Source organism: Adiantum capillus-veneris, chromosome 6 (assembly GCF_014529385.1).
Source record: "Adiantum capillus-veneris isolate H3 chromosome 6, ASM1452938v2, whole genome shotgun sequence".
Taxonomy (NCBI): domain Eukaryota; kingdom Viridiplantae; phylum Streptophyta; class Polypodiopsida; order Polypodiales; family Pteridaceae; genus Adiantum; species Adiantum capillus-veneris.
Genome location: NC_140936.1, coordinates 8,914,227 through 9,048,996, shown reverse-complemented (window position 1 = coordinate 9,048,996; position 134,770 = coordinate 8,914,227). Strand labels below are relative to the sequence as shown.

Sequence of the window (134,770 nt, the reverse complement as noted above, 5' to 3'; positions counted from 1 at the left end):
ACTGACCTCTGAACCCAAAACAAATGTCTACAATGACTGAAGCGCTAATCAAAGTGGCTAAACCGGCAAGATAGAATCTCAAAGAACTGTCATTGTCAATGTCTCCAACTCTAGAAGAATGTCTTTGATGAGTTGAACACTGTCAAACGCATACGCATAAAGATGACAGCAATGCCAACAATGGCGGGTCAGTAGATGCACACCAATACTACATTAACCGCGTAAACATACATCCTATGTCGATGCCGAATCTATGGGGATGTCGAGGGCTCGCTCCAAAACCTGTATCACCGAAAGGATTTCCACATTTGAGAATCCCCCAGCTCAATAAAACCTTACCACGACCCTCAACAATAGGCTTTGCATATTTCCATCACAATACATAAACCGCATAAGATCTTACATCAACCACAGAACTCTTTTCCTATACCGCTGCATCGGTTTGTCTGATTTAACAGACCCTCAAGACCTTACATCAAATATGCATGTGACAGAGATTGCAGAAAGAGTCTGAAACGAAAACCTGTACGCAGAAGAACCAACGAAAGTAGACCACCCTGTTGTCTGAACTGAATATCTTTCAAACTGTGCAAAATTTGCAGAAACTTCCTTCTGCAAAGTTGTAGACTACGCGCAAAAGGTTGGGACAGTAGGGAATGGACATGAAATAATCTGGTTTTTACAAGTCAAAACAGATCTGTAAAAATTTGCAGCTTCTACTTCACAACCTATGGACAGTCTGCGTGACGTATCTCAAAATTGGTGAACATTTTGAGAAAACTTTCTTCTGCAAAGTTGAAGAGGACGAAAAACCAGTCAAGGAGAATGGGGAATTGTCTTGAATGAAGACATTTTGATAGGCCAAAAACAAATCTGCAAACACCTGCTGCAGTTTTTGCTGCTTCTCCGTCTGCCTCCCCGCTAAGCTTCAATGGTGCTCCCAATCCTTGAGCTCTGATACCAGTTGAAGTGCGCGTGCGAGAGCGTGTGTGTGTGTGCACCAATGGAGAAGAGAGGAGGAGATGAGACACAGGATTAGGTAGACTCCAAACACAATAGTGTTAGGGTTATGAGTCCTTATTCTTTTGTGTAGAATGAATGGTCAGTGTTAGTTCCTGCTAGGCCCAACACTTAGGAGCGGCACATTGGGCTTTATCATTCCAATAGGTTGAACATATCACTCATCCACTCATATGTATAATCTCCCATCTATTTAATCATTTCCGGCTTGATACCTTGAAGTTGAACATATCACACATCCACTCATGTGTATAATCTCACGTCTATTTAATAATTTCCGGCTTGATACCTTGAAGATCTCTCGCTTTGCAAGTGACCAACTTATGGAGCCCACAACACACATCCTCAATAGTTAAAAAAAGAGAATATACATGGGAGTGAACCATAAAATGACATTTTTTCATAATTTGGTTGTTCATATAGTTTCCTACAATGTGTGTACATATCCACAAGACTCAAATTACCAAAACTCTCAACGCACCTCAAGTTTTTCCCAAATCTTTCACATGCACGTACCTTTTCTTGGACTTGAAAAAATTTGATGTTTTACTTCCCATCTTCTTCTCTTATTTTGAATCAATGCCTTGTATGTATGCAAATGACTTTGATAGTTGTCTTTGTCCATAGTCACATCAAGCTTTATCAAGGACTTTCGAGCATCTTGACCCCTTTTGTGTAGTCTATCTTTGTTATATCATGGACATTCTATGGTCTGATTCTGGGATCCATTGGTCAAACATAAAACTCTTTATGTGATACATGATGGCTTCGGAGAATAGCATATAGTCAATCACAATATCCCCATTGTGTTTTCTATATGTAAATCTGTTGATTCCACTCCATAAAGATACACCAGAAAGCACACTCACCAAAACCTTGATTGTACAACTTCAAGCCAAAGACAAATAGGCTCTTGGCATAATTATCACTTCACTGTCGATAATTATGTGCACTTCACTAATAATTGCACCACACCCATTCAAGCAGGGACCATTTTAGAAGAAAATTCTGGTGCCAAGTAGAAAATGAGCATGATAAAAGAAACCTCTACAAACTGACTATGAATCAATGGGAGGATATTTCAAGCCTCATGAATAGGTTAATTAACATTACTCAATTAACATACATCAAGTGTCAAATTCTTCAGAAAAATAATATTGTTGTGCTCTTAAGTGTTTTTTCTAAGATTTTGATAATATTGTCATAGTACTAGAGTAGAAGGATTCTACCCCCGCTTTGCAACATGTGATCAACACACTGGAGGAGCTTCCATCGCATCATCATCTAGAGCTGCACCGTCATCAACTAGGACAAATAAAAAAAGATAATATGAGTGCGACAAATTAGGGTACTAAAAGATTTCTACAATAATAAATTTTGCAGCAAATGCAGCATCAAAAGTCATCCACCAACAAAATGCCTCAATATGTACACTTACATCAAAGATAAAGGCAAAGTCAAAATCAACCTTACAAAGGAAAGAGATGAAGGTGAAGATCAAAAGGACGAGAATTGCTTCCATGTTTGCATTGACCGAAATTACTATTGCGACTATACTAATGTACTGAACTTCTTTGTATCTTTAGCTCAATCTGCTGTGGATAATCCTTTACTCCTTGCGATAAGAGAGGAACTAGAGCATTTGTTGGAGTCGACTTTTGCAAGTGAAATCTGTTGAAGCTCAAAAGTAAGGTCAATAGACAACAAATGTTTGGATTGTAATGCAATGGTTCTACATTGTTCCACTACTTCCAAGGGAATACTAAAGAGCAGGGAAAGAGAGCTAATTGTAAAGGGTGCACAATGGTTTGTAAGCTTAAACTTCCATGGTTGGTTGTCTAGTCAGATGGAATCCAACTCAACTTTCCAAGGAGGAATAAGAGGAACCACTCCAAAAAGAAGGTGTAAGATAATTTTTTCAGGTTTTGAAGCAAACGGAGGACCAATAAGAACTGAGAGGGATCCTTGTTCTTGAGGATCTAAGAGATCAAAGTCAAGCAGTGGATTCAGGACATTTTCAGGTTGTTTTATTTCTAAGGGTAAGATAGGAATGTTATGGATAAAATACAATTTATTGATGATAGTAGGTAGTAAAGAAAAATAAAAATACAAATCCGCATTGTCTTGAGTATGAACAACGGGTATATTAATAAGAAATTTATTGATGATAGTAGGTAGGGAAGAAAATTAAAAATACAAATTGGCATTGTCTTGAGTATGAACAAAGGGTATATTAATAAGAAATTTCTCAAAAAGTAAAATAAGGCTAAAGAGATCTTTTCTTGACGAGGCTAGGAGATAAATCCAATCATTAATTGATGCAATTTTAAGTACTGGTAAAGAAATTTTCAAAATTGCATCACATCCAAAGTCCAATAACATCTTGTGGAATTCTAGATCTTTGAAACAAGATATAATACATTATGTGGTAGTAGGTGGTATTGGTACCCCTTGTTTGCTAGCATAGCCAAGATTAGTTATTAAGGAGATCCATTCCACCTACTATGAGAAGAAGGAATTCAGTGTAGAATAAGATAATGATACCTAGCATAGTTTAAATATACAGGGTCACTCAACCAAGAGTAACCGGGGGGAGAGTATAGTGTGTGTTTGAAATGAAAATCCCCTTTGATATAAAAATTGTATGATAAAATTACACCCTATATCATTTTCTCCATACAATTGTTACACATGAGACAAAAAAATTATTTAATATTCATAAGAGGCCAATACATCAAGGAAAGATATAAAGTGTGGTGATGGACCCTTTATAGAACAAAGCTGAAGTTTGTACATGTCACCATCCAATAAGACATATATATTAGAACACATTCTGACATTGTGGAAATACACGTACATGGTCACCCCAACTGCTTGTGATTGGGCTATCAAGCCCAAGAAAACTCCCTCTCACACTCAAGTGTATACGTAATGAGGTTCAATCAAGATAGTGTATATTCTTCTTGACAGTGTATATTCTATCTAAAAATCGTCTAGTCCTAGGAGACAGAGTTTGGGTTGAACTAAAATTAGTTGTGAGAGTATTCTAAGCACATTTGACACGTTCTAATGCCAATTTTCCATTTATAGCTTTTTGCTTATCTGGGTCTATGCATACATGCATTCTAGCCGTGCTTTTGTAGATGATATCCCTGGTTAACATTTTTGCTTGAAACAAACATTTGTTTATGAGACATTGGCTATAAGCAATAAAATTTAGTTTATATCTATGTGTTGCTCAAATCTGTAAGAATTTTGGCAGAAATTGGATTGAATGAACGATCAAAACTAAAATCACATTCTTCACAACATTTAGGTATACATGAAGTAATGACAATTCTTGCAATTTTGTTCACACATTCAGATGTAAAACTTATGAAATGCTATGACCATCATTCAATAAATCATACTTTGTAAGTAAACTCCTAGTAGTGTCCATGCGAGAGTTCTTCTTCTCCTAGATCAACCACTCAATTGGTACGCTATTGGTTTTGTAAGCAATTTGAGAGTGCAAAGCACACATAGTATTATCAAATATATTTCAAGAATCCTATACACAAAAAGTGTGCTCGGTGTTACTATTGACCTTACTGCCTTTAGCTAGTGTTTTCAAAGCAAAAGTCATTGAAAAACTTTAAATAAAGCAATCCATTCTAATATTTTCTTGTTTAGTGAAGTAAAAAATATGTAGAAATTTTGCCTTCATTTGGTCTATTTTATTTACATTTTATTAAAAAAACCAGTAATCATTTCCAAGTTACTCAACCAATGGTTTGCAAGGTATACAAGTGTTTCCTATAATAGTTGAACTACAGTTTATTTAATGAAAATAGAGCATGTATCTCAGTAGGGAGCGTTGCCTACCTGTGTGTTTGAGGTCACCGCCATACTTCTACAATGAGTGAGATGAGATGGTATTTTAGTTGATGTTATCTCTAAATGGAGGTCCAACTGCAGTGCTATCTTAGTATGGCAATTTTTGTATGTATCCCACTGGTAGAGAAGCACCAAGACTTCTTTAGTTTACTGATGGAAGTATCACACTGGTAGAAAAGAAAGAGGTTTGTGGCAGCACCACCGGCTGCTGGTATCGTGTGTGTGTGTGTGTGTGTGTGTGTGTGTGTGTGTGCGTGCGTGCGTGCACCTGTGTGCATGCACGCATGGTGTTCTATTAGATTGGATACGCCTACACAATCAGATGTGGTGTGGAAGGTAGATCTCGTATGGGTTGTGCATGCATCATACTTGAGACAACGTCTTCTACTTATTCTGTTAGTAATTCTATAGTAAATGTATTTTGTGCACTAAATCTTTAGCATATGGCCAATGGGTGATGAGTTATGTCGTGTTCATGGCCAGTGGAAGTGCCAACAATGCTACACTATTTAGGAGACATGTAGTTAATGAAAGGCATATTCATATGCTAGAATAGTAACTGCCAAAAACTAATCAAACACTATATTTCATTATACCAAATAAGAACTCACTGAATCATAACACACAGGGTTTTCCACCTACAAGATTATCTTTAATGTTTTTAAGTGATCAAGAATACTATCATATTAGAACATGTTAAAAAATGCATTTCCATTATAAGCCATGAGAGATCAATATAATCCTGATACAAGTAGGAGAAATTATTTCCAAACATAGGGTGGGTTTTATGGGTAGATCCTGAAAACCAAAGGAGTAGAGGTTGTGGTGTTTGCATCATCAACAAATCCAGCATGTGTACAAAAACATTGTACGGTTCAAAGCATCCAAGGAGGTACACCAATTGTGACTTTATACACTTCCTAAGGACGTGATATTGCTGCTAGACTTGGTATTTACACATACAAGATTTTTGTGCACCACACAATGCATATCAAAAGTCAAAGTGTTATTAGCGTATGCTAATATGTATATGAAAAGTGTATGCATGTGGATCTCATGTGTATCCATGATACTGAAGATCTATATTTGTTGGTAGCAGGTACATGTGAGTGGTGTATGGGAATACATATGATTGTTAATCATGTAAATATTTAGGTTCAACCAATGTAATAAGTGTGTGTGTGTGTGTGTCCTCTGGCTATTTTGGGACTAGTTGCATGGCTAGTCCCACTTTAGGAAGTGGGATATGTGTCAAAATCGCCTTGCATGAAAAAAAGGCTTCTTTTTGGTCCATTCACACCTCTTGGCCAGCCCACACAACTTGTCCTCCCTGCCCACACACCATTTTTCCACTTTGTAGGGAATTGTGTGTGTGTGTGTGTGTGTGTGTGTGTGTTCAAGGAGGCTTAAAGGTTTAGGCAACCATAGTGCCACAATAGTTTGATTATTGCTCAACCATGATATGCATGAACTACCAAGCATGAAACAAAAACCATTTGTGGATACTCATGTTTCAAAACAACCAGCCCAATCTGAGTCCGAAAAAGCATGTAAATTTGGCGGCAATGATCCCCCCTTGGGATAAAACAAGACAAGATGTAAAGTGCCACTCAGTTAGCAAAAAATTCTCTTGACAACCTGCAAATGCTTAGACCCTTGGCTATGCATGAATCTACTGACCTGTGAGACTGCAAATTGAATATCCAGCCTCGTGTTGCATACATAAACAAGGCAACCAACATCGATTTGGTAAAGAGTGACATTGACAGGATCACCAGCATCATGAAAACTCAATTTCAAACTTGTTTCCATGGGAGTGGCAATAGGTTTGCAATCCTCAAGTCCAAACTTACACAGTAATGTGTCTATGTAACTTGTATGACACAAGGCAATAGCACCATTGATTGCTTAGACTGTATGCCCGAGTAATGATGCAACATCCCCAAATCTTTCATCTTGAAAGTAGCATTCAAATTAGGCTTAAATTCATCAATATGTCTCTCATTTGGTCAAGTGATCAACAAATCATCCACATAGAGAGCGACAATGAGAAGTACATCACCCTCATGCTTTACATACAATGTGCTTTCTGTTGGACTATTACAAAAGCCTCATTTGACAAAATGAGTGTCAAATGCTTATGCAAGAAGCAAGATCCTAGCTTAACCTGTAACGCTTCTATCTTATGGACTGACCATTTACTTTGGTTTGTGTTTCAAAATTTGCCAATTTTTTTCCCCTTTAACTCTAGACTAGCACAAGTATATGCATATATAGCATGGGTACCATTTATACCTCTTGAAAGATGCCATGCTATACTGATATATAATCACTTCCATGAACATAGGCTTGAAGCTGCTTGTGGATTCAGTACTCTACTCTCTTGGTAATCCTTTCTTACATAGGTTGGCTGGCACACCAATAGTCAACAACCTTGAAAACATCCTTCAACCAATGAAAGGAAAAGAATACATAAAGAAAATTGCCCATACACCAAGAAACACATCTTCTACATCACATAAGAAACCTCATCAATTTTGGGGAGTGGAAGATATTGGATACCACCTTGGAATTTCACTCAAGTGAAGATCAAATTTGATTCACTACTTCTAGAACTAATTCACTCAAAAAAAATGATGAAGATCAGTGATCAAAAGGCATATTTGTGCATTTATGGTTTTGTAGTAAGTTTATGGACTTCATTGAGCCTGCGAACATATTGAACACATTAGGCATACCAACCTACTTCAATATTAATTTTGGATGGAAATATTTCAAGAATTTTCAAAGCATATTATATAAGCCTCTTAATACTTTTCGGTCCCTTTTTGACGTATCGCTAGACTATGGATATATGTTTTATAAACACTTTTCTAAATTTTGTCAGAATATAGAGCCACTTGGTTCACATGTTCTCACAATAGACATTAGGTAGGCATGTCATGTTGAAAGATTTTTTTCGTAAAGTCCATTAATAGGCTAAATCTGCTCATTTGAGTGCGTTAATGAGTGGTTCCTAGACTCTAGGGAGACCATTCTGATATGCTCTGTTGCAAAATTTGAGACCTAAATTATGATGAATTGTGATTTTGGTACCTCTTTAAAGTGCAACTGAACTTGGTGGTTAATATACCTAAGTGTCCTAGATCTCCTCCAAAAGTTTTGTGGAATTTGTTCGAGTGTCGAAACGGGCTGGTGACTAAGTGTGGACTTAGGTACATTGCTAGGACTAAGAGCAAGAGATTTGCATGTGATAGTGATGGAGTTATTCCATCGGCTCACTTCTTGAGATTGACAACCTCAAAGAGTCTTCGTGCCCCATCCGAGTCGCTTCCCTGAGTATTGACATTATGTTAGTGCCGAAAAGCTATGCTATAGACGTCTGTCGCTCGCGGCGACCCACTAACACTGTCATTGTTGTTGGGGATAGTGATCCTTAGGTGGTGAGTAACCGAATCGTAGCTTTTACTTAGAAACTTGATTTTGATTTCACTACATTTACACTTTAGCAGTCAGGCAGCTAGACACGAGGTTCAGTGCTTGGTAGAGTCTAGGAATTGAGAACTTGCTAGATCTATTCTTGAGAGATAATGGAATCCTTTTGATAGCCTATGTTCAAAGATCCAAAGAACATTGACCATAAATTTACTCAGGAGACATTGGAGCAGCTGAAGATTAGAGAAGATGGTTTTGTTAGCGAAGAGGATATCAAATGCTTTCAAGGTATGCTTGAAAAACATGGTAAGGCCTTTGCTTTTGAACCAAGTGATATTGGGTGCATAGATCCAAGTGTTGTATCACCTATGGTTATATTCATTGTTCCTCACATACCATGGAGCTTACATCCTATTCCAATTCCTAAAGCTCACTTGCCAAAGCTTATTGATTTGCTCAATGAGAAGATATAGATGGAAATCTTGAAACCTTCATGTGCACCATACTCCAACCATGATGGTTCTTTGTTGGCTTTGTGATTCTTCTTTTTCATTTTCCTTCCCATGAGTGGAAGCTGCCCTTTCAATCTATTTGAAATAGGTGAACAATGAACCAAAACTTTGCATTGTGTATGAGACTAAAAAGTCAATACCTACCCTTATATTCAAGAAAAAGGAAGGAAGCCTACAACACTATGAAAGTAATGAGAAATTAGGAGAATGAAATGCTTTTGGCTATCTTGTTGTGCTTCCTCATTGATTGGCCACACTATAATAAGTTCTAGCATTTAGCCGATTTTGAGGTTGTGATCAATGTAGCACTAGCACTAGCCCATTCTCAAATTAGGACATAGCACTATTTAAAACAAGCCCATAATTCGGATATGCTAGTTCTCTGCTTAATATGAAAATACCCTATGATGCACCGAGCAAGGCTCAATGAATTAAGTTGGCCATTGATTTCATCGTTGAGTGTCTCCTTAATGTATCCTCTTGTGTTGTCAAACGAAGGGGGAAAGCAAGTGTTTTAGGAGCACGACTCTCTACCTATATTTATGCATTGGGGACATGGGGGCCTCCAAAGCAATTACAACTTGCCAGAGTGCAAGCAACATACATACATGAAGCACACAAGACACACATGGACGTCCACAGCTATGAGCCGGCTTCAATGTCCACAATCATACTATGTGATGCTATGACTTTCGATGGCATGGCCCTCGATAAGTATGTCAACTTTAAGTTTCAGTTTTGAACTTATTCATTTTTGCAAGAATTTTCACAATGCCAACTCGATAAGCAAATGTTGCTTCGATCAAGTAGCGTTTAGCAAAAGATGACACTTGATATCAAATCTTTAGATGCTATCTCTATTAGTATTGGGAAATCTCATGACTCTCAATAAGCTGCACAACTCGGCAAGGCCTTATAAAAGAAAATAACCTTAGTATGAAGAGGAGGCTTATCTTTTGGAGAAGAAAAATCTATGTGTATGCTCAAGTGGCCAAGCATAGCTCGAACTTGTAATCAACTTTTCTAATGATTGGGTACTTTGATTTCACTTCCAAAACTTGCATGCGTTCCTCTTTCCTTACTCCTTCATTCAAGTGTAATCATTTTAAGTGCTGTTGAGGTTTGTGACTATGCGTCTACGAGTCTAATCTTCAATTTTGAGTGCTTAAAGCACTGTTTTCTGACATTTTGACCATAGGAGAGTGTTATATGACCTTAGGGAACCTAACTGGACTATTCTATTACAAATTTTTGTAACCTGGACCATGATGGATTGGGATTTTGGTACCTTGTTAGATTGCAACCAGACTTTGTAGACATGTCCCCTTGACCTAATCTAACTTTCCTTAAAGTTTCTTGGCTATCTGAGTTCGTTTAGTCATCAAAATGGTGGGATGACCTAGAGCGATAAGAAAGGACATAGGCAATGTTTTTGATTTGAGAGTGGTGATTTGTTTGTTGAGTTATTGTGTTTCCTTGTTAAGTTCACTTCTTGAGGTTTGACACCCTTAAAGAGTTTTCATGCCCCATTCGAGTCACTTCCCTGAGTGATATTATTATGTCAGTGCCAGGTAGCTATGCTACAAACATTAGTCTCACAACGATCCGCTAACATTAGTATGTCGACTGCCAAGCCTCACCATATCGATGCCAGAAAAGCGAGAACCACATACATAAAATGTCAATCCATGGAACGCAGTTGACCTGACTAGAGCATGGAGGCTTTAAGAGATAGCTAATCTCTCGAAAAACCCAAGTCTAGTGTGCTCTCACCTAAATCAGTCTCAGTAGGTGTGCGTCAAACACCAAAAGCTAACCTTCTTATCGCAAGTCTATTACGACAAATTTGTATAGCTATAGTGCTCCAAATGTAATGAAACTTGCTACCTATAATTTATAGAGTACCTTCACCAACCTCATTTGCTCAAAAATAATTTTTGACACTTGGATAAAATCGTGCCGAAGATAAACATCGTATTTTGGGAAGGTTGGTTTCAGCCTCCAAAGCACTCTATAGCTTCCCTAGGACGTGCTTTATCTATTCCTATGGTTGAAAACTAGTTTGGATGTGCAAATGGTACGTAAGGAATGAAAATATCTTGTAGACAGATACGACTAAAAACAAAACTTCATCGCAATAAACTTACGTAGAAAGAAAGAGCTTTGACCTATGAGCCTGTTGGTATGCTTGGAATCGCAATGCAACACCACACGAGGGAGACACAAAGAGATGAAACAATAGAGAGATCACATCACAGAACAGCAACATGCGCTCACTTTCATTATCCAAAAACTTAGATCAAAAGTTATAAAAATGTGCTTTTATACCTTAGCCAAGATTTAAGAGATGGATCCCTAGCTAATTTGGTTAGTAATAAGGCTAGGACCTGCAAGTAATTACAAATTTGCAATCCCCTCGCCCCTGTACACTCTTGGGCAATCAATTGTGATACAACAATTCTGGACTTCTACGGGATTTCAAATCAAAGAATAAGGTTTTGATACAGTAAGTGGGGATGAAAATGATGGTGATGTTCCTCTTGGTTGAGCAGCTAACATGGTGCCATTTCCAAGGAATGATCCTTAGATGATGAGTGACTTAGTATGTATTTTGAGTTTGTTTTCGAGAGATTAGTCTTTCCATTCCACTTACACCAACAACAAAGTAGCTAAAGGGGCGTTTAGTACTTTGATAGAGTTTAGAAGTCGGGGACTTGCCAGATCTATTCTTGAGAGATAGAGAGTTGTGAGTGAGATAGTCAAAAGCATTTCATTCTTCGATTTTCTCATTACTTTCAAAGTGTTGTATCATTTCCCATTATGACTTTCATTTGTACCATTTTGTTCATTTTTGTTCCTAGTTTCTTTTCAATACATAGGAGTAGGGTAAATAGAAAGTACCACCATCAAATTGGGTTGAAAAGATCAAGGCAAAAAGGGTCGAAAACCATATTTGGGCAAAAAAGACCTTAAATATGAAATTTAGATAATTTGATGGTAAGAGTCTAAAAGTTGATCCAAATTCAAAATGTTTATGTCCAAGGGCCTTGGAAAACTCATCAAAAGCAATCTAGAAAGTTTCAGCTGATTCTATGGTTAAACATGGATCGTGATCCATATTTAAGGTACATGGATCGCAATCTATGTACCTTAAAGACCATTTTGCAAAAAAGTTGTCAGTGTCACTCCATATCAGTAGGAAATTGCTCAAAGAAATTTGATTGCAAGAAAATTTTAAAAATCACATCAAAATTGGTTCATAGGGCAAAACCATAAAATTAGGGCACAAAATTGGGCATATCTTGAGATTTTGAGATCTAAATCACAAAAGTCGAAGTGAACCAATCAGAGAAAATTAGTGTTTAACAACTGTAAAATTTACTAATTCATATATGGTGGAACATGGATCGTGATCCATGTATCCCTGAGGCAGAACTAGGCAAAACTATATACAATTGACAGATACTAACTTCAAGCAACTGAAACCAAAGTTTGGGGTGAAATTGAGATCAAAATCACACTCAAAAGAGAGAAATTGTGAAAATCGCCTAAAGCCACTCCAAGTGACTAGAATTTGGGAAAATTCAATTTTTTGTGATCCAGATCCAAAAAGATTTGAGGAATAACTTCCAAACAATAGAGACTATAAGCTGACCAAGTTTCATGTGAAAATGAGGCTAAACTTGGATTGCGATCCATGTACCACGTCATAGTTTTTGGGTGAAAATTGAGCAGTGGGTAGCTGAGACTTAGACAAACACTTTTCCCAAAAGAGACATTTGTAAAAAACTTGAAGAAAGTGGTCAAAAGAAACAAAATCAGAGAATAGTCAAAACCACCAAAGCAGACTTAGGATTTCACTTTTGGTCGACCAAAGTTGATTTAAATTTTAAAAGATTTTGGGAATAGGCTACAAATATCATAATCTATCAATTGGCCAAATCCCAAGTCTAGAAGTGATGGAACATGGATCGCGATCCATGTACCTCATCTGAGAATTTTGGCAGAAACCTAGGTAGAAAGTAGCAAAGACCTATAGAAACATCTTTCCAAAACAAAATTGTAGAAAGAGTTGAAAAATTGACCAAAAGGGCTTAAAGTAGAAGAAAGCCAAACCCACTAAAACAAACCCAAGATTTCACTTTTGGCTGATAGAAACTTGTCCTGGGGGATAGCTATAAGTGGTTCAATTTTGGGATCAAAAGCTCTCCAAACATAGATTGCGATCCATGTAATTTTCTCAAATTTTTGATTTAGAACCTAGCCACTTTGATCTACAAGCTATGTTTAGCCTAATCCCAAAGTTTCATCTCATTTGAAAATCAAAACCGAGGTCAAAGTCCCAAAATTATCCTACTTTGAGAAATTGTAAAAATTGACCTAATTTTCAATTAAGAGGTCCAAACCCAAAAAAAATTGATAACATAGCAATCATGATAATCCTATTGGTACCAAGAAAACTCAATTTGGCCTCCAAACATGGTTCGCAATCCATGTCCCATGGCGATAGCTTGACCTTAAATTTTCCTAGATCGTAGTGCATATGCAAGGAAACATATCCCCGAGTCAAATTTTGGAAAAATTGAGCAAATTTGGGTCAAACGGCATCAAAATAGACAGACTCAAAATCGTAGGGTAGATCTAGGGTTTGACATTTGACCTGTCAAAACAATTCCAAATTCATAAAGATATGAGATATAGCTTGGAGACAAAGTGTAACAAGCTCTCTAGAGATCAAGTCCAGAAGTGGTGGAACATGGATTGTGATCCATGTCCCCCAACCTCATGAATTGGTGAAAATTGGTACAGAGCCTATAGATGACCTTGTTTAGCTACTGTCAAAATTTGACAGGGGGTCATGGATCACGATCCATGTACCTCTTCATAGTGGGGGTATTTGGCTCGATGAGCCTCTAGATATACTTGAGTATATCTTATATCTCGATTTTGAGCTAAAAGAACTGTTCTTGAGACTGTTTTGAGTGATGTTTCAAGTGTAGTTCACTAAAATTGCTCTAACTTTTGCTACACAACTCCAAATTGAGTCAGATAAACCTGGGATAAAAGCTTGTGAGCAATAGGACACACCAAAGAGACAAAATTTGATATGTTTATAGACAAAATTTGATAAGTTTCCTAATCCCAAACTTTTAGGGTACCCAAAACCAGGTTCTAAGACCAAAGTGTCACATAGACCTAACTTCTGAGAAACCTAACTAGGGACAAAAAGGGATAAGTTGCACTAAGCCAAGGTGGACTTGCTAAAGACTATCTTGAGATTATTGAGTAAGCCTCAACCATGAAAAACCATCCACTACCAGGGATTTCTACTCAACTTAGAGATATGTAAACCGCAATATATATTGCAACACCTTCAATATAGTGGGATTGAGAGAAAACGTAGATGTGTATCAAACATACAATAACACACCTCAAGACATGGATCATGGATCTTTGCCAAGTGATTGTAAACCTCATTGGGAACCACACCGGACATTATACACCTCAACTCAAATGCATTTTCTTGGAAATACGAGAGCGAAAATTGATGAAGACCTAGAGGAGAAGCATCCTCTGAACAACAAACCTAATGTGAGATTCATCAAAACCAATGAAGCCATGAGAGTTTTAATGGATTACGCTCATGAGGGCTTGTATATGTTCATAAACAGGGATCAACATGACTTTTACAAGTGTGTAGAACCCAATGTTGGGAGCATAAGAACCTTTATGTATTCACCTATACAGATGTCCAAGGAATGCAAGTTTTGATGGTAGATAAAAATGGACGAGACTACAAACATTTTGATCCAATAACCTAGAAAGATATACATACAAGGGTACTCCAATCTCTACGTACATTTAGCCAAGTGTGAGTGCACCAGTGATCTTTGAGACCAAAACACAAGGAGTTGAGACGCAACCTTTGGGGAGAGCGGGATTCAACGAGTCTCTTAGGGGTCAGTAGGACCACCATTTCAAACATAGATTTCCAAAAATGATATTAGAGCATATATTAAAGAGGAATCCACCAGGATTTTCTCCAAGACAAGAAGAGAAAGTGAGAGACGTCTTTGCAAGAGACCATGAATTGGTTAGATTGGGGTCTAAACCAAAAGAAATAAGACCATTTCAAATGGCCAAATGTATCAAGCCAAAGTAAAATGGGTCAGACGATCCATATGCTCATGTCTCACTCTTTAAGCTTTGAGAGCTGAATTGATTGCGGCCCTGATTGGTCGTGTTGCGGGCTAAATATTTCCACCTATGAATCAGATCTTCAAGAGCCCTTTGATGTGGATCTTCTATGTATAGAAGGGACCATTTTATCTTTGTAAAGGTCCATAAGATAATGGTTGTACTGAGAAATATCAGCTCCTCAACTCAAGCAAATATCATGCCTGAAATTATTCCTACATTTTAGGTACTTTTCAGTAGTCTTCTAGGTGGTTGCTGTAGAGACCTCCAAGGTGTAGATGGGGTAAAATCCATGACCATCCTCATTCCATTAAATTACACTTGAGTCCATATTGACTCACTTCCATCTTGCCTTCATCCTTAGCCCTTATTCACACCTCTAGTAGAGATGATGCGAGCTTGCATATTTTAACACCTTCCTTCCAAGTTAGCAACATCTCTAAGGACTATCTAAAATGGGAGAGATGATAAAAAATTTGAGCTTCAACACCCTCCCTCAAGTTCAACATCATCTTCAAATAACTGTTGTTAATGAGGAGAGATGGTGTGAGCTTGTATCTCCAACACCTTCTCTCAAATCTTGCAGCATCTTTGACCATTTTTGAAATCAAACAACACAAAGTTATGTTTCTTCTTTTTTATGAGCCTTCCCTTGATCCAATGATGGGATTTTTCTTATTTATAAGCTCCATCATCATGTGAGCTGTTGCTTGTGAATGAGGTGAACGCTTCTTTGAGAGTTTCTCTTGACAACCTCCAACTTTGAATTGCTAAAAATTATGTAGGTTTGCCTTGTCTCCTTCCTATGAGACTTATCCAAGCTTCCATGTCCTTCCTTTGAGGTCCCTTCTTGTCCTTATGGATCTCTTTAAGATTTCTTAAAGAGATCCCTTCCTATGAGACTTCTCCAAGCTTTCATGTCCTTCCTTTGAGGTCCCTTCTAGTCCTTATGGGTCTCTTTAAGCTTGTTTAATGGGTTCCATGATTCGCCATAGCTTCTTTGCCTCCTTTGTGTGAGATAGACCTCCCATCTTCTATCTCCATCTTGTCTACGTGCACCCTTCATGCAAACTCTTCCATTTCTTGCACCTCATACCTACAAAAACACATCATTATGGTTTCTTTTCCTCCTCCTTAAGCTGAGCTTTAAGAAAGACATAAGAGGCATCCTCTTTCCACAACCAATACCTAGGCATCCCCATGGGATTATCATGTTCTTTGCTTTTGTGTAATAATTACCTCTAGCCTTCTTCGAATACAAATGGTTTCTCCAAGCCATGGAATATAGGAAGGATAAACTTTCATTGTTCATACATACTTACAGATATATGAATGACTTACTAAGCATCAACAATAAAGCTTTCCTCAAGGAAATTTGCCTGATTTATTGTTAGACAAGGGGAACTAGAACCTAGGAGTCACCACCCCACCACCAACTATATAGCATAGCCACTGGCCATTTTCCCTAGTTGGACTCCCTTTTCACACTGCCTAGCCCGGCCCTGCCCTTGTCTAGTCCGGCCTTGCCGGTGTCCTGACATTACTCCCCCCTTAAGAAGAGTTTTCATCCTCGAGAACAAAAGTGGGGAACTTCTTCTTAAGAACACTAATGTTTTCCCAAGTATCAGCTTCCTCAGGTCGGTCTTTCCACTTGATTAAGGCTTGTTGACGTACGTGATGACGTCTACGCAACTCATGATAATCGAAAACATGTTTAGGTTCATGCGATAAGGTAGGAGGTTCAATGAAATCAACCAAAATTTGTTGTTCAATGACATTGTCATCCCCATGTAATCGCTTACGTAAACGGCTTACATGAAACACCGGATGAATACGAGAATGTGAAGATAGTAATAATTTGTAGGCACGATCACCTACTCGCTTGAGTATTTTGAAAGGCCCACAATATTAGGAAAATAATTTAGGTGTTGACCCAGTTTTTAGACTTTTCAAATGTTCTGGCACACGTAAAAATACTTCCTCCCCTTCTTCAAAGGTAACTTGCCATCCCCATGTAATCGTTTACGTAAACGGCTTAGATGAAACACCGGATGAATACGACAATGTGAAGATAGTAATAATTTGTAGGCATGATCACCTACTCGCTTGAGTATTTTGAAAGACCCACAATATTGGGGAGATAATTTATGTCATGGGGAAAAGAGAGGGAAATCTTTTCCTGACTTTGGCTACAATTAATGTTGTAATCTCCGTGTGATTTGAAGAGTTTTCATTGCCTCTTCCATGGTTGTTCTTTTCCTTACCTTCATGTAGCTTTGTTTCAGCTTGATTGTGTACTCTTTGAAGACTAGTGATTATGCATGTTGAGAACCTTCAACTCCATGCACATAGGTGATTGATTTCCCCTAACTTTGGCTACAATAAATGTTGTAATCTCCATGTGCTTTGAAGAGTTGTCATTGCCTCTTCCATGGTTAGTATTTTCCTTGATTTGAGACCTTCATATAGCTTTGCCTCCGCTTGATTGTCTGCTCTTTGAAGACTGGTGATTTGAGAACCTTCAACTCCATGCACATAGGTGGTTGATTTCCCCTACAAATCAACTTGCCTCTTCCTTCACAAGATTATTGTTGTTTTGTCTTGTCTTTCTTCATACTTCATGGAAATGTATGGATCACCTTGTCCTCCACGATTTCTCCAAAAGCATAGGTTCTTCCTTTTTGAGCTCCTTTGGCTCCTTCCAAGATTGGCTTGTCTTCATAGGTAGTATCTTTGGCTTCTCACAGACAATGTGGTGAAGGGGGATTTTTGGACTCACTCAACCTCTCTCTCCCTAGGCACTACAACCTGCTCTAATACCATGTCAAAAAATGCATTCGTTGATACCATGTTAAAATACAAGGGGAGAGAGGGATCTTTGTGCCAAGATATGTGTGAGTGAGGGAGGAGATAAACACCACTCAAATATGAGAGATAATAATATAATGTAACAAAAAGCTTTATTAATTAAAGAGCTACAATGAGATACAATTTGAGTACTCAGTGGGATTAGTGAAGTCCTTGATGTAAGTGATCGTTATTACATTGGCTATCATTTTGCCCATCAATTTGTAAACCACCGGCATAAGAGTGATGGCTGCCAATGAGAAAACTGCTCAAAGAAAGTGTGCTTTGGCAATAGCTTGAGCAACTCTTCCTTCCAAGAAAGAGGGACATCGTGCTTTTCAAATGCCGTATTCATCATACCAATAATGGTTGCTTAAGGTGGTCCCAAAAGGAGAAGAATTCAACAAGAAGCCCATCCCAACCACGAGATTTCCACAAAAAGATTGCCTTGTCTGGCTTCTTATGTAAGAGGGGATAGAGCTTTGAAGATTTTCCCAAAATGAGCAACTAACCTCTGCTAACTCTTGAAGAGAAGACGTCCACTCCTCAGAGGGAAGTTTGACTTTATATCCTACGATTGACGAGAATGATGCAAATGCTTGAAGAACAATTTAGAGGCACAACCTTCATCAACAAAAGCATGTTGTTGTGCACAAATCTGCCATTTAGCCAATTTTCTCTAATCATTGTTATATAATCGTGCAAGTTGAAAGTACCACATTGAGTTCAACCTCCGAAAGCAGAAAAGAATTAGCCATATGCATTAATCGTTGACATGTATCTCTTGCGTGCTGAACATTGCCCCGCAACTGAGACATATGGTACTTGCCATAATTAGTGACAACACATTGAACACGCAAAATGGAGCATCCATATCAACATGCATATGGAGATCAAGGGCGGAATTATATCCATGATCATATCACAGATAACTTCATGCGTCAAATATGCATTATTGACATGCAAAAGCTGTTTCTTGGGCAAAGAAGCAACATCCAAGGACGGGCCAAAACGTTAAGTAAGACATGGGAGCATGATCCAAAGGGCATAAAGTATAATCAATCCCCAAATCACACCATACCGCTGCCCATGAAAAAGATACCAGTGGTCAAGGCGAGCTCGGTAAGAGGATTGAACATTGTGCTAGAAAGTGAATCCTACATCTCCATCAAGTAACAGCAACCACTAGTACAATGCATCACAAGAGCGCATCATATGATCCCATGCCTGACATTCCACACGCAGTATTGTCCACATGGTTTGGAGCATTATTAAAATCTCCACAAAGGAAAGCATCAAAACGCAAGCAATACGAGGAGATATCACTTCATAATCTGGCACGATAGCTAGAGACTGTGAAAGCATATACCCCTCCAAATTCAAAGACTTTCCCATTAACAATACATTAGAGACACACAACCATTTTCTGTATGTTGGACATGTCCAATTACTAGATTATATGGACATTAACACCAATGACTAGCCCATCATTGCCTTACAATCCATAGACACATATTGCCCCTTGGCAGATTCAATCCACTTCTCACCACCAAAGGTGGCATTGACTTGTTGGAGAAATTAAGTCCTCTTATTGCTATTGCGATGGGTCCTATTGCAGTTTCTCAATGTTAACACCAAGAATCTCTAGTGTATAGTTTAAGCCATACACACAATCGTCAAAATCAACCTCAAAGTATAATATAATACGCGATCGACTACAAAGATTGCTTTGCAATTTCCGTAAATAATGAAAAATGAATCAATCAAATAATCGATAATTAAAACCAGCTCCAATTGAGCTGTCACTCAACAGTTTCATAATCCAATACAAACGTGGGCATCCAAGTCTTTCCCCATGCTTTCCTGAGCTACTTTGAGATAGCCTCAGGAGCATAACAAATACCTAATTTGTGACCTGGCAAAGTAGTGGATAGGGTTAAGAGGGGGGCCTACCAAAACGCAGACCATACCAGCATTTAGATAAGTGTCCTAAATGCCCTTAGAGGATACTGCAGCCCCTTCTAATGAGACCTTCGAAACATGCACAAAAGCAGCCTTCTTTAGCCAGATGGTTGCATCAACTCTTCTCCTGAAATCAACTCAGATAAGGGCTTGTCGTCCCCTGCACTGAGCCTGGGAAAAAAAAGGCACCAGCTGTAAGATGGTAAAAACTCAATATTTCTATATGAAAAGCCACAAATTGAGGACATAAAACTTGTTCAATACAGATTTACCAACCTATCCTCTGAGTCAGTATATTACCTCGAAACGAGGTCAAGAGACACGAGTTTGTGGTGCACTCGGAGGTCCGAACCAATATAACTGACAATGAGCCCTCCGGCATCTGGATGCGGCCAGCTACACGTGCTCACAAACCGAAGAATGAATGTACCAGGCTTCACCAAAACTTGAGATGTCAGGGAAGCTTCTACTTCCTGGCGGGAAACCATGACCAGAATGCATTTTGGCTCTTGAACTTCCCATGTCTTCTGCACCCTAGGGTTCAACATGGACAAAGACACCGGATATATCCAATACCATAACCGATCGAAGTCCTCCCGCCTCACATAGTCGTTACATGTTGTCAGGTGTCTGAGAAAAGATTTGTCCTGCACGGGTGCAATCAGATTTTATTAGGTCCAAAGAAAGGTCTGTGGCATCCAACCATCAGATTGAGGCTATATCTACAGACAACCATGCGGACAATAAGAACAAGTAGCAAAAATTAAAGATGCCCTTTGTAGGCTTCAATCCATCTTTTAACCATGAAATTACGAGTGTTCAGCTTTAAAGAACTGACTACTGCCTCCCCTTCAAAGGCCTTCCCATACCCTTGTAGGCATGGCAGAGACCAGTATAATTATTTGAAAATGTACACATATTTTGACTATTATCCATGGAAATTATCTACTACCGTGTTGATATAATTTTGTGTTCAATTTGTTCAGTCCAAAAACATGCATTGGCGTAGGCTCTTTGCGGAGCACTTTTGTATCTTGCTTTCTTCAACCAATATCTCCAGGTTCCATTGGCTCATGGCAAACAGATATAAATCGAAAAACAGAATTGAGTATCAGCTTCATTGTTTCTAGAAAGAGTCATTAGCATATGAGAAAAGAATTATGAGTAAAACATTAGGCTGATTCTCTCTCACACAATCTATATTAGTAGTTTCAGGCACAAGACTTTCTCATACAAAACTCAAATTTTAATTTATCATGGAAAACCCCTTGGTTGATGCACACCAGAAACTTTAGTCATCTATGGTAGAAAATGTGTTTATTAAGATATCTTGCTATCTGATGCACATGCATTGTGGCAGCCTGTTACAGCTCCATTTGAGGGGGCATTAATATATAAACAAATAGATTCCTGAAAAATATGACTGAAACAAGCAGACCTAATCTCTAAGAAAGATCCGAATAAATAACGAACAAGAACTCTACCCTTGGTAGCCCTTTACCTTTGAAGAAAAGCATCTCTTTTTAGACCCCGATAAAGTTTGAAAATGTCTTTCAACATATTCCACTACAATGTTCCAAGGGACTGGGTATGCTCTTCTTTGAATCTGATTCCAAGCTTCATTGCCGTCGTTGATAAGTTTCTTGGCAATAACAATTTGATGCCTGAGCTTCACAAAAGAAACAACCCATTGAGCCCTACATCAAGCTCATAAGAAGAAGACAAAAAACACAAAAGCGCCAAAAATGGAATGCACATAAGTAGAAAGAGAAATACAAATCCTTCTTATACAGTAGCAAAAACAATTGGAGCCCAATCAACTAGTGATACCATATCATACATGGCTATAAGCAATGAATTTCCAGACACAATCAGAATTTTTTAATGAGTAATCAAGTAAAGGCTCTTGAAGTTTGTTACCCGGTGTGCTTGCATGATGTGGCACGAGACACTCGTTGAGAGAAATCTAACAAGTCTTGGTCACTCCAGCATGTAGCGACTCCTCTCAAGAAAGCTGCCCGACTTCGTGTATTCTCAAGACTGTATTTGAATACAAGAAAATCTGATAGACCTTCAGCATGGATGGATTTAAAAAACTCTAGCTTTTGTACATCATTGTCCTCTTCATGTCTTTCTTGCTTTGTGTATCTATCTACAACCACCAAGGAATCCGTTGCCATTGAGTGTGCAAGAGGTGTTTGAGGAGCGAAAACTCGCTCATTTGCATAACAATCAATGTTCAGAAGGCTGCTCCCAATGTGCAAGTCTCCTGGCATAGTTAACACAGGTACTTTGATGCTACAAGTAGTTGAATAGGTAGAATTATCACAAGAAGCAACTAAGTGATCTGGAAGAGTGCTTGAGACCTCAGACAAGAAACGAGGTCGCTTATATGAGTACAACCCCAAATTGCCTCTTGACGTAGCTTGACCTGTAAAAGAGCTACTAGGATGAAGCGGGGGAATTTCCAAGGTAGTCTCCTCTGGTGGCCATGAAGTTTCGGTCACAATATGTGGCCTTTTCCAAGTTGCTGCTGAAACCCTACTATTCCTATTTCGAGATACACAGCGAATGGGGCGAGAAAAGACCCGAAGAAAAGGAAAATTTGATGGATTCAGCGAATCAAAACAGACACGAAAAAGGCGGTTGTCACATTTAGAAGACAGCTGAAACAGAACATGAAAAATAAGTATCCGTCAACAGATCAGCTCAACACTGAAATTCTCCTTCTTAAAAGTTGTCAACTGATTGAGACCTGTGATATCTTCAATTTAAATGAAGCCCGACCATGAAGAAGTTTGATCGGCCGCTCTGTAGAAGGAAACTCTACACCATCAAATGTCGTTAGCAAGGGTGCTTCAGAATCATCCTTTGGTTTCTCCACTGGAACACCATTATCAGCATACACAAGTAATGCTATGATCTGTCCAGAAACAAAGAATCCTTGTCACGAGAATCACAGTGCTTCAATACAAATGTCTGTATACCTTTCACCCCATGTATAACATCTCGATTTCAAAAGAAAGCATATTTACCTCCATATCCTTATGGACTGCTCGTCCCAAGGCATCAAGCAGCACCACATCAAGGGAAAAATTACGGCGACATGATGCCTACACAGGCCACCAAAGTTCACAAAATTGTGCACGAGTTTAATCAATACAAAAAGTAGACTCTAGATGTGATAATAAAGTATATCACCCCACCTTTAGATGCTATTGGTTCCCAAAAAAAAAACCATTTTCCCCTATAGCAAAATTTTGGTACTGTCAGTGGAAGGAAACTCGAGAATACTCCCCTCCTCCAAGTAATGAGGGGCTCTTGTCTGTATGATCTGCTCATGCATTATCTGCTCTTTGCAAGATTTTCTAGTCTACCCTATAGGATCTGACTGGTCATCGCATCTGTCCTGTGGACCAAAATTACTCAGCTGGGTCCCCCTTCATGTGAGCTATGGGTCTCTCTTCTATCATACCGCCTTAGGACTCTCACCAATTTAGTACCTACAGACCTCTGTAGGCCGAATGGTAAGACCATCCCTATGTTATGTGTGTGTGATCTCATAAGCAACTAGTTATGTTTGCGTCATAAATACAGAGTTTTCCTTTCAGTGAAACAAATCTTAATGTGTAGGTTCTCTTATGAGTATACTAACATCAATCAAGCCTGATGCTTATTATCCATCAGTTGGGCTATACACTACAAATTGTCTAAGAAAGCTACCACAAATGTTTCAAAGATCATTAATGACATTCCGCCTTCTTTGCAAGATGTTGATCAAAATGCACTCACAAAGAGCAATTAATACTGCTAGAGCCTAGCCGATGAGCTTTACAGCCTCACTGGGATTTATTTTTTTCCCAGAAAAAGATCCATTCATTAGTTAACAAACCTGCCCAATGGCCTACAAACTGCCCCTGTAACAAAGGGCTACATCAGCAAATGGGGAGACTCTCCCAATGAAAAACAGAATATGTGGCTAAATCAGGAGATAGGTGGGGAGAACAGCCACACGTGGTCGGTACTGCCATCGAGGTGCACCCTGAACCATGGTGAAGAAAGGTCCAGGCTGGCACAATCTCAGAAAAGCCTCCCGGCGCTCCCGCACGCAGTCAGAGCTACCCTGGAGACGCTCGAACTGGCCCCTGAGTGTGTGGACCAGCTCTAGCCAGAAGCCACAAAGAGTCTCCGCCGGTGGGACAAGGCGAGCCTCAAAGATGCGAAAGCAACGGGCTCTCCAAATGAACCAGAGTGTCAGGCCGTAGATGAGCTCCCAACACCTCTCTTTATCACTGTTCCCCTCCTGAGGGATGATCCCTATGGCCGGCTGAAGTGTAGGCCTGCCATCCTGTATCACAATCATCCTGCTAACTGAAGCCATCTCAAACCGAAGTGCTGGGCCTGTAAGGGTGGACGAGGCAGCAGCACACCAAGTGTATTGTCGGACTGAAGAAAGCGCAGTCATCAGTCCCAAGATCCGAGCCACACCTGCTATGCCATGGGACAATCCCACAACAAACGTCGCTGGGTCTCAAGTGAATGGCCACAAGATTCGCATGCTGCCGAGAGACCACTATGTGCAGTAGCTCTGTGAGCCACTAACAACTGAAACAAGGTCACTCTGGCGGCTGTCCCACAACCGCTCCCAAAATCCTGCTAGAAACTCTACTGTGAGACCCTCCTCTTGCCAGTGGGTCACTGCAGTAGGAAGAGCCTCTCGCCGAGCTGTGTATTGAAAGAAGGGAGTCCCTGGATGGTCAATTGAGGCGAAGGGGTCCTGCCAAAACCACTCCAATGGATCCCACTGCACATGAGCCAAAGGACGGCTCTCGCATGCCCAAAGGCGCAAGTGGCCAGTCTCAAGAGCAGCACGGTCAAGATCAACGACACAGATCCTCCCACAGATGCCCACTACTCGGATCCTCTGAAAGCAGCACTCGGCTACCTCTGGTGCCTCGGTAGATATGTTGTGGAGTCTGCCTGTCACAAGACGGGCACCACATGCCAATAAAAAAGAACAGACTGAACAGACTTTTAGCACTTCAATTACAACTGAGCTGAGAGAGAGAGAGAGACGACACGCGACACGGAGTGGCGGAATTCCGCCCCAGAGAGTATTGGCCCCAAACCTTGGCGCCCCTTTCGGTATTTCTTTATATTGCATCAACACAATACAGGCCGGTACTCCACGCTCTGCACCTTCTCCAGGAAGCATGCCAAAGAATGAACCCTAGCCTCATATTTAAAGGCCCTTGGCGTGAAAAGCAATTACAGTGAAAATCTTCAAACTTAAGGCAATTGGCCCAAAAGCAATGCCCAAAAGCTGCCAGGGTAAATCACGGAAATCCATACAACTGCCACGTCAATAGTCAGCGCAAAATGCAAAAATCCGTACAATCTACCACGTCATCATGTCAACGCAAATTGCGGAGATCCGTACAGTTCTGCCACGTCATCAACTGGTTGCGCAAGCATTTGTGTGTGTGTGTGTGTGTGGGTCCTGCTTTATTTTAATTCCTTTATGCCTTTTGGGCCCCATCGGACGGGGTCCCCATAAGTTGGTAGGACTTCTTCTTCTGTTACTTGTTCTTCTTAGGGTTTAGGCCCCTCGGCCGGGATTTGCAAGTTGGCTCCATTCTTCAGGGCTTTGACACGTCAGCAGTTTGTGACATCCCCCCTTCTTGAGGGAAAGTAATCGTCCGCGATTACAACATATTTGTAAAACAACTCAAGTTAGCTCAAAAATTTTCCGAGGGACAATCAGATTACTCTTTTTTTTTTTAAAGGAGTTGGCTTCTCCTTCCGACTCTTTTGATCAAGGAGTTGGCTTCTCCTTTTGGCTCTTTTGATAAGGAGTTGGCTTCTCCTCTCGTCCAGGTCGGAACTCTTGATATTCCGCCGTAGTAAAATTAGCCATCACACCCATATCACACTGATCTTGTACGGGTGTCTTGATGCACTAAACATACATACCCAAGCAATCTCATCCAATTAGGAATATTCAATGGTTGGCACATCACAATGCAACACAAATCCTGACATATGCATGTTACAAGACACAGAAACATAAAGTCACCTATGAACACTCCTCCCGCATAACCTAACAAGGTCCGGGCCGGGAGATATTCAACGACTCCCTCATCACTCCTCCCGCATAACCTAAGAAGGTCCGGGCCGGGAGATATAGAGGCCTTTTACAACCAAATGCCCCCCAGACTGCAGCCTGCGTCGTTTGGAGGTGATGAGAGTAACCACTGCTCAAACTTCTTAATACTCCTCCCGCATAACCATTGAGGTCCGGGCTGGGAATCACAACAATAATATTTTTCAACCATACACCCAAACGCTCCCCAAACATCCTGTCTACGTCGTTTAGAGGTTCAAACAATACCAAAACAACATTTCTCACTACTCCACCCGAGAGTAAAATCACCAATCATTGAAACCAGTATTAAAACCAGAGTCAGTATTAAAACCAGAGTCAAACATTTCAAATCGGCACCAAGACAATTTCAAAACAGATACCATCCATTTGAAACAAATTTCAAACTAATGTTCAAACAACACTTTCTAGCTATGAAGAAAAACCAGTAGAGAGTTCATTTGAGGAGAAACGTCGCAATTGCCAAACTTCATGATGTGGAAATAAGCTTTTCCATGATAATCTTGGAATAGTCACTGGAAGAGCACCAATGAGCGGTACCACTTTCTGAGTTTACCCCGTGGCTAGCTCAGCTTCAATTTCTCCACCCTCTGCATCATAATCAAAGTGCATCTGCTTTAAGAATTCTCGATGGATAAAGTTCTCTGTAGCTCCGAGGTCAAAGAAAATTAGGGCTTTGAAGCCATTGACTTTGCCATATGCTCGACACAATTCATTTGTACTCTCAAGGCGTATGCCATAAATATCAGGAACTAGTCCAATAGCGGGTCTAGCTCTCTTAGCTGGAGGTGGCGCTGGGGTTCTCTCAACCGTTGGTGCATGCGTCTGCTCCGTTGGTCTATCAATGAGATGGGGACAACTAGAATGGTTATGACCTGTTTGAAAGCATCCAAAGCATCGGCCTTCTTTTAGTAAGGTGTCTCGTTGTTGAGGCGTCAAACGAGGCCTTTGCGGTTGGTTTTCACATGACTCTCGAGAATTTGTTCGTTGTTGCCGAGAGTTGTAATTAGTAGCCGAAGGTTCTTCTGTGGTAAACTCTAGCTTTCCCTTCATTAGTTTGTAGCCGACCGCGCATGGTCCATAAGCTCTTGCATGGTGAAGACTTGCTTAAAGAGACAATATTCCTGCAATGGTGATGGTAGTCCAATGGTGTATCGCTCGCATTGGGCCTCCAAAAGAACAATCGTAAAGAAGGACAACGGAAGGTACACGTCGAGGAACCTTTGGTTATAGTCGTCCATGGTTTCGGTGGCAAGCATTTTCAAGTTGCCCCACTTTGCCAAAATCCGGACTTCAAACATAGAAGTCATGTAACTGTGTGCAAAAACTGTCTTCAAAGCTTGCCAAGTCCTTGGAGCATGCGGTCGTGTCGCGATTGAACTCCACCATTGCATAGCATTATCTTTAAGAAATCCCGCTGCTCAAGAAATCTTGGATTCTTTTGTATAGTTCCCCAAAGCATAGATGTTGTCGAATTGCTGTAGGAACTACAATGCTTTCTTTCGATCTCACCCCGGAAAAAGTGAAAAATTTGATTGCCGTGCCGCCATCCTTGAAATCTATGGGTTCGTTATGCGCATATCCCGGCTATGGAAAAGGGTATCCATATGGGCCCCAACCAGTGTAGCTTGGTGGCGGTGGAGGTGGAGGTGGAGGCAACGGCGGTAGCAAAGGCGGTTGCGCTAGATCTAGGTCAGATGGCTGCACCATATTCCTGAAGACTCCCCCAATCGGAACAGACGGCTGGAAAGGTTGCCAATTGGAAGTCCTCGTACTTTCTGGTGCCGAAGGAGGAGGTACCACCTGAGGTATCAGAGGGGGTAACATGTAATTCAAAAATTGTTGAAAACTTTGCAGTATCGAAAGATTCTACTGAGGATGCCACGAAAGAATGTCGTGAAGCTCGTCGAGAAGATACTTCAAATATTCTGCTGAATCCATGAACGCCATGTCTTGGGTTCTTTATGGCTTTATGCCCTATAGGACAGAGTGATGAAGACAAGCCCGATGCACGATGAAGTAAGGGTGGGAGTGGCTAATAAGTCCGGGGTCGGGACACAAAGATACTTCAAGTAAAATTCCAATAGCCTAATGCTCAGCGCACACACGGCTCGGAAGCTAGAATGCTCCGAGCAGACGCCGACAACCTGTAGGCCCAAAAAATTGGCGCCCCTTTCGATATTTCTTTATACTTTAAGAGGGTAAATTACAAAGAAGAGTCATGGAATCCTATAACTGTATCGAGCTAGATATCACCTGTTTTGGCCAAATTTCGGCAACATAACAACCCCAAAACTTGCACGAAACCAATTCCCCTGCTAGAACTCACTTCTACTACCCCAAAAACAGTAAATTCAGCACGCTATATTTACTGGTTTTTGCTCTGTTTTCAGCCCCAAACAGTCCCCTAGCTGTCCTCTGCTAGTGAGGCACGATTCCCAAGGGTTCTAGCGTCCGTATGGCTGAAAAACAATCAATTTTCTGCGCATACACAACGCTGAATTTGCAGTTGTACGGTGAGGTTATGAGCCTCACCGGTGCCTGCTTTGGAGTAGCAGCTAGCTACCCAAGGAGGCTCTTGCCTCAGCACAAAAGCATGAACCCACACAACTGTACATCAGTCAGAAGAGCCCTCTTGTGGGGCATCACATAACTGCACGTAGAGGGGAGAGAGAGCAGTGTCTAGCGTGCAAGGCATCACTCCTAGCACCACACTGTACATGAGAGGGAAAGAAAGCTCTCCATAGCTCTTAACCTATGACAGTAGCATAATGAAGCCTCTCCCAGCTAAAAATTCAGCGCCCATTTTTCTGCAAGAGGCAAGTCCATGAAAATCTGCCACTTGGCACATTTACAAGCATTTGCCCGTTTGGGGGTTGCCGCCTAAAAATCTCCCAACCGGTTGCCCAGCTGACTTCGCGGTAGAGTTGTAAAATGTTCCCCTAGTCATACTGGAGGTAATGACGCGAACACATTTCACGGTCCAAAATAGTAGTTCCCTAATTTTTAGGAAATGATTCTGTTGGGCTCCCAATTGTCTTCTGACCATCTATCCTCATTGGGACCGCATCCAAAAGTGCAATGTGGCCCAACTATAGGATGCTTTCTGTTGGTAGTCCCACCTTGACTTTATGCCTTTATTGAGTTCACTTCCTAGTATCCACCAACTTGCTAAGTGCGACGGGGGGACCTACATGATCTTGCTCTGAGCCTAGACATCCTCTTACTATACGGATTCCAGTGCCGACCACTTCCCGTCTGCGGATGAAACTACCGTTTACATTGGCCATACAATGTCCGACCGTTTGCTACTTCAAAAAGAGGGTCTCAAAAATAAAACAAAAATCATTGGAAAGAAACCAACAACTAAGGTTAGCAGTTGCCACGTCCTCGTGACATAGTTAACAACTACCATGTCCTCGTGACACCTAGGAGGAAGTACCAATGAAGCAATGCCGATATTTGCAAGATATGTTGAAGAAGTAATGACCCCGGCTCAGAGAGGTAAGATGACCAAACAGTAGAAACTGGAGACTGCCCAGATGAACAAATCCCATTTGTTGGTGGGCTGCCGCAGCCATTAAACCTATGAAAAATTCTTGATCTCTTCCAGCAATGGTCAAAACCTCACTTGAATGCGGAGGTGGGTGAGGGCTAGGGAAGAGGGGAAGGGGTAGGTAGGGGAGGGGCAGGTAGGGGTGAGGAGTAGGTAGGGGCGAGACCAAGTAGGTAGGGGCGAATAGGCGTAGAGAGGGGCGAGGTGCGAGATAGGGTAGTAGGTAAGGGTGAGGGTGGGTAGGGGTGAGAGGGTTGGGCTAGATAGGATTGAATGGAGAGGGGATAGGGGCGAGAGGCAGTAGGTAGGGGCGAGGGGTAAGAGGTAGGGGGGAGTACGAGTAGAGAGGGGCTAGGGTAATAGGTAGGGGCGAGTAGGAGTAGAGAGGGGCGAGGGGTAGTAGGTAGGGGTGAGTAGTAGTAGGTAGGGGGCGAGGATAGTAGGTAGGGGCGAGGCCAAGGAGGTAGGGGCGAGTAGGAGTAGAGAGGGGCGAGGGGTAGTAGGTAGGGGCGAGTAGGAGTAGGTAGGGGGCGAGGGTAGTAGGTAGGGGCGAGGGATAGTAGGTAGGGGTGAGGAGTAGGTAGGGGCGAGTAGTAGGAGTAGAGAGGGGCGAGGGGTAGTAGGTAGGGCGAGGCCAAGTAGGTAGGGGGCGAGGTGGGAGAGAGGGGGTGGGTAAGGGTGAGGGGGTAGATAGGGGCGAGGGGGTGTGGGGAGGGGCGCCAAGGCAAGGGAGAGGTGGATAGGGACGAGGGGGTGTGGAGCCGGGTGAGGGGATGTGGAGAGGTGGAGAGGGGCTAGGGTAGGAAACAACAGACAAGAGCAAGAGAGACAGACACAATGAGAACATAGCAGATACCATGACTTGAGTTGTTAAAATGGCAACACCGACAGCAACGACAAACTTCCTCCTACTGCGCTCCTTTGCGACGTTAGAGTGTAAATGCTTTTATTTAAGGGCCAATTGAGCAATCAACCTCTGCGACTTCTACACTAGATGTTGGCTCAAGTGGCTCATTGGGCTCAGTTACGGTAGGAACACAGGAAAAGGGTGTGACCTCAGGCAAAGGTTGAATAGATAGTCCATAACAAGGCATAGACTTGGTAGCTTCCAACCACTCTAATAGATCTTCGTCTGACCCTTCAGGTGTAGTAGGTTGTTCTTGTTCAGGGTTGGTTTCCATTGACAAAGAACTATACTGCACCACAGGATCCATGCCTCCTTCTAGGCGAATGGGTTGCATCGGGGAGCCAGGAGTATGTATCCACATTGCGTCATTTTCCCAATCATGCAGTGCTTTAGTATGTCGTAGCCATGGTCTACCGATGAGAAAGGGAAATCCTCCCTCAACCTGAGGAAGACGAACCACAACAAAATCCAAGTTAAAGGTGAAGTCTTGTACCTTCAGAGGCACTTTGTCCACTATGCCCATTGGGTAGACTATCCGATGGTCGGTCAATGTAATTGTGAAGGGAGGAGGGCGAGTAGGCTGTAGACCTAAGGCTAACATAGTGAAGTCGGGCGTCAGGTTGATGCCAGATCCACCATCCACTATCAATTCTGAGAATTGCCGCCCAAGACGGACATGGTGAGACGAGGGCTTCTATAATCAGTGAGGGGAGCAACGGGATGGGATATCATATATGACTCTGATGGTTGCACTGGGAGGTGCCCGCCACTAGGACCTGCTTCGAGGTAAAGTGATTGAATAACTGCAAGGGTGTCACTTCTAAAACTTGCTCCAGCCACAGCATGTCATAGAGGAACACTTGTTGGAAGGTGTTCTTCAAGATTGTCTCTGCTGTAAGCTTTTCTTGTTCTACCAGTGGTTTCTCTGGGACCTTGATCTTTCGTAAGTCGGAAACTGCTTCCAAGAAGGCTTCATCAATATCGAAGAGCAAAGATTTGGATTCTTGCTTGTCACTGGGTGATGGCTTGTCAACAGCTGAAGGTAGGGTATCCACTGTTGGGAGAATGTGTGGGAGAGTTGAACATTCTGGAATGCTAAGACCGAGAGCTGCTCTCTGGGCCCGAGGGAGGACGCCCATTGGCTCCTCTACCAACTGTAACTTATTTTGAGGGGTAACCACGTGGGTAGAAGGGGGCGATTGAGGAACGGTGCTAACCGCTATCAGATTGAGCTTGGGAAAGGTAAACTCATTCTAGCTTTGACTTGGGTTCGAAGCCGTGGATGCACGAAGTTTAGGGAAATCCTTACTGTAGTGATCCTTCGTATCAGGCAATGACAGCAGGGGGGGGACCCTTCAGGCAGGGGGCATTTGCTTTGGTGATGACCATATTCCCCGCATCTATAGCACAAAATGGGCCGATTCAATGGGCGAGTTGAAGGGCGAGGTGGTCCTTGCTCTTAGTGCATGGGGTTGGAGGTGGAGGCATAGAAGCTTTGAGGTGATGAGGGAGCATGGGTATGATACAAGCTCTGAGAGGGAAAAGTGCTCTGCATACCTTGCATAGGAGGGGCTATCAGCAAAGGTGGCATGTGGTTTGGATGGCCATAGGGGGAAACCGTGTTGATTGCAAGGGGTGGCCCTTGTTGAAGAGTAGGACCAAGACTTTGTTGTATATGTTGCAATCCTTTGAGGTAGTAGCAATCCTTGTCCTCGTGTCCAGACTTTTCACAGAAGTGGCAGTGAACCCGAAGGGGGCATTCATGTGGAGGGTGCCTTGGGAGCGGCATGAGCTACACCAAACCATAGCTTAGTCTTCTGCTGAGACTTGAGCTCTTCTAGCTCACGCTGATCTGTTCCAATGCATCGTGATGTGGAGTCTTCTCCTGTCTAAGAGAGAAGGACCTCTCCTCTTGAAGAGCTCGCTGTAACTTTAGGGCTTCCAATTCCCTGCGTAAAGAAGTTAACGGATCAGAAGGACTTTCCAACAACACTGAGGGGGTCTCTACCTGAGGGGAGTCGGCGAACAGCTTCCTAGCTCCTTCTATCCTAGTAGCAGCCGCAACAAACTCCTCCAGGTTGGCGTCAGGTCGGAGATTCTCTCTGAGTTTTTGCTGAGAGGTTTTGGGAAGAGCCTTCTCCATCCACTTCTTAACCATAAATTCACCCTGTTGCTGAGGAAGCTTGGCCACCAGAGACTTCGTTCGGGTCATGAGCTTTGCAAAAAGTCTTATTTGGTTGGAGCATCAGGTTGGCCAACGCATCCAGGACCTTCTCCTGGAAGTACCCTGGTCTGAAAATTCACAAAACTGTTGTCGTAAAGTGGCTCAAGTCGCAAAGTGGTTCTCTGCAAACTGACTATACCACTTGTCTGCTAAACCATCCAAGGTAGATGAGAAGAGTACTAAGTAGGCATCTTCTCGGTTGAAGCCACGACCTCTGTACAGAGAAACAAACCTCCGGGCATGGTCGTCAGCATCCTCTGTGGAGAGACCCTTGAAAGTTGGAAACTTGATATTCACCTTAGCTAGAACGCTTGTGAGCTCCTCCATGGCTGTCTGTGCAGGAGCTTGATGTAACACAGGGGATGAGAAGTTTATTGATGGGGGTGACTAGGGAGGTGTAGAACTGGTTGATGGGGAAGGTAGGGTAATGGGGCTGGTGGACTTCTGCTTGACATGAAGGGTTGACGTTTCCTGTGGTAGTACTTCAAAGGACTTAATATTGGGCTTTGTCGCTCTTTTGACTACCTTGTATGTGTCATGCAGTAACCACAAGCCCACCCAAGCCTTGAGTACGAAGACCTTCACTTACTGCACCAGACTCCACCAGACCACGGCGAGTGACTAGACCATCTCCTGGTTAGACCTGGACAAGAGAGGACTAGACCCAACTGGGTTGACAAAGTGGAAGGGCAAGGGAGGCGAAAATTGAATAGGGGTCGAATTGGGGAAGGGGAAAGAGCGAGTTTGGAGGCAAGGGAGTGTTGGGTAGGGGGAGGGGGCGAGTTGCGATAGGGGGCGAATCTGGGAAGGGTAAGGGTAAGTTATGAGAGAGGGCGAGTTGGGAGGGCAGAGGCGAGTTGGGTAATGGGAGGGGGCGGGTTGGGATAGGGAGCGAATCTGGGAAGGGTAGGGTACTAGGGCGAGTTGTGAGAGAGGGGGGATGAATTGGGGAGGGGGCGAGTTGTGAGGGGGAGGGGGCGAATTGGGATAGGGGGACAAATCTAGGAAGGGTAGGGGCAAGTTGTGAGAGAGGGGGGACGAATTGGGGAGGGGGCAAGTTGGGAAAGGGGAGGGGGGCGAGTTGTGAGGGGGACGACTCTAGAAGGGAGGGACGAATTAAGAAGGGTGACCCGGGTTATGTAGGTGTAAAGGAATTAGTTGCTAGATAGGGGAGGTAGGGGCCGAGAAATTGTAAAGGAACGTTTCGCTGGAAGAGATTTGCAACGAAAGATGTGTAGACTATTTGTATCCAAAAATTGATCAGCTCAATAGCTGTAACTATTACACAATCACACTCTGCAAATTAAAGTAGGAGAAAGACATTGAATAGAATCCAAGAATCCGAGGAAAGGAAAGGCTGCAGACTCGTTTAATTGACCCAAGAGAAGAATTATGTATGAAAGAATATCATGAAGTAGACATAGCAGTGATGGAAAAAAACTAAACCAGAAGACAGACATAGAGACATAGGTCGGAAGAACAATGTTTAAGGTGAGCAATCCATGGAAACTGGAACATAGTCGGAAAGAACAACGTTGAGGGTGGGGAAGGACTCTGAGACCGGCAAGTCATAGAAGTAAGGTGAAAAGGTAGGGCACACAACTGGTCGGGACACAACGGACGGCACCTTAGTAGAAGAGACAATGACTGCATAGAAGAGACAATGACTCCAGGCTATGGCGAAGGATAGTAGCATTTAATCTTGGAGCCATTTACCAATGGTAAGGAAATACCTTCCAGAGTCACTAACTGTACTGCCCCATGAGGTAGAATCTCTTGTACTATGAATGGTCCTTGCCAAGCTGGGACCAACTTCTTTGCTTTTTTCTGATATCTAGTTTGGTACAGTAACACCAGTGATCCTGTCATTATTTTTGGCTTACGAAGATGGCGATCATGCCACGCCTTGCGATGAAGCTGCTCTACTTCAAGAACCTGAGAAGCCAAACGGCGGCTTTCTTCCAAAAGGGTGAGACGAGAGAGAGAGAGAGAGAGAGAGAGAAAGAAAGAAAGAAAGAAAGAAAGAAAGATTTTTAACGTCTATGTCAGGCCGAAATCGGCCTATGAGACAAATCAAATGTACATGGTGTGTATGTCATCCGTCTATCGGAAAGACAAATGAAACAAAACTGATACAAAACTGAACTGAATGTAGGTAGTGGGGTATCTGAGGAGGGATGGAGCTCTATCTCTAGGGGTATATGCATGTCTATATGCTCAAGGTAGTACAATCATGAGAGAGAGAGAGAGAGAGAGAGAGAGAGAGAGAGAGAGAGAGAGAGAAAGAAAGAAAGAAAGCTTTATTAACGTCTTCGAAAGGCCAAACTCGACCTATGAGACAATATCATATACATGTGTTGATGCTCTAGGCATCGGAAAATAAAAAAAGGGTACAAACTGAAATGAGCCTATACTATGCAAGAGGGTGTGGTAGGGTGGTGCATGTGGTGTACAATGTATAGTGTGGGTCCTCGTGTCGAGGTGTGCTCACGCATCATCAGGCTCAACTAGGGGCTGCAAGGTGATACCACCATGAGATGATAGGGAGGGTATCTAAAAACAAGCAACATATGTAGGGTAGAGAATGTGGTACATCGGTGGTGGCCTGCTCAGGTATCTCTGGAATGCTGGATCTCCTGGTGCTGGTACATGACTCTGCTCTAGATACTGATGGTGTAAGGTTAGTATCCTCGAGATCTCCCTCTGGTGACACCCATGTGTCCTGTATCCTGGGAGCCTCGGTCTCCGACGTGCCCTCTGAGACTCTGCCTGCAGAAGGGTAAGCCCTCTACTCTGTGTAGGTAGTGTGGGGGGGTCTGGTCCTGCTCGTCGGAAAAACTGTGTGATGGTAGTCTGTGTCCTGCTATCCTGACTCTGGCGTGGCTGTAACAACTGCTCTCGAACCTCTAAAGCCGCAACCAGGAACTGGCCAAACCTCCTCTGCTCTCGGCCTATCATATGCTGCTGTAATGAGTCTCCAATGCCATCTCTCTCTCTCAGCTCTGTATATGCTGGGCATCTCATGACAAAATGCTCCTCACTCTCCACCTCCGTCTGGCAAATCCGGCATGTACGCTCCTCTCGTGGTATGCCTCTGGCTCTGCCACTCTCAATCTCTAGCTGATGTGATGACACTCGTAGCTGGCCAATGTTGACCCGAAGTGGGTGTGGCATGTACTCTTGCATGTATGATGGAATCTCAATGAATCCCTGCTCTGAGAACCTCAGAAAATGCTCATAGTAATATAGCATTTTAGGAGGTAGGGTGTCTGTGGGCCTGCGCCATGTCCTCTGAATATATGTATGCCATATCTCCTGTCTGATGACCCTATTCCGCTCAGAGCGTGAGAGGGTATAGGTCGGGGCCTGGGTGTCATACTGGAGTGGTGGTAGTCTATCAATATCAAAACCGTGCTGAGCTAGCCAATCTCTTGTCTGGGCATACCATGAGCTAGTGTCCCCTGCCTGTGCCATCTCTCTAGATGCAATGAAGGCTCTATGAGAGATCCTATCTGGATCCATATCTTTCAATCTGCGAAGAAGGCAAATAGTCTGAAAGAGTGCCTGTACCAACATCGGTGGTGCAGCCCAGCTCAGCTCTAATAATGTCGTGTGGAACTGATGGCTTGCTGCGAATCATCCCGGAGATCATAATAATCTGTGGCCTCTCTATCTGTGTCCATACTGAGTCTGCCAGTCCCGGTCCCCAAATGGCCGAGGCATACATGAGTGCAGGTGTGACCAGTGTGTCAAAGAGCCACCCCTTCGTCCAGGGCTACTGGAAGTGGGCCTGGTGGCACTGTCTCTCCATCAGAGCTAGTGATGCGTATCCTCTGGTAAGTCTATCTCTGGCTGCCTGTGTCATGGAGAAGGTCCCTGATGCTGCGGTGAATGTAACCCCCAGATATACATATGAGCCTGTCACTTCTATATCCCCTCCAGCTACTGTAAATCTACTCTGTCGGCGAATCTCAGCCGATGTATGAAATATGAGAACCTTGGTCTTGCCAAGGTTCACCGTGAGTCCTCTCTGTGAGAGGAAATCATCCAGGGCCTGCAAATGTAGTTGTAGTCCCTCTGCCGTCTCTGACATCAGGACAATATCATCTGCATATAAGAGTATGTGTACAGTAGTCCCTGCAATATCCACACCCTCTCCACCCCTGTGCAAGATGAAGTCTACAATCTCGTCAATGTATAGACCAAAGAGTGTAGGTGATAGGGGGCAACCTTGTTTCACACCAATGGTGCTCACAAGGGTGTCAGATAATCCACCCGGGCATCTCACTCTGCCAGATACATGCTCATACAATGCATAGAGAGAGAGAGAGAGGGAGAGAGAGAGAGAGGGAGGGAGGCAGACTTCAAACCCCCATTGGCACGCAGACTGCCCACTCGCGAAGATCCTGAGTTGAATTCGAAGGGAGCTATTGCTTCCAAACCAAAGGCTAACTGAAATGGGGTGTGATTGGTTGTAGCTTTGAAGGAAGTTCGGCATGCCCAAAGGGTGTCGTGGATAGCTTGAGCCCAAGACGCCGGATGGAGATGACATGCTTTCCGCAGAAGGGCTATCAAAACCTTGTTGGTACTCTCGACCTGCCCATTTGCTCTAGGGTAATAAGGGCAAGACTTACGATGAAAAATCTTATAGTTGGCGAGCAAGGTTGAAATCATTTCGTTAACAAAGTGACTACCCCTATCACTGGTGACTTCTAGGGGACATCCAAACTTGCACAAAATATTTTCATACAAGAACTTGGCTACAGTATTGCCAGTGCAATCGGTTGTCGCCAGTACTTCTGCCCACTTAGTTGCATAATCCGTAGCCACCAGCAGATACTTCCGGTTACCTGGTTGGGCCGGAGGAGCAATTGGACCCACAAAATCCAAGCCCCATCACTCAAAGGGCAGCCATGCCATAGAGACCTGCAGAGGACGGTTGGACTGCTTGCTTGGTTTAGGTCCACAGCACTGACACATCACATACTTTCACATAGGCAATTGCATCCCGAAAAACATAGGGCCACCATAGACCACTCTGTAGAATCTTCTGGGCGGTGATGTGACCAGGGTAATGGCCACCAGTGGGACCAATGTGGGCATCTTCGAGAATATTCTCAACCTCATGAGGAGAGACACACCGTCTCAGAACATCATCTGGTCCTGACTTGTAGAGCTGGCCTCCAATCAGAGTGAATGGCCTAGACTTTAAAAGCAATCTTCTCTTCTGTAGTGGAGACGCATTCTCATGGTACAGACCAGTAGATAGCAAATGCAAGACATCGCCGTACCATTCTGGAGTGATATCCATCTTAAAGAGACTGCTATCTGGAAAGTCATCTGTAACCCCTGTTGCTTCTTCACCTGTGTGAATGCGAGAGAGGTGGTTAGCAAGAACATGATGTTTCTCAGGTCTAAGTACCACTTCGAAATCAAACTCTTGAAATAAGAGTAGCCATCACCATACTCGACCTGCAACTTACGGCTTATTAAGCAGATAGCGCAGAGCATGGTGATCAGTAATAATTGTGAAGTGGACCCCTAAATGAATAATGGCAAAATTTTTGTAAGACATACACAATAGCCAAACCTTCCCTTTTTGTAGTGCTATAGTTGCGCTCTGCTTTGGTGAGCAGGCGACTTGCATAGTGAACAGGGCGATCCAAGTTGTACTCCTTACTAGGCTGGGTTAGCACAACACCTACAGTCAGTTGATTGGCATCAGTATGCACATGAAAAGAAAGAGACCAATCGGGAGCCACTAGAATCGGTGCTTCAGTGAGACGTTTTTTGAGATATGCAAATGCTTCAGCGTTAGGTTTGGACCATTGGAAGGGTACAGTAGCACTGGTGAGTCGGGTTAGTGGTTGAGCCACTTGTGCATACATGCGTATAAACCTGCGATGATAGCTTGTATGGCCGACAAAGCTCTGAACACCTTTAGGGTTGATTGGAGGTGGTAACTTCAAGATTGCTACTATCTTCTCTGAGTCGGACGCTAAACCTTTAGCAGACACTACATGGCCTAGAAGTGTACCTTCAATGACCAAAAAATGACATTTGTTCGGATTGAGGTTCAAGCGTGCCTCTCTGCACCTGAGAAAGATAGCAAAGAGCTGAGCGAGGTGCTCCTCTAGATTTTCCACTGGGGTTGAACATTTAGCATGATCCGTAAGCAAAGGACAGAATATGAGATATATTGCTCGATTGAAGGAAAGTGGAGCGTTTTTCAACCCAAACGACATTCTAGTGTAGATAAAAATACCCCAAGGAAATGCTCCGGGAAGTCCATAGACCTTTGTTGTCGAGTTTCCTAGGGCAACGCTCACCCGCTCGCTGCTGCCGTTTCCTTTACGTTGCGCCATCGCCCCCTCCCCCCCCCCTCCCAGCGCTGCCCGCTTACCCTCTCTGCCCCCCTTGATGCCCTGCTTGTCCGCGCGCTGCCCCACCCTTGCAGTAGCAGCTCGCGACACTGCCGCTGCTGCAGCCCCGCCCGCCACTACCGCCCCAGCCGCCGCTGCCATCCGCTGCCGACCCGCTATTGCAGCCGCTCCCACCATTGCCGCCCCCGCCCGTCCCCGCCCGTCCCCCCAGCCCGCCTGCTCTATTTCCTCACAGTTGCATCCTGCATATCGGTACTTACGGCATCTACTCCGTTTTGGGGTAGTGCTTTGCGTGCCAAGTTGCAGATTCCACCCACCTTACTCTTCTTACGCCACAGCAGTAGACACAGATGGAGGCTCCAGCTTCGCCACAGAGGGACTCGCCTGAAGCCCCCTCGCCCGACCCCGCTGAGCCTACCATTCGACTTGCTCTTTCACCGACAGAGCAAGCGAGCCTTGCCACAAAGGTAGAGCGCTTGCAGGCGACTTCGGTAATCTGCAAGGTTCTCGGCGCCCGTCCTAGCAGAGAAGAGCTGCGAGACCTTCTCCAAGCCCGCCTTCTAGCAGAGGTGGGCAAGATCTTGGATGTCCAGATTCTCGGACGGGGGTACTACCAGATCGAGTTCGAGACTTCCGAGATGGCCTCCAAGGTCATAGCTATGAGTCCACTGGCCATCCGAGCATCACGCGCCCACTTTCGACAGTGGCGACATGGTTTTGACCCGACTTCGGATGTGCTAGTAGAGGAGACAGACATCCCCATCTCAGTCTGGTTTCCGGGTTTACGGAGGGAGTACCTTCCACTTCTCTCCAGGATTGGCTCCGCCATCGGGACTATCCTGGAGACACATCGTACGGCAACATCAGTAGCTGCCAAGGCGGCTGGCATCCCTTCAGTTCGAGTTTTGGTCAGAGATACCCACACTCTCCCGAAGGTCATCCTTCTGCCTCGGGTGAGTGGGGGTTGGTTTAGACAGAGTGTGGAGTACTCGAGTCTCCCGAACCAGTGCTTCATTTGCAGACAGATGGGCCACCTAGCAAAGGCCTGTCCACGGAGGAGGCCACGACCTGCACCTCAGCCTCAGCCCCAACCTGCCAAGGCTGGCCCGAAGCCACAGCCAGCGGCACAGTGCACAGATTCAGAGCCACCCTCCGAGCTTGGGGCTCCAGCGGAGGAGGGGTGGCAGCAGGCCCCTGGCCGTCGACGCCAGGGGCCACAGCAACAGCCTGGCACTCAGAGTGGCCCTCAGGTGCCTACTCAGCAGCAGTGGGTTCCCACAGGGAACCGCTTTGGTCCTCTTGAGCAGGAGGAGCCCCCTACGCTAGCCTCCACCTCCGCTTCACCCTCGCCAGCCGCCCCACCTTCAGAGTTCCCCTCCTCCTCCTCATCCCCTCCCCCGCCCTCTACTCCCGTCCACTCCCCACCTCGCCCCCCTGTCTCTATCGCCCCACCCTGCTTCTCTTCTCCTCGCCTCCCCCCCCCCCCCCCCCCCCCCCCAGCTCCTTCTCCCCCTCCTCCTGCTTCAGTACCACAGTCGACTCAGGAGACTGGTCCCTCGCCGGCGGCTAGGAGATCTCTTGGCAGCGCCTTTGCCACAAGTCGCCTAGCGAGAGAGGGTCAGCCCTTCTTGCGGCCCCCTCTGCAGATTCAGACATCTTCCCTTGCAGCTATCCCTCGTGGTTTGACGAGCATTGACCTCCGACGCAGCTGGGATTTCTTCGATTACGGGTTCACTCGCTTTCTCAACGATTCCGCAGCAGACCACGAGGCAGCCTGCTTCAGGGTCCACGCTTTGTTCCTCGCCGCTAGGGGGACAGAGGCCTTGGACTCAACAGTTGGTTTCTCCTTCCCCATCTGTGGTAGGACCGAGACAGAGTGGTCCCTCGACTCAGTGGTGGGATGGTTGCATACACAGGTTCTCGAGGTCTCTCACCACATGGGAGAACTTGGAGTTACAGATTTGCTGCAGACTTTGTGGCTACTTTTTTGCTGATACGCAGTGTTTGCCTTGCTATGTATACATTCATGAGGACTCCTGGACAGAGGAGGTTGCTTTACGCACGGCTCGCTCTGCTTGGGCTTGGGCCAGGCACTCACTACAGTCTCGCCTATCTAGAGGACGCTCGGATGCGGATTACTCCCCATCCAAGCCAGCCTCGAAGATAGCTCGTCTTGCTGCTGCGGCAGCATCTGTTCTCTCTCGCTCCCCATGAGGATCGTCTCGTGGAACGTGCACGGACTAGGTGGGCCCCAATTTCAATGACAGCGGGGCCGATTGCGTCAGGAGCTTCAGCGTTGCCTTGTGGGAGGATAAATTGATCTCCTTATGCTTCAGGAGCACCATTTGTCTGAGAGCCGCATTCGGCGATGTGGTCAGATTTTGCGTGGACGTTATGATACCTTTTGGTCAGCTACTTTTGGACCTGGAGGCATCCAAGGTGGGGCATGTATGACTATTGCGGACTCATTGCAACAGGCCATTGTGGGCAGAGGGATTATTGTGCCAGGCAGGGCTCAGTGGATTACTATGCAGGTTCAGGGTGGCCTTGTAGGCTTCCTGAACATCTATGCGCCCAATGTGGCGAGTGCTCGTGCAGAGTTTTGGTCACAGATTGTTGAGTCTTTGCCACAGGTTGACCATTGGTGTGTAGGAGGGGACTTCAACATGTTGGAGGACCCTTCTGACAGGATCGGAGGCAGCCATGCTACTGTGCATGGAGTCAAGTTAGCAGCTTGGGAGAGGTTGTGTATGACTTTGAGGGTCTCGGATACATGGCAGCATTCTGGCTTTGTGAGGCCTCCAGAGAGTCTTGCCTTCTCTAGATCGGACCGCAGAGTGGGAGGAGTGAATCTATCGCGGATAGATCGCTTCTACACTAGTGACCACTTCAGTGACTTGGGGGGATCAATGGGCATCCTGGCAGGGACATCCTTCTCGGACCATGCACCAGTGATCCTCACAGTGGCAGACAGGCAGAGGAGTGGGAGCACGATGCTTCGCATCCCAGAGCGGGCCTTGTTGGACTCAGAACTCAGAGAGCGGGTAGAGGCTCTCTGGACAGAGGGCATTAACAGCCAGGCTCTACCTGCAGACAGAGTGGCCTTAGGCCTAGCTCAGCTTAGCCACTTTTTTCTCCAGGAGTCTCTGGCTCGACGGGTTGCAGCGAGAGAGGAGCAGCAGCGTCTCAGACGAGGCATTGCTTCACTACAGAGGATGCAGGAGCAGCATCCAGATAGTCAATGGTTGGAGGAGCAGTTACAGCAGGCTCAACAGGAGCTTGCTTGCACAGAGGAGAGGCGCCATGAGTTTGCCTTTCACCGACAGGCATCTCAGTGGACTCAGGTGGGTGACAGAGTGACACGTGCTTTTTTTGAGACAGTGGGACCTCAGCACTCGCATGCCAAGGTCAATCAGTTGAGGAGACCCGATGGGTCAGTTATTTGTGAGCCCGAGGATATGCGTGCAATTGCTACTGACTTTTACCGTGAGTTACTGTCGGTTGAGCCCCAGTCAGAGAGACAGGATGAATGCAGGGAGCAGGTTTGGGCACAGATGCCTTGTCTTGTGACTGAGGAGATGCGCCAGAGGCTAGAGATGCCTTTTCAGCTTGAGGAGCTGCACACGGCTCTTAGGGCCCTCCCTCGTGGTAGCTGTCCAGGTGAGAATGGGCTGACTCCCAGCTTCTTCTTGGAGTACTGGGACTTGCTTGGCCCAGATCTGTGTAGTGCCTTTCAGTACATTCTGCACACAAGAGTGATGCCGGATAGCATGAGTGAGGGCCTGATTTACCTCATTCCAAAGCAGGGTGGCTCCTTGGATGAGATTCGACAGTGGTGCCCCATCACCATCCTCAACTCAGCCTACAAAATTCTTGCCAAGGCTCTGAGTTTGAGGATTCAGCCACTTTTGGAGAGCCTTATACATGGGACTCAGACAGGTTTTGTCAAGGAACTCAGTATCCTTGACAACAACTTCACTTTCTGGGAGGCTTCTGACCTGGCACGACTCCGTGGGGAGGACCTTGTGATTCTTCTTCTCGGTTTTGAGAAGGCATACGACACAGTTGACTGGGACTTTCTAGACGGCACGCTACACAGGATGGGCTTCTCATATGCTTGGATCAGAGGGGTGTCAGCTTTATACAGACAGGCTCACACTCAGGTGCTTTTGGCAGGAGGTAGAGGTGAGCGCTTCATGCTCACACGATCGGTCAGACAGGGTTGTCCTCTTGCCTCCTTTCTCTTTCTGTTCTATGCAGAGGCGATGAGCAGATTTTTGGTGTCACAGCAGGTTGGTATGAGGGGCTAGCACTCCCTATACGGGGAAATGAGCTTCTGGACGCTGAGTTTGCCGACGACTCAGCCTTGTACTTAGAGGGCCAGGAGGCCAATCTACACAGATGTGAGCAGGCTTTGGAGACCTTCTGCTGTGCATCGGGCGCACTAATCAACTGGAGAAAGACAGTGGCTTTCTCGGTTGGCAGTGCTCCTGTGCCAGATTGGATGCCAGGAGAGGGTTTCAGGTGGATTCCTCCAAGAACTGCAGTTCGGTACTTGGGTTGTCAGGTTGGTTTGGACTTGTCCCCCGAGCAGCAGATTGCTCCTCTTCTCCTGTCCATCAGGAGAAAGCTGTTACATTGGAGCTCAGCACGACTTTCGCTGGCTGGTAGAGTAGTAGTTGCCAACCAGGTGTTGTTGGCGACTATGTGGTACATCACTTCTTGCTGGATCTTCTCGAGTTCTTGTATCAGCCAGGTAGAGAGGCTGATCAGGAACTTCCTTTGGTCAGGTCGCGACACTCAGATTGCCCGAGCCAAGGTGGCTTGGTCGGTCATCACACTTCCTTGTTCTCAGGGAGGGCTTGGGATCATTGATCCAGCACAGCAGAGCAGAGCCCTTCTTGGGAAGTTCGTCGTCAGAGGACTTCTTCCAGGCGAGGAGCCCTGGAAGGAGTTCTTGCTGCAGAGGCTTCGTGCCAGGGTGCCTCAGTCAGGAGGCCCTTGGCAACCTTCGACCAGATGGATCTTTACACAGTTGCGCCGAGTTGGTTTGAGCAGGAGACTGGAGGACCGATTTGCTGTGAGTTTGCTTCGATCTTGGGAGCTCTTACGGCGTGGCCTAGAGCAGAGACAGCCCACGTGCACGGAGGAGCGCCTAAGGGAGTCCCTTGTCTGGAACCCCATGGTTAGCACTCAGAGAGGCCACTTTGTTGGGAGTCGGCCTCATGTTTCTTGGGGTCCATGGCAGCAGGTCCAGCGCGCTCTCTAGGTGACTGGCTAGAGTTCACAGGTTTGTCAAAGGAAGTGCAGGCTGTCCAGCTACAGGGCATGAGAGGGGTGTAGAGCATGTGTCAGGACATCTCAGAGTCAATTCCAGCTGAGTGGCTCACGCCTCTCGAGCCAGTAGCACCCCGGTGGATGGGAGCCTTCACACGACTGGAGGTTCTCATTTCAGTCAGGGCCTGCTCAGAGACTATCCCAGCCCTGTTCTTCGAGCTTCAAGGTGGGGGACGATTACAGCGAGTTGCAGTAGAGACCCCGCATGTAGCAGAGTGCTGTTTCCAAAGGATCCGAGTTGTGGGCATCTGTGGGAGGACTTGCGTCATAGGCCCTGACCCAGCAGCTCTTGAGACTGGACACTGGAGGCTATGGGCTTGAGAGTGTTGTCCACTGGCACGAGTACAATGGAATCCTGGTGAGTGGCTATGGAGGGACCCCTTCTCTTCTGCAGACTGCCCAGGAGTCCCCTTCTTTCAGTACACTATTCGGCTTGGACGTCATATACTTGCAGCACAGAGAGAGGCCCGCCCCGCTGCAGCAGGTCATTGGCAGGAGGAGGGCCTCACTGTCGAGTTCTTGGCAGCTTTTTGGCAGAGGCTATGGGATTCCAGACAGCCGAGGCGCGTCACTTTGTTCCAGTGGCTGGTTGCACACAGAGCCACAGCAGTAGAGAGCAGGGAGCTGGCTTGTGCATAGTGGTCTCTCGGCCGCATGTGCAGCCTGTGACCAGTTGGTAGAGAGTCAGTGTCACTGTCTTTGGGACTGTCCCTCTGCCCAGCAGGTGTGGCTACGAGTTCTTCGGCTGATGCCTGCCCTCTCCACGGCTCGACAGTACACTTGGGGGGCAGCGGCTTGGTCCACCCTCACAGGCCCGGCACTTCAGTTTGAGCTATCTTCCACCAGCAGGATGATAGTGATGCAGGGGGGGGCGACCTACACTCCAGCCTGCTATAGATCTTACTCCACAGGAGTGGTGCAGTGAGAGAGAGGAGTGTTGGGAGCTCATCAGCGGCCTAGCTCTCTGGTTCATCTGGCAGGCCCGCTGTTTTCGCATCTTTGAGGCTCGCCCTGTGCCACCAGCAGAGACTATTCGTGACTTTTGGCTAGAGCTGATCCATACTCTCAGAGGACAGCTTGAGGGACTACAGGGCAGCTCCGACCGCATGCAGGAGCGCCGCGAGGCTTTCCTTCGACTCTGGCGCCTTGGGCCTTTCTACACCATTGTCCAGGGGGTGCTCAAATGGCACTACTGTCCACTTGTGTGGATCTTCCCTCCTCCCATCTCTTGATTTAGCCTCATTGTATATATGCTGTTTTTTCATTGGGAGAGTCTCCCCATCATGCTTGTTGTAGCCCTCTCCTGCAGAGGTGGATGTAGCCCTATGGGCAGTTTTCATTAACTAATAGAAGGATCTTTTTCTCGGAAAAAAAAAATACCCCAAGGAGTCACGAAAGCTGTTTTAATTTGATCACCTGGATGGATGTCCAACTGATTGTATCCACTGAACCCATCCATGAAACTGTACAATACATGCCCTGCTACATCTTCTAGCACACGCTCAGTGAAAGGTGTGGGAAAACCATATGGGATAGTTACCTTGTTCATAGCGCGGTAATCTACGCACACACTGATTTTATTGGACTGCTTCTTAGGCGCTATCACCATGGGTGATAACCACTCAGAGTGCTCCACAGGTACAATGATCCCTGCCTCTTGCATTTTTTCTAGCTCTGACTGACAGCCTCTGCATACTTTGGGTTGAGCTTGTAAGCATAGAAACAGGGGACGGGGGGACGCGGCCCATTTGTGCGGGGACGTCGAGACGGGGACGGCTTTTTGGGACGGGGGGACGTCCCTCACAGGGGACGGGGGGGCGGGACGGGTCCTGGGACACACGTCCCCGGTGACACCGCCGGATGGGACGCGAGCAAGGGGCAAGCTGCGATGGCGGGATTTTTGAAATTCAAATTTTGGGGGGCCTTTCAAAATTCAAACGTCCATTTTGGGGGGAGCTCTTTCTATTTAAGAGCACCCACGCCTCAAGGCTCATACCCAAGCCTTAAGGCCACTTCCTTGAACTTCCCATTGCCCAAGCCTTGCAAGTGCCAAGAGGCTAGAGCCAAGTTTGAAGTTGCCCTCCAAAGCTCCGCCCTTAAGTCTCTTGACTCTTGAGTCTCTTTCTCCTCTCTCTCTCTCTCTCCCTCTCCCATCTCCCCTCCTCTCCAAGTCGAAGGCTTGAGCCTTGAAGCCTACCCCTCTTTCCTTCTCTTCAAGCTTTCTCTAATATCTATCATCAATGGCTCTCAAGATGGATCCGAAGCTTCTCTAAGCCCTCCTCCTTCTCCTTCCTCTGACCCCGCCGCAGCTTCTCAACCCCTTTTCTCCGCCGACTTCACATGGACATGGTGGAATGAGGTGATTGCTCCCAAGTCCGGTGTTGGAGGTGGAAGCAAGCCATGGAAGTGCCGCCGTTGTGGCTGCGAGCGCAATGGTTCCGTGAGGAAGGTGCGCGCCCACTTCCTTCACAAAAAAGGACATCAAGTTCAATTTTGCCCGCAAACCGGCTCGGAAGAGGAGAAGCAAAAGCTCCTAAACCTTGAGAAGACTCTTGAGGATATAAAAGAAGCCAAGAAGAATCGTACCAAGCGTCGCACGGTGAATCCCAAGGAGATGGCCACGGCAACTTTCATCCGAGCATCGGCATCCCCTTCTTCGGCATCATTTTGTGCATCAACCGGCACTGACGGTAACGCCCACCTCCACTCTCTACCAACCCTTCGTCATCTTTCCCTCATTCTTGTCCACCCAAGCGGCAAGCAACTCTTGGAGATAGTTGGAAACCGGCCTTGAAAGAGGAGGTAGATGTCGCCGTAGCAAGATTTTTCTACCATGACCAAATTGCTTTCAATGCAGCGCGGTAAGCTCTATGGACTTTAACTCCTAAGGCTTAAGCTTTAATCTTTAGTTTATACAATGTATATCACTCATTTACACTTTTTTTTTGACATAAAAGATCTCCATATTTTAAAGAAATGGCACGGAAGATCAGAGAGTTTGGACCCACATATGTCCCTCCCTCTTCGGAGAGCTTGCGCACAACTCTTCTTGACAGGGAGAAAATCATGGTGGAGGCGGCATGTGCATCCACAAGGGCTTCATGGAAGAAGAATGGGGTATCCCTCATTGTGGATGGGTGGAGTGATACCCGTCGCCGCTTCATTCATGGTGTGGTGGCATATTCTCGGGGGGAGATGTATTTCATTGACTCCCATGATGCATCGGGTACCGGGAAGAGTGCGCAAGTACTTGCATCGGAGTGGGCGCTTACCATTAAGAAGGTGGGAAAGCATGATGTCATTGCCATCGTCACCGATGGAGAAAATAGCAATCGTGCCACCCGAGCCATCATCGAAAACCTTTATCCACAAACCACGGTCACATATTGCATGGCTCATTGCCTCAACAATCTTCTCAAAGATATAGGCACCTTGGAATGGATTTCCCCCGTCATTGAGCATGCGAATTCAATGGTGATGTTTGTCAATAATCATCAAAAGGTAACCATGAAGTGTTAACCAATCTCATTTCAATTCGAATCTAATTTCAATATGGATTTGAATATTGAAACTTGATTTTTCTAAATAGGTGAGGGCTCAATTTTCAAAGAGGTCAAAGTATGCTCTTCTCAAATACTCGGAGACTCTCTTCGCCTTCAACTTCATTATGCTCCATCGCTTGAGTTCATGTAGTGGGGCATTGAGGGGAGTCTTCATTAGTGATGAGTTCTTGGCAATGCCCGAGTCAAAAAGTGTCAATGGAGTGGCATACCGAGCACGGGCCGACATGCCAGAATGGTGGGAGGAAGTGAAGACAATCTCCAAAATGGTGAAGCCTATCATCCACCTCTTGCAGGTGTTGGATTCCATGAAGCCTTGCATCGGCAAGATATATGACGCCATGGACACCATGATTGACTCTCTTGAAAAACTTGTGATCGACCTCGATAGGTATTCACGTCGCAAGAGTCACTTTTAAGTTTTCCCTATGCTTTACAAGTTTACAACTTTACTCTCTTGAGTTTGTAACTTTGTCTTGAATCTTGATAACGTAGGTACGAGAAGATCCAAGAATTGTGTGTGTCAAGGTGGAATGCCTACCATTCTCCTCTTCATGCGGCCGCTTATGTAGTGGATCCACAATTCCAACAAGGGAACCAATGGAAGGACAAAGAGGTGATGAATGGTTGGCAAACCATCCTTGCGCGCCTTGTGCCCGACCCAAAAGAAAGGACCGAGATTCGGAGGCAAATCAATGTCTACAGGAATGGAAAGGGAGAAATTTGTCACATGCCTGATGCACAAGCATCTCGCTTTGAGATGGGGAGTGCTCTTTGGTGGGAGGAGTTTGGGGTGGGATTGGGCGGTTTACAGGATTTGGCTATTCGCATTCTTATCCAAGCATGCACTACGAGTTGCTTGGAGCAACTTTGGAGTGTGTATGCTCATGTAGCCTCAAAGAAGAGGAATCGTCTTGATGTGCAGAGAGCCAATGATCTCATATATGTCTCATCAAATTTGAAGATGCTTTCCAAGTCAGACCAAAGTGATGATTTCGCGCAGTGAGCACTTCCAGAGGATGATTCTATCCCAGAGACACAGATAGATATAGAGGGAGAGATTGAGACAACACCACTTGAGGATGATTTTTTGGATCAAATGGACTATGCAGAGCCAGTTGACATTCAGTTGGCACCATGGACCAACATGTAGAGTCTAGAGTCTAGACCTCTTGAGTCTTGAGTCTTGACTCTTGACTCTTGACTCAAGTCCTTCCCTTTTTGACTCCCATTATGCTAAACTCTACTTATCCACTCTTCACTTGTACATCATTATGTTTTGCCCTTTGGCGAGGATGATTGATGCTTGATCACCACACCAATGGTGTATCGTGTCGCGCACGCCGCACGCCCTTTGTTATATTTTGGTATTATGTAATATGAGTGCAAAACCCACTTTTTCTTTGCAATCTTGTGCTCTTAGTATTCACTGTTGTCCTCAGTATTAAATTTGCAAAGAACTAGTATTTTTTAAAGCGCGTCCCCTATCGCGTCCCCCGTCCCCTGTTTTGCCACGTCCCCGTCCCCATGTGACTATGCTTGTAAGCTCGGCCTCTAACAGGCTTAGCCCCTTCAACCAAAGGGATATTATGGACACCCAATTCTGGTGGGATCCCTTCCAAATCCTTGTAGGACCAAGCAAAAACATCTATAAAAGAGTGCATGAAAGAGACTACCTGATCGAGTAGCACGGGATGCTCCCATAACCAAGCTGCTAAGAGGATGTGCTGAGGGTTGTCAGGGTCGCCCAGGCTGACTTCTTTAGGGATCCCTTCCAAATCCTTGTATTCAGCCTGAGGAGCCGGGAGAGAGTGTATTTACAGGCACACGTGAGCCTTGAATAGAGACCACATAGCATGGCATCGATGTGGTAACTTCCAATCACTGCAGCAGGTCTTCGTCAGACCCGTCAGGTGGAACAGGTTGCTCGGGGTCGGGGTTGGACTCTAATGACAACGAGTTGTGATGAACTACTGAATCCATACCTCCTTCAAGTCAAATTGGTTGCATGGGGAAGCCAGGAGTATGTATCCACATGGCGTCGTTTCCCCAATCATGAAGTGCCTTAGTATGCCGCAAGCATGGTCTACCAATAAGCAAAGGAAATCCTCCCTCCACCTGGGGAAGACTGACCACCATAAAATCCAAGCTAAAGGTGAAGTCTTGTACCTTCAGAGGCACCTTGTCTACTATGCCCACCGGATAGACTATCCTCTGGTCAGCCAATGTAACAGTGAATGGAGGGAGCCAGGAGTATGTATCCACATGGCGTCGTTTCCCCAATCATGAAGTGCCTCAGTATGCCGCAACCATGGTCTACCAATAAGCAAAGGAAATCCTCCCTCCACCTGGAGAAGACTGACCACCATAATATCCAAGCTAAAGGTGAAGTCTTGTACCTTCAGAGGCACCTTGTCTACTATGCCCACCGGATAGACTATCCTCTGGTCGGCCAATGTAACAGTGAATGGAGCAGGGCGGGCAGGCTGCAGACCTTAAGCAACCATAGTAAACTCTGGCATCAGATTGATCCCAGATCCACCATCCACTATGACGTCTGAGAATTGATGCCCAAGAATAGACACAGTAAGACAAGGACTTTTGTAGTCGGTGAGGGGAGCAGCTGGATAAGAAATCATGTAAGACTCTGAGGGCTGTACAGGGAGGTGCCCGCAACTAGGCCCTGCACCCGGGTACAGAGACTGAATGACTGAGAGGGTGTTCTAAGGGTTGCATCTAGCCGGAGCATCTCATAAAGGGACACTTGTTGAAAGGTGTTCTTCAAGATTGCTTCCGCTGTGGACTTAGCTCCTTCAATCTGGGCTTCCTCTAGAACTCTGACCTGTTCCAAGTCAGCCACTGCTTCTAAGAAGGCTCCATCAATGTCTGAAAGCATAGAGACTGGCCTACTCTTAGCACCAATGAAGGGTTTGTCAGTTTGGTTAGGTTGTGGAAGTGGAGATGGACGAGATGGACCTATTGACAAGCTGATACCAAGAGCTGCTCTTTGTGCCCGAGTGAGTACGCCAGCGGGCTCCCCCACTTGTTGTGGCCGAACTGTATGAGTAGCAGGTGATGGCTGAGGGATGGTGTTCACTGCGATCAGATTGATCTTCGGGAATGTGAATTCTTGTTGGTTTTGAGTTGGGCCTCAAGATGAGGATGCCCTATGCTTGGGACAATCCTTACTGTAGTGGTCTTTAGACTCCGGGCAATGACGGCAAGGAGGAGACCCTTCAGGTAAAGGACACTTGCTTTGGTAATGCCCATATTCTCCAACTCTATAGCATAAGATGGGCCGATTTGATGGACGAAACCGGGGACGAGGTGGTCTCTGTTCTTGTTGCATGGAGTTGGAAGCTGAGGCATAGAAGCTTTGAGGGGCTGAGGGAGCATGAGTATGATAAAAACTTTGAGACGAAAAAGTACCTGACATACCTTGGACAGTAGGAGTATTGAGCAAAGGTGGCATGTAATTTGGATGGCCATAGGGGGAAACCATATTGGATGTTGGTGCTAGCCCTTGTTGGAGAGAAGGACCTAGACTTTGTTGTATTTGCCGCAATCCCTTGACATAGTAGCAATCCTTGTCTTTATGCCCAGACTTTTCGTAGAAATGGCAATAAGCACGAAGGGGACAATCCTGTGGAGGATGTCCTGGAGAGCGACATGAGCTGCACCATACCATAGCCTTAGTCTCCTGCTGAGACCTAAGCTCTTCTAGCTCTCTCTTGATTTGATCCAAAGCCTCGTGATGTGGGGGCTTCTCCTGTCTAAGAGAGATTAATTTCTCCTCTTGAAGAGCGCGTTGTAGCTTTCGGGCTTCAAGTTCCCTACGTAAAGAAGTCAAAGGGTTAGATGGACTCTCCAAGAGTACAGAGGCAGTCTCTACCTGAGAAGAGTCGGTAAACAGCTTCCTTGCCCCCTCTATCCTAGTAGCAACCGCAACAAACTCCTCCGAGGTGGCATCAGGTCGGAGATTCTCTCTCAGTTTTCTGAGAATTCTTTGGAAGAGCCCTCTCTACCCATTTTTTAACCATGAACTCACCTGGTGGTTGAGGAAGCTTGGCGACCAGAGACGTTGTTCGGGTCATGAGTTCTGCAAAAGTCTCTTTGGGCTGAAGCATCAGGTTGGCCAACTCATCCAGAACCCTTTCTTGGAAGTCCCCTGGTCTGAAAGCTGACCGTACCACTTGTCTGCTAAATCATCCAAGGTTGATGGAAACAACACCAAATAAGCATCTTCTCTATTAAGACCACGATCTCTACAGAGAGATACAAACCTCCTTGCATGGTCGTTTGCATCTTCTGAGGAGAGTCCCCTGAAAGTAGGAAACTTGATGTTCACCTTGGCCAAAACACTGGTCAACTCTTCCATGGCCTCTTGCTCAGAAGCCTGTTGCTCACTAGCTTGCTGTAACAAAATGGGAGAGAGCTTTATTGGGGAAGGTGACCTGGGAAGATGTAGAACCGGATGGAGGAATGGATGATGCCATATGTGGAGGTATGTGTGATATGGTTGGTGGACTTCTACTAGGTACCAAGGGTTGATGCCTTCTGTGGTAGTACCTCAGAGGACTCAGTAGTGTGCTTTGACGCTCTAATGACCGCCTTGTATGTGTCATGCAGTAACCACAAACCCAACCAAGCTTTGGGCAAGAAGACCTTTAACTGGCTGAACACCGGTCTAGACTCTACTAGACAGGGTGAGTGACTAGACCACCTAGCTGGACCAGGGACAAGGAAGGACTAGACCAAGACGAGAGCTGGTTGGACAAGGGCGAGAGAGGAACAGACCAGCAGGGCGAGAGACTAGGTCATCTAGACTAACCTGTCTAGGGTGAAACTGGACCAGACCAGCACGCTGCACTACTGTGCAAGGCGAAGTAGGCGAGGCTAGGTAAAACCCAGCTAGCTCCTCGATTTGTACCTCAACACTCAACAGAGAGTAAGACTTCAGTTGAGGTCCCACCGGGCGTGCCAAAAATGAGAGCACTTGTAGCGGAGATAATGTGTCGTGCCCTCTATAGTGGGTGCTCCTCAGATGTGCATGATGTCTCACTCCACAGAATGCGAACACAGAAGACAATGAGCTACAGAGCAATAACAGTAAGACTCAGCAGAGCCTGAACATGAACATCATGAACATTGACAAACTCGAAGAAACCGATACAGACTCTGGCGTGGCAACACACTCAGCTCCAGCCCAGATCTCATAGGTACACTGGGGGTGTCGAAGCTCAACTGTGCAGGGATGGTGCAGACGTGCTGTGTATAACTAAAGATAATGGACTCTAGATAGCTGACCATACAAAAGTAGCTAAAAACCCGAAACAGCATGCGGATATATACAAACATGAAGAGCCACCAACGGCTGCAAAATATCCACTCCAGCTAGGCCTATCTTTGAACTGTGAGGTGATGCGCTAGCCACGGTGTCAACTGGACCACCACCCGTATCCCTACCACGTGTCACAGTCACCGACCGTCCTGTGTTAAACCGGCCAACTGTGACTAACAGCATGTCCCATGCCCGTGACATTGTAGCCTGGTACAATCACCCACCATATCTGGCACAGGACTTGTCGTGGGTTTGGGCTTCTTGCCTTTCCTGTCATCCGAATCAGTTGGTCTTCTTCTTTGTGGACAATCTGTAGCAAAGTGACCAGGCTGCTCCCATATGAAACATTTGTTCTCAGCCATTAAAGCCTTCTTTTCCTCGAACGACTTGCGCACAAAAGGCTTCCCTTTCTCTTTCTTAGCCTGTCTTCAAACGTCTCGGCTGAGTCCTTGCCTTTGTTTGCCTTTTCTGACCCCTGGGACGCTTCAGGAGTCACTTTCACAACGGGCTTCTTTGGTGAATTTTTCTTTTGCTGACCCCCTTTCACATTGCCCGGAAACCCATTGTCCTCTCCCTTCAACAAGGCAAGACCAATATTGGCAACTTCCATAAGCTGAGCGAGGGTAGCCACTATGTTCTTTGTACAGTAATCCCGAAGCCCTTTGGTGGCCCACAACAATACTTCTCAATCTGCTCTGTTAGTGGCACAAACCTGCAGGAGGTTACGAGATCAACGCTTTACAAAACATCCGATTGTAGTCCTTTAGGCTCTTGCAAGTCGTCGAGTTGGTGCCAATCCGTCATGACATCGACTTCAAATTCAGTTGACAACCATGCAGATGCAAACATTTGCTTGAAGTATACCCTTGTGGCGGGTGCTTGTCCTTGCATCAAAGTGTTGTCCACCATGTAAGCGCATTGCCTTTCAAGAAAGTGGGAGCTTTCCTGACCTTAGAGGCCTCTGTAAAATTCCCCCGTGCATAAGTTGTATCAAACTGTTGCAGGAAAGTAAGAGCCTTTGCCTTATGCTCGAAGCCGTTGAAAGTATCAAACTTTACAGTTGCACTGCCTTCTTTGCATGCTTTTGGCTTTTCCAGTGCTCCCAGATTGTCATAGGGAAGCGTCTACAACATGGGCACTGTAAAAGGGATCATCGCTGCCCCTTGGCCATTGACATTTTGCTTCACTGGTGTCATATGTGCCTGCTGGTCGGAAAAACCAGCCATGCCAAAATTGCCATGTAACACCCCAAATTGGCCCTGGTTGCACTCAAATCCTTGCTGCATGCCAATATTACCATACATGGGTTAGGCATCATGCCCTCCATACGTGTACTTGTGATCTACAGAGGTTTTTGCGCCGTTATACTGGCGAGATTGGGTCAAAAACCTGCAATTGCAGCCATGGACAGGTTTGGACAGCTTGGTGAGAGTTAGTAGGTGAAAGTGTTTGGATGGTCTATTCGCAATAAGAATAAAGAACTACCGAGAGGGGCGTCAGTCTTTGGGGCCTACAGGCTCGAAGGACGCATGCTGATCCAAGAGAGCAAGATAAGTACGCTGGAAGACCGTGTGACGACTCAAGAGGAAGAGATTGTGTCGCTCAAGAAAGATCTCGCCGAAGCACGATCAAGAAACACACTGGAAGAAGGTGAACTGCAACCCTCAGTAATCGAAGAAATCAACACAATCAAGAAGCAAGTACGGGCCATCAAAGAGGGAGAAGAGCAACACAAAGAAATGATGACTTCTTGGGTGGATGTTCTTACCAAAACTCAACAGAAGGCGGATGAAGCCGAGAAATGGATCAAGGTGGCCAAGAAAGGAAAAGGCAAGGAGATAACGCACACGTCCACACCCACTATCATTAATCAGACACTAGAGGAGGAGCAAAGAAGATGGGTGCGCGCTTTGCATGTGAGAATTTGCGGTCTTAAAGACAAAGGCAATGTGGACGAAGAAGTAAAAGAACTCACAGCCTTGATGGGGGTTCATGAGCCGACACACACAAGGGCATGGAGAGTGGGCAACATAAAGAAAAATGGAAGCAGTGGAGAAACCTCAAAAGAAAGAGCACTCATCCTCCGTTTTCCCTCCATGGAAGCGAAGAAGTTCTTGAAGAAAAGACCAACTCTTAGAGAGACTGGCATCTTTCTCGGGGATGATCTCACCCTCTCGCAGATCGTTCATGCTGTCATTGTCTGCTTGGTAGCCCTCTAGCTGCCAAGCCGTGGTTTGTGAAACATGTTAATTCCAGTCACAAAAGTCTATCAAGTAAGATTCGGGTGAAAGCTAAAGCCTACCGCCCTACGGGCCGTTTTCATGGTTCAATTGTTGGACAGACAGGCTATTCCTCTAGTGTTCGAGGTTGGCGGGAGTTTACGGCCTCCCTTGTCTCTACCTTTTGTTGATTTGAATGCTCCACAAGGTCAAGGGTATATGACTCGGCAACTAGACGAGGATGCGTTCAGGACACATTTGGTTGTTGCTGTGAATGTGTTCTCTCGATTGGTGCAAAATCCTAGGTTTATGGAATATCTGCAAGTGCCGCAGTGCCACAACAGAAAAGGCAACCATCTCATGCGGTAGAGCCCGTTGAGGCTCAAGCCCAAGTCCCTTGTGCATCTCAACAGGGTGGGGAGCACTCACATGCTGTAGAGTTACGTGGGGCTCCAAGACAAGTTCCTTCTATCCACTAACAGGTGGTTAGGACGCCTATTCCACAGGCTTTACCAATCCAGCCAGCCACCTTTCAGAGTCCGCATGTTGCATTAAATAGACAGGGAACCAGTTTCTAGGCTACACAACAGGTTTATCCACCACCTACGGTACATCCTGGGTATTTCGGGGGTGGATCAGTGTTTCAGAGCATGGCTGGTTATGCGCCTGGAAACCAACAATAACACTGTTAGGTGCCCAAATCCCTATTTAAGCATCCCGAGGCTTTCCCAAGGTTCCCTTGGCAATGTCCTGCAGTTTAGGTGCAAAACCCTAAACCTGCATAAAAATACAGCAGGTTGTAATTTTTTGTTGTGGATCATTTTGGGCGGAGCGAACACGTCTACATGTGTCTCAAGTGCTCCCGCACGCAATGGGACAGTTCCCCTTTGAAACCGACAAGTTTTCACGCAAGACAACTCTCCGTTTTCGCAATCTTGCGCGATGGAACTGTGCATACCTGTGGAGGATTAGCAATTAGCTAATCCGGTTCCTGTACAGAAGGCTCTTGCCTTGGCAAACGTGCATAAAACCCAAGAACTCTACATGGTCATCTGAGAAGCCCAACTAGTGGGACATTACCGTATGTGCAAAGGGGGGAGAGAGATGCACGAGAGAAAATCGTCGTGCTCCATAAGACAAGGGAGAAGGCAAGCTTTCCATTAAAGCTGTGATCATCTGCACCCACTACTCACACACATTGTAGTCACTATGTAGCCAAAAATCAACCCCCTCTCTCAAAATGGACGCCCCCTCTTGGGATGAGCCTAGCAAGTTGCTCTAGAGCCGCCATGTGTCCAGTTTGCCTCTACAATTAATTCCTAGTACCCACCGACTTATTAAGTGTAGCGAGGGGCCTAAATGACTTTGAGTTGAGCCAAGATACTCTTTCACTGCACGGATTCGAGTGCCGATTGGCCCGACCATCTTGTGGCAACCTGCCCTTCCCGACTACAGCTGAAACTCTCGGCCCTCAGTCGTTTCACACTGGCCACACAATGTCCGACCATTTGTGACTTCAAAAAGAGGGTCCCAAAAATTAAGAAAAATCAAGGGAAAGAAACCAACAACTAAGGTTAGTGGCTGCCTGTCTGGGGAACCCGAGCTTGAATCCTGTGGAGCAACAACTCCTTCCATGGCTCTGTCCCTAGGAGATCTCTGACCACCAGCTTCCCAAGGAGGGCTCTGCTCTGCCATGCTGGGTCTATGATCCCCAACCCTCCCTGATAGCAAGGTAAAGTAATGACCTGCCAAGGGACCTTGGCCCGAGCTCCTGTGTGTCCTGTCCTGCCGACGTAAGAAGTTCTTGATCAGCCGCTCCAACTTGCTGATGCAAGAACCCAAAAAGCTCCAACAAGACGCCCAGGTATCGTACAGAAGTATCTGGAGGGATCCACCAAAAGCCCTTGCCAAGCGACCACTCAAGCACAGGAGCATTGCCAACCCAAAAAGCCACTGTCTTTGTCACGATTGTGACTATGTTAACAGCAATACATCTACTCCTAGTTGCACATACGGGAAGTGCCATGCCAAGGAGGACCCTTGCGCTTGGATGGTCACACCCCTTCGCCCAAGAGACGTGCCTCTTCGCCAAAAGCCACACTCCTTCGACGATTGGTCACACCCCTTCGCTCTACGGGTGCGACTCTTCGCCCAATGGCTGCAGCTCTTCACCGAAAGGATGTGTCTTTACGTCTAGAGTTGCCTCTCTTCACCATGAGATGTGTCTTTTCATTTATGTCTCTTCGTCTCCTATATAAGGAGTCTATTGTACACAGTTTTCAAAAGTTCAATCAATCAAACACGGAGTCTTCTGAGTCTTGTTTCTGAGTTCAGTTCAAGTTTCTTAAGTCTTAATCATGAGTTTAAGTACTTAATAAAGGATTAGTACCTAGAATCCTCACAGTGGTATCAAAGAAAAATTTTCCCAAGACCCTACGGTTGTGAGCCTCTCACACCCCTTTCCCGGTGTTGTATGGAATCTGAAGAACGGTGGCCTATGCACACATCTCGACATGAGGTAATATAATTTACTTCTGTTCTCGTATAAAACATGATACAACCCACGAGAGACAGCAGCATGGCGATGTGCAAGCGTGATGCTCGTGCTACTGTATGGGTAAGAGCGAAAGTGTGTGCCTTTTCAAGCTACAAGGTGTACCTATTCATGTGAGTACCCCTTCGTGTGAGCACCCTAGGCGGAATTTCTGCTCGTACAGGCTGAATTGCATACGTCTTGCACCCTTTACCTGGTGTCCCTTCACTGGTGTCCCTCCGCATGGTACCTTTCCCCAAGCGGCACCTCACCTCTCCCAACGTCACTTTTCTCAAGCGGCGGCACCAAAAAAACTCTACGCGCTGGACTGTTTTTACGCTGGGCTGATTACACTTAAAATTCAGCGCAAGGTTTAAAAGGGCTTCATAAAAAATTTTCCGGTCAAGACTTGGTTTAAAGTGGCCGCCCATACCCCATTTTTTTAATCCTATGTGAACATACCTATTCAATAAAAAAAAAACAATGAAGAGCCAGCGTACATTTCCAAAGAACCTTGTTCATTCCCAGCCAGCGCTACACTCTCTCCCACTTTCCCGCCCTGGCCTTTGGAGTACTTTGTGCGCGCGGGTTTCTTCGCCGTCATGGCTGACGATGCCTTCGACATTCCAATTCCTTGTCTCTCGTACATAGACGAGATTCCCGACGCAGTTTTGCCGGCGTACCCACTCCCGGCACCTGAAGTCATTTTTATTCCCGATTTCTTGACTCCAAAGCGCGAACTTCAGAGTTACCAGGGAACGGACATTTCGGGCCTTGGAACGCCGGAACGGCGTTCCGGCCGGCTGGGATTTTCTGGAACGCGTCGGAACGGAACGGCGTTCCGGCTGGAAACTGTCACCGGAACGGGACGACCGGAACGGGCTGGAATGGGACGGAACGGCCCCAACGGCCCCAACGGCCATAAACGGCAATTTTTGAAATTGAAAAAAATGACTGTTAGGCAGCCAACGGCCATTTTCAGCAGTCAAAAAAGTATATAATGCCCCCCTCCTCCCCCATTCTTCACACACTCATCAAGCCTCAAGGCCCATTCTCCCTTGCTTGAGCCTTGCTCTCAACTCTCAAGCCAAGCTCATTCTCCCTAGCTTGCTCTCAACTCTCAAGCCATAGTGTGGCGCCGCGACATGCCTCAAGGCTCAAGCTCTCAACCTCTCTCTCTCTTGGGCTAACTTCTAAGTTCTAACCCTCAACTTTCAAGGCTCAAGCTCTCACGGAATCAAGCGGCAAGCCTCTCTCTCTCAATCCCTCTCTCTCTCTCAAAGTTCAAGATCAAGCTCTCTCTTTCACGGATAATCCATCATCCATGGCCTCTTCTTCTCGTTCAACCCCCTCCGTTCATGCGGGCAACACTCAAAAGGCGAAGGAATGGTCGTGGTGGGATGAAGTGACCTCGGAGGGCACCTTGTCGGCGGCGGGAGGTTCTCGTGCATGGGGATGCAAGCTATGCTCTTACACGCGGAAAGGGGGGCATGACAAAGTGAGGGCACACTTTCTTCGAGTGCCGGGACATGAGGTGAAATTTTGTGCCAACGTAACCATCGAGAAGAGGAAGGAGCTCGAGGAAAAGGATCGGCAATTCAACCATAAAGCCAAGCCGGCACGCAAAGGTATTGATCCAAAGACCCTCATTTTCCCTTCTTCCTCTCTACCCGGTGTAGGTGTTGGTGCATCTTCAAAAGGTCCAATTCGTCACCAAAAGACCCTTGCCACCTCTTGGGACCCAAAGAAGAAGGAAGAGGTGGATGCGGCCGTGGCCTGATTCTTCTATCACGACCATATCCCATTTGTCGCAGCGAGGTATGTTCATTGTTTTATGATTCATCAATCTTCTCTCTCATTTCTTCCATTATCGTCGTTTCCACTTTTTTGATACTAACCTCTTCTATGTTTGATCGAAATAGGTCGGAGTATTGGAAAGTCATGGTGCAATGGATAGGAGAGTATGGCACCGGCTATGTGCGGCCATCTTCAGAGGCTCTCCGAACCACCTTGCTCGATCGAGAGAAGGCTATCGTGGAGCAAGCAACCCTCAATATTCAGCATCTTTGGGCAAAACATGGCGTTTCCCTCATTGCTGACGGGTGGAGCGATACAAGGAAGAGATCTATCCATGGTCTCGTCGCATACTCCAGTGGAGAGATGTACTTTGTGCACTCTCATGATGCCACTGAGAGTGGCAAGTCCGCCGATGTCCTCTCTGCAGAGTGGACAGCGGCCATAGAAACCATCGGTGAGCAACACGTGGTGGCCTTTGTCACAGATGGGGAGGCATCAAACAGGGCAGCAACAGCTATCATAGAGGGCCACTATCCGCATGTGACAGTGTGCTTTTGCATGGCACACTACTTGAACAACCTTCTAAAAGACATCGGCAAGCTAGACTGGATTGCTCCAGTCATTGCTGATGCAATGAAGATGGTTACTTTCATCAACAATCACAACTTGGTTCGGAGTGAGTACCTCAAGAGGTCGGGCGGCAAAGTGCTTCTAAAGTATTCAGATACTCGCTTCGCATTCAACTTTCTTCTTGTACGCAGGCTGTCTGAATGTCAAAATGCGGTCCGACAGGTCTTTATCAGTGATGAGTTCACCACCTCCCCCTATGCAAAGACAGTTGCAGGGATTTTGTGCAAGGATAAGGCAGAAGATCTTGAGTTCTGGAAGGAGCTCAAGAGTCTAGATGCACAGGTAAAACCGGTGGTTCATTTGCTTCGAGTTCTGGATGGCATGGATCCTTGCATTGGCAAGATTTATGAGGCAATGGACCGCATGATTGAGCAGCTTGCACAGCTTGAGCCGAACGCAGAGCAATATGAGGAGATCCATGCGCTTTGCAGCTCGAGGTGGAATTCATATGCCTCTCCTTTACACAGGGCAACGTACATGGTGGATCCAGAGTTCCAAGGTGCAGGGCAAGAGACAGATAAGGAAGTCATGAACCAATTTACAGAGATCTTAAACAAGATGGTTCTAGACAGAGATGGGCGACGCACTGTCAGAGATCAGCTGAGACAGTACAGAGAGATACGGGGGTCATTTGGCAGTCCAGATGCTCAGATTGATCGCAGGAAAATAGGTTCAGTGCTTTGGTGGGAGGACTATGGCTATGATGGCCCTGAGCTTCAGAGATTGGCGATCGGTATTCTCAGCCAGTCAGTTAGTACCTCATGCTTGGAGCAATTGTGGAGTACCCTTGGCCACATTGCTTCCAAGAAGAGAAATCGGCTTGGAGTGGAGAAGGCTAATGATCTTGTCTTCGTCAGCGCAAATTTGAAAATGCTTTGCAAGAGTACAAACAAACAGACATATCCTTTTACACAGTGGGAGATGGAGCAAGAGGCTTCTCAGGCGGGTGGAGATGCACATCCACCAACACCAGGTACTTCATCTGTGGCTGAAATCGAGCCGGACCTAGACCTCGATGATGAGGAATGGGAGGATGTGCATGATTTACAGCCGGCTACTACGGATTGGGAGGCCTCTCAGGCTAGTGGCTCTTGAGTCTTGAGTCTTTGCCATTTATCCACCTTTTTGTATGGTTGCTTGAGCCTTGCCCTCTTTGCCATTTGTAGCTACTAGCATCTTTATGGTATTTGTCACCTTCAGTCTTTTGGTATTGTGGTCACTGAAGTCTGGTTTGAACTTTGCCCCCCTTTGGTTTTTTTGTAGCACCTTGGCCGCTGGCGGCCCTTGAGGCTTGTTACTATGTTAGCCATAATTAATTCCAAAGTGTTATCTCTGACTACTACTCTTGCAATTATTTGAGAGCATTGTGTATGTACTATGGGCATTGTGTTTGCTCATTGTTGTTCATCTGGCTATGTACTCTGGGCGCTTCACATCCCAATCAAGTCATAATAAGGTTAAATGGTCTTCGAATCGTGTTTTTTGTGGGTATTAGAGTCAAAGGACTCTAATACTACTTGTATTCAAACACATAACGCTAAACAAAATAATATTTGGGTGTTTTTTTAGCCTGCCGTTCCGCGCCGTTCCCGTTCCGGGCCCATTCCCGTTCCCCCGTTCCGCAGGGAGGCCCCTCGCCGTTCCCGTTCCGCGTTCCGGGTAACTCTGGCGAACTTATTCTAGAGGCATTTTACGCTCATGGAGCACCCGTCCCCGAACCTGTTCCCGACCCAGAACTTGCACCTGTTCGAGTTCCTTTTGAGACGTAACCATGCCGAATTCTCAAGACGGAGGTGGTCAATCTGACGATGCCCTTACTCTTATCAAGGAGTAGATGGCCACACTTGCCATAAGCCTCGCATCACTTTACACTCGCTTGGATGAGATGTACACGCAGAACACTTCTCGAAGTCGTCGTGCTGTTTCTCGAACTACTAATGCAGCATCTTCAACACCTTCTTCCGAAGCTTCAGTGGACGGACCAAACGAACCAAACCCAATTGAAGAGGTAGACAATTGCGAACTTCAATTACTTTACAAGATTTTTAATGCTATAAAGAAGAAGAAGCTTGATGTTAAACTGTCGGAACCATACATTGGTCGCCGCGACAATGTGCTGGACCAATGGCTATTCAAAATGGAGATTTACTTATCGAACACAAATTTGGTCGAGAGTAAAAAAGTTGCACTTGCTAGTTCTCTGCTCGAGGACACAGTATTTCTTTGGTGGCAACGACAGGTTGCTGATGGTAAACACACACCTTCTTGGGATAAATTCCGGCGTGCTATTCGCAAGGCGTTCGATCCTGCCAATGCGGATTTTCATGCCCGGTCCTCTCTTCGCCGCTTGAGCCAGACAGGTTCATTGGCCGCATAAATCACAGAGGTCCATAGGTTAACTTTGAAGATAGAGACCCTTAGTCCCTCTAATAAACTTCACAGCTTTATCGACGGACTCAAACCCAACCTGAAGGACGATGTGCACAAATACAACCCTACCACCTTGGATGCTGCAATTGCCTATGTGGAGTGTCTTGGCGATAATCGACGCCCTACACGGAATTTTCTCCCTGGTGACAGATCTTCAAACAACGCTCGCTTTTCACAGCGCGATCGCAGAGACAGCTATAGCCAAAGTCACCAACATCAGTCTCAGTTCAGACAACAAGCAACGCAACTTTATTCAGCTTCAAGATTCTATTCTCAAGATCGACAATCTCAAAGCAGATCTTCTTCAAATATTCCTCCACTTGATCGTGGTAAAGGACGTGATTTTTCTCAAGATCGGCATTCCAATTCTCAGCGAGGCTCTTCGTCAAATGCTTCTTCAACTTCAAAGAAGGATGAATTATGTACAATTTGCGGTGGTGACCATAGATGGTATCAATGTCCAAAGAAACCAAATCCGTCTAATTCGAAAAGAAATTCCAACGCGGAAACATCATCGAATGTTGAACAACCAGATTTTGCTAAGGATAAAGGAAAATCTGTGGTCAATACGATTCGAGTCTCAGAGAATACGACTATTCTTATGAAGCATGCTCAATGCAATTCCTCAGTTTTGGAGCCTCTCTCAAAGCAGGTTTTGAGCCTTCTTGGAACACTCAATGATTGCTCCATCAATGTTTTGGTAGACAGCGGATGTTCTAATAATTTCGTCAACACTCAGATAGTTCAAAAGCTTGGTTTACCAACTCAAAAGACATCTCACTTATATGATGTGGAATTAGCATATGGATCAATTTTGACTTGTGATCAGACAGTTCAACGGTTGCAGTTCGAGATTCAAAGTTATGCAGATCAACTGGATTTTGAAGTCATGCCTTTATCTTATTACGACATGATTCTTGGTCAGCACTGGTTATTCCAATATGATCCAGCAATTAGCTTTCGAGGACATACTATCAATTTGTTCAAAGATGGACGTGAATTGACTTTACACGGGCTTTCTCATGCGGAAAGAGTAATTCAAGCCTCACGTGTACTAGTCAAACGGCATGATACAGTGGATTATGAAGCAAATATGATTTCCGATGCAGATGCAGATATTATTAATGAAGAATTTTTGAATTCATTAACTTCTCTTGAATCAATTGCTGAAGACAAAGATAAGGAGATAGTTGCAGATTATGAGTGTGAAGACGACTATGCTTTCTTTGATTCTTTGCTGGATGACGACATGCCAATTGCAAGTCATGAAGTGACAGTTCCTGAAGATGATTCTGAAGAATTTTGGAATTTATTATTGGAAGATGATTACAGTCTCAAGCCAAAATCCTCTCCAACGATTACTAAAGTTGATGTTACCCAATCTAAAGAGTACCTTGAGAAGATTTCCTCTTCTCCAAATATTTCGCAGTTACTGGAAGATTTTGAACCAAAGATCTTACATCGCAAATAGGATTTTGAAGATCAACCTCTTGTTGCAGTCAACCTAATTATGCCATATTCCTCTAAAAAGTCTTTGAATAATGCAATGACATGGGATTTAGCAGTCAAAGCAAAAAGGTTTCGCAAGAAGCAAAGGTTCAAGACAAAGATTTCCGATAACTCAAAGATTGAAGATTTTCGAAGATTCAATGCTTTTCCAGAGTTCTATCAACATCAAAAGTCATTTCTTTGACACGGGCTCTCATTTTAAATGGGAGGGAATGTCACGATTGTGACTATGTTAACAGCAATACATCTACTCCTAGTTGCAGATACGGGAAGTGCCATGCCAAGGAGGACCCTTGCGCTTGGATTGTCACACCCCTTCGCCCAAGAGACGTGCCTCTTCGCCAAAAGCCACGCTCCTTCAACGATTGGTCACACCCCTTCGCTCTACGGGTGCAACCCTTCACCCAATGGTTGCAGCTCTTCGCCAAAAGGATGTCTTTACGTCTAAAGTCGCGTCTCTTAACCATGAGACGTGTCTTTTCATTTATGTCTCTTCATCTCCTATATAAGGAGCCTATTGTACGCAGTTTTCAACAGTTCAATCAATCAAACACAGAGTCTTCTGAGTCTTGTTTTTGAGTTCAGTTCAAGTTTCTGAAGTCTCAATCATGAGTTTAAGTACTTAATAAAGGATTAGTACCTAGAATCCTCACAGTCTTTCTCCAGTTGATCAATGCTCCTAATGCACAACAAAACACCTCAAGAGCCTGCTCACACCTCTGCAAGTTGGCCTCTCAGCCCTCCAAAAACAAACCTGAGTCATCAGCAAACTCAGCATCCAAGAGCTCCTCACCCCGAATAGGCAGTTGAAAACCACGTAGACCAGCCTCCTGTGATATCAAAAATCGGCTCATTGCCTCGACATAGAAGAGAAACAGGAAGGGGGCAAGAGGCCAGCCCTAGTGAACCGAACATGAGAGCAAAAAACGCTCCCCTCTCTCCCCTGCCGAGAGCACCTGAGTGTGTGCCCATCTGTAAAGAGCTGACACTCCCCTGATCCATGCATCTGAGAACCCCATCCGTCATAAAGTGTCCTCAAGAAATTCCCAGTCAACTCTGTCATACGCCTTCTCAAAGTCGAGAAGGAGTATCACAAGATCCCCTCCTTTGAGACGAGCTAATGCTGACGCCTCCCAGAAGGTGAAGATGTTGTCAAGAATACTGAGCTCCCTAACAAAACTAGCCTGTGTCTCATGGATAAGGCTCTCCAGAAGCGGCTGAATTCTCAAACTCAGAGCCTTGGCTAGGATTTTGTAGGCTGAGTTGAGAATGGTGATGGGTTGCCACTGTCGGATCCCATCCAAGGAGCCACCCTCCTTGGGGATAAGATAGATCAATCCCTCACTCATGCTGTCAGGCATCTCGCCAATGTGCAGAATGTGCACAACCTCACTAGTTACCTTCACATAAACTTAAATATGTCAATTTAAGAGCAACACTGTCAATTTTACGAGCTGGAACAAGGAGAGACTCAAAGAGTATTTCATTCTTCGGAAGAATCTCATCTGGCTGTTTGGCCAATAATCCATTCAATGTCAACCTCATTTGATGACATCTTCAATAGTACTTGTGACTGAAAGATTTACCAATGGAGGAGGTAGTAATAGCTCACCACCTTTTGCAGAGAAGGACATCCCTCCTATCCATTGGTCATAAGCAGCAGTACTAAACTATATAGGACTGAACTATATAGGACACAGCGTAGATAAAACCATTTGGTGAAATAATGAATCTGCTCATGCTTTACAAGCGTTTCTAAATAGCAACCGCATTACATAAACGAACGTAGGTTCCATACTTCAGCATACTTGTCTTTGAGCTAAAGAAAAATTCTAGTTAATTATTCAAAACGTTGTCTTGATTCTACGTGCAGCCACAGTACTACTTCACTCAACAAAGTGCCACTTCCAACTGTACGCCAGCCACTCTGAAAGCAACATGCTCAAGCAACAAATATAATCAAGCTTGGCGACCTCACCCCAAGAATCTATACCTCGTCATTGATTGTGTGCTCAAGCCTGTGCAGCATTCCCACACTCTTAAGCAAGGCATTCTAGAATAACACTCACTTCCATACCATGACCTTTTAGGCCACAGCACCTGATGCTAGAGTTCACCATGTGCTGCTAGTATGCTTTTATCCTAATATCAGCTTCCTTCAATATATAGAAAGTGATATGTACCATTCGTGATTGTAACATAATGCTAATGCAACAGCTTGCACATTCTGCTAAGTTTACTTCGCACTCAAGTTTGAGTTCTACTTGCTACCTTGCTAAAGTTTCCTAGAAAATATACACTTTTTCATACATCATGGATGATGAGGTCATCATTGTCCTCAATAGCCACTATCATAAGAAGAGTTCACACTTTTGCATGATTGGTACAAATTGGTACCAAACTTATGCTTTCCCTGAAAGTGGGCCAAAAGGGTATCATCCAAAAGTGGCTTTGAAATGTTGCAGAAATTACCACTAAAAATAAAGGCTTCTACAACTGCAAATTTAGTAGAGAAAGCTCCATTCTTTCAGAATCAATGTGTCAAAAACTGCCATTAAGCGCAACTCACGAATTAACAAACGGCATACTGCCTGAAAAACTACTTAATTCTCACAATGACATGATCAGAAGGCTGCCAAACATGAAAAACATAAACACCAAATCATACTAACCTTGCCTCCAACCACACTCCAAATTCCATCACCGCCCTCTTCAAGTTCAAGGTCATCAGATGCTCCAGTTGAGCCATCAAGGGACAATTCTAGAGGGGGATGCTACAAAAAGAATGCTGAAGCTTACTCGTATAAAGCACAGGTGGTGTTTATGGAAAAAAAATTAAGAATAAACCAACCTTGACATAGTGATTAGTCACAGTCGGTTGAGGAAGCACCTGCACATAATGTGCATAACCTTGCAAACAATCTGCATTTTTGTGGCCATCACCTCCCATGACAAGAATTGTTTGATAAGTGGAACAAGGTTCAAGCCTGCTTATGGACGTTTCAGCAACCACAAGTCCATCCATGTGAAGACGAATCACATCTTTTCCAAACTGCAATTACAGAAGATGAAGTAAAAGATGATCGAAGGATAGATAAACAGTGCTCAGCAGATTCCTCTTTGCCATTGGTGCCTTTCTTTCTTCATTGCGATGGCTGTGCCTCTCTCAGTCAAAAAGAAAATCAGGCGATGGTAAATTCAGTAAATTTTGTCAAAAATCTATTTCAGTCATTAAAGAAAAAGAAAGAATATAAAGTGCACAGTAGTAGTTCAGAGCAGGGGGTCTCCTTGACAGTTGGGAAAAGGGAGGACAGAATACCGATTAACAGACAAATCGTAAAAAATATATAATCAAGGAAAGACTAACCAACGATGTTGCATTCGTCAACCTTGAAGACCAGTGTTAGACGCAAGCAGGAAAAAGCTAGGAGACTTTGATCTTAGAAAGAAGATAGAGGTCATGTAACAAAAAAGCCCTTTAAGGGGGCCTTTGTTGTGGATTGCAGATGAGCTCAATTCACTGCCGGTAAAGAATTGACTAGCAACGTTAGCGGAAGTACAAACACCAAGAACGCTGAAACGAGGGAAGACAAAGGAGGAAAGGCCACCATTAGAGACTTCATGAAACGAGCACCAAAGTTATGAGAAACTGTAGTTTTTTGTAGTACAAAGATACCTACTCGATCTCATTTAGGAAAATTGTTGTACTTTTGAAGAACATCAAGCACATAAGTGTTTCCCCTATGTAATAGGGTAATCATTTTGAATGGGTCTCCACCATAGCATGTAACCTGTGGCAAGCCGGAGCAAGGCATACTGAATAGCCCACCACAACTTTCCAAGGGCACATAGGACATCAATGAAAGTCAGCATCTACATACCTCTATATATGCAAATAGACCTTCCCTAAGATGGGTGTAAGTTACAACTTATATCACTCTGTTGCTTCACTTACGGTTTGGCATACTTGTACGACTGGTGTGCCCCTGATCATATTCCGACACGAGCCATTATTAAGGAGTGGAGATCACGTGGGAGACGTCTCTATTGTTGCTTTGTGGATTCTCGCAAAGCCTTCGATACATTGCCAAGAGCTAGATTGATGCGCAGACTGCAGAAGATGGGGTGTCAGGTGCAACGGAAGAGTTTAAGGATTTAGCTCAAATCTAGTACTCCGCACAAACACAAGGTTACTTTACTTCACTTACAGAGAGAAATTGAACTGAACGCAATGAAGGAGAGAGAGAGAGAGAGAGAGAGAGAGAGAGAGAGAGAGAGAGAGAGAGAGAGCATGTCGGGTCCTAACCACCCTCAAGGGCCCCCTTGCTCTGTTGCCAGAGCAACTTCATTCATGCCAAAGATATGCTTACAGAGCCTCTTGCTATGATGTTTAATCGAGCCATGTATGAGGGTTTTCCTAAGAGCTCCATGGAGTATGTCCACAATTGTGCCTATCTTCAAGTCAGGAGATCCCATGCTTCCCGGGAATTATCGCACCATCATGGTTGGTCACACATTGGCCAAGTTGTATGCATCTATTCTTGAGCGGGAGTTGAGTAGATGGGCAAAGAAAGAAGGCATACAAACATCGGTGTAGGCAGGGTTCAAGAGAGGTTTCTCCACTCTTGACCAGATTCTGAGACTCAGAGCTATTATTGAGGAGGGTAGATACAATGGCAAGAGGATCTACTGTAGCTTTGTAGACAGTGTCGAAAGCCAGACTTATACGTAGACTACACGACATGGGTGTGTCCATAGAGCTGATACGGGGGATCTTGGCTTTATACAGGACAATTGTGGGGCGGGTACGCACCACTCAAGGCATGTCTGATATGGTTCACTCCAATATTAGGGTGAAGTAGGGATGTCACATATCTCCAACTCTTTTTGGGATGTATGTGGATGAGTTTTCAAACTATGTAGAGCGGGAGGGAGATAAAGGTGCTCGACTAGCAGGGACATGGATTCCACTGTTGTTATACGCTGATGATATTGTGCTGATTTCAGACCCTCCGAAGGGGATGCAGCATCATTTGGATGCATTGTATGTGTTTGCCCAGGATAGTGGATTGTCAGTGAACCTTGGTAAGACCAAGGTAATGGTGTTTCACACCACCGCACAATGGGTCAGGAGGTCAGCTCCCACCTTTACATACGGTCGAGAGACTGTGGAGTATACAGATGCATATGCCTAGCTCGGAATGGTCTTCAATGGCCCAATAATTTCCTTTGAGGAGAGCAGCAGAGAGGAGATTGACCAGAGCTTACGCAGTATTAGGGAGACTAGAGAGGATGTGTTCGCACAAAGCTCTGGCTCTTTGACACTTAGTCACTTCTACCATGCTATATGGAGTGGAGATAAGGGGACCCTCAGTGGACCATCACAGCAAAGTTGGTAGTGCTGATGACTGGAGATGTATGGAGAGGCCTTTGGTTTCTATGATCTCTCGGATGATTAGGGCCAAGGTCTCAACACCACATGAGATTGTTAGGATGGAGCTTGCTGCCCCTCCGTTGGTAGTGGAGGTGCTCACTCGAGCAGCCTCCTTTATGCATAGCACTTGGACTCTCCCCAAGAATAAATACATTCGATTAGCCCTGGAGTCTTCACGACAACTAGCATCACAGGGAGATAGATCATGTTGGTATGCACAGATGGCATCTTGGTTCCAGCTGCATGGTTTTAGTATGGATAGACTACCCCCATTTCAGTACTCTTTGGATGCACCCTCCATCTCCCTCACTTGGGCACACATTATTAGGCTCATCAGGTAAGACTTGACTCAGTTAAATACCAGGAGGACATAGATATAGCCTACACATGAGTTGGTTACGATGATGGCTTTCTATAGAGAGCATCTTCTTCAGCTTATGGAGGATGGATTTGTGATCAAACCCGAATACATGGATACTAATCTATCTCACGGGATACGTATTACAGTGTGCTATTGATCAGCTACGCACATCCTCACACCAGCTAGAGATCGAGACGGGTAGATTTAGAGGAGTGTCAGCCAAGTCTAGGACTCGTCAGTTGTGTCATATGGAGCCCGAGCAGAGTTACACTACATCATTGCCCAATATACTATGAGATACGAGGCTGCTTCCACTATCTATTTAGAGAGGGTTTTGGACCACTTTCTAGGGTCATGATGTCACAAATTGCTAAGGTGTCAAGCCACTAAGAAACGGAGCCACCCTACAAATCCCGGCTCAAAGGCCTAAACCCTAAGAAGCAAAAGGAGTAGAAGAAGTTTTACCGACTTACAAAGTCTTGCAAAGTGGCCTATTTTTAAAGGAGTTCCCAACAACTTATGGGACCCCGTCTGATGGGGCCCAAGTGACATAAAGGCATTAAAATAAAGCAAGCCCACACACACGGGCACGCGGAGAACATGATGACATGGCAGCTGTACGGATTTCCGCAATTCGCGTTGACATGATGACATGGCATTTGTATGGATTTTCACAATTTGCGCTGACATGATGCGTGGCAGTGTACGGATTTCCACAAAACGTGCTCCCAGCTTTTGGGTGCTAGTGCTTTTGAAAACCAAATGCTTTTGAGTTTAATGCTTTTCATGTAACTGCTTTTCAAGGCCAAGGGCCTTTAAATATGCACAAAGGGCTCATTCTCTGACAATCCTGGGTGAAGGTGCAGAGCGAGAGTACCGGCATTGTACCGAGTTCAAGTAATATAATGAAATACCGAAAGGGGCGCCAAGGTTTGGGGCCAGTACTCTCTGGGGTGGAATTCCGCCACTCCGTGTCGCGTATGCTCTCTCTTTCAGTTCAATTGTTAAAGAAGTGCTAAAAGTCTGTTCAGTCTTTTTTTTTTTTGGCACGTGGTTAGTGGTGCCCGTCTCGTGACACATGAGATATCAAGATCAGAGATTCCCCTAACTATACTTATTGGAACTACGAAGACATAGAGAGGACCTCTTGAGGAGGGGCCCAGAGAGGAAGATAAAGCTACAGCGGCATATTACAGATCTCTTTCGGTCACAGACACAGGAGTCAGCGCCGCAGGCCCCACAATATAGCGGCACCAAAGACACATTGCTTGATCGGGCGATACTTAGGGCGGTCCCGTCGCCCCCGGTTGAGGGGGACGTCTCGACATCGACGGAGACTACGACAGAGGATCCACACCATACTAGCACGACACAAGAGTCGCCAAAGTGCTCGCTATGAAGGACAGTGATGTTCTTCGCCATCGTCCCATGAGAGATGTCTTTGGATAATGATGTATATGTACATGATGCCTCTACTGCCAGAGAGCCCACTATCTATCCCTCCCCCCCCCCGCGCGCGCCCACCCCCCCCCACCTCCCCCCCCCATTCCAGTTAGATGTTCAGTTTTTCAGTCTTTCAGCTTCCACAAACATTGTATAAGATTCACCAAACATTGTACATTTTTGGTCTCATAGGTCATTTTGGCCTTTTAAAGGCTATAGCATTTCATTTCATCATCTTTCTTCTTCTTCTTCTTCTTCTTCTCTCTCTCTCTCTCTCTCTCTCTCTCTCTCTCTCTCTCTCTCTCTCTCTCTCTCTCTCGCATGGACTGCTGCAGCCCCTCACGCCACCAGCTTGCATCCCCTCACGCCATCTGCTTGCTCTAGCGCGTGGACTGTTGCAGCCCCTCATGCCACCAGCTTGCATCCCCTCACGCCACCTGCTGCAGCCCATCTCACCCCGCGCCCCCTGCCCATCCCGACTGTGTGACAGCGCGCGTCCTCACCCGCCCACCCCCCCCCCCCCCCCCCCCCCCCCCCCCCCCCCCAACCCGTAGGTATTACAGGGCAGACAGCAAACAACAGATAGCACGCAGTCACATTTTACTCGGACCTGCAAAAAATTTCCAAATTTTTTTCAAACCTGCAAAAATACAGAAAATACATTTTCAGAAATTTTCAGAATTCTGCACTTTCAGACTTGACCTGCAGATTTACAAATTACAGAACAGGATTGACAGAAATTAGCAGAAAAGGAACATCAGAAAATGTATGATTGATATGAGGAAAACATATGTATGCATTATGCGGGACATGGATGTATGCGTAATGTGGATATAGTGGGTTGGCCTCTCTTGCAGAAGTGCAGATTGTGTCTTTGACGGAGGCCATGAGCGCTTTGCCAGTGTGTAAGCCCCATACGAAGGCAACCTTTGTGCTTACAAACAAGCGGATAACACAAATGGAAAGCGAGATGAAAGAATGGAAAGCAGATATGGAGGGATGGTGGAAAGAGAAGGCCAACCTTCTTCAAATGTTTCTCAACAAAGGCGCGCAATGGAAGAAGGAGAAAGAGGACTTGCACGCAAAGGTACAAGCGCTTAAGGCGGATTCACAAGCACTTAAAGAAGAGGTCTCAACCCTCAAGCGAGAGCTTGCTGATCAAGCAAGTAGTGGACTAGAGGAAGGGGAATTCCAACCCTCGGTGATAGAGGAAATCAAGGTCATCAAGGAGCAGGTACGGACGATCAAAGAGGAGGAGAAACAGAACGTGGTGAAGACGTCTTCGTGGATGGATGTGATCACGAAGACACAAAAGAAGGCGGATGAGGCCGAGAAATGGATAGAAGTTGCTAAGAAAGGGAAAGGGAAAGAAATCACATCTATCCCCACTCCTACAATCATCAACATGACTCTAGAAGAAGAGCAGGCATATAAGAGTAACCGGTCTAAAAGACCGAGATGATGTAGAAAGGGAAGTCGAAGAACTTCTCCGCATGATGGGTAGTGAGGCTACTCATACAAAGGCATGGAGGGTAGGGAAGAAGACACAAGGAAATGGGGAGACTTCAAAAGAGAGAGCTTTAATCATACGTTTCCCATCCATGGAGGCAAAGGACTTCTTGAAGAGGCACCCTACACTAAAGAATATTCCTTGGAGATGACCTCACTCTCACACAGCTTGCGCATATGAGAGAGGTAATGCCAGATATTCAAGCGGCAAGGGAGAAGGGAAAGACGGCCTTCTACAGAGATGGTCGGGTGGTGATTGTAGAGCGGCGCTCCACATGACGGTGCGAGACCTATGGGACCACACTCAAAGTTGCCACCTGGAATTGTAATGGATCTATGCGCCTTGGTGTGGGTGCTTTTGAGGACAGTTTTATGGGAAGAGACACCGTCTTCTACTCTGAGACACATCAGGCCCCTAGGCAATCTATGCCTCACATTAGTGGATATATATGCGAGATAGCCTGTAGACAGGAGACACGATCAGAGCACAGAGGGCAGGGCTCAGGAGGAGTGGCAGTGTTATTCAGGGAGGAGTTGCAGCCATTGATACATATAGCCCGCAGAGATGAGCAAGCTAGGTACATGTGGGTGAGATTGAGAGCAGAGACAGGCAACAGATATCTTTACATTGCTATTTGTTACTTTCCCCTGAGTACGTCAGTTTATGCACCACCCAGAGGACAGTCCCCCTTCTCTATTTTGGATGATGACATATGGGAGTTCTCTAGAGATGGTGACATCATCATTCTAGGGGATTTCAATGCTAGGACTGCCCATCATCGGACAATATTTTATGATACTTCAGAGGAAATGTTGAGAGAGCTGGATGTTGTAGAGACAGGCCTATCCAGACTATCACAGGATGGGGAACACACTGAGTATGGACGACACTTGATAGACATGGGGACTTCACATGGATTGGCCATCTTGAATGGCCTACAGAGATTTCTCGCTGCGGGGGGTTTTACATGCTTTCCACACAGACATGGACCCAGCACAGTGGATTATGTCATGGCACAGCCGAGCCTCATCTCTAGTATGCAGGATCTCACGGTTGGACCCAGACCTATTGGTGTGGCAGTGGATCATGCTCTTGTGTCGATGATCATCTCTTTTCAGTTTAGTGTAGCACACAGGCCACGGGCAGCAGCCCCTACCCGCTACACCTTCACGCAGGAGACGGACTCTGTCTACATAGATGGGATCTAAAGACGCCTGTGCACACAAGATCTAGGGCGACCTCTGGAGGAGCTTACTACCATACTAACACAGACACTACATGATGCAGCAGCAGAGGCATACCCACATACCCGACCTGAGCAGAGACGCCGTTTGGGGAGCATGCCCCAAAAAAATTGGTATGATGAGGAATGCCGGGACACTAGAGCTAGACTTCAGAGAGAGGTGCTTTTGGGGGACATCACTCACAGACAGTCACAGATTGACTTCCGACGCCTAGTGCGCTGGAAGAAGAGGGCATTTTTGGCTCGCCTAGAGCAAGATCTATACCAGCTATTCTTGAGTCAGGACTCACATGAGGCATGGCGGCCCTTTCATGAGCACTCCCCTGCACCTGCCATCACTTCTACAGAGGCCTGGGGCCAGTACGCATCATCTCTGTACACAATTCTTGAGCAGCCCCCCCTTCCCAACCCCCCCCCCCCCCCCCCCCCCGATCCATGCCCACACACTGTGCTTTTTTCACCGTTGAGATGGTGAGGAAGGCAATTGACAGGATGAGGACTGGGAGATCATATGATCATGATGACTTAGTGGCTGAGCATTTCACGCATGCCAGAGATCTACTAGCAGAGCTTCTAGCAGTTATGTTTAACCGTGCCATGTGTGAGGGCTTGCCTGATACTTGGAGCCTATCTACTATTGTACCTATCTTCAAACAAAGCTCATTTGGGGGGTCATGGCATTATACAGGTCAGTAGTGGGGCATGTACGCACCTGAGAGGGTCTATCCACACCAATCCACTCCACCATTGGGGTGAAGCAGGGTTGCCCGCTCTCTCCTACTCTATTTGGTATGTATGTGGATGAGGTTTCTGACTACATTGAGAGAGATGGTGATAGAGGTGCATAGCTGGCAGGGACATGGATTCCACTATTGTTATATGCCGATGATATTATGTTGACCTCCGACTCTCCGGAGGGGATGCAACTTCACTTGCATGCTTTGCACAGGTTTGCCCCACTGATGGATGGGGGGGGCATGGAGAAGCCTCTCGTCTCTATGATCTCATGGCTCATTAGAGCCAAGGCTTCAGTACCACGTGCTATTGTCCGAGCAGAGCTAGCTGCCCCCCCCACTAGTGGTTGAGGCGCTCACCAGATCTCTCTCCTTCATACACCGCATGTGGGCACTTTCCAGAGACAGATATGCCCGCCTTGCACTTGAGTCCTCTCGACAATTAGCCATGCAGGGAGATACAGCATGCTGGTATGGGGAGATGACATCATGGTTTCAGGCGCATGGGTTCAGCATAGACAGATTGCCTCCCTTCCAGTACTCACTGGATGCACCCTCTCTGACTCTTACACAGTCCAAGATCACCAAGCTCATCCGCCAGGACCTGACTCAGCTAGACACCAGGAGGACATGGATACAGCCAGCACACGAGCTGGGCACGAAGATGGCTTTCTACAGAGAGCATCTTCTCCAGCTTACGGAGGATGGTTTTGTGACGAGGCCCAGATACATGGACACCCACTTGTCTCATGGGATACGATGTGCTATTGGCCAGATACGCACATCTTCACACCAGTTGCAGATCGAGACTGGGAGATACAGCGGAGTACCAACAAAGGCCAAGACATGCCCCATGTGTGACACCGAGCATGAGACAGTTGCACTACACATGCCACTGCCCGTCTACTACGAGATATGAGGTCGCTTCCACTGCTTGTTCAGAGAGGGCTTTGGACCACTCTCCAAAGTCATGCGGTATGAGGATCAGAGATGCTTGGGTTTGTTTTTGCTCGAGTTGCGCAGACACAGAGAGAGCTTGATGAGAGGAAAGGCTAGCCAGTCTCAAAGACAGATCACAGACTTCTTTAGAGCTGCCACTGGACACCCGGAGGAGCTACTACCACAGCAGAGCTCGTCGCCTCACACCAGAGACACACTGATCGACCGAGCGACCGAGCTAGGGAGATCCAGACGCCCACGATTGCAGAGAACTACACAGCATCGACAGAGGCTGCATCAGAGGATTCGGATCACTTTGGCCCGACATGCACGACGCCTTGTCAGACTACTGACCATGGAGGAGATTAATGAGATCCGCCAACAACCAATGCTGGATCTCTTGTGATCTAGCTATCCCAGCTAGCTGCTTAGTTCACATCTAGCAGTTTAGGATTCCATAGTATAGTATTTTATTTTGTCATTAAGTCATCTTGTTACTCTGACTTTGTATCAGATCCACCACATTGTAACTTTCTGGTCTCATAGGTCACTTTGGCCTTTTGAAGACGTTAATATAACATTTCATTTCATTTCATCTCTCTCTCTCTCTCTCTCTCTCTCTCTCTCTCTCTCTCTCTCTCTCTCTCTCTCTAAGATGGGCTTATCTCCCAGAGAGAGAGAGAGAGAGAGAGAGAGTTGTACGGATCGATTTGCACCATACGGATCCGTACAATACGACCGTATGGTACGGATAGAATCCGTACGTACGTACGGAAACAACCTTGTTGTGCAACCTAAATACCTCTCTAGCAATAGAGAGGGGGCTCTTGGAGGGGGGTTTGGCACCCCATCTGGTCTTAGGCTTCTTTCTCTCTCTATCACTCGCAAAACCTTCACTCAGTATTTTTGTCTCCTCTCTCTAGTTACCGGGCAACGCCCCTACCAAGGCCTAGAACGCCAAAACGGCGTTTCGTGTCACAAACAGGTGACGTGACGTACCCACAGTACACACACAACACACCTGCCCCCGGCTGGCAGTAGATTGGGCCCGAAAATTCAACGCTAGGGCTGACGTGGCAAGACTGTACGAAAGCCCGCGTTTGCAGCGCAGTTCACGGAAACTGTATGGATATGCTGACGTGGCAGCTTGTGTACGGAAAAGCAGTTGTACGGCAAATTTTGGCTACTGCTTTATTCTACGCAAGAGAAAGAAAGAGAGAGAGAGAGAGAGAGAGAGAGATTTAATTTAATTGCTTTATTTTTACTAAGCCTTGTGAGAGGAATTGCTTGCTTTTAATGGGCAGCTTTTGATGTACAGCTTTTGGGGCTCTGCTTTTGGCATCCCTTGTAACTCTTTATAGGTGAAGTTGATCTCTCACGTTTGAGAGCATCTGGACGCAGAGTCTGAGAGTGAGACCAAACCACTCTATTGTACTTTGGCAACAGATTAATAAAAAAAGAAATATCGAAAGGGGCGCCAGTCTTTGGGGCCAATATCTCTAGGTACGGAACTCCGTAGGGCCATGTCGAATCAATTGTGAACTGTGAACTATTTTGAAGTGAAATTCTTGTCGCGTCGCGGTAGAATCTTGAGTTGGAGTGTCCAAGTCTGTTAAAGTGCTATCAGAGCACGGCCGATTTCTCTCCTACCGGGAAATTCGATCCTTTTTATGAGGCACTTATTGTAAGGTGCACCAGAAGTGAATGTTGAACTTTGCTCAAGATGAGTGCTCCGAACTGTGCTCAAGGTTCCTTTTACTTACGGAAGAGAGAGCCTTCCGTTCCTTTAGTGAGAGAGTGCAAGTGATCACAAACAAAGTCGCAAACACTGTGAATGAAGGTACTGAGACTGAGAGATAGAGAGAGAAGAATACAACACCTCAATGTTGTCAAACCCTCCTCCGAAGGCCCCACTCTATATGGTGTGAGCGGCTGATTGCACAAATCTACAATGCTTTGGACTTGCCGCCGACGTCGACGACAATGAGGACGACGACAAGACGGGCTGAAATCTGAAAACGCTAATGGCTGAAATCTGCAAATCTTTATCTGCTGAATTCTGACACTATGTTGGTGACGACGGCGATGACGACGATGCAACGACGACGCGCTGAAAACGCAGATGCTGAAATCTGCAAACTTCGATGGATCTGACCGTGCGACAAGGATCTGTTGCGGGAAGGTGAGATCTGCGAGGTTTGGGGGTTGTTCTGCGGTGTCTTGATACTGAAAATTGAAAACGTTGATGCTATGGTTGAAATTGTCGCGGTGAATCTGCAAAAACGCTAGGGTGCTTGCTTATTCAAAAACGCTAGGGGCTGATCTGGGTCCTGCTGCAAAAACGCTAGGCTTCTGCTTATGTAATCTGCTAACGCCAAGCTTGATCTGTAATGCAAAACGTTGGCTGTCTTCATGCAAAAACGCTAGGCTTGATTTGGGGTCTCCTTGCACAAAACGCTAGGTAAACTACTTGGAGGGGGGGAGGGGGGGTCTTGCTGAGAAGATGCACTGTTGGATGTCAAGTCCCTGCTGCCTCTTCTGCCAGAAAGTGCTAGCGCTAGGTTTCTTATGTACTTGCTTATCAAAATTGCCCTACCTAGTTTCCTAACAAAAGTCACTTAAGAATATTAAGTGAAAATTGGCTAAAATAGGGAAAATAGGTCTATGCATTGTAAAAATGCTCCTGATGGGTTCTGATGGACATTTGATGAACTAGTCATCTGTGGCTCCTTCAATGCATCATCTTTGTCCATAGTCATGCATCTACCTTCTTCAAGAATCTCCGAGGATGAAAATTCCTAAAACCACTTCCAACACAAAAACATGAACATACCCATTCCATGTAAAGTGATTGGAAAAATTCTAATCCTTCAAAAAAATTGTGCAAGCAATGGAAATGAACATAGAGATGGAGTGTCAAACCGTTCATCAAACACACGCAAACAATGGGGTCGAATCTTGACTTTCTAATCTAAATCAATCAATTGTGGCAAATCACAATGGAAATGCCAATGCTTGATGCTCAATCCTTCTTGTGCTCTTTCTGTAACTGTGTCATGCCAAGGAAGAGACATGGAATGTGAATTCCTTGAATGCAAACATTTCTTCTTTTCATGAGTAATCCGCATACATCCGTGCTCATTCATGAGTGAATCGTGCTCATCGTACAATATGTCATGCCTATGAAAAGGGATCACATAAGGATAGTGATTAAAATACATGAAAGCATCACGAATGAAATGCTCGAACAATGCGTACTGACTAATCATGTGCATACACAATACTTCCTGTGGGGGTTCTTTGGACCTTGACTTGAGAGCCAAGATCTGTTCTTCGTGATTGATCGAATCTGCAATGAGGTTAGCTTCACTAGACAAAGTATCAACTAAACCATCGTCCTTGTGAACAATCACATCATATGCTTATCATCGTCATGCCATTCATCATGCTTGTCATTATCATGCAATCCATGTGTGTCATGCTTTGAAAAGAAGACACTGAGAGAGTCTCCTGCTCCTGATTCTTTTAAATCTTCGCCTGCACATTAGAAATAAGAGATGAAGAATGAATAACTAGCTCCCCACGAATGACAATGGGAGAGTCACTTTTAGTATTTGCCCAATCAATGAGAAGGTAATGCTCACGAAACCATCGAATGCCTAAAAGCATATCACATCTTGAAAGAGGAGAGACTACAAATTTCCTGCGGAAGGACGCTTGTTGAACAATCAAAAAACATCAAGGCACTCTTGCGTGATGAGAGAGTCCGTACTCGGAGAGAAGCCTGACACCTCGAAAGGAGATGTCTTGCTAACCTCCAAGCGGGCTCTTTCAACAAGAGAGTCACTAATCGAATCATGCATACTGCCTGGGTCAAACAATATGACATAACACTTAATGAGAGACTCATCAATGGGAGAATCATGAGAGACTTGGGTCGCACTCGTGTTCTCATTTATTGCATTGACATAGGAAGTGGGTTCTGTGGGTTCTTTAGAGTCAGTAGATTCAAGCTTAGGACATGTTCTTTTTATGTGACCCTTGATGTGACAATGAAAACAACAACCTTCCTTAGAAGAAATGCTTTGTTCTTCCGATGTGATGTATCCTCCTAAAATGCCTTGTTCTGCCTTTTCATATGGAGTGAGCTTAGGTTTCGCAATTGTGTTAGCTTTACCCTTAGGTTCATTTGGAGAGTTCTTTTCTGAGAGACTATTGGAAGATTGGTTAGAAGAGTTACTGTTCTTACCATTCTTACCGTTCTGAGGGTTCTGAGAAGTCTGAGAGGTACTTGTAGAAGTCTTGTTTTCCTTAGGCTTTCCCATGTTGTGCTTCATCTCCTGTGTGAGTAATCGCTACCGCCTTGTTGAGATCGATTGGGTCAAGGACTTTGACATCAAACATGATATAGTCGTCCAACCCAAAAATGAAAGCCTCCTTGCGCTCATCATCCGATTTGCGTAATTGGGTGCCGAGCTGCAAAACACGATTAGAGAAAAACATAACTGGCATACCATTTTGCTTGAGACTGCGCCAATCGTCTTTCAACCGTGCTAGGTACTGTGGGGGCATAAACCGCGCCTTGAGCTTGTCTTGGAAGTCGGCCCAATTGAAGGAAAGGGACGTGCCTTCCTCGGCTTCCTCTAGGTGCGCGGTCAACTGTGCTTCCTACCATGCATGGTACCAATTAATGGCATCACCAGCAAGATACATAGCTACCGTCAAAACCTTGCTATTTCATGTCTTCTTAGTTGTCGCAAAATAAGCATTAAATTGATGCAACCAAGAATGAATAATCGTAGCATCCATCTTACCATCATACTTACTAAATGTAATCTTCTCTGTGACGGGGTTGTTGGAGTCCGAATCTCGGCTTGCGCCATGTGATGAACCACCAACATCTTTGGCCGCCTCGGGTTTCGAGGTGAGAACCTGTCAGATTAACTCGCATGCGTAGGTCTCTCTATACCTCACGCTCTGCCCCAAGGCCGCTCGTCTATCCTCGGCCGCCAAGCGCGCTTGCTCACGCTCAATAGATGCCTTTCTTTCTGCTTTTCTTTCTTTTCGTTCCTCGGCCACAAAGCACCCTTGCTCACGCTCGCAATCCAAGGATGCCTGTCTTTCTTGGTGGTCCCGTTCCATGGAGTCCTGTCTTTCTTGGCGTCACGCTTCTTGTTGTAGCATCATGTCCATCATCGATTTGACCAAAGCCTCCATCGGATTTGGTACAATCCTTGGCGTAGATGGAGAAGGAGGAGGGTCAGAAAAACCTCCTAGTGGGGAAAATTCTTCTTCGCCACTGCCATGCTCATCACCTCCATGCGAAGTATCCATTCCGCTTTGGGTAATGACCATACACTCAAATCGTGGGTTCTTAAGTTCACGAGGAACTTGGGTTCTTGTGGTTCTTGGTTCTTGGGTTCTTGAGGGTCTTGAGGTTCTTGAGTTCTTGAGGTTCTTCTTTCGCTTGCAATCTGTGTTAGAGAAGGATCTTCGCTTCACCCGAGCTCTTCTCTTTTCCGCGGGCGCACCCCTTGGCAGCCTTGCGCTCACACCAAGGTTGCTTTTTCACGTCGATTGCCCGGCCGCTCAGTGCACGGTCCGCTCTCAATGAGTGAAAAGAGGCACAAGGGGAGGCTGGACAAGCCCTTCTTTCTTGGGTTTCCTGTCACTCTTCAAAAACACGATTAGGAATCGACACACCCAAGTGGACTAGGGTTACGTGCGACCGAAACAAGCAAAAAACATTCTGGGGTTCTTGTGGTTCTTTCCTTGAGTGATACAGAACACTGCCAAAGCTCTGATACCAATGTAAGGTGCAGTGGATGTGAATGTTGAACTTTGCTCAAGACGAGTGCTCCGGACTGTGCTCAAGGTTTCTTTTACTTACGGAAGGGAGAGCCTTCCGTTCCTTTAATGAGAGAGTGCAAGTATTCACAAACAAAGTGGCAAACACTGTGAATGAAGGTACTAAGACTGAGAGATAGAGAGAGAAGAATACTACACCAGAATGTTGTCAAACCCTCCTCCGAAGGCCCCACTCTCTATGGCGAGAGCGGTCTACTATCGATTGCACAAATCTCTACAATGCCTTGGACCTGCCGACGATGTCGACGACGATGAGGACGACGACGAGACGGTCGGACATTGCATGGCCAATGTGAACGGTAGTTTCACCCACAAATGGGTAGTGGTCGGCACTGGAATTTGTATGGTAAGAGGATGTCTAGGCTCAGAGCAAGATCATATAGGTCCCCCCGTCGCACTTAGCAAGTTGGTGGATACTAGGAAGTGAACTCAATTAAGGCGTAAAGTCAAGGTGGGACTACCAACAAAAAGTATCTGACAGTTGGGCCACATTGCACTTTTAGATGCGGTCCCAATGAGGATAGATGGTCAGAAGACCAGTGGGAGCCCAACGGAAGCATCTCCTAAAATTTAGGGAACTGCTATTTTGGGCCGTGAAATGTGTTCGCGTCATTACCTCCTATATGACTAGGGGAACATTTAACAACTCTGTCCCTAAGTCAATTGGGCAACCGGTCAGGATATTTTTAAGCGGTGAACCCAAAACGGGAAAATGCTTGAAAATGCGCCAAGTGTCACATTTTCATGGACTTTCTTCTTACAGAAAAATGGACGCTGATTTTTAAGTTGGGAGAGGCCTCATTATGCATTTTGTCACAGGTTAAGAGCTATGGAGTGCTTCCTTTCCCTCTCATGTATAGTGTGGTGCCAGGACTGATGCCCTGCACACTACACACTGCTCTCTCTCTCCCCTACGTGCAGTTATGTGATGCCCCACAAGAGGGCTCCTCATTTGACTGATGTACAGCTGTGTGGGTTCATGCTTTTGTGCTGAGGCAAGAGCCTCCTTGAGCAGGAACAGGGCTAGCTAGCTGCTACTCCAAAGCAGGCACTGGTGAGGGTCATAACCTCACCATACAGGTGCAAAATCAGCGCTGTGTATGCGCTGTAATTTTTACTGTTTTTCAGCCATACGGACACCAGAACCTTTGGGAATCGTGCCCCACTGGCAGAGGACAGTTAGGGGACTGTTTGGGGCTGAAAACAGGGCAAAAACCAGTAAATACAGCGTGCTGAATTTACTGTTTTTCGGCAGGAATCAGAGGGTATACGCCAGTAGAAGTGAGTTCCAACAGGGGAATTGGTTTCACGCAAGTTTTGGGGTTGTTATGCTGTCGAAATTTGGCCAAAACAGGCGGTATCTAGTGGGATACAGTCAAAGGATTCCCAGGACTCTTCTTTGTACTTTACCCTCCTAAAGAATAAAGAAATACCGAAAGCGGCGCCAATTTAGGGGCCTACAGGTTGTCGGCGTCTGCTCGGAGCATTCTAGCTTCCGAGCCGTGTGTGTGATCAAGTGTTAATTCCCGTTACAGGCTACCTTTGCAAAGTGCTCTGTGTGTGTGTCTAGACTCTAAAGTAAAAAAATTCGGGTGAAAGCCAACGCCTACCAACGCCTACCGCCCCACGAGCCGGTTTCATGGTTCCGTTGCCGGGACATCAATCACTTTTTCCTTAAAGAGTGAGCCTGGATTGTTTTGGGATAAAGACACAGAGTGCAGGAACGCGGGGATTACACTATGGCCGACAAGGGGAAGGGAATTATGGAAGAGGATTCTTCTTCAAAGGACAGGTAGGAGATTCCTATGGTTTTTGAGATTGGCGAGAGCTCACGGCCACGTCAGTCTGTACCTCCTGTCAACGTGAATGTCCCTCCAGTAGTACAGGGCTTTGTGACTGGGCAACTTGAAGATGATGCGTTCAAGACACAGTTAGTTTCCGCAATGAATGTCTTTTCGCAGTTGGTACAGAATCCGAGGTTTATGGAATTCTTGTAAGCGCCACCAGTGCAACAGCAAAATAGGCAACCTACGCCGCGTACGGAGCTTGTTGATGCTCAAGCCCAGGTACTTCATGTGGCGCAAGAGGAAAGGGAACACTCGCATGTTGCGGAGTCGAGGGCTCCAAAGCAGGTTCCTCCCGTGCTTGAACAGGTGGCTAGAACTTCTTGGGATTGTGTTCCTACTATAGAAGGTTTATCAAAAATTTTGCAGAGATAGCATCGCCTCTTCACGCTTTGCAAAAGAAAGAGGTCACTTTCAGATGGACCCAAAAAGAGATTTCAGCTTTTAGTCTCTTAAAGGAAAAGTTGACTTCAGATCCAGTTATTGTTTTGCCAGATCTCAGGAAGTCATTTGTGGTCCAGTGTGACGCGTGTGGCAGTAGCATCGGAGCAGTGCTAATGCAAGACGGACGGGTAGTAGCTTATGAAAGCCAAATTTTGCAAGGGCCAGAGAGGACTCTGCAAGTCTATGAGAAAGAGCTCTTGGCCGTGATTCATGCGCTTTCTAGCTGAAAGCACTACCTCTTAGGTGCTGATTTTGTTGTCCAAACAGATCATCAGACCTTGCGATAATTCTTGACAAAGTCAAAGTTATCCGAAAAGCATATGCGATGGGCAAACATTCTTTCCATGTTCCACTTCTAGATTATGCATGTGGAAGGCAAGACGAATGTTGTGGCTGATGCGTTATCAAGAAAGCCACAAATTTCAGCTGTGTCAATTCCTTATCATCATGAGTTAGATGACATGAAGGAACAGTATACTGCTGATGAAGATTTTGCAAGGATCTTTGAACAGTTACAAGAGGGGCAACATCACGAGCACTACCTCCTCAGAGATGGTTTTATGATGATGCATGGCAGACTTTGTGTCACTAGGCCACTGCGACATAAGGTTATGGAAGAGAGTCATGTCCCACCGTATGCAGGGCATCGTGGCATTGATGCAGCAGTTAAAGCGGTAGAGACATTCTTCTATTGGCCTACCTTGAGGAGAGATGTGGATGCCTTTGTGCGAGCATGCATAGTTTGCCAAAAGGTCAAGTTTGACAAGCAAAAGGCACCAGGTTTGTTACAACCACTGCCGATTCCGGATAAGCCATGGGAAAGCATTGCTATGGACTTTATCTTTGATCTTCCGAGGACGCCAACAAGGAATGATGGTATATGGACCATTATCTGCAGGTTCAACAAGCAGACCCATTTTATCCCTGTTAGGAAGAAGATAAAATCTGATCAAATGGCATGCTTGTTCATGTACAATGTGTTTAAGTACCATGGTATGCCACAATCGATTATCAGTGATCGTGATCCTCGCATCACGAGTTTGTTCTGGAGAGGATTGTTTGAGAACATGGGCACTACGCTCAAATTCTCGTCTTCGTTTCATCCACAAACCGATGGACAGTCAGAAGAGGCTAATTCTACTGTCTTAGATCTGTTGAAATGCTATGTATCAGATAATAAGGGCAAGTGGGAACAATATTTGCCTATGCTTGAGTATGCGTACAATAATACGATGCATTCGTCTACTGGCAAAGCACCTTTTGAGATTGTTGAAGGCGGCAAAAAGGTTCCTCCCATTTTGCATACAAAGGACAAGATCTTTGAGGCAGATCGATATGTTGAGAGCATGGATGAGATGTATAAGAAGATTAAAGTTGCCTTGGAGAAGACTCATGCAAACCAGAAAAAGGCTGCTAATCGTCACCGTCGTGAATTGCTACTATCACTTGGTGATTGGGTCCTGTTAAGGTTCGAAAAGGCAAGGTTAAAGAAGATGAAGAGCAAGGAACGGTTGTTTCCTAAGCTCAGCATGCGTTACTATGGGCCTTTTCAAGTGCTTAACAAGATCAGCGATGTGGCTTACAGGCTGAAATTGCCTGATGCGTGGAAGATTCATAATGCGTTTCACGTGAGTCTTCTAAGACCCTTCGTGGGTGATGTGCCAGAAGATATGCCAGATGAGGATCAGCCAGAAGTTGAGGAACTTGATGAGATCCTGGTACCTGAGCAAGTTTTGGCACATAAGGACAGAAAAGTTAAAGGACAAGTTGCAAGACGCTATTTGGTGAAGTTCAAGAACTATCCGCCTCTGGATGCAAAGTGGATGGAAGAGCATGAACTGTCAGAGTCACTAAATGTATTGCAGCTTTACCTTGAAGCCTTTGGGTTACAACCTACTTATGCCCCAACCCAACGTGTGCAAAGGAGGGGTAATGATAGAGCTAGTACATCAAATGTACATATGAATTCAATGTAATAGATGGAAATGACAAAAGTATGAAGGCCTCATTAATTCATTTGTATCTATATGTTATGACCTTTCTTGCGGATACATGCGATGATAAAAGAGTGTTAATAGCACAAGATCATCAATGGCGTGTATTTATGGTATGCAATCGAGGACGTTTGCGATTTCAAGAGGGGGGTATGTCACGGGGACATGGCAACTGTTAACTATGTCACGAGGACGTGGCAACTGCTAACTTTAGTTGTTGGTTTCTTTCCATGGGGTTTTGTTTTATTTTTGAGACCCTCTTCTTGAAGTAGCAAACGGTCGGACATTGCATGGCCAATGTGAACGGTAGTTTCACCCGCAGATGGGTAGTGGCCGGCACTGGAATTCGTATGGTAAGAGGATGTCTAGCCTCAGAGCAAGATCATATAGGTCCCCCCGTCGCACTTAGCAAGTTGGTGGATACTAGAAAGTGAACTCAATTAAGGCGTAAAGTCAAGGTGGGACTACCAACAAAAAGTATCTGCCAGTTGGGCCACATTGCACTTTTGGATGCCGTCCCAATGAGGATAGATGGTCAGAAGACCAGTGGGAGCCCAACGGAAGCATCTCCTAAAATTTAGGGAACTGCTATTTTGGGCCGTGAAATGTGTTCGCGTCATTACCTCCGGTATGACTAGGGAAACATTTTACAACTCTGTCGCGAAGTCAACTGGGCAACCAGTCAGGATATTTTTAAGCGGCAAACCCGAGACGGGAAAATGCTTGAAAATGCGCCAAGTGTCACATTTTCATAGACTTTCTTCTTACAGAAAAATGGACGCTGATTTTTAAGCTAGGAGAGGCCTCATTATGCATTTTGTCACAGGTTAAGAGCTATGGAGTGCTTCCTTTCCCTCTCATGTATAGTGTGGTGCCAGGAGTGATGCCCTACACACTACACACTGCTCTCTCTCCCCCCTACGTGCAGTTATGTGATGCCCCACAAGAGGGCTCCTCATTTGACTGATGTACAATTGTGTGGGTTCATGCTTTTGTGCTGAGGCAAGAGCCTCCTTGAGCAGGAACAGGGCTAGCTAGCTGCTACTCCAAAGCAGGCACTGGTGAGGGTCATAACCTCACCATACAGGTGCAAAATCAACGCTATGTATGCGCTGTAATTTTTACTGTTTTTCAGCCATACAAACGCTAGAACCTTTGGGAATCGTGCCCCACTGGCAGAGGACAGTTAGGGGACTGTTTGGGGCTGAAAACAGGGCAAAAACCAGTAAATACAACGTGCTGAATTTCCTTTTTTTTAAGCAGGAATCAGAGGGTATATGCCAGTAGAAGCGAGTTCCAGCAGGGGAATTGGTTTCGCACAAGTTTTGGGGCAGTTATGCTGCCGAAATTTGGCCAAAACAGGCGGTATCTAGTGGGATACAGTCAAAGGATTCCCAGGACTCTTCTTTGTACTTTACCCTCCTAAAGAATAAAGAAATACCGAAAGGGACGCCAATTTAGGGGCCTACAGGCTGTCGGCGTCTGCTCGGAGCATTCTAGCTTCCGAGCCGTGTGTGATTAAGTGTTAATTCCCGTTATAGGTTACCTTTGCAAAGTGCTCTGTGTGTGTGTCTAAAGTAAAAAATTTTGGGTGAAAGCCAACGCCTACCGCCCCACGGGCCGGTTTGAGTTGTCTTCATGCAAAATCGCTAGGCTGGATCTGGGGTCTCCTTGCGAAAACGCTAGGTAAACTGCTTGGGGGGGGGCGGGGGGGGGGGGGTGTCTTGCTAAGAAGATGCACTGTTCGATGTCAGGTCCCTGCTGCCTCTTCTGCCAGAAAGTGCTAGCGCTAGGTTTCTTGTGTACTTGCTTATCAAAATTGCCCTACCTAGTTTCCCAACAAAAGTCACTTAAAAATAAGAAGTAAAAATTGGCTAAAATAGGGAAAATAGGTCTATGAACTGTAAAAATGCTCCTGATGGGTTTTGATGGACATCTGATGATCATGTTGTGTGCAACCAGAGGATATGCATCTACTCTCACGGTCTGCGAACAGACTCACAAAAGTGCCAGAACGCTTTCTAAGCTAGGCTAAGTAAACCCATGTCATGAAGTAGCTTGTCCACGTACACATTGGGTTAGATGTGCACATGACACTTATGGCTTCAGACAGTGATCGGTCGACTTCCTCTGCATCCGGAGATGCAAGAAGAGATCACGAAGAGGATTCACACGAGGAGTATGGCCCGCCTCGGGCCTACTCAGACGGAGCTCAAAGAGATGGAGCGTCGACGATTGATCGACGATGCAACAAAGATGATGCTAAATTTTGCGGAGGACCCGAAATTTGCAAAATTTATGAGCCAGACCTCCTTCGACGAGGTGCATTCACAGAGGCGGCAAACCACAGAACCACCCCTCAAACCGGCACTCAAGAAACCTCCTACTCCAAGGATGTATACAAAGCAAGAATTAGAAGAGGTGGTTGATGCACGAATTTCTCAGCTTTTTGACGCGCAGAACAAAGTAGAAAAGCACGACAAAAAGCAGAAGAAAGGAACTGACTTCCCGGGTTATTTGGGTCGTCAGTCTACATTTGCATCGGCAAGAAAGCAAAAGAACGTGTTTGATTTGAAGGAGTACCCAGTTCTTCTTCTTCTTCTTCTTCTGAGAGTTCTTCTAGCTCTTTTGACTCGAGCGAAAAAGACAGAAAAGGCAAAAAGCAAAGCTTCGGAAAAAGCAAGAAAAAGGCAAAGAAGTCTAAATCTCGCCCAATTGTTGACAGTTCTACAGAGGACTCGTCTTCGGATAGTTCGAACTATGACGACAGCAACTTTTATGCAAAGAAGAAGAATTACTATAAAGCCAACCAATATGACCTTCTAGAGGATAAAAGCAAGAAAGTACGAGAGTTCAAGAAGGTGGACAGTCAATTAAATTTGACACGTTTTCTGGATATCGAGATGCTTCGAAGGCTTTGGTCTTCATTCAACAATTTGACATAGCTTTCTCTAGAGGGCGTTACTTAGAGCACTCCAAGATTCGGAGGGCTACCTCTTACTTCAAGGGAAATGCTCGAACTTGGTAGTCGACGCTTCTATTGAACAAGATAGCGCCAGTTAAATGGCTGAAATTTAAAAGGCTTTTTACTTCTTCTTGGTTGACTCGAGAGTACAAACGCGACATACGAACTGCTTGGAACCATCTTCGGATGACCAAGAAGGATACATTGGACGCATACCGCAACAGATTCTGGAGCTCTTTTCTACCAGCCTCTTCCTTTAAGATCTCGTTCAAAGAACAGATTGAGCGGTTTACCTTGGGACTTCCTACAGAGATCCAAGATCACTGCTTAGAGCAAAAGTTAGACTCCATTCAGAAACTGATGAGTCATGCGAAACGGGGTTTTGCCATTCACTCGGGCAGTTTGACCTACCCCACAGATGAAATCATGACACAAACGACCGAACTAACTTCGAACAATGACAGTAGAAAGAGGAAGAGCAACATAGAAAAGAAAGAAAAGGATGCACGACCCAAACTCACTTCTCGAGAGAGAGCACTTTACATCAAAGAGGGGAAGTGCTTTGGATGCGGAGAAACTGGGCACATCTCCGTGAAGTGCCCTAATAAGGCACCGAAAGAACAGAATGACAAGGATGAAGACAGGCCAGAGGGGTCGAAAGCAGCTGAGGAACGTGAACGAAAAGGCAAGATAAAAGCAAGACTGGTTCCATATTGCATGAGTACTGACCCAAGCACGATTGATGAGAGTACAAAACTTTGCCGAGCTTGGGGCAAAGTGAAAGACCAAGAAGCCCTGATCTTCTTTGATGGAGGAGCCAAGGCCAACTTCATTTCACCTGAATTGGCGGCGCGGCTCGAGATCACACCCGATCAGATGGGACCACTAGCAGAGGCAGTTCTAGCGGCACCCGGCAGGGACGTAGCCATTACGCCTGTCATTGGCAAACTTCAGTTGCATTGTCAGGGGTATTTGGGGCATGAGGACTTCTACATAATGCCCTTGGAAGGTTGTGATGTCCTCTTGGGAATTCCCTGGTACCACAAGAACAACGCCGTGGTCGACTATCGGGCGAGAAAAGCCACTTTGACTACAGAGAAGGGCAAAACCATTGTACTAGATGTAAAACATAAGGGGGAGTCTGTCCCTATTGTATCGGCTTTTGCCGTGTCAAAATTAATGAAGTCCAGTCTGTTTGTTTTGCTCGATCTTTTTTAAAGGTTGAATGATGAGAATAGGATAAATATGTCCGAACTTGATAAAGAACGCCAAGATTTTCTCCACACTCATGCCGATTGCTTTTCAGAGGGCTTGCCAGGCGAGTTACCACCCGCTCGTCCTGAGGATCATACCATGGATCTAATACCTGGAAGCACACCACCGAACCGGCCACCTTACCGTGCGAGCCGAGCCCAGAACGAAGAAATTATGAACCAAGTGAAAGACCTCTTGGAAAAGGGTCTTGTACAGCCTAGTACTTCACCGTATTGCTCTCCAGTGTTGTTGGTTTTGAAGAAAGACGGATCTTGGAGAATGTGCATCGATTATAGAGCTCTCAACCAAATCACCATCAAGAATAGATTTCCGATTCCTAGGATCGATGATATTCTTGACCGACCACAAGGATCCTCGTGCTTTAGCAGGATCGACTTGAAAAGTGGATATCATCATATCCGAATCACGCCAGAAGACGTCTACAAGATAGCTTTTCGGACGACTTTTGGGTTATTTAAATTTTTTGGTGATGCCTTTTGGCCTAACCAATGCTCCTGCGACATTTAACCGAATGATGGACAGGATTTTTCGAGAGTATAGACTATTTGTTGGCACTTTCTTTGACGACATCATTGTTTTCTCCAAGGATGAGGTAGAACATAGAGAACATCTGCTACAGGTCTTTCAAGCATTACGAGATCACAAGTTGGTAATTAATGCAAAGAAAAGTGAATTTTTCCTACCGGAGATACACTTTTTAGGACACATTCTCAGCAAGAAGGAGTGCAGATGGACCCGGCCAAGGTAGAGACTATCAGTGATTGGCCCGATTTGAAGAATGTCCATAAAGTTAGAAGCTTCTTGGGATTGTGTTCGTACTACAAGCGGTTCATTAGAAAGTTTGCAGAGGTTGCTTCCCCTTTGCATATCTTGACCCCTTTCTCATGGGGACCCACAAAGGTGATTGCCTTTCAGACATTGAAAGAGAAATTGACTATAGGACCAGTTTTGACTTTGCCAGACTGGCAGAAGTCATTTGAAGTATATTGTGATGCTTGTGGTCGTAGTCTGGGTGCGGTCTTAATGCAAGAATGTCATGTCATTGCCTACGAGAGCCGATTGTTCTCAAGGCCGGAATTGACATCACAGATTTATGAGAAAGAGCTTTTGGCGGTTATCCATGCTCTTACTCAGTGGCGACATTACCTACTCGAGCGGATTTTACTGTCTTCACAGACCGTCGAAGTTTACGATACTTCTTATCACAGAAGCAGCTATCGGAAAAGCATATGCGGTGGGCGAACATCTTGTCACAGTTTCACTTCCAGATTGTCCATAAGGACAGAACAATTTGCTGGCAGATGCTTTGTCCCGAAAGCCGTTGGTTTTGGCTATTTCCGCGATTCATCATAAGAGCTTCGAGGATATGGTCGATCAGTATGCCACAGATACAGATTTTGTAAATATTTTCACTCGAATACAAAATGGGGAGATAGTAGAGGAAAGCCATGTTGTGCATTACACAGCCGTTGAGGGAAAAGGTTATAACCGAATGCCACTGTCCACCTTTTACGGGTCACCGCGGCATTGCTACCACCTTGAAAGGGGTAGAGAGATACTTCTTTTGGCCGAGACTCAAGAAGGATGTGGACGAGTTTGTGCGCAGTTGCTTGGTATGCCAAAAGGTCAAGTTTGACAGGCATAAAGCACAGGGATTGTTACAGCCTTTGCCCATACCCACCCGCCCCTGGGAAAGTATTGCAATGGATTTCATTTTTGATCTCCCAAGAACACAGAGTGGTCACGATGGAATCTGGACTGTTATTGACACATTTAGCAAGCAAGCTCGTTTCATTCCAGTGAAGAAAACAGTCAATCCGGATCACTTAGCGAGACTATTTGTGGCCCAAGTCTTCAGATTACATGGCATGCCCGAGACGATTGTCTCCGACAGGGACCCCAGATTCACGAGTTTGTTTTGGAAGGCAATTTGGGAGAACATTGGCACGCGGTTGCAGTTCTCGTCATCTTTTCATCCGCAGATTGACGGGCAATCTGAGATTGCCAATTCAGTGGTACTAGATTTATTGAAGTCTTACAACTCGGAGCAGAAGACTCAATGGGAAAAGTATTTACCTTTGGTGGAATTTGCCTACAATAACACGATACACTCGTCAACGGGGAAGGCGCCATTTGAGATTATTGAAGGTGCTATGAAGGTTCCACCCTTCCTAAGTACAAAAGATAAGATTTTTGAAGCCGATGAGTACACACGTGACTTGGGCACGGCTTTTGCCAAGGTCCGCGAGGCTTTGCAGAAATCTCAAGAAAGACAGAAAAAGGCAGCAGATCGCCATTGTCGCGATTTAAAATTGAAGGAGAACGATAGGGGGCTCTTACGTTTTGAGAAGGCACGCTTGAGAAAGAAAAAGGGAAAGGAGAGGCTTTTTCCAAATCTTAGTATGCGATACTACGGACCTTTCCAGATCTCCGAAAAGATAAATGATGTCTCCTTCCGACTGAAGCTGCCCGAAACTTGGAGGATTCACAATGCTTTTCATGTGAGTCTCTTGAAGCCTTTTAAAGGCAATGTGCCAGAAGATGGGGAGCCTGATGAGCAACCCGAAGTGGAAGAAAACAAGAGATCCTTGTTCTTGAACAGATATTGGCACATAAAGACAGAAAGATTAAGGGTAAAGTGATAAGGCGGTTCTTGGTTAAATTCAAGAACTATCCTGCATTGGATGCGAAGTGGATGGAGGAGGGGGACCTAGCAGATACTCCTCAGATTGTGAATCTTTACCTTGAAGCTTTTGGTTTAGCATAGTCTATTCCAATTGGAGCCCCGAACTCAACTTGGCCGGAAATCTAGTGCAGCGGGTATGCACAAGAGGGGCGTTACTCCGCTCCTTTGTCAACAGATGCCTCGAATTTTGATACTAGTCACTCATGTCTCTTTGAGCTTCAGGGATACTGAGAGCTGACAGTATTCTGCTGTAATGATGTCACGTGACACATCCAACCCTATGTGTCCGTGGACAAGCTACAGCACGACGAGGGTTCAGTCAGTCCAATCAGTCTAGATTTAGAAGTGATCTGGCACTTAGTGTAGATGCATATCATCTGGTTGCACACAGCATGATCATAAGCATTCCCATCAGAATCCATCAGTAGCATTTTTACAGTGCATTTAGCCTATTTTCCCTATTTTTGACATTTTTCACTTATTATTTTTAAGTGACTTTTGTTAGAAAGTAGGTAGGGAAAATTGAGTAAGTTTGTATATAAGCAAACCTAGACTAGCACTAATTGGCAGAAGAGGCAGCAGGAGCACCGCTCAACAGGCACCTTCTCAGCAGGAAACCCCAGCAAGGCCTAGCGTTTTTGCTACACAGCAGAGAGGCTAGCGTTTTGCATCAAGACCCCATATCAGCCAGCGTTTTTGCATTTGCAGATTCCCGGCGACAACAAAACCACAGATCAGCCTAGCGTTTTGCCTTTGCAGGACATTCCGACGACAGCAGATCAGTTTTCAACCCTAGCGTTTTTGGTTACAGATCAGCCCCAGCGTTTTGTAGATTTACCGCGATGGAACATCAGCGTTTTCAGTTTTCAGCAGTTAACCCCCGAGCCTCGCAGATCTCACCTTCCCGCAGCAGTTCCTCGCCGCACCGTCAGTTTACGCAAGGTTTACAATTTCAGCCCGGAAAACGCAGATTTCAGCATCTGCGTTTTCAGCGCGTCGTCGTCGCATCGTCGCCATCGACATCGTCACCAACATAGAGGCAGAATTCAGCAGATAAAAGATTTGCAGATTTCAGCCTTTAGCATTTTCAGATTTCAGTCCGTCTCACCGTCGTCGACATCGTCGGCAAGTCCAAGCATTGTAGAGATTTGTTCAATCAATAGTAGACCGCTCTCGCCATAGAGAGTGGGGCCTTCGGAGGAGTTTTACGTCTCTGGTGTAGTATTCTCTTCTCTATCCTTCAGTCTCATGCACTTCCATTCACTTTGTCCATTCACTTTGTTTGTGTCCATTGCACTCTCTCATTAAGAACGGAAGGCTCTCCCTTCCATAAGAACAAAAGGAACCTTGAGCATAGTTCGGAGCACTCATCTTGAGCAAAGTTCAAACATTCATTCTGCTGCACCTAACATTGGTATCAAAGCTGTGGCAGTGTTCTGTATCACTCAAGGAAAGAACCACAAGAATCACAAGAAATTTTTTTTTGCTTGTGTTGCGGTCGCACGAACCCAAGTTCGCTTGGCATGTCGATTCCAAATCGTGTTTTTGAAGAGTGACAGGAATCCCAGGAAAGAAGGGCTTGTCCAACCTCCCCTTGTGCCTCTTTTCACTCATTGAGAGCGGACCATGCACTTAGGCCAATCGACGTGAGGTGGGAAAAAGCAACCTTGGTGTGAGCACAAGGCTGCCAAGGGGTGCGCCCACGGAAAAGAGAAGAACTCAGGTGAAGAGAAGATCCTTCTCAAACACGGTTTGCAAGCGAAAGAAAACCTCAAGACCCTCAAGAACCCAAGAACCCAAGACCCACAAGAACCCAAGTTCCTCATGAACTTAAGAACCAAAGATCATAGTGCATAGTCCTCACCCGAAGCGGAATGGATACTTCGCATACAGGTGATGAGCATGGGCGTGGTGAAGAAGAGCTTTCCCCACCAGGAGACTTTCCCAACCCTCCCCCTTCCCCATCTACGCCACAAGTTGTACCAAAGTCTATGGAGGTGATGGTCAAGTCGATGATGGAGATGATGGCACAACTAGAAAGAAAAGCAGAACGACAGGAAGCCAAGGACCGTGAGCGCTAAGAACGAAGGGAAGCCAGGGACCACGAGCGCGAAGAAAGAAACAAAAGAATTTCCATACAACAAGAAGCGACTCGCATTGCCTTGGAACGCGAGCGCGATGAACGAGAAGAAAGAAAAGCACAAAGACAGGAAGAAGCTGAAGCAAGATGAGCGGCTTTGGATGTCGAGTGTGAGGCTCAAAGAGAACTACGCACTCAAGAATTGGTTCGACAAGTACTTGCCTCGAAGTCGGAACAGCCAAAGATCATGGGAGTTCCTCAAGTGGCGCAAGCCACGATGCGGACTACAACAACCCATAGTTACCGGGGAACCCCCTAGCCCCCGTTCCGGCGTTCCGGGGGGGCAGTTCCCTTCCCGAACGTTCCGAAACGTCCCGAAACGTTTGACGTTCCGGGTGGCCAGTGCAAACCGGAATGGCCGTTCCGGAACATTCCGAACGCCCCCAAAACGTTCCGGAATGCCCCTAGAACGGCCAACGGCTACAAACAAATTTGGCAAAAATTGAAAAAATTGAAGTAAATGTTTGGGCTTCTTTTTGAAGTGTGCAAGGCCTCAAGGACTCATAAAATGCACCCCCCTCCCCCTTTCTCTCCACAAGCTAATCCTCAAGGCTCAAGCTCTCTCCCTCTCACACTCTCAAGATCTCTCCCTCTCAAGACTCACTCTCTCAAGGCTCAAGGCTTTAAGCCTTCAAGCTCTCTTCCTCTCCCTCCCACTCTCTCAAATCTCTCCCTCTCCCTCTCACTCTCTCGAGTCTCTCTCCCTCTCTCTCTTTCTCTCTCTCTCACATCATCTAGTCGTAGCAAGATTGAATGGTCTTCAAACGAGTTTTTTGTGAGTATTAGAGTCAAAGCACTCTAATACTCCTTGTATTTAAACACAAGAAGCTAAAAAATGCACTATTTGGGTGTTTTTTATACCTCCCGTTCTGCGCCGTTCCCGTTCCGAACCCCTAGCCGTTCCCCCGTTCCGCGGGGATCCCGTTGCCGTTCCCGTTCCACGTTCCGGGTAACTATGCAACAACCCAGTCACAAAGAAGTTGACTTTCACTAAGTATGATGGTAAGATGGATACTACGGTTATTCATTCTTGGTTGCATCAATTTAATGCTTATTTTGCGACAACTAAGAAGACAGGAAATAGCAAGGTTTTGACGGCAGCTATGTACCTTGCCAGTGATGCCATCAACTGATACCACGCATGGCAAGAGGCACAGTTAGCCGCGCACCTAGAGGAAGCCGACGAATTCACACCCCTTTCTTTCAATTGAGCTGAATTCCAAGACAAGCTCAAGGCGCGGTTTATGCCACCTCACTACCTTGCACGATTGAAGGACGATTGGCGCGCTCTCAAGCAAAATGGTATGCCGGTTATGTCTTTCTCTAATCGTGTTTTGCAGCTAGGTACCCAATTATGCAAGTCGGACGATGAACGCAAAGAGGCATTCCTTTTTGGGTTAGACGACTATATCAAGTTTGATGTAGAAGTCTTCAACCCGATCGATCTCAACAAGGCGGTAGCGATTGCTCTCGCACAAGAGATGAAGCACAACAAGGGAAAGCCTAAGGAGAACAAGACTTCCACAAGTACCTCGTAGACTTCTCAGAACGGTAAGAACGTTAAGAACGGTAAGAACGGTAACTCTTCTAACCAATCTTCCAACAGTCTCTCAGAAAAGAATTCTTCCAATGAACCTGAGGGTAAGGCTAACACAATGGCTAAACCTAAGCTCACTCCAGATGAAAAGGTAGGCACAAGGAATTGTAGGAGGATACATCACGTCGGAAGAGTAGAGCACTTATTATAAGGAAGGTCGTTGTTTTCATTGTCACATTAAGGGTCACATAAAAAGAACATGTCCTAAGCTTGAATCGAATGAATCTAAAGAATCCACAGAACCCACTTCCTCTGTCAATGCAATTACTGATAACACGAGTGTGCCCCAAGTTTCTCATGACCCTCCCATTGATGATTCTCTCATTAAATGTTATGGTCATATGTCGGGGCAACGTTTTGTCATATTGTTTGACCCAGGTAGTATGCATGATGTGATCACTCCCTCTCTTGTTGAGAGAGCCCGGCCTAGAGATTAGTCAGCAATCTCCTCTCGAGGTCTCTGGCTTTGTTCCCGGTATGGACTCTCTCATCACGCAAGAGTGTCTTGGTGTGTTGTTTACAATTCAACAACCTGCTTTCCGTAGAAAATTTTTAGTCTCTCCTCTCTCAGAATGTGATATCATTTTGAGCATTCGATGGTTTCGTGAGCATAACCCTCTCATTGATTGGGAGGCTAACACTTTCACTCTCAATGCCACAAGTACCTCTCCCATTGTCATTCGTGGAGAGGAAGTTGTTCATTCTCCCTCTCTCATTGCTAATGTGCACGACAAGATTGAACGGATTCAGGAGAAGGAGACTCTCTAAGTCTCTTCTTCTCCAAAGCATGACACACAGGATTTGTATGATTATAAGAAGCATGATGATTTACACGATCAAGATGTGATTTCTCACAAGCATGATGATTTGCATGAAGATGATGTGATTGTTCACAAGGATGATGTGTTAGTTGATACTTTCTCTAGTGAAGCTAACCTCATTGCAGAGACGATCAATCACGAAGACCCGATCTTGGCTATCGAGCCTAGGTCCAAAGAACCCCCTCAGGAACAATCGACCTTGGCTCTCGAGCCTAGGTCCAGCGAACCCTCACAGGAAGTATTATGTGTTCACATGATTGATACGCACGTACTGTTCGAATGTTTCGTTCGTGATCGTTTCCTGTATTTTAATCAGCGTCTTTATGTGATCCCTTTTCCTATGCATGACATATTGTACATTGAGCACGTTTCACTCATGAATGAGCACGAATGTATGCGGATTATTCATGAAAAGCTGACTTCATGGACTGGAATTCCCAGTAATATGATACTGATTTGTTCTTGACTTGTTTAAGTGCAGGAACTAATAGACGAAATGACTGCAACATTTTGGTCTGAATGATCTCGATGGACATGGTTGCAATAGGAATTAGTCAATCGGGCATCTACGAGGTCCTGAGTGGATCTAGATGCAATTGCTAATTGCGTTGCCGATAAATCATTGTCTGAGATCCGAATGAATGTTGAATGTGATTTGTCATGTGATGTCCTGTGATGTCAAGTGATGTCCTGTGATGTAATGTGATGTGACTGTCGATTGGTACATGTGCTACATGTGTGTCCTAGTGCGTCGGTACTAAGAGTCAGTGTCTGCTAAGACAATTTATGGCTTCTGTTTGTTTTGCAGGCGTAATCGAGGGCGATTACAATGCTTTCAAGAGGGGGATATGTCACAAACAGGTGACGTGGCGTGCCCACTGTACACACACAACACACCCGCCCCCGGTTGGCAGCAGACTGGGCACAAAAATTCAACGCTAGGGATGACGTGGCAAGACTGTACGAAAACCCACATTTTGCTGCGCAGTTCACAAAAACTGTACGGATATGCTGATGTGGCAACTTGCGTACGGAAAAGCAATTGTACGGCAGATTTTGGCTACAGCTTTATTCTACGCAAGAGAAAGAAAGAGAGAGCTTTATTTAACTGCTTTATTTTTACTAAGCCTTGTGAGAGAAATTGCTTGCATTTAACGGGCAGCTCTTGATGTACAGCTTTTGGGGCTCTTCTTTTGGCATCCCTTGTAGCTCTTTATAAGTGAAGTTGGTCTCTCACTTTTGTGAGCATCTGGATGCTCACTTTTGTGAGCATCTGGATGCAGAGTCTGAGAGTGCGACCCAACCACTCTATTGTACTTTGGCAACAGATTAATACAAAGAGAAACACCGAAAGGGGCGCCAGTCTCTGGGGCCAATATCTCTAGGCACAGAACTCCGCCGGGCCGTGTCGGATCAATTATGAACTGTGAACTGTTTTGAAGTGAAATTCTTGTCGTGTCGCGGTAGAATCTTGACTTGGAGTGTCCAAGTTTATTACATTTCGACCAGCTGATTAAGACTTAAGAAACTTGAACTGTACTCAGAAACAAGACTCAGAAGACTCTGTGTTGATTGGTTGAATGTGTGATACAAGGGCTCCTTATATAGGAGACGAAGAGACACAAATGAAAAGACATGTCTCCTGGTGAAGAGACATGACTTTAGACGTAAAGACATCCTTTCGGCGAAGAGCTGCAACCATTGGGCGAAGAGTCGCACCCGTAGAGCGAAGCGGTGTGACCAGATGTCGAAGGTGTGGCTTTTGGCGAAGAGACATGTCTCTTGGGTGAAGGAGTGTGACCATCCAAGTGGAGGGGTCCTCCTTGGCATGGTACTTCGTGTATCTGCAACTAGGAGTAGATGTAATACAGTTAACATAGTCACAATCGTGACAGGAATGGCAAGGCGTTCGGACAAACTAGGCATCATCGGGACGGCAAGGGAGAACGGGGCCGGACGGCGGAACGGCCCGGAACGACAGCAATGGTAAGAAAGCATAAAGGGGCAGATTTTGGGTATGTGTGTTTCCTTATAAATTGCTCCCCTCTCACCCCTTTCCTTCACAAATGCAACAAGCCTCGAGGCTCTCTCTCTCTCTTCCTTGCTCTCAAGCTCTATCCTCGCGCTCAAGCCTCAAGCTCTCAAACTCTCTCTCTAGGGCTTGCCCTCAACTTTCAAGGCTTCAAGCGCTCTCCCCCTTAGTCTCAAGAAGTGAAGCCTCTCAAGCTCTCTATCTCAAGCATGCACTGTGTCTGTTGTGAATGTACTGTGACCGCGCATCACCACACGATGCAATCAAGCCATAATAAGGTGGAATGGTCTTCAAATCATGTTTTTTGTGAGTATTAGAGTCAAAGGACTCTAATACTACTTGTATTCAAACACATAACGCTAAAAATTGCATTATTTGGGTGTTTTTTATGCCTCCCGTTCCGCGTCGTTCCCGTTCCGAACCCCTTGCCATTCCCTTGTTCCGCGGGGAGGCTCGTCGTTCCGCGTTCCGGGTAACTATGAGTAAAAGGAACCTTGAGCATGTACTGAGGCACTCATCCTAAGTTATCACCATAAATCACTTCCGCTGCACATCTCTCTCTCTCTCTCTCTCTCTCTCTCTCTCTCTCTCTCTCTCTCTCTCTCTCTCTCTCTCTCTCTCTCTCTCTCTCTCTCTCATTCATTCTCAAACTTTCATGTCTCTTTCTACCTCAATGATCTCCTCCACAGTTGCCTGGTGTTCACCGGATTAAAGGCAAGATAAGCCTACTAGGGATGTACCCGGCCTAGAACCCCATCATTCATGTGGTGAATGCCCTAAATCATCTCTAGTTATATCCCAAGTGACTACAAGCATTGGAATAGTCCATCTCGTGGCACTCTACCAAATATTTTGTGGAAACCCAAAAAGCAATATAGCCTCCTCTTTCGCTTGCTCACTGTAAGGTGCAGCGGATGTGAATGTTGAACTTTGCTCAAGATGAGTGCTCCGAACTGTGCTCAAGGGTTCCTTTTACTTACAGAAGGGAGAGTCAGCCGTTCCTTTAGTGAGAGAGTGCAAATGATCACAAACAAAGTGGCAAACACTGTGAATGAAGGTACTGAGACTGAGAGATAAAGAGAGAAGAATACGACACCAAAATGTTGTTAAACCCTCCTTCGAAGGCACCACTCTCTATGGCGAGAGCAGTCTACTATTGATTGCACAAATCTCTACAATGCTATGGACTTGCTGACGAGGTAGACGACGATGAGGAATTCTGACTCTGTCGCGATGACGACGACGCCATGATGATGCGTTGAAAACGTAGATGCTGAAATCTGCGAACAGCGGGCTGAATCTGCAAACGCTGGCTGATCTAACCGTGCGGCGAGGATCTGCTACGGGAAGGTGAGATCTGCGAAATTTGGGGGCTATTCTGCGGTGTCTATATGCTAAAAACTGAAAACGCTGATGCAAAGGGTACTTCTGTCGGCGGGAATCTGCACAACACTAGGTGCTATGCTGTCCCAAAAACGCTAGGGCTGGTTTGATTTTTGATGCAAAAACGCTAGGCTGAATGATGGATCTATTAACGCCAGGGCTGATCTGCAAATGCAAACGCTGGGCTGATCTGCAATGCTGAAAAACGCTGGTCCTTGTTGGCTGAAAACGCTAGGTTGCCTGCCGGGGAGTCTTGCTAAGAAGGTGCTCTGTTGGACACTTGGTCCCTGCTGTCTCTTCTACCAGAAAGTGCTAGCGCTAGGTTTTCTTATATATATCCTTAGCCGATTTTCCCTACCCAGTTTCCCAACAAAGTCACTTATTAATAATAAGTGAAAAATGGTTAAAATAGGGAAAATAGGTATGTGCACTCTAAAAATGCTCCTGATGGGTTCTAACTGTAATCTGACGATCATGTTGTGTGCAACCAGAGGATATGCATCTATTCTAAGTGCCTGGACATGCACGGTCTGCGAACAGACTCACAAAAGTGCCATAACACTTCCTAAGCTAGGCTAACTGAACTGAACCCTAGACATGAAGTAGCTTGTCCACGTACATAGGGTTAGATGTGCACGTGACGCTCGCCTTAACAATTACACCTTTGAGGGTGAAAACATGGTCAGTAGTGGGCAAAGGTTGTCTAATTGAGCCTGCCCACGAGAACATGTGAGCAAGCCTCCTCAAGTGATATGCACACCCACACACACTATTAATTACTAAAAACTACTCTTCACCTTGAAAAATATAAGCACCTAGAGAACCCAAGCGACCATGGCCTCCATGCTTTTGATCATCAACCTTAATCTATCAGTAATCACAAAATGACCAATAAAAGTTACAACTTTAATAAAAACATATACAAAACTAGCCGTTTGTATCTATCAACAAAAGGCTATCTCAACACGAATGTAAATTTATGTGGTAATACACCTAAAACTGAGAATCTGCATGTGTATTAAGGTAAGAACAATGTATAAAGTATATGTAAGTTGTGTCTATATAATACATATGTATTATGTAAGCCAATATTGCCAATACGTTATTTGTGAGCACAAATGTACTTGGATATACATGTAAATGTATGTGTTATTGATTAAATGTCTAAGAATGTATGCATGACTGGAACAAATGTTAGCACATGCAATAGCACGCATACCATTCCATTAAATTCATACCAACAAGGAAATTGCCCTAAATCATATGTATGCAACATCAGAGCATCAAGTCAAAACTACCAACCTCACAACCTATATGAACCCATTTCTCCATAGGACAAATTTGCTGAGCAGAAACTGCCACACCATTCCATGAGGATAGAGTCAAGAATTTATTATGGTCAAGTGTGAGAAGGGTCCTCTCCATTTTAGAGTTGGAGCATACCTGGTAAGCAAAAACATAAAATAATGATAACATTAAAACCTGCCTGAATAAATATTGTGTGTCCTGTGAGTCTGTGTGTGCGCGCGCACCGCGCATGAGTGCATCATGCATCACGGGGTGTGTGTGCAAGCGTGCACATGTGTGCAGCACGCCCGTGTGTGCATGGGCGTACAAGTATGTTGCAAGCATGCTGAGATAAAAAGTATTCTATCCTGTGCAGTGTAGTGGCTGATATGTCCTACTCCTAAGCCTCATAGTCATAATCTTGTTCAGTAACACCAGGTTGGGTGATAACACATTGAAGGGACCTAAAAAAGAGCAATTTATCATCTCACATTTACAAAGTATTTAAATGTCCATTGTATGTGCAATAGACCATCATTAAAATACTTTGCTATAAAAAAATCCCAATGATAAAAAAATTCTGTCAAGAAACACTCTCATTTTTGGCAACACTCCTAAGCTGTTTAATATGGTTTTTACAATAAATTCAGGTTCTCCCCACTGTGCCTCGGAAATAATCCAGAAGAAATGTACTAGTCTGTGCCAAACAAGGCCTTTACCCCTACCCATGAGCCTTCATAAATCAAGAAAATATAGCCAACCTCTCACGTAGGCCAAAACCACCCCTCCATCCCAATAACAGGTAGCCAACTCCATTCCCCTCTACAGAACCCCTCAGCAATTGTATTGTTTATTTTCCCTTCATCAGCTGAAATTTTGCAAAGTCCTGTCTTGCTGGCAGATAGTCTTATCCTGGCAATAAACCAAGGCGAACACTACAAAGGCCAGAGGTCTTCAACATAGCAGCAACATCCAATCTTCGGTACTTCTCATGTATTAACAATCATAATCTGAGCATTAAAAGTGGGGGTTTTTGAAAACACCCCATGTGTGTGTGCGCGTGCGCGTGCACGCGCTGTGTGTGTGTGTGTGTGTGTGTGTGTGTGTGTGTGTGTGTGAGAGAGAGAGAGAGAGAGAGAGAGAGAGGCACGTACCATTCGCAAGACAGGACCGAGCTTAGCGGATTTAAGGAAATAGATCCAGAGGCAAAGGGTGAAACTGCCATCGGGGTGAAGAGAGGAGGCAGAGGAGAGCGGTAAGCAGAGCTCATCCAGGCTCCAATAGTCTTCATCTCCGGATATACCACAGCTCGTTGTTCCTCGTCTCATAGTTTGCCGGGACAGTTGCCCTTCCCACCACAATGACACTGCCTGGTTTATTGTTGTTGTTTCAAAAAAGGAACAATAAAAAAGGACTCGGGGCAACTTGTGATGGCCAAGCATATACAGATTCTCCAAAAAACACTCACAATATGTCATGTTTTTGGCTTTTTAAAAGAAGTCGTTAGTGTTGGGTTGGGTTATGGATCTTTCATAGTTTCAGTGCTAGTGCTGCACTATGGAGACTTACCTTCTATTTCACATCATGTCTTTACTTTTCTTGCATTCTATTGTTTTAGAATGCTAAAGTGAAGTTTCACCTTACATAATTTTAGTAAATTTTACACACACACACACATATATGTTTTTTTTTGCATTCCATTGTTTTAAAATGCTAAAGTGAAGCTTCACCTTGCATAATTCTAATAAATCTTACACACACATATATTATTAGTTTTTTTTATTTCACCTTTCATTTCACAACTTCACACGGCTTTACATTTCTTGCATTTTATAGCTTGATTCCAATTAGTGTTAACATTCCAGAAAGTCTCTTTTATTAAGCGGCTGTTGATCGAGTTTCTTACTCACAAAGAAAAAAACCAAAAATACTAGCAAAAAAATTTGAGATTTGTAAAATTTTTGGACAACTTTCTCACATATTTCATTCGTTTTTCTTTCGTTTACCATGGTTTGCAGCTAGCTAGTCTCGATTTTCAATCGGATCAAGACTAAGCTGATGCAATCCTTTCCCAAACACTTATACCAGTTTAACTTAACCTAATAATTTTATCACTTTCTTATTGTTTTTGAAAGCTGCCGTGATCCATTCACTTGTTTTATCCTAACCTGAGTAGGGGGTACCCAATTATATTTTTTTTATTCTAACCTGAGTAGGGGGTACCCAATCATATTAAATGCAAAAAAAAATGTGAATCTAACTTGATGCTGCAGCGTGGCGGGAGCCTACGAACCCTGTTTGTCCTCTCCAGGTGACAGCCCAAGGAGTGGCGTAGAGGCGAAGGCAAGCAGGTGCAGCAAGGCAACAAGCAGAGGAAGCGCCACGGAAAAAGAGACGGAGGCAGGTTTTAGTTATTTTTTTATTAAAAGATCGCCCACTGGAGCACTGTGATGTGCTTGGTGGAGTGGTTATGGGAGCATTACCACATTGGAAGTAAGTAAAGGCGGAGGTTCGAATCCTTGGTCTCGTTTTGCAAGGGTGATGAATCCTACAGAGGGCATGAAGAGAATCTCACGGAATCTCAATATGAATTGAATAAAACTACGAACCTGCCTAGGTCTCCTCAAATCCTATGTGGACTCCAACCCCAAACTCAACATACCTGAGTATTATGTACACGTCTCCTCAAATTCTGTAACCCCAAGCTTGACAAACATGGTGTGCTCTATGCACTTATCTTTGCATGCCATGTGTGCTCCTTAGTCCTTGTCCTATAGATGACATGACCCATATCCAACATCTTTTATGACTCGAGATTACTACTATATGCAACACCTCCTCCTGGGAAAACTCAAGGCTTCGTAGACGCTCAACATAACCGAAAATTGGGCGGAAATTGAGCTTTCCAAGAGAAGTCTGCATTTCTATTCACCATAATCTAGCTTTCAAGGTACGCAATCCTCAATAATATACATCTACATGATAAGTTCTAACAAATGCTATTGGTGAAGAGGAAGAGGAAGAGGAGAAGGAGATGTTCAACTGCTAATTGTCATGATGACGTACATGCACATCAGTGGGATTCGAGCACTCCCACACACACCATCCTCTACAATCTTATCAAGTGCCTCCTACTGCAAGGGCATCAATATTTTTTTCTGGTTTGTGAAAGGACAGGCAATCCCACCATGGCCAAAGCATGCTTATGGTATTTATTGATTATTGTTGTTGGCCGGATGATGTTAAAGGGGTTTAGCTTGTGTCCAATATGGCAACCATTTGCTTGACCAACGGTGTCATTCCCTGCAAGAAGATGGCTATTGCATTGTTCTGACAAATGCTATTGGTGCAAGGGAAGAGGAGGAAGAGGTGTTCAACTGCTAATTGCCATGATGATGTACATGCACATCATTGGGATTCAATCACTCCCAAATACACCATGCTCTGCAATGTTGTCAAGAGCCTTCTACTACAAGGGCATCAACAATTTTTTCTGGTTTGTGAAAGGACAAGCAATCCCACCATGGCCAAAGCATGCTTATGGTATTTATTGATTCTTGTTGTTGGTCGGATGATGCTAAAGGGTTTAGTTTGTGACCAATATGGCAACCATTTGCTCGATAAACGGTGTCATGCCCTGCAAGAAGATGGCTATAGCATTATTTTGAGACAATTATAACTTATAACACACATGTGGCTATGGGAATGGCTAATCTAGTGCCCCACCTTTCACCCCATCTCAGCCTCTGGTTGTAGATAGCCTTGAACTACAAGACTTGTGAAAGCAAAAGGCAAATCTCATCATTTTAATCTCAATTTTCCATGAAGTAGTGAATCTAAGCTATAAGTTATAAGACACATGGCGATTGTGGGAATGGAAAATCCAGTGCCCCACCCTTAACCTCTTGTTGTAGATAGCCTTGAATTGCAAGGCCAGTAATGTTGGGTGTTTGTGGCCATAGGCTCTCACGTTTATGCGGAAAACATTTGTGAGCAAGACTCTTGAGTCAACAAAGGTTGGAAAAACTCAATGTTGGCAAAGAGGACACACACACACACACACACACACACAAAACAACCCTGCCTACCTCGCCCTACTGCCACTACCATTATAATCTTGAGGGTGGAGGCTGCCATATAATCATATTCACGATCATAAGAGTTGTTCATAAATTGGAGAGAAGCGTAACTTCCAATTTGTGTAAGAATGCCACCAATGGAGCAGCTTGAAATTCTGGCTATTCACATCCGACCTTGTGAGTCGACACTTATTCAACCCATGTACGCAAGCCACCAACTCACGCTCTTTTTGTGCCACATGGAATAAGCATTTGATTGTGTGTTTGACCCCCTGGCTAGGTAGTGGCAAGGATATTACCCGATTAAGATTTGGAATGATGAGAGAGAGAGAGGGGGAAGAAGAGAGCGAGTCTCGAAGCATACAGAGGTCGCCACTAAAAAAGCCAGCTGATGAAGCTATTGGTGCAAAGGAACAGAAGGAGGAGGTGTTCAACTGCTAATTTCCATGATGAAGTACATGCACATCAGTGGAATTCGAGCACTCCCACCCACACCATGCTTTGCAATGTTGTCAAGCACCTTCTGTTGCAAGGGCATCAACAATGCTTATGGTATTTATTTATTATTGTTGTTGGCCGGATGCTAAAGGGGTTTAGCTTGTGTCCAATATGACAACCATTTGCTCGACAAACGGTGTCATGCCCTACAAAAAGATGGCCTATTGCATTTTTCTGAGCACCTCAATGCAAGGAATGGCAAAAGAAATAAAATGGCCGTATTAGAAGCTCTCATAATTGAAATCAAGTGAGAACCTAATCAAAAACTGACAAAAAGGTACTCTAGCAGTGGAGGAGTTGGTATATGCGATGAACAGAGAGAAACATGGGTAGGGAAGGGGTGGCAAAGAATGGTTGTATCCCAACACCATGGCCATGGTGTAGTGTATAAAGACCTTAACCCTAATATGTGGTGCTCAAACCAATGTAATGGCGCAAGCCCCCAATGTCATGGCCATGGTGTAGTGTAAAAAGACCTTGACCCTAATCTATGGTGCTCAAACCAAAGTAATGCCGCACGTGTCGGAGGCTGGGAACTTGCATGTGCACTATGTGCGAGCCTCGAAAGGCCACAAGCACACAACTAGAGAGTCCTAGCAAGCTCAAAGAAACAATGGTGTGTCATCACCGCTCAATGCTTCCGTCGTGAAGGATCCTGTGTTGTGAAGAATAAGCAGCCACCGCCGATGCTTCCGCTGCAATGCTCGATTACACACATACTCTCTCTCTCTCTCTCTCTCTCTCTCTCTCTCTCTCTCTCTCTCTCTCTCTCTCTCTCTCTCTCTCTCTCTCTCTCTAGCATACACATACACACGTGAGCACACGAAGGAGAAGGAGACAGAGATGGAGCAAGAGCACTTCTTAGCTTACACCTCAAAGAATGAGGATTTTTAGGTCAAATGGACCTTTTATAAGAGTTTGACCCATTCACACATGGACGCCCACAGTGGCCGGTCATTGCAAAACTACTGTAAAAATAAGATAAGTGGTGCGTCTCTCATCGGCGATACCCTACACACCTATTGGATCGACAAGCCCGATCCGTGACTCAATCAACTAAATAATATGCGTCCGTCGAAGGTGATAGGGTGTGCGTGAGGGTTAACATGCCCCCCTTCCTAATGTAAATTCCGTCCTCGGAAGCTATTAAGACGACGCCCGTTCATCGAGGTGGAAGAGCGTCCGAGATTGAATGTCCTTAGCCTTCTTCAAATCAACCAATATTGGCACAGTAATTGCATTCTCATATACAATTAAAAAGCATATGCAGTTGTAGACACACAAATTGATTGGTAATATAATATCAAACAATGTATTGGCAGCAAACATTAAGTTGTAATATAATCAAATGTATAAGCAGTTGTAAAGGTCAAAAACTAAACAATTTTGGGGTTGCTAATTTAACGGTCAAAAGGCACTAGAGATCAACTATTAATACCATGGGCAAGCTTCTCAATTTTCTTTGGTCAATTAAGTTGTTTAATCGCGAGAGCCAAGTATTTCATGTTCGAGGGGTGACTAGAGGTTATACCTAGAAGACCTTGTAGTTAAGCTACGATTAAAGGAATTGCTCATGAAATCATCGTCTGCCTTATTCTTTTTTCTTGGACCCCCCAAAGTCTTTTCACATTGATTCAATTTTGATATGTGTGCTTATTTTGTAAAACTTGGGTTTTTTGCTTTTCAAGGAAAAGCGCCCACACTGGGAACCTCTAGGGCTCTAGTACCATAGACAATACATGTGAGTGAAGTACCAAATAAAGCTAGGATTTCTCTTCCAGCTTAAGATTTTACATTGTGGCACTTTTGATTTTAATTTTATTTTTTTGTTCGTTTTTAGCATTTCAATTTTGTAACTTTGGGGGGTCATATGACACTGTTATCCTCCCCATGCTCATCACACTAGTAAACTCCCTTTATAATACTTAAGCTAAAGGTCAATAGGGACTAAGCCCACTAGAAAGCCCAAGTAAATTACACACAATGCTGCTTAAATCGGATTAAGAACCTAAAGTAACCATTGATTATTAGGAAGGCATTCCCCATGGTATTAAGAGAAGATCTCTAACACATAACTCGATCAAACTAGCTTAGTCGGACTGCTTGATTCTTAAACCTATACAAGGGATTATGACATAAAATTATATTGAATCTAATGTTTTATACTAAGAAAATGTGTTGAATATTGTGCTATCAATCACATTTAAAGCAGACAAACATGGATGCTAAAAAGAAGACAAGAGGCAATGCTAATGGACAAGAAACATCTGTTCGTGTTGATGATCGTGCTTGATTCGAAGAGTGAACGAGAGAGAGATTCCATGAAGGTCAAAATCGCAATTCTGCAATGCATTCCTGTACACACTAGAAAACACAAGAAATACCTCTAGGAGGCACATCAGTGGGACGAGGTACTAAGTTTTATTGAACACAATCAAACAACATAAGGAACCCTAACCTAATTATTTGCACCCCCCTAGAGAGTCAAGGGAACATGATATTGAATACAAGGGTAGATAGTCCTAGGTCTAAACCCCTATCCTCATTATCGTCGATAAAAAAAAAAGTCATCATTCGTGAGACCATACATGCCATCCGTGTAATCATGTAACTCTTTCTCATCATTAGAGGCACAAATGTTCACTAAGAACGTCACTAGACATCTATAGTCATCTTGGTCAAATGGGTAAGCTTGTGCAATCGAAGAGACACTCTCTACTAAGTATGGATCAGTCATGGTCAAGAGACATATCAACCATTCTAATTCCTCGAAATTCCTCTCACACGCTAGCGTATCTACCAAGTTCCATTCACAGACAAGCATTGGGTAGACTATGTAAAACATTTGTAAAAAGTAAAGAGGGTACCTCTCACCCAAGGTAGGAGTGGATTACTCTAGCGTACTAGCCATATTTGTACACACAGATAGATGATGGTTAGTGTGAAAATATTATAAGGGTCATGTCAAAAGGTCGTGTCCTTGTGCATAATATGTTTTTATGATTTTTGGGTCATGTGCTAGAATTTACAAGTTTCCAGCTTTTTGTTTGGTGGCTCTTGCTCTTTTATTTTTTTCTTTTTGTTTCTATGAGTATAGGGCTATTATATACATTCCCTAAGATTGGGAGATTGAGAGGTCAGGGAGGAAGGTTAAGAGGGGAGCAAGTGAATGATGGGTGTCAGTAAATACTCCCCCCTTCCTTGGGTAGATCATAACTTTTGAAACAATGTCATCACCCTTTGAAACCAATTGTTCCAAGTTGTTATGGGTGAAGACTTTGACCAATAGTTTTCGACCGCCCTAAGCGTTTCATCTAGTTTCAAGGGTGGTAAGGTACTCTCCCATGATTTTATTTGCAATGTTGTTGTAGGTGGTGAACTTACAATGGGAGGTGCAAATTTTTTCTTGTTTGTATGGATATGTACAATGGTAGGTAGAGGTTGTGTTGAAGCTTCTATTTTCGTATAGGAACTACATGAAGAGCAAGAAGCTTCATTTTTTTTTCTATTTTTCAACTGAGCGAAACAAGCCTTTCTCGCTTGGGTACCCATACTAGCTCCGGATCCGATGCATAGTGTTCTATGATCTTTCCTTTCCCACGATCTTCAATCGGCTTTATCGTCACACAATTTGACTCACATGGGTCAGGTGAGAGGTAAGAACACAATTTACATTTTGGCACCCAAATTTAATCATTTCCTTGATAGTAGCCTTGGGCTTCCAATAGTCGTTTAGGAATCCAACGCAACCTTTTCTTATATTTTTGGGAGCGATCGGGGCATTTCTTACAAGGCTCCTGTTTTTTAGCATCAGCCATGGTCGCTAAAGTAGCTTTAGGGACCCACTTGTATGTTTTCTTAGTTATGTTGCGATGGGTCTTGTGTGTCTCATTTTTTTGTTTCAACTACAAAAGTCGAAGCTTTAGAGAGTTGGGCTATAGGGACATATGGTTCAACCTCCTGGGCATGCATTGTTTTAGGTTTTATGTCCTCAGGAGGTAATAGCTCAAGGACTATGGCTTGAGTGGCAGGGCTAAGAGTTGGTTTTTGTGTTGTGACACTCCCAGTCCCCCAATCAATAGTGCATTTGATCGCTATCATCCACTTGCCTCCTAGGTTTATATTACCTCTCCATAGTTCCAGCAGGCATCACCAAAAAGTCTTGAGCTACAACAGCGTTTTCATAACTGACAAAAGTGTGCCAAATTCCAAAAACCGTAGTTTTTTTCTTGTTGACACCCTTGACTTGGATAGTACTCTCAGATAGAGATGGCTTTCCTAATTGACACCACACTCCATATATATTTAGCACCCGTGTCCAATAAGGCCTTATATAGCACTTTCCCATAGGTGCTATTTAGCTCAATAGGGTATCGTAGAGCTATGTCAGAGTCCAACCAATCATCCTTTGTTTCAACGTGGAATGCATGTGTAACTCCAAGGTTGGCCTCTTGTTGGCGCCTAATACGTTGCTATCGCTCCTTAGCCTCAGCTTGAGCTTGTATCTTTGTCAATTCTGCTTGTGCCTTGGCTGCCTTTTGTTGTTGAGTTAGCTCTCAATTTTGTCGTCTCCTTACAGTATGGCTCAACTTTGGCTTCTCTGTAGCTTTTAGTTGTGCGATGTCAATGGGTTGTGGGCTGCACCATATGACGCTTTGAAGGTATTCACCCCAATTATCTACCAACTTCCGATGAGGATCACATGCCCCCATACAATTAAGTCATTCTGCGGTAGATTTCTTTTCATTTATTCTAGCCCGCACATTTACTCGATATCGTCGACTCTTATATCTCTTCCTCTTCTTGTCTAATTTTCGATTAAGGCCGATCTCTAGTGAAGAGTCACTAGATGAATCGCTACATATGTCTTCTGCTCTCTTGGATAGATTATCATCTAGGGTACCACTGGTCCTTGAATGGTTTGTTCCCACATTTGCACCAAGATTCAACTCATATTCTTTGTCCTCATAGTCAATTTCAATTGATGATTCCGACTCCGAATTGGGTAGGTTATAGTCTTTCAAGACGCTACTGGGTTCAATGTCAGTCAAACCTTCATCTGGTATATTAGAAGCGCATTGCTTCTATCATATTTAAAGGTACGAGTGGTGGCATTTCATCCCGCTCATGTGTTACCCAGGTCGTCCCCCTATTTCCCCAAGTGTCTATGGTGGCTGCTAGGTGGACTCAATCTACATTGTCAGACTCTGTTATCCCAGGTAGAACATCCATATAAGGGGAATCTTCCCCAACATCAGTGTCCATTTTACACATGTAACAATATTGCAATGGGGCTGAGGGAACTGTGGTGTCAAATCTATGATCAATTATAAATCTGTTTCCTAGAGGATATGCCCGACCAGTTACAAGATCCACTCGAATGATAGAGTCTTGGAACTGCAAGTAGACACGGTTTTTAAACCAGTCATGCACCATTTTTGCTTCCCTCATGAAAGGAAAACCTAAGATCATCTCAGATGACATAGTGTGCTTGTAGAAATCCATAACAATGAAGGTATTCCTTATTTCGTGTCTAAAGACCTTGATCTTGAGATCCTCTAGCATCTCAATAGGCTTAACAATAGTCCCATTGGCCATCTTTACCACTATGTTTGTGGTCCCAAGGTGAGGTCTTCCCATAGTTTCCCAACAATTCTTAGTCACAATGCTAACCCCAGCACCACCATCAAGGATTCCGTTCACAGTTAATCCCTTGGTAGTGATTGGTATGGTCGCATTGGATTCATTGCCTTCAAAGTATTGTCCCAACTTGTTAATAGGTGTTTCAACAACAAAGTTCTCATCTAGGTTGGGTTGTGGATCTAAGTATTCCCCATCCATAGGCATCTCCCTAGCTTCGTCCATCTGTGCAAATTGTGGTAGCTTGACTTTCAGTTCTCCATTGAGGAAAGCTCGAAGAGCTAAGAATAGCTCGGGGTCTCCATATAGTTTGGACATGATGTTGGTTCTAACTTCTGAAGCCATGAAATCCATCAATTTGGCAATATTTAACGGCACTTTTTGGGCTTCAGTCCCTTGACATGGGGAAGATGGAATCTCCATTTCTTTGAAAGGGTCAGGTAATCCCTTTGTAAACATTCTCTCCAACAAGAAGGGAGTACGCCCACTTTCCCATGACATAAAGTCACTTCTTGGATAACCCTGGGTATGGCTAGTGGTCTATGGACTTTGTGAGGTTGCTTTTGTGTAGGGAACATTCTGTCGGTAATCTGGATCTGGCTAGGTATTGGCTCTAGATCCCTTTGGGTCTCTTCTACCAAACCCATTAATTTCTTGACTCACTCGATGTCCTCTGTAGGGTTTCGGTAAGTTCCTATCTTCTTCTTGGGTCCTAGCCATTGTGGCTCATGACAATCTTTCTTGTTTTTTTCTTTCCTACTGGTTGTTTTGGTCTCCATGGTTTGACTTGAATCAGAATCCTCTTCAGTGGCGATCATATATATGGGGTCGTCACTAGTCCCTAAGTTGGTCTTTGAACTGGGGTCTGAATTTGCTGCTTTTTGCGATCTCTTCCTCCGTGTTTTCTTCTTCTTCTGAGATTGAGCAATTGATGCCGTGTCTCTTTCTTCAAGAATATAATTTTGGTTTTGGAGCATCGATCGCGTCGTGAGAACATTTGTTGGTACCACAGGCGTACTTTGTGTTGGCTCCTCAATAACCTCAATTAAATTCAATGGCATTATCTTTGGTGCATTTAGATTATTAGGACATTGAGCAATCAAATGATCTATGCCATATCGATTACACATGAGTATCGGCATTGTAGATGTGCTCGCTTGATTGGTTTGCATCAATGTGGAATTGTTTTGTAATATAATAGGACATTCGGCTACACGATGTGGCCCCCACACTCATAGCATTGAAGAGGTGGTCTCTTGGTAGTGTAATTGATATTTTGGCCTCTTACAGCAAGAGTAGCTACTTGATAGAGACAGGTTTGACTTGTCCCCAATAGTCCTCCATGTAGTATTGTGAACTTTCTTCAAGTGCATCAATCCCATAGGCAATATTAGGATCTATATCTTCCTCGCAGCCTTCCAAACCAACAATAGATGACTCACAACCCACTTGATTTACAGAAGTGATTCTCAGATGTGGTCGTTGCGGTCCTAGCACTGGAGGTGGTAAGGGTGTTGTTTGAGCAACATTTTGAGCCCTAGGGACCATGTGTTGTGACGTTTGTTCAAGAGGTGGGGCCGGCATCAATGCTGCAGGCACTCGAGGTGTGTCCGTCCATGCTAAGGTTAGTCTATTGGTCATTGCGCGTTTAAAAACTATGCAATCCTTGGCTTGATGACCATACCTCCCACATGCATTGCAATTCCCATTAAATTTTACTCTAAAAGTAGGGCATTCACTGGTACTATGTGGACCATAGCAAACTAAGCACCATTGCTACTCCCTTCTTGGATACATATGGTTGTTTGGTGGAGCATTGTCTCTAAGACTTTCTTGAATGGCCTTGGTGAGATATGCTAAAGTCATCTCAGATATCTTTGGCTCTTTAACAATAGGCTTTATGGTCATTGGCTCATGTCTCGATGCTTGCGAGCTAGTAGATTGGTTCAACAAACACTCTTTCTCCTTGAATCATTAAATTGTTCTCCAATTGGATCGCATTGGTGGTGATTGCTTCCCAAGTGGTGATTCCTCTAATGACTGGGCCATTGTAGATATCCCCATGTCGTAATCCCCTAATGAATCTATCAAGAAATTGGTTATTATTGAAGCGCTCGTTTGGATTACAACGATAATTCAAATGCTTCAAGTAGCTAAATAAAGTCTTTCACGGACTCTCCTTCCTCTCGTTGGGCTTTTTGGAGCTGAGATGCTACACCCCAGAGTACTCCCTCTTGTATGTAATCTTTCAAGGATAGTCTCCTAAGAGTAGGATAAATCGTTTTTTCTTCCACCCTTAGGGTTCTATACCAATCCTCAGCCTTCCCACTTAAGGTTAGGCTCAAAGCATTACTCTTATGCAGGTCATTGTGTTCTCCTAGGGAATCGCATATTTGTTCAAATACTTTGATATGATTTCTCACATCTCCGTCTCCACTAAATTTTTGTGTGAGCTTGGCTATTTGCACTGCCTTACTTCTAGGCTCTCTATCTAAGCTCTCTTTCAGCAATGGATCGACCAATAGCTTGAGCAAAGGTTGCCAAGTCACCTAAGTGTGCAGATATAGTGGGGACATGTGCTCTCGAGACTACATGTGGAATGGGGGTTGGCATTGGGCTTGGCGTATAGGAAGCCCTTGGGTTCCAAGTTTGGTACGGTGTTGTGCCATGTGGTGGCCCAAAGCTCATATGTGTGGCCCTAGGCATAGCAGACGTCGGATGTGACATGCTAATGCTATCTGGTATGGTCCCATTAAATAAGAGCTTGGGTGTTGTGGTTGTGGAGCATAAGTTGTTGAAACAATGGGAGGGGTAGGAGCTACATGAGCATGAGGACCCATAGGTGCATATGATTGATACACACTTGTAGGTACTGTTTGCAGGCATTGGGCTACCATGTAGCGGTGCTTTACTAACAAATGAGGTCCATGGCGTGTTTTTTGTCATGACCATCACTGGAGTAGACATGGTAGCCATGGTGTCATCAAGAGAGAGATGAGCTAGACTTGGAAAGGTAAAGCTATCACTTGTGGGCTCAGATTGTACAAAGGCCCCCTGGAGAAACAACATATGGAGGATCCATCGGACTTACCGAGGGAGTCTCCATTTGCGATAAGGTTGATTGCTTAGCCTTCCCTGTATCCAAGAATCTCATGAGACCCATTGAAGGCATGTGGATCCCTTTGTTCTGTCTCTCCAGCTTAACAACCCTATGGATGACATCACAAACTCTTTGTTGTTGATTCTCTACGCTAGTAGCACCCGTTGTGGATTGTAGGACATCTAACCAACTCACGTGATAGGTGTGACCTGTGTGTAGGTCTGTTAAAGTCTCCGTTTGTAGTTCATACTCCCAGTTTTCGTTTAGAAATGCTCCCTCGAGGATTGAGGTGCTAGGGGTGTCCCTTAAACTAGATGCAATATGGCTCTCTATGGTTTGACTCTTAGCGGTTGCTAATTCAGGAGCACTTGATTGCTCGACTAGCATGGATGTTGACATAGGGGCCTTTGCCTTAAGCTCTCTCCGCTGCTTTGCCTTGCGTAAGATCTCGATTTCCTTTTCCCTCTCTCTGCAAGGATATATCGCTCAACCTCTTGCACTTTGGCAAGGCTTCTACTGTTAGGTAATATAACCTCGGAGGGGAATAGCTCTGAAGAGTCAAGGGGTGCAGTGAATGGAGTATGCACGTGCACACTCTCTAGGAGCATGGGGTCTACGTTGGTCATGAATGCTGAATTTACTTCCCCACCCTCTTCATTTACCTCGTTAGCTCCATGTTCGGAGCGAGTGGCTCTACTAAAAGTTTCCTTCAAGCGGCTAAGCACGCTCGACCCGGACCGTGGGCCAATGGTATGCATGTATTGGATTGAATTATCGGGATTGGGCATCGGGGAACCCTCCATGATGTCGTAGTCAGAGGAAGAGTCACTAGACGCAATATGTGGGTCTTGACTGGTACTACCTTGGGTTCCCGCTGAGGGCTTAGAGCCTGAGGTGGAGGAATAATGAGTGCCTGCGTAAATAGATATACTCTCTATGTGCTCGTCCTCTAGCACACGACCAGATCATAGGTGCATGTAACCTCAACACTCTATTTTTTTGGGCGTTTGCAACCCAAATTTACCCTCAATTTTTTGGTTTTTTTTTGTTTTGTGTTCGGTCTAAGATTTTCGAGTTGTATTGGTATTGTATTGTATTGATACTTTTTTCTTATGTTTTTGAATTTTCTTTATTTCTGAGCTGACTTATACAGGCACTGGTACCTGTACTGGTACTGGTTCACTTCTACTGATAAGTTTAAAGGGTTTCTTTCAAGATGGGTTACTGGTACTATACTATACTCTATTGGTGCTGATACTGCTATAATGCTTTTCCATGTTGTAATTGTAATGGCAGTACTGGTACTAGTATACTAGTATTGGTCTCAGATTTTCTACTAGTACTAGCGTTGGTACTGGCACACTCACTCAACCAGCTCATTGGTACTGCACTACTGGTCCTTAACACACACTAGTACTAGTACTAACAATACTGGTACTAGTGCTGGTACTGGTACTGGTGCTGGTCTCGTGTTTTCTATTGGTACTAGCGTTAGTACTTGCACACACACTGGTACTGGTACGGGCGTACTCATTCAACCAGCTCACTGGTACTGGCACTACTGGTCCTTGGAACACACTAGTACTGGTACTGACACTACTGGTACTGGTACCTGTTGGGGTATAAAGCCCAATGTGGTCGCCCAGGTAAGTGGGCGGGCCGCCAGGTATGTACACATATTCTTTTGTAAAAACCTAATAAGAACTCACTATGCTCTACACATTACAGTAGAGCGAGTTCACCATATCGTCGTGCTCTTCTTCTCGCACTCTCTCTCGCGTCGCACTTCCGCTCGTACTCCTTCAACTAGTATCAGAGCTCAGATCGAGGCTTAAGGCAGCACTGTAGGAGGCTAGAGTCACCAACTCAGATTGGAGTGACAATCGACAGGCGAAGACACGGCCCCAAATCTCGTGGGGGAGGCCGAAGGGCTTGGTGTGCTCAGAATTTCATTATGAGGTCATCTCGATTACCGTTCAGCTTCGACAAAGTTCTGCGCAGTCCATTTTCGACTACGTGGTCTCGACGGGTGCAGATCCGACTCTGCAAATTTGGGGTTTTCGGCCTACGATTGCAGGTGCTGAGGATATCGACACTCCCAGAGTGTTGGTTTGTGGTTGTCTACACATTGAAGGACGGCTCACAGTTCTTGGAGGTGTGTCACATACGACACGGGCGCATCTACACACAGACTGTAGGCGACATCCACTAGTTCATTAGGTAGCTTGTGTTTACTGCTTGATATTCCAGATTTCATCTTGACATTGCAGGTACTTCCACATGGGATGTATTGTTAGAGATGATGTATGTTTGTTGAGGGTTTGCTGACTGCGAGTCACGCAGCAAACAACCGCCGCAGTGGTTACAGCATACAGTGGGAAATTTGTGGATGTATGACTCCGTGGGAAGTCTATGTACTGTCAGATTTATTGCAGCCTTTGTTGAGGGTCGAGTGAGGTTTTATTGAGCTGGGGGATTCTCGAATGTTGAGATCCTTTCGGTGATACAGGTCTTGGAGCGATCCCTCGAGCACCCTTAGATAGGCAGCTACGATGTATTGACTGTGAGTTAGACAGTTGGGATTGCATCTTTGCTTTACTGCCGTTGAGGCATTGTCGCAGTCTATGCTTACAGGACAGTGACAGGACAGTGAGAGACAGTACAGGTGCAGGACAGGTTTACCCGCAGCTTACAGTTTCAGAGAGGCAGTGTTTTTTTTTTGAGCTGTTTTTTGGTCTGTTTTTTGAGTACACCAGAGCCATTTTACAAAGGAGACTCTGCCAAAATTTATGCAGAATCTGAAGCTTTCTTGGTTCATTTGACAGGTTGATATTGGTTCAGAGGCAGTTTACAAGGGAAACTCTGCCGAATTTTTCCCAGGAAAGTAAACGACTGTGAAGCGTAGCTATGGCTGGATCACAGGACACAGCTCTTTACAATATCAAGAAACTGGATGGAACCAATTTCCCATTGTGGAAGCAGCAGATTTGGCACGTGTTGGTACAAAAGAAGCAGATAAAACCTATAAAGCTCAAGGGGATAAAACCAGAAGATATGGACGAAGATGAATGGAGCGAAATGGATGAATTGGCACTTTCTACCATTATGCTGACTTTGGCAGAAAGCGTTTACTTCAATGTAGCAGACGAGATGTCGGCTTATCAAGCATGATTAAAGCTGAGTGATCTTTATGAGAAGCAGAGTGTAGCTTCACAGGTATACTGGCTTAAGAAGCTTGCTGACTTGAAGATGAAAGAAGGGACACCTATGTCCAATCATCTGAATGAATTCAACACAATCTATAGTCAGTTGTCAACTCAAGGTGTCAAGTTTGATTAACCTGTTAGAGCTATGTTCCTGTTGATCACATTGCCGGAAAGTTGGGACACTTTTCGCACAACTTTGAGTAATTCTGCACCTCCAGATGGTTTGAACATAGCAGGTGTAGAAGGAAGTCTGCTTACTGAAGAAACCAATAGAAAGACAATGGACAAAGGCAAAGGAACAGCCTTAGTTGTCAGGGGAAGGACCAAAGAAAAGTACAAAGGTGGAAAGAGGAATCAGTCTCGTACCAGGTCCCGCAGTGCTAAAGGCAAGAGTGACATAGAATGCTACCATTGTGGCAAGAAGGGTCACATGAAAAGAGACTGCAGAGAATGGAAAGCAGAAAAAGGCAAAGAGAAAGCTGAAGACCATGGTGAGAAGAACAAGTCCTCAGTGAAGATTCAAGAAATAAATGTGACAAACACTGTTGCAGAGTATGACAGTCTAGTGTCAGGAGACATCTACTTCTTGAAAAATACAATGGACTCAGCTGTTCTTACAGCATCTGATGGAAATGCACTGAGTGACTGGATTATAGACTCAGGGGCATCACTTCATGTGTCTCCAAACAAGGAGTGGTTTACCTCTTATGTGACCACTAAAGATCATGTTCGGCTAGGCAATGGGCAGACATGTGAGATCTTAGGTGTTGGAGATGTTCAATTGAAGTTTCAGAATGGCTCTTCTTTCACGCTGAAGAATGTGAGACATGTTCCCGCAATTACAAAGAGCTTGATCGGCACAGGTTTACTTGATGATGCTGGCTACGTCACCACTTTTGGACAGAACATGTGGAAGATATCCAAGGGTTCTATGACAGTAGCACATGGAGTAAAGTCTCGAGGACTTTACATGATTTATGTATCAAATGTCTCTAAAAATGTAATCAATGTAACCGAGCAGCCGAACGTTTCTTTGTGGCATAGCCGGTTAGGACATATGTCCAAGAAGGGAATGGAATTCTTGTCTCTTTCTAGTTATTTGCCTGGCTTTTCATTTAATGATTTTGAATTCTGTGAACATTGTTTGTATGGTAAGCAAACACAGCAGCCACATAAGCATAGAAGCAGTAGAAGAGATACACAGTTGGCACTTGTTCATAGTGATTTGTGTGGACCTATGCCTCACCTATCTCTAGGGGGAGCTTCTTACTTTATGACATTTATAGATGATTACTTGAGGAAAGTATGGGTTTACTTTCTCAAGCACAAGGATGAAGCGTTTAGTGTTTTCAAAACGTTTGTGACACTTGTGGAGAATCAGAGTGGCAAGCTTAAATGCTTACGCACTGACAATGGTGGAGAGTATGTTTCAAAGGCCTTTCAGGACTTTTGTGAGTCAAAAGGTATAAAACGTGAACTTACTGCTCCTTACAATCCTCCTCAAAATGGTGTTGCTGAGAGGATGAATAGGACCATACAAGAGAAGGTCAGAAGTATGTTGTCTAATGCACAACTGCCAAATGGGTTTTGGGTTGAAGCTGTATCAACAATTGTTCATCTTGTAAATAGATCTCCTAGCAAGGTTTTGCAGAAGGATTCAGTGCCAGAGATGGTATGGTCAGGCAAAATGCCCTCATACAAGCATCTCAGAGTCTTTGGCTGTGAGGCATATACTCACGTTCCAAAGGAATTTAGGAACAAACTTGAGCCAAAGAGTAGAAAGTGCATCTTTCTAGGCTATGGTAATTCTGGTGAGATGGGGTACAGACTTTGGGATCCCGAATCCAGAAAGGTTGTCCGCAGCAATGATGTTCACTTTAATGAATCCAAATATCATTCTAAACCAGAGAGGGTTGAGGAGATTAGAAGAGTTGTCTTCCAAGAAGATGGACCTGCACATGCAAGACAAAATGTCAGAGCTCAAGAGGAGCAAGGACAGGATAGAGTGGAACCACAGGTTGTGGCTGAGCCTGAGCCACCTATTGTGCGTAGATATGGACGTGTCACGCAACCTCCTTATAGGTTTGTTCCATCTATGAATTATGTCATGTTGACTGATTGCAATGAGCCTTCATGTTACAAGGAAGCGGTGCAAATGAAGGACTCCGGGAATTGACAATTGGCCATGCAGTCAGAGATGACAGCTCTGCATAAAAACCAGACATGGAAGCTAGTTAAATTACCACGGGGCAAAAAGGCTCTACCCTGTAAATGGGTTTACAGGTATAAGATCACCGCTCATGATAGTCAGCCAAAGTACAAATCAAGGCTTGTTGCCAAGGGCTTTAAGCAAGAACAAGGCATTGACTTTGATGAAGTCTTCTCTCCGGTGGTCAAGATGACTACATTGAGATGCTTTCTTGCATTGGTTGCCATATTAGATTTGGTGTTGCGCCAAATGGATGTCAAGACAACGTTCTTGCATGGTGATTTAGATGTGGAAATTTACATGCAGCAGCCAGAAGGGTTTGTTGAGAAAGGCAAGGAAGATTGGGTATGCCAGTTGTTAAAGAGTCTTTATGGCTTAAAACAATCACGGAGGGCATGGTACCATAAATTCCACAAGTTTATGCTTTCTCAAGGCTACAAACGTAGTGAGTTCGATCACTGTCTATATACAAAGAAGGCTAAGGATGGTAGTTGGTTGATCCTTATTTTGTATGTGGATGACATGTTGATTGTTGGCAAGCACTAGGAAGAAATTTCAGCTTTGAAGTCAAAGATGGCAAAATCGTTTGACATGAAAGACATGGGTGAGGCAAGTCATATACTTGGTATGCGCATTGAGAGAGACAGATCAAAGAAGTTGATTTGGTTATCTCAAACAGAGTATATTGACAAGGTTTTGCAACGTTTCAATATGGAGAAGGGAAAGGCATTGAGTGTTCCATTGCCACCATATGTGAAACTTAGCAAACAAGATTGTCCTATGTCTGAGGAAGAACATGCTGAAATGGATAAGATTCCATATGCGTCTGCAGTGGGTAGTTTGATGTATGCAATGATTGCTACTCGCCCAGACATTGCATTTGCAGTGGGAGTAGTAAGTCGATACATGTCAAACCCAGGCAAGAAACATTGGGAGGCAGTGAAAGGAATATTGAGATACCTGAAAGCTACAAAGAGTATGCGTATATGCTATGGGAGTCAGGAGCTAAGTGTAAAGGGTTTTACAGACTCAGATTATGAAGGTGACTTAGACAACCGAAGGTGTACGTCAGGGTATGTCTTTACATTGGCTGGTGGAGCAGTATCATGGCGTTCTAGATTACAAGATTGTGTTACTCAGTCTACTACAGAGGCTGAATATGTTGCAGCATCAGAGGCATGCAAAGAATGAATTTGGCTTAATCAACTAGTAACAGATTTGGGAATCAAAGAAGAGATGCCCGTGTTATATTGTGATAGTCAAAGTGCTATACAATTGGCTCGCAATCCAGTTTATCACTCAAAGACAAAGCATGTGGATGTGAAGTATCATTTCATCAGGGAAATGCTCGAGGATAAGCAACTTCAGCTTGTCAAAGTTCACACCACAGAAAATCCTACTGATCTACTTACAAAAGGACTTCCCTCAGAGAGCTTTGCGCATTTTCGCAAGAAGTTAGGTGTAGGGTAGTACATCACTTCTCTACATCTCTTGTATATTAGCTTGTATAGTAGCTTCTCTCACACTTAAAGTACCACATTGGACTTTAAGTGGGAGGTTGTTGGGGTATAAAGCCCAATGTGGTCGCCCAGGTAAGTGGGCGGGCCGCCAGGTATGTACACATATTCTTTTGTAAAAACCTAATAAGAACTCACTATCGTCGTGCTCTTCTTCTCGCACTCTCTCTCGCGTCGCACTTCCGCTCGTACTAAAAAGAGAGAGAACTAAAAAGAACTTTCCCGACGCCCCATGCTACATCTCCTTCTAGCTCTTTGGAGTTGTGTGTGTGTGTGTGTGTGCACGTGCACGATGCGTGTTCACCTCTCAACAGTCTCTCTTGTCGGATCTTCAACCTTGTGCTTGTGCATGGTCTAGCTCCCGCCGAGTGTTCACGATTATGCAGCAAACATTTGTGAGCAAGATTCCTAAGTCAACAAAGGTTAAAAAAACTCAGTGTTGGCAAAGAGAGAGAGAGAGAGAGAGAGAGAGAGAGAGAGAGAGAGAGAGAGAGAGAGAGAGAGAGAGAGAGAGAGATAGATAGATAGATAGATAGTTCTATTATCGTCCTGGGAGGTCAAATATGACCTATGGGACCAAATGAACATGTCACGTGGTGTGAGTGGAGTTCATAAGTGACTCTCGATGCTCAAAAATGGCTGAAATGAGCGTCGCAATAGAGAGTCCACATCGTGGTTGGGAGAGGAAGGTATGTAGGGAGAGCTCATGGCTGAATATATGGGGAAAAGAGGACCTAATGTGGTCAAAAGCTGAGCACTCAAGTAGTGTGTGGTACTCACTCTCTCGCACTTGACGAGGGCATAAGGTGCAAAGTCGATGACACTCCTCGCCAGTGCCCCAACGTCCTGTCTCGCAGCGTAGAGAATGGGAGCTAAGACGAATGGAGGCAATGGTGCGGATCGCACTCAACGGGATGGGCTCAAGGATGTAGGAAGGGGTTCGGTTACCTCGTTCCGAGAAGAAGAGAGATTTGTAGTTTGGGGCAACGTGTGTGGTGTAATGGCTGAAGCGAGAACCTCCAGATTTCTCCCAAGCCATGATACATTGGCGTTGTAAGAAGGCCTCATTAACTTGGGAGTCGATCGACGCATCCTTGACCAAGTGACATGCATCCCATCTTCCAAACCATTTCTTGATATCAAGCATCCACCCCGAACTTAGTATTTTGCTCTTGCATGTCTTTTGAACCTTTTGACTTGCTTCATATGCGATTCTAGGAAGTCGATGCAAAGGGCTACGTTGTGTCTTACGCATGTACTCCACAACCCTTTCCATGCCCAAGACCTCAATGGGAAGCGATCCGGACTCAAGAAGTAAGAGCATGTAGGGTGTTTGTGTCTTGACTTGGAGAAAGTTGGTGAGAAAACGCTTTTGCACATTCTCAAACTCTTTCCAAGTAGACTTCCCGATGCTTCCACCCCACACCTCCACTCCATAAAGAAGCACCGGTGTCACCAATGTGTCAAAGAGGTACTTTTTGAGAGCCCAACACTTGATCTCTCCTGCATTGCACATGTTCTCAAATGCATAATAAGCCCTCTTTCCGGCTTCCAAGCGACGCATTGCACAATCCTTCCATTTATGATTGGATGGAACCTCAAGGCCAAGGTACTTGAAGTGATCTACCACTTCAAGTTTCTCATTGTTGTATACAATGCATGGATTTTCTTCATTGAGGGTCTTTACAAGCATAACCTTGGTTTTGGATCCATTCACGATCAGCCCGCTATGTAGGCAAAAGGGTTCCAAGACACTCATAAGCTTTTGTGCATCTTCTAAGGTATGTGCCAAGAGCACTACATCATCGGCATAAAGCAAAAGCATGATCACCGCATTTCCAATCTTAACCTCTTCTATGCCTTCTTGCTGCATAAAATCAAGAACCATGTATTCCAATTCATCAATGAGTAGCCCAAAGAGGGTTGGGGAAAGTGGGCATCCTTGTTTGACACCAATAGTGCTTGCAAAAAATTCTGAAATTCCATCTCCCATACGTAATCGACATATCACTTTTTGGTAGATGCGAAAGACTGCATGCATAAATTCTCTCGGCACTTGAAGGCTTTGCATACGTCAAAAGCTTTCTTGAAATCCACAAAGCAACAATACAACTTTTTTCCTTTCAATCGAGACGCTTCCATAAGAACTCGAAGAGTGACAAGGTGATCAATAGTGCTATGATGCTTTCGAAAACCTGCTTGGCCAAGCGCACGTTTGCCATTCTTTTCAGCCCATTCACTTATCTTCATCTCCATGATACATCCAAATAACTTTGCCATCAAAGAACCAACCATTATAGTGCGATAGTTGTTCACATTGTTTACATCTCCTCCTTTGTGCAAAGGTTTGATCCAATTTGCACTCCAATCATGAGGCATGCCATACTGAAGTGCAAGGTTAAACATATCGCATATCCAATATCGTGTTTTCTTGCTTGTCCATTTAATCATTTCAGCCTTGACACCTTGAAGGTCACCTGCCTTGCGAGTAGCAAGTTTCTCAAGCGCGCGGCATACATCTTCAATGGTAAAGAAGGGAGACATAAATGGAAGGGAGCTACAACCCTCCATCTTATCAACATTGGGTTGCTCATAGAGGTTCTTACAATGCATATACATATCCTCAAGAGTCAAGTCACCAAAGCTCTCAACGCGCTTGCCTTTTAGATTTTGCCAAAACTTGCCACATGCATGTGCTTTCTCTTGTGCTAAAAGAAGTTGTTTTTCGACTTCCCACCTTCTCCTCTTCTTTTGAACAAGTGCTTTGTATGTGTGTGAACATTCCAAGTAAACTTCCTTGTCTTTGATTGCATCCAATCTTAGCAAGTGTTTTCGGGCTTGACTACATTCCATGTCAAACCATTTCTTCTTGGTGCTACCCTTCTTAGACCTTTTGCAAGACATGTGTTTCGCCGAAAAGCATTCCTTCGCACAAGAGAAAATTACTTCTTTGAAAACTTTCCACTTGCATTCTAATGTTGGGCTCCCTTGATGCTCTATCATGCTTAACATTTGGTCCACCATATCAGCATATATAAGTGCTCGTTTGAAGTCTAGACGTAGGTACAAATGATTCACATCATGATTGGAGGCTACATGCTCGGGCCGTTTACCACACTTGAGGTCAATACATAACATCCTATGATCCGATTCCGGATTCCATTCACCAAGTGGAAAGCTTTGTATGCATTCTAGAGTGGCTTCTGAGAACAACATATAGTCAATCACGCTAGCACCATTGTGCTTTCTACATGTAAAGTCATTGGTGCCTTGCCATAGAGATACACCATTTGCAATGAGCATTCCGGTACTATTGCACATATGTAGAAGTGACTTTCCATAGTGATCCACTTCTTTTGCATCATTAGAACTTCGATTATACATGTATGAGTCATCCACTCTTTTTGATACATGCGGCATGTCGACTTGTTGTGTGTCGTGTTGTAACATATTTGTGCGAGCATTCATGTCTCCAAAAACAATGACTTCACCTTGATCCTTGTAATAAGCAATGTCTTCCTCTAGTTCAACAAAGGGCTGATCTCTATCCATATTCAAGCGAGCATAAAAGTTGGAGTCATAGTGAGGAATGTAGCAGCCGGCCACAAACATGACTTGACCATTTGGTGGGCTGATTTTCAGCCATAAGTAGCGTTTATACTTATCTTCTTTGACAATGGAAACATCTTTCAAACCCTTTTTGGTCATACATGCTATGCCTCCTTGGCCTCTTCGTTGCTTTGCATTTTTGGCCCACATCAAAGAATGTACATCGTATTTGTCAAATCCAAGAATTCGTTGCGCATCATGCTCCCATGTTTCGACAAGAAGTATCACATCGGAGTCATTGGTAAGCTCATCAATGCCAATTCCCGCATTCCATGGATACCCGTTACAATTCCAAAAGCTTATTCGCAAGCGTGAGTTGGTCTCATAGATCATGTGTCCCTATTTGTTGGGTGGACTTGCATCCTCCTCAAGTGCCTTTTCTTCTTGAGATGATACCTTAACCTTCTTGCTTCTTTCCTCGTATGCTTTGCGACGTACATTTTGTTGCATAAGAGTGCGATCCTCATATACATTACAACCTGTTCCTTTGAGGTAGATCCAACCATTGTCAAGGATGATCTTTCTCTTTACCTCATCAGCCATGGTACATACAATAGGTCTTTCTCCCGAGCGAGGGACTCCTTGTTTTCCAACTCGATGTGCACCATAAGCCATGATTCCTGACATGCCAAAGTGTGTAGCAAAAAACTCTTCAATAGCAACCGCAAGAGATTGGGGTGTTTCCATGCTTTCCTCCTTGATTCCACGAATGACGATGTTCTTTGAGCGTTTTTGTCATTCTTGCAATTCTTGAGTGTCCACATTCTCTACATTCTTTGCTTGGACAACGGCTTGCGTGATAGGAGATGTAGAAACCACATTATCCTTACATATATCAGCCCATGATTTGGATGCATTTCTCATCTCACATACATCATGTCGTATTGTATCTATCATTTCCTCTTTCAATACATGATCACTCTCAACTTTGCTCAAGCGCTCTTTCACTACATTCATGTCCACAAGAGAGCGTTTACATTCTTGAACTTCATTCTCAAGATGCATCAAGCGCGTTGTTTGCATTTCAGGAACCTTCTTGAGGTGCTCATTCTCCACAATGAGAACTCTTAAAGTACCATTCTCCATTGCAAGTGCGCGCAACTCTTCACCTTGCTTGTTGACGGTTTCTTGTAACGAGATCAAGTAAGCCATGATCATTGCTTCCGTTGTTGTAGACGATGTGGTTGGATTAGCATCCAAATTCCTTGGAGATTTTGCATCATTCTCCATGGCGAGTGTGGCTTTTCCACCCTTGCGAGTTTTGTCTGACATTGCCTTCAAGTCGGCAATAAAAACGCAAAGTTTTGACAGTTTTTTCAGTTCTGAGATGCTGTTACAGCAAAGCCTTCCATTACACAGAAAAATTCTGTCTTTACATCAATGCGTAGAGGGCTTCGTGCTCTTCGATTGAGGCTATAGATCACCTAAATCGGAGTTCGGATGAGCAAGTTATGGTCAAAAGAGTGAACTGCTGTCTACTAGGTCAAAAAACGGCTGTGTGTGTGTGTGTGTGTGTGTGTGTGTGTGTGTGTGTGTGTGAGAGAGAGAGAGAGAGAGAGAGAGAGAGAGAGAGAGAGAGAGAGAGAGAGAGAGAGAGATTTTATTATCGTCCTCGGAGGTCAAATATGACCTATGGACCAAAGTTACATCTGATGTGGTATGTGTATGGCTAATGAGTGACTCTCGATGCTCCAAAATTGTGGTGATGAGAGTCGCAATGGAGAGCCCACACTGTGGCTGTGAGAAGAAAGTGTGTAGGTCTTAGTCATGGATGAAAATGTGAGAGAAGCAAGTTTGGATGTGACCAAAAGCTGAGCACTCTAGTAGTGTGTGGTACTCAGACTCTCGAACTTTAAGTGAGCATAATGTGTGTGTGTGTGTGTGTGTGTGTGTGTGAGAGAGAGAGAGAGAGAGAGAGAGAGAGAGAGAGAGAGAGAGAGAGAGAGAGAGAGAGAGAGAGAGAGAACAACTTATCCTACCTCGCCCTACATGACTCTCGAACTTTAAGTGAGCATAATGTGTGTGTGTGTGTGTGTGTGTGTGTGTGTGTGTGTGTGTGTGAGAGAGAGAGAGAGAGAGAGAGAGAGAGAGAGAGAGAGAGAGAGAGAGAACAACTTATCCTACCTCGCCCTACATGCCACTATTATTATAATTTGAGGGTGGAGGTTGCCATATAATCATATTCACGATCATAAGAGTTGTTCATATATTGGACATAACTTCCAATTTGCCTAAGCTTGAAAATTCCGGCTATTCACGTCACCTTGTAAGTCGACACTTATTCAACCCATGTAGGCAAGCCACCAACTCACCCTCTTTTTGTGCCACATGGAATGCCCGAATCCCATCTTCCATAATAGAGTAATAAGCATATGATTGTGTGTTTGACCCCTGGCTAGGTAGTGGCAAGGATATTACTTGATTAAGATTGGGAATGATGAGAGAGAGAGAGAGAGAGAGAGAGAGAGAGAGGGAAGAAGAGAGAGGGTCTCCAAGCATACAGAGGTCGCTACTAAAAATGCAAGCTGATGAAGCTATTGGTGCAGAGGAAGAGGAGGAGGAGGTTTGCAACTTCTAATTGCCATGATGACATACATGCACATCAGTGGAATTCGAGCACTCCCACCCACACCATGCTTTGCAATGTTGCAAGCGCGTTCTGGTGCAAGGGCATCAATAATTTTTTTATGGTTTGTGAAAGGACAAGCGATCCCACCATGGCCAAAGCATGCTTATGGTATTTATTGCTTATTGTTGTTGGCCGAATGCGAAAGGGGTTTAGCTTGTGTCCAATATGGCAACCATTTGCTAGACAAATGGTGTCATGCCCTGTAAGAAGATGGCTATTGCATTGTTCTGAGCACCTCAATGCAATGAATGGAATAACAAATAAAACGGTAGTACTGGAAGCCCTCATAATTGAAATCAAGTGAGAAGCTGATAAAAAATTGACAAAAAGGTACTCTGACAATGAAGGAGTTGGTATATGCGATGAACAGAGAGAAACATAGGTAGGGAGGGGGTGGCAAAGAATGGATGTAGCCCAATAGCATGGCCATGGTGCAGTGTATAAAATCTTTGGCACTAATCTATGGTGCTCAAACCAACGTAATGGCGCAAGCGCAACAGCATGGCCAAGGTGTAGTGTATAAAGACCTTGACCCTAAACTGTGGTGCTCAAACCAACGTAATGATGCAAACCCTAGATGGAAAAAGGTTGCCCATGGAAATAAGAAGGTCGTTAAGAGCTATAATGATTTATCAAAACATAGAGTCGGTAGTAGATTGGTAGAAGGAAACGGTGTCATGATAGTAGAAGTTGAAGAAGCAATAACCCGATGCATGATTGGGGGGGGTGGGGAAGGGGGTGAGAGAGTGAGAGATAGATAGATAGAAAGATTTTAGAGAGATTTTATTATCGTCCTCGGAGGTCAAATATGACCTATGGGACCAAAGTTACATGTGATGTAGTAGGTGTATGGGTGATGAGTGACTCTCGATGCTCCAAAATTGTGGTGATGAGAGTCGCAATGGAGAGCCCAAACTGTGGCTGGGAGAGGAAAGTGTGTAGGTCTAAGTCATGGCTGAAAATGTGAGAGAAGCAAGTTTGGATGTGAAGCTGAGCAGTCTAGTAGTGTGTGGTACTTAGACTCTTGAACTTGCAATGAGCATAATGTGCACAGTTGATTTGACTCTTCTCCATTGCCCCAACGCCCTCTCACATCAAAGGGAATGGGAGCTCAGCTGAATGGCTGTGATAGTGAGTATGCCGACAAGGGGATAGGCTCAAGCATGTAAGTGTGAGTACGGTTTCCTCTTTCAACAAAGAACATGGTTTTGTAGCTGGGGGCAATATGGGTGGCGTAATGTATGAAGCGAGACCCACCGGATTTCTCCCAATCCGTAATACATTTGTGTTGTAGATAAGCTTCATTCACTTGGGAGGCAATTGAAGCATCATGTAGCAAGTGTAATGCATCCCATCTCCCAAACCACTTCTTTATGTCTTACATCCATCCCCTATTCAAGATCTTGCTTTTCTGCGTCTTTCGAACTCTTTTGCTTGCTTCCCATGCAATTGTAAAAAGTCAAGGTGAGGGGTTTTGACGCATCTTTATCATGTACTGACAACCCCTTCCATGCCCATAACTTCAATTGAAAGAGATCCCGACTCAAGAAGTAGGAGCATATATGGTGTTTGTGTCTTAACTTGGAGAAAGTTTGTAAGAAAATGCTTTTGGACATTCTCAAACACTTTCCAAGTAGATTTTGAGATGCTCCCACCCCACACATCAACTCCATAAAGAAGAATCGGTGTCACCAATGCATCAAAAAGGTACTTCTTGAGAACCCAACACTTGATGTTTTCCGCATTACACATGTTCTCAAATGCATAATATGCTCTCTTTCCCGCTTCCAAACGACGCATAGCACATTCATGCCACTTGTGATTGGATGGAACCTCAAGGCCAAGGTACTTAAAGCTCTCAACAACTTCAAGTGTCTCCTTGTTGTACACAATGCATGGCTTCTCCTTATGGTTGGTTTTCACAAGCATAACCTTTGTTTTGGATTCATTTACAATCAGCCCACTATGCAAGCAAAAGTTCTCAAGGACAACCATAAGCTTTTGTGCATCTTCTAAAGTGTGTGCTAGAAGCACTACATCATCCGCATACAACAAAAGCATGATTACCGCATTGCAAATAGTGACCTCTTCAATGTCTTCTTCTTGCATAAAGTCAAGTACCATTTGTTCCAATTGATCAATGCATATACCAAAGAGAGTTGGTGACAATGGACATACTCGTTTAACCCCAATAGTTCTTACAATTTTTTTTTGAAATTCCTCTTCCCATGCACAATTGACACTTCTTTGTTTAAGCCATAGCTTGCATGAGTGAGGAATTAAGAACCACATTGTTACCACATACATCATCCCAAGACTTGTTTGTGCATACATTTTCCATGTCGCATACATCCGAGCTAATGGTGTCAAATTTCTCCTCTTTCAATACATGGTCATGCTCTACTTTGCTTATGTGCTCCTTCAAAGCATTCAACTCCACAAGAAAGCGTTTACATTCCTTTACTTCCTCTTCAAGTTGCATCAAACGTGTTGTTTGCATCTCAAGTGTCCTCAACCACAAGTACTCTTAGCGTACCATTCTTAATTGCAAGTGCCTATAAGTCTTCGCCTTGTTTGTTTGGAGTCTCTTGCAACGATAACCTTACAACGATGGCAATAAAGGTGTCATCGTCAAGATAGGATCTACGATGACGATGATGAAGGTGTCATCATCAAGATAGGGACTACGACGATGGTGTCGACGATGACGACGTTAAGACTGAAAATTGAATACGCTAGATGCTCTGCTATGGATGTGAGTCTTTTCCAAAGGTTTAATCACTAGGGAAATGGATGCACGCTACATGCGAATGCGAATGCAAATGCAAAAAAGGTTAGGGATCCTGTCTCCAGCTCCTTCCATATCCGCATACAAAGCTAGGAGACCTTGGTACTTAAGATCTGGGTTGTTGTGTATCCGATGCCGATCTTCCTTCAAAGGTATGTCAATGAAGATGGGATTCGGTAAGTCCATGGTCGAGACTCAAAGTTTCTTCAGATTTTTTTTTTTGGGAGAGGTTCTTTGTGTTCTTGAGTACTTGGGTTCTTGGGTTATTAAGGTTCTCGAGGTCCATGGTTCCTCTGGGGTCCTTTAGGTTCTTCCCCTGAGTTCGCGAAGTTGAAGCACGCACAGAGCTCTTATACCAATGCTACGTACGAAAGACAATATCAAGTACCACAGCATCAGTACCCATTAGCATCAACATCTCATCATTTAGTGATTGTATTAGCATTGTGCAAGAATAAAGAAAGTACTTGCTCTGGCGACAGAGGAAGGGGGCCCTTGAGGGTCGGGACCCGGCATCCCTGTGTTGTCTCTTTTCTCTCTCTCTCTCTCTCTCTCTCTCTCTCTCTCTCTCTCTCTCTCTCTCTCCTCTCTCTTTCTTTTATTTCAGTTTGGTTCTTTCAAATGAAGTAAAGTGTCCCTTGTGTTTGTGTGCGGAGTACTAGATTCGATAAAAATCCTTATTCTCTTTCGCTGCACCTGACGTTGGTATCACAGCTCTGTGGCCGCTGCACCTGACATTGGTATCAAAGCTCTGTGCATGCTTCAACTTCACAAACTCAAGGGAAGAACCTAAAGAAGAACCCCAGAAAAACCAAGAACCATCAAGAACCCAAGGAACCTCTCCTAGTTTTTTTTTGCCTGAAGAATCTTTGAGTCGCGGCCTTGGACTTACCAGATCCAATCTTCATTGCCATGTCTTTGAAGGAAGATTGCCATCGGATACATGAAAACCCAGATCTTGAGTACCAAGATCTCCTAGACTTATAGGCGGACATGGAAAGAGTTAATGACATGATCCCTAACCTCTTCTGCATTCACATTCACATGTGGTGTGCATCCATTTCCCTCGTCATTGAACCTTTGGAAAGGACTCCGGAACCAAACCTCGGTCCATCCCAACACCGATAATGTTTTCACCATAGTTAGTATTCGGGAGACAACTATTGCTACAACAGCAGAGTCAACACTATCTAGTATAGAGCCCAGGCTGATATTCAGCAATCATAGTAAGGTTGGATAGTGACCCTTAAACGGTGTTTGCATCGCCAGCAGTACCCACAACACCCCGCGCTACCATTTGTCCCTGGTTTCAGAGGAATCTGCATTCGTTTGTGCATCCACATCATCAGAAGCATTCATCAATCAACATCAAAAGTACATATAGAAGTTCAACAGCTGTGCCTCACTTTTAACAGGGGGGATGTCATATGCGCACTTCACTTGCGCCACGTGGACACGCTTCTGTCATAGTCTAGCATTAGTCACAACCTAGCTTAGGACTGAGCCTGGCACTTTGTGAGCCTCTAGCATGATGTGCATGTCTAGGCCAGTCATAGTTGCATACCCGCTCTTACACATGACCACATTTCATCATGCAAGCATTCAATGCGTGAAACACCTCTTATAAGTCATTCTATCAAAAGTGAATTTTGGAATTCTTTTTGTAATTTGTTGGGAAGCTTGCCCTACCCAACATTTAATTCCTATAAATGAAACCCATTGGGCACTCAGTAGAAGCAGAAGAAGCAGGGACACAGAAAGGGCAGGCACCGAAGGAGACCGGCATGCACCCTCAGGCTCCCCAACATTTTTTCAACAGTTCAGCCTAGTGTTCTCAACCTTGGCAGTTCAACATTTTTAACCCACAGCCACCAACGTTTCAGTTTTCAGCCCTTAGCTTCCCTGTTGTAGTTTCTCGCTGCATTGACCAACTTGCAGTAGATCAGCCTAGCGTTTTTAGTTTTCAGCCAAGACAGCCAGTGTTTTGCAATTCTAGCCTTTACATGACTCGACGGTTGTAGATCAGCCCCGCAGTACCACCACAGTAGCAGATCCATAGCAGAGCATCTAGCGTTTTCCGTTTTCAGCCTTGACGCCGTTGTCGTCGACACCATCGTCATTGCAGTCCCTATCTTGACGACGACACCTTTGTCATCGTCATCACAAATACCTATCTCGATGATGACACCTTCATCGCCATTGTCGCAGTCTCGGACTTGAAAACAACATCACCGACGTCATCGTCACAGTTGTCATCATCGTCGTCGTTGACATAGTCTTCATGAAGTACCACAACATCAGTACCCATTAGCATCAGCATCCTCGCATTTAGTCATTGTATCAACATTGTGCAAGAATAAAGAAAGTACTTGCTATGGCAACAGAGCAAGCGGGCCCTTGAGGGTTGGGACCCGACATCCCTCTGTCGTCTCTTTTCTCTCTCTCATCTCTCTCTTTCTTTCATTTCAGTTCGGTTCTTTCAGGTGAAGTAAGGTGTCCCTTGTGTTGTGTGTGGAGTACTAAATCCAAGAAAATCCTTAGTCTCTTCTGCTGCACCTGACATTGGTATCAGAGCTCTATGTGCGTCGCACCTCACATTGGTATCAGAGCTCTATGTGCGTCGCACCTCACATTGGTATCAGAGCTCTGTGTGTGTTGCACTTGACATTGGTATCAGAGCTCTATGCATGCTTCGGCTTCCTGAACTCAAGGGAAGAACTTAAAGAAGATCCCCAAAAGAACCAAGAACCACAAAGAACCCAAGTTGAACCAGAATGCAAGGAATGAGAGAGAGAGAGAGAGAGAGAGAACTAAAAAGAGATTTCTAACCCATCATGCCACGTCTCCTTTTGGCTGTTTGGATCTATGTGTATGTGTGCATGCGCGCAATGCATGTTCACCTCTCAACAGTCTCTCCTGCCGACTGCTCAACCTCATGCTTCTGCATGGTCCAACTCCCACCGAGTGTAACGATTATGTAGCAAACATTTGTGAGCAAGACTCTTGAGTCAACAAAGGTTGGAAAAACTCAGCGTTGGCAAAGAAGAGAGAGAGAG

At 44.9% G+C, this 134,770-nt stretch overlaps 2 protein-coding genes across 3 annotated transcripts; one reads left to right on the top strand and one right to left on the bottom strand.

The window, feature by feature from the left end:
- Positions 1 to 19,601: 19,601 nt before the first annotated feature.
- On the bottom strand, positions 19,602 to 103,883 carry LOC147455116 (SH2 domain-containing protein B-like). Of its 2 annotated transcripts, XM_086513952.1 has the most exons (10): positions 103,594 to 103,880; positions 102,455 to 102,595; positions 67,291 to 67,491; positions 67,112 to 67,213; positions 22,886 to 22,963; positions 22,606 to 22,773; positions 21,771 to 22,516; positions 21,352 to 21,514; positions 20,151 to 20,497; positions 19,602 to 20,021 (listed from the first exon to the last, which is right to left on the bottom strand). In XM_086513952.1, exons 1-10 carry the CDS (start codon positions 103,765 to 103,767, stop codon positions 19,949 to 19,951), a joined length of 2,193 nt encoding a protein of 730 aa, XP_086370078.1. In that variant the 5' UTR covers positions 103,768 to 103,880; the 3' UTR covers positions 19,602 to 19,948. The 2 variants fall into 2 exon arrangements, with proteins under 2 accessions (XP_086370078.1, XP_086370079.1); XM_086513953.1 differs by lacking the exon at positions 19,602 to 20,021 and having other exon boundaries at positions 20,147 to 20,497; positions 103,594 to 103,883.
- On the top strand, positions 38,754 to 48,986 carry LOC147455117 (uncharacterized). Its single transcript, XM_086515158.1, has 5 exons — positions 38,754 to 38,825; positions 47,175 to 47,281; positions 47,378 to 47,921; positions 48,010 to 48,371; positions 48,476 to 48,986. The coding sequence occupies exons 1-5, from the start codon at positions 38,754 to 38,756 to the stop codon at positions 48,984 to 48,986; spliced, it is 1,596 nt and encodes a 531-aa protein (XP_086371284.1).
- Positions 103,884 to 134,770: the final 30,887 nt, after the last annotated feature.

Excerpts from the sequence above, each read along its gene's own strand:
- LOC147455117 (XM_086515158.1), top strand. The coding sequence starts at position 38,754 with ATGACATTTGTTCGGATTGAGGTTCAAGCGTGCCTCTCTGCACCTGAG. Across the intron at positions 38,826-47,174 it reads ATAGCAAAGAGCTGAGCGAG|CGGCAAGCAACTCTTGGAGA; the intron begins GTGCTCCTCTAG and ends TGTCCACCCAAG. Across the intron at positions 48,372-48,475 it reads CTTGTGATCGACCTCGATAG|GTACGAGAAGATCCAAGAAT; the intron begins GTATTCACGTCG and ends TTGATAACGTAG.
- LOC147455116 (XM_086513953.1), bottom strand. The coding sequence starts at position 103,881 with ATGCTTGGCCATCACAAGTTGCCCCGAGTCCTTTTTTATTGTTCCTTT. Across the intron at positions 102,596-103,593 it reads TCGGTCCTGTCTTGCGAATG|GTATGCTCCAACTCTAAAAT; the intron begins GTACGTGCCTCT and ends TTTGCTTACCAG. Across the intron at positions 67,492-102,454 it reads GGGTTCATATAGGTTGTGAG|TTTGGAAAAGATGTGATTCG; the intron begins GTTGGTAGTTTT and ends CTGTAATTGCAG.